Here is a 120531-nt window from a genome sequence, read left to right on the forward strand (position 1 = left end):
TCCTCTTCTGGAGGTCAGAACGGGTCCTTATTCACTTCAAGTGATCGAACAACCATTGGTGTACTCAATGGGTGCGCTTTGTCTATGTAAAAGCGTTTTAAGACCCTTTCTGTATAGGCAGATTGATGCATAAAGATCCCGTCTGCTAAATGTTCAATTTGCAGTCCAAGACAAAGTTTTGTCTTTCCAAGATCTTTCATCTCAAATTCTTTCTTAAGATATTCAATTGCCTTTTGGAGCTCTTCTGGAGTTCTAACAAGATTTATGTCATCAACATAAACAGCAACAACAACAACAACCTAGTATAATCCCACTAGTGGAGTCTGGGGAGGGTAGTGTGTGCAGACCTTACCCCTACTATGAGGTAGAGAGGCTGTTTCCAATAGACCCTCGGTATCCTTCCCTCCAAGAACTCCCCACCTTGCTCTTGGGGTGACTCGAACTCACAACCTCTTGGTTGGAAGTAGAGGTTGCTTACCATCAGAGCAACCCCTCTTGTCAATATAAACAGCAAGTATAATAAATTCTGATGCCATTTTCTTTATAAAAATATATGGACAAATAACATCATTTATGTAACCCTCTTTTAATAAATATTCACTAAGGCGATTATACCACATGCGCCCAGATTGATTTAAACTGTACAAAGATCTTTGTAATCTGATTGAATATATTTTCCGAGATTTTGAATTTGCTTCAAGCATTTTAAATCCTTCATGGATTTTCATGTAAATCTCATTATCAAATGACCCATACAGATAAGCTGTAACCACATCCATCATATGTATTTCAAGCCTTTCACGTAAGGCTAAACTGATGAGATATCGAAATATTATGGCATCCATAACGGGTAAATATGTTTCTTCATAATCGACTCCAGGTCGTTGTGAGAATCCTTGTGCGACAAGGCGAGCCTTGTATCTTTCAACTTCATTTTTGTCTTTCCTTTTTCGCACAAAAACCCATTTATGACCAATTAGTTTTATACCAACAGGTATTTGGACTACTGGTTCAAAGACCTCTCTTTTAGCAGGTGCGTTCAATTCTGATTGAATTGCCCCTTGCCATTTTGGCCAATCAGATCTTTGTTGACATTCTTCGACAGATCGGGGTTCATAATCCTCACTATCTTGCATAATGTTAAGTGTAACATTATAAGCAAAAATATTATCCACCACTATTTCAGATCGATTTAAATTAATCCCATCACCAGTAGAACTTATTAAAAGTTCCTCGCTCACTTGAGTCTCGGGTTCAGTGATTTCTTCAGGAATCTCAGAACTAATCAGATCTTGGGTCTCTTCAGGAGATCCCTTTATAGTATCGTTTTGATCATTTATCGATTTTCTTTTTCTAGGATTTCGATCCTTAGAAACAAAGGCCTACCACGCTTCAGGCGTGCTTTAGGTTCACTAGTTCTCATGCTAGTAGATGGTCCTGCTGGGACATCAATTCGTATAGGCACATTCTCTGCAGGGGTATGTGACTTAGTTATCCTTTTCAAATCAGTAAACGTGTCTGGTATTTGATTTGCTATATTTTGTAAATGGATGATCTTCTGGACCTCCTGATTACATATAGGGGTATATGGATCAAAATGAGATAATGATGAAATGTTCCACATAATTTCTCTTTTGATTTCTTTTTTCTCTCCCCCTAATTATGGGAAATTTGTTTCATCAAACCGACAATCTGCAAATCGAGCAGTAAATAAATCTCCCGTCAATGGTTCAAGATAGCGAATAACAGAGGGTGATTCAAACCCAACATATATTCCTAACCTTCTCTGTGGGCCCATCTTACTGCAATGTGGTGGTGCTAGTGGCACATATACAGCACATCTAAAAATTCGTAAATAGGCAATATTTGGTTCATGACCAAAAACTAATTATGACGGAGAATATTTATTATAATGTGTCGGTCTGAGACGGATAAGTAATGTTGCATGCAAGATAGCATGGCCCCAAACAATAGTGTGTAATTTTATTTTCATAAGTATTGGTCTTGCTATCAATTGCAGGCGTTTAATAAATGACTCTGCAAGGCCATTTTGAGTATGAACATAAGCTACATGATGCTCAACTTTTATCCCAACTGATAGACAGTAATCATCAAAAGCTTGAGATGAGAATTCTCCAGCATTATCAAGGCGACTAGCCTTTATAGGATAATCTGGGAATTGTGCCCTTAATCAAATTATTGCAAACGCCAGGTTGCGAGATGATAGTAGGCACACATGAGACCATCTTGAAGATGCATCTATTAGGACTATAAAATATCTAAACAACCCACTTGGTGGGTGAATAGGTCCACATATATCCCCATGTATACGTTCTAAAAAGGCAGGGGACTCAATGCCAACCTTCATTGGTGATGGTCTAGTGATCATTTTGCCTTGATAACAAGCATCACAAGAAAATTCATCATTTGTAAGAATCTTCAGGTTCTTTAATGGATACCCACTCGAATTTTCAGTAATTCGTCTCATCATTATTGATCCAGGATGGCCCAAACGGCCATGCCAAAGCACGAAAATATTTGAATCAGTAAACTTCTGGTTTACGATAGAGTGTGCTTCAACTGTACTAATCTTTGAATAGTATAAGCCAGAAGATAAGGTTGGTAACTTTTCTACAATGCACTTCTGGCCAGAAATATTTTTTGTAATACAAAGATATTCCATATTCATTTCATCTATCGTCTCAACATGATACCCATTTCGGTAAATATCTATAAAACTCAACAAGTTTCTTCGGGACTTGGAGGAGAATAATGCATTGTCTATTATAAGTTTCGTTCCCTTAGACAGAAATACAGTAGCTCTTCCGGAGCCTTCAATCAAACTTAAATTACCAGAAATTGTAGAAATATTTGCTTTTTCCTTATGCAAATAAGAAAAGTATTTTTGATCTTTGAATATAGCATGAGTTGTTCCACTATCAATTACACAAATATCTTCATGATTGGTCTTTGATCCAAACATAATTTGAGGATTATCCATATTCTTCAAAATGACATAAACAAAATAAATATGATAGTAAACATCATTATCAAAGCATAACTTTTATTTATGTACAACAATTACATAACCATACTATCTACTACAAACAACAAAAAAATAAAATATTTATATTTCTACAGATTTATCACCGATCACATGACTTGTTTCTCCTTTCGGGAGTGCAAAGTAATCAGCTACATCTAAATGCATGAAGTCTAAATTATCCTCAGAAATAAAATTTGCTTCAGCATTTTTCTCTGTCTTCTTCAGGGAGGCTTGATAAAGCTCAACCAGGTACTTTGGCGTACAATAGGTACGTGACCAGTGCCTTTTTTCCTCCATATCTATAGCATGCATTTTTTGGCTTTGCTGCTTGCACCGCTTCATGCTTTTGTTCCTTCCTTTTCCACTATTGGTGATGAGGAGGGTTCTTTGGTGCATTATTATTACCATGATTAGAGTTTCTTCCCTGACCACGTCCATGACCACGACTGGGGCCATGTCCTCTTCCACGCTTCGCTTGGTGAAAGTTTGTCTCATTCACTTCAGGGAATGGACAAGAACCAGTAGGTCGGCTTTCATTGTTTTTCATTAATAGCCTATTATGTTGCTCGGCTACAAGAAGATGTGAGATAAGTTCAGAATACTTTTTGAATCCCATCTCTCGATATTGCTGCTGTAGGAGCATATTCGAGGCATGAAAAGTGGTAAAAGTTTTCTCCAACATATCATGATCAGTAATATTATCGCCACATAATTTCAATTGGAAAATAATTCTGAACATAGCAGAATTATACTCATTGATAAATTTAAAATCTTGTAGCCTTAGATGAATCCAATCATAATGTGCCTGTGGAAGAACGACCATCTTCAGTTGGTCATATCTATCTTTCAAATTATTCCACAGTATGATTGGATCTTTAATAGTGAGATATTCCATTTTCAAGCCTTCATCAAGGTGATGGCGTATGAATATCATTGCTTTGGCACGGTCTTGGGTTATGCTTGATTTTTGTCCTTGATGGTGTCTGCCAGACTCATCGCATCAAGATGAATTTCAGCATCAAGCACCCAAGACATGTAGCTTTTGCCCTATATATCCAGGGCTATATTCAAGTTTAAAAAGATTTGACATTATTTAGAAAAAAAAAAGTTCGTACCTCTGATACTTTCAAAGTATTTGCTCGAGATGGCAGAGTCTCGTGCTGATAACATGTTATAAAATAAAGACTGTAAAGTAAAGACAAGTATATAGAAAAACTGATATATTATTCAACTATCAAACTTATGTTCATAATGAACTGAAAAACTCCTCTATTTATAGAAGAAAGGAAGCAGCTGTGAGGCTTTTCAGGAAGCATCTGTAAGGCTTTTCTTTAGCTGCTTGTAAACTGTCTGCATGAGCTTCTTGCAACCTGTCTGTTTAATAAGAAGCTGCTGCAAATCATTTCATTGAGTTTCTTGCAACCTGCCTGCATCAGCTGCTTGTAGATAAACTTCAACAGAGTACTAAATGGATAATCTTCTTCAGGAAGATTATCTATAGCGGAGTAATGAATGGACATCCAATCCATTATTTCAGTTGAACCTTCTTTCGTGTGGCAAAGTGACCTGCAAATATGAATTATCAAGGATCACAATCGACTTGTAAAATTAATGGTCATAAATTTTGCTAGTCTAAGAAAATGTGGAAACAGTGGTGTCACTATTAAAGAAGAGAGCAATGAAAAATTCATGAAAACAATTTCTTTTAGGAGAAGAAAAACTATTCAAATCATAGTAATATGTGATTTCGAGGTCAAAAAGGACCTTCTTGAATATATGCTCTTAATACTGCAATATTGTCATTTAATTGATATTTTCGAATTGTTAAAATTTTTACTTTGATCAAATTTTAAGGACGACTTTGAAATGCTGAATTTAATTTTGAAATCTTGAAAGAGGCTTTATAAAAATATCTCCAGTAAATTTAAGCTGAACTACAAATTAAACTATCAATTAAATAAACTCTGAGAAAATCATAAAATTTTGCCCACAAAGAAAAATAATGAATACCATTGTATACGGTCAAAACTGGTTTCGACCTTCGTATGATTAGTCAAGATTGGAACATAATGGATCGAAGGTCATCTTCATAATATCGGGTATGAGATCCGAAGCCAGGTTACTAAGCTCAAGTTTAGGGGACCAATTAAGTACCGAACTCGAAGTCAATACCGAGCTCGATTCCAAATCGAACTATGATGTGAGGCGGTGTTATCGAGCTTAAAAGCCAAAGAACGACCAATACCGAGTCCCGAGCCAATATCAAGCTCGAACCAATATCGAGCTCTAAACCTGGAAATCGACCAATACCAAGTCCGATCAAGATCGAGCCAAGAGACAAGAGTCGTTACAGCCGCACTAAGGAAGAGAATCTCGGCGGGAATTAGAGAAAAGCTAATCTATCATGGGATCCCCATTATGTATTTTTAATTATATCTAAATTAAGATCCCTCCACTATAAGAGGGATAGTTATTATTTCTGCAGGGGGGACATCAAGGCATTCATACACTCTCATATTATTGATATTCACACAGAAAAACACACTGATATTCATATAGAGATTATCCCTTTTTGGGCTTAGTATATTGATTCATCTTGCTTGTTCATAAAATATTTTCCACTCAGTTTGGTTTGTATTTCATTCTTTATACAGTCAATACTCAATATATTTCTATTTACTTTCCGATTTGTGCCAAGTTGTACCACGTATCCTTAGAACTACGTATAAATTTAACTTTATCAGTTTTTCGGGTAAACAGTTTGGCGCCCACCGTGGGGCTAAGGATAACAGTGATTGTTTGGTACGAATCTCTACAAAACACACCATTTTACACTTGATTTATGACCTATCAAATGAAAGGTATATGTGTGTAGTTGCTAATGTTTCAAACCGTTCATCATTTGGAGATTCCTACAAGAAGTTATGACCTTTTTACTCTTGGAAGTATCTTTGATTTCAGGTTGAAAACGACGAATTCTCAATTAATGGCCCTACATATCGACAACAGAGCTGGCCTTCAAGATGAGAACAACAACTTAACCCCCGGGGGTGGAAGGCCACTCGTCGATCCCGTTGGAGCTCGGGTCGAAGAGCCAATAGACATCAATTCACATGCGGCCATCGAGGCGAACCAACGTTCTGACCCTGAAAATAACATTCATAGTGGAACTCGGCCTGCAGCTCGAAATACCCATAACGCTGAGGAAAACGGAATCAGCTTGCGTATGATCTTCGAGATGTTGCAAGCTCAACAAGTAGCAATAGCCTAGTTGCAGATCCAAACCCAGGCACCGACCAGACTGGAGCCCAGTCTACCCCAAGAAGTCTCCCACAAAATGGGGCCACCTATAGTAAGGTCAAATGAGAAAGAATCAGGCACTAATCCCGAAATCGTTAAGATGCTCGAAGAACTGACAGAACGAATAGAGTCAGGAGAAAGGAGGATCGAGGCAAACGACAACAAAAGTGGAAACATATAACTCCAGGGTTGATCAGATCTCGGGGGCACCACTGATATTGAAGGGCTTAGATTCCAAAAAATTCATACAAAAGCCTTTCCCCCCGAGCGCGGCTCCTAAACCAATCCCAAAGAAGTTTTCCATGCCCGAGATTCCTAAATATAATGGAACGACCAACCCCAACGAACATGTCACCTCTTACACATGTGCCATCAAAGGGAACGATATAGAGGACGATGAGATAGAATCTGTATTATTGAAAACATTCGGTGAAGTCCTGTCAAAGGGAGCAATGATATGGTATCATAATTTACCGTCTAACTCTATTGATTCTTTTGCTATGCTTGCAGATTCTTTCGTAAAACACATGTTAGGGCCATAAAGGTCGAGACCAGGAAGTAGGACCTATTCAAGGTAAGACAAAAGGATAACGAGATGCTAAGAGAATTCATAACTCGTTTCCAAATAGAGCAAATGGATCTACCACCAGTCACTGACGATTGGGTTGTTCAATCTTTCACTAAAGGTCTAAAAGAACGAAGCTCGATGGCTTCACGGCGGCTGAAGCATAACCTGAACGAGTACCCAGCTATTACTTGGCTCGATGAGCACAATCGGTATCAATCCAAAATAAGAGTCGAAGACAACTAGTTAGGTTCTGGGTCTGATATTAAAAGGGATATAGACTGAGAATCAAGGTCAAACAAGGATCGATACCGGCCGTATAACGGAGATCGTAGGGGTAGCAAACCTTCACGTAACCCCGTACGAGGCGAAAAGAGAAATGATCGAGGCCAAGGGTCTCGGGGGCTGATGAACAGGAATGGGTTTGATAGGCATACCGGACCTAAGGAAGCACCTCGGTTATCGGAGTATAACTTCAGCATCGATGCATCCTCTATCGTATCGGCTATCGGACGCATCCAAGATACTAAATGGCCTCGGCCTATGCAGACTGATCCTGCCCAGAGGAATCCCAATCAAATGTGCGAATATCATGGCACTCATGGCCACAGAATGGAAGATTGCAGGCAACTAAGAGAGGAGGTAGCTCGGTTATTCAACAAAGGGCACCTTCGAGAATTTTTAAGTGACAGGGCCAAAAACCATTTCAAAAATAGGAATTTCAATAGACAAAACGAACAAGACGAGCCACGACACATCATCCACATGATCATTGTTGGGATCGATGCCCCCCAGGGGTCGGTGCTTAAACACACTAAGATGTCGATTGTAAGAGAAAAGTGATCCCGAAGTCAGGATTACACCCCTGAAGGAACCTTGTCCTTTAATAACGAAGACGCGGAAGGAATCATACAACCACATAACGATGCACTAGTAATATCTGTACTTATGAATAAAACTCAAGTTAAATGTGTGTTAATTGATCCAGGTAGTTCGAACAACATCCTTTGATCGAGGGTCGTAGAGCAACTCGGTCTACAGGACCAGGTCTTTCCCACGACCTTGGTACTAAACGGATTCAATATAGCATGTGAAACTACTAAGGGTGAAATAATCTTGCTAGTTAACGTGGCCGGAACCATCCAAGAAACAAAGTTCCACGTGATCGAAGGCGATATGAGATACAACGCCCTGTTTAGAAGGCCGTGGATCCATAATATGAGGGTCGTACCCTCGACCCTCCACCGGGTTTTGAAGTTCCCAACATCGGAGGGAATCAAAACGGTCTACGGGGAGCAACCGGCCGCAAAAGAAATATTTGTCGTCGATGAAGTGACTCCGATATCATCGTTATCATCAGCAAAAGGATCGGATTCGAAGGAGGAACGGAATACCAAATAGCAATTACAAATGTCAGATTCGACCCAATTAGAGAATCAGAAGACTGACGAAGATGATGAACATAAGATCCCTCGATCTTTCGTGGTTCCCGATGATTCCGACGCCACCCAATCAATATTCGAAGAACTGGAGCAAGTCATACTAATCAAATATCTGCCCGAACGAAAGGTATACCTGGGCACGGGGTTAGATCCCGAGCTCAGGAGAAAGCTTATTCAATTTCTTATAGCTAACATAGACTGTTTCGCTTGGTCCCATCTTGACATGACAGGGATCCCACCGGGAATCACCACTCATAATCTAAGCTTGGACCCAAAATTCTACCCGGTAAAACAAAAAAGGAGGCCCCAGTCCGAGGTCAAACACGCCTTCATCAAAGAAGAGGTAACCAAACTTCTTAAAATAGGGTCCATTCGGGAAGTAAAGTACCCCGAATGGCTAGCAAATGTGGTGGTAGTCCCTAAAAAGGGGAACAAACTTAGAATGTGTATAGATTATTAAGACCTGAATAAAGTATGCCCTAAGGACTGTTTTCCTTTGCCTAATATCGATCGTATGATTGATGCCACAGCCGGCCACAAGACTCTCAATTTTCTCGATGCCTATTCCGGGTACAACCAAATACAGATGAAATCGGAGGATCAGGAAAAGACCCCATTTATCACTAAGTATGGGACCTACTGTTATAATGTAATGCCATTTGGCCTAAACAATGCTGGTGCAACTTACCAACACCTAGTAAACAGAATGTTCGAAAAGCAAATAGGAAAATCAATGGAAGTTTATATTGATGACATGTTGGTTAAATCCCTGCGAGCAGAGAACCATTTAAAGCATTTGCAGGAAACTTTCGACATACTAAGGGAGTACAATATGAAGCTCAATCCCGAAAAATATGCTTTCGGGTTTGGCTCGGGCAAGTTTCTCAGTTTCATGGTGTCCAATCGAGGAATCGAGATTAACCCCGATAAAATCAAAGCAATCGAAGACATCACAGTGGTAGATAATGTAAAGGCCGTGCAAAGGCTAACGGGACGGATAGCCGCCCTGGGATGATTCATTTCGAGATCCTTGGATAGGAGCCGCCGATTTTTCTCTTTGCTTAAAAAGAAAAGCAATTTTCATGGACTCCGGAATGTCAGCAGGTTTTGGAAGAGCTAAAACGGTATCTCTCGAGCCCTCCGTTGCTTCCTACCCCGAAGGAAGACGAACATATTTACCTGTATCTAGCTGTCTCGGAGGTAGCGGTAAGTGGAGTCCTAATTCGAGAAGAGCGAGGTATGCAATTCCCTATTTATTATGTCAGTCGAACTCTAGGCGAGGCCGAAACTAGATATCCACACTTAGAAAAATTAGCGCTTGCTTTAATAAGTGCCTCTAGGAAGTTAAAACCATATTTCCAGTGCCATCCGATACATGTTGTAACAACTTATCCTCTACAAAATATTTTACACAAATTTGAGCTTTCAAGTCGATTGGCCAAATGGGACATAGAGATCGGCGGGTACGACATCGAGTATCGACCTAGAACCGCTATCAAATCCCAAATTTTAGCAGACTTCGTGGCTGACTTTACGCCGGCCTTCGTACCCGAGATCGAAAAGGAATTACTGATAAAATTGGGTACCTTTTCGGGAATCTGGACCCTCTTTACGGATGGTGCCTCGAACGCAAAGGGGTCCGGACTGGGCATCGTACTAAAATTGCCCACAGGTAATATAGTTAGACAGTCTATTAAAACTACAAAATTGACTAACAATGAGGCCGAGTATGAGGCCGTGATTGCAGGTCTCGAACTAGCTAGAAGCTTGGGAGCCGAGGTCGTGAAGGCTAAATGTGATTCCCTCCTCGTGGTAAATCAAGTCAATGGGACTTTTGAAGTCCGGGAAGATCGAATGCAGAGGTACTTGGATAAATTGCAAGTGACTCTACATCGATTTAAGGAATGGACTTTGCAACATGTACTTCGAGAGCAAAACAGTGAGGCCAACGCTCTTGCAAACTTAGGGTCGTCGGTCGAGGATGACGAACTCAACTCGGGGACTGTCGTGCAACTCATGAAATCGGTAATCGAGAAAGGTCATTGCCGAGATAAACTCCACAAGTCTAACATGGGATTGGAGAAACAAATATATAGAGTACTTCAAGAATGGGAAACTTCCATCGGATCCAAAGGAATCAAGAACTCTACGCACAAAAGCTACACGGTTCACCTTATCCAATGATGGAACGCTGTTTGGAAGGACGTTCGATGGTCTACTGGCAATATGTTTGGGACCAGGAGATACCGACTACATCCTACGTGAGATTCACGAGGGCACTTGTGGGAATCATTCCGGTGCCGATTCATTAGTCCACAAAATAATCAGAGCAGGATATTATTGGATTGATATGGATAAAGATGCAAAGGAGTTCGTTCGAAAATGCGACAAATGTCAAAGACATGCACCCATGATTCATCAACCTGGGGAATTTCTCCACTCGATCCTAGCTCCTTGGCCTTTCATGAAATGGGGAATGGACTTCGTCGGCCCCCTCCCATCGGCCCCAGGTAAGGCTCAGTTTATTTTGTTATGACTGATTATTTCTCTAAATTGGTTGAAGCACAGGCTTTCGAGAAAGTCAGAGAAAAGGAGGTGATAGACTTCATTTGGGACCACATCATATGTCGGTTCGGGATGCCATCCGAGATTGTATGTGACAATGGAAAGTAATTCATCGGAAGCAAAGTAACCAAATTTCTCGAAGATCACAAAATCAAAAGGATCCTATCAACACCTTATCATCCCGGGGGGAACGGACATGCTGACTCGACCAACAAAACCATCATCCAAAATCTTAAGAAAAGATTAACCAACGCTAAAGGAAAATGGAGAGAAATACTACCCGAAGTCCTATGGGCATACCGCACAACATCGAAATCGAGTACCGGAGCGACACCATTCTCGTTGGTTTATGGCGCCAAAACTCTTATCCCGGTTGAGGTCGGATACCTAGCATCAGGTTTTGTTATGCAACAAATGAGTCGAATAACAAGACGATGAACACGAGCCTTGAATTATTGGACAAAAAATGAGAAGCGGCCCTCGTCCGATTAGCCGCTCAAAAACAGCGGATCAAAAGGTATTATAATCGAAGAACCAATCTTCGATATTTTAAAATCAGGAACTTAGTGCTAAGGAAAGTTACCCTCAACACCCGAAATCCAATTGAAGGAAAACTGGGTCCTAACTGGGAAGGACCGTATCAGATTCTCGAAATCGCCGGTAAAGGATCCTACAAGCTCGGTGTGATAAATGACAAACAACTACCAAGCAATTGGAATGTGTCACACCTAAAATGATACTACTGCTAAGGTACGACCCTCCCATGTTCATTTATATTTTGAAACTAACCCTTGCAGGAGTTCGACCAGGAACATGGATGGATTAGTCAACCCGAAGCCTACAGGCCGGAAAGCACGCGTTGCACTCTTTTTTCCTTAGACCAGTTTTATCCCAAATGGGTTTTTCGGCAAGGTTTTTAATGAGGCAACCATTGATCGTGCTAACTTAGAACAATTCGACAGTATCCAAGGCCTCTTTACAATCAACCTCGAATACTGGGGGGCATTACCGTCGAATATATCAAGTTATATCAAGTTCGATAATCAAGTTCGATGCAAAGAAGTTACTTCACGTCAACAGGGTTTCGATAGGAAAAATTGTAAGAGCCAAATGGTCAAAACGAACCATGCTCGTGTAGTTAGCTCGATCCCTGGTACAAAAATATGAACACATGTATAATGACAAAGAGAAAATTCTCCTTTACCGGTATCTCATATCTCATAATCCATCCCCTATTTCGTGATCTATTATGAAAACAGGCTCAAGGACCGACTATTACCCCATAAATCGGGGACTGCCAAACCAAAAAATCAACAATATCAAGACCTACATAAAGCCTATGGGCTACATCACTTCGAGTTCGAGCAATCACCCACTCGACTACTAAGCCTAAGGGCTAATCTTATTTCGAGTGCGATCAATCACTCACTCGACCATAAAGCCTGCGGGCTACATCACTTCGAGTTCGAGCAATCACTCACTCGACTACTAAGCCTAAGGGCTAATCTTATTTCGAGTTCGAGCAATCACTCACTCGACCATAAAGCCTACGGGCTACATCACTTCGAGTTCGAGCAATCACTCACTCGACTACTAAGCCTAAGGGATAATCTTATTTCGAGTTCGAGCAATCACTCACTCGACCATAAAGCCTACATGCTACATCACTTCGAGTTCGAGCAATCACTCACTCGACCATAAAGCCTACGGGCTACATCACTTCGAGTTCGCACAATCACTCACTCGACTACTAAGCCTAAGGGCTAATCTTATTTCGAGTTCGAGCAGTCACACACTCGACCATAAAGCCTATGGGCTACATCACTTCGAGTTCGAGCAATCACTCACTTGACCATAAAGCCTACGGGCTACATCACTTCGAGTTCGAACAATTACTCACTCGATTACTAAGCCTAAGGGCTAATCTTATTTCGAGTTCGAGCAATCACTCACTCGACCATAAAAACTACGGGCTATATCACTTCGAGTTTGAGCAATCACTCACTCGACCATAATGCCACGGGCTACATCACTTCGAGTTCGAGCAACACTCACTCGACTATAAAGCCTAAGGGCTACCCCAACTCGAGTTCTAGCAACCATTCTCACTCGGGGACTATCTACGAAGCCTAATGGCTACCTTATTTCGAGTTCGAGTAAACACTCACTCGACTACTAAGCCTACGGGCTAGATTACTTCGAGTTCGAATAAGCAATCGCTTGACTATTAAGCCTAAGGGCTACTCTTACCTCGAGCTCGAGCTAACACTCACTCGATTATAAAGACTACAAGGTCCAACTTTGATCAAATTGCCTAAGGCCTCGAACTTATGAAAACTTTCATAAGGCATGAATGAAGCAAAATCTTCTCAATGTAGAGAATAAAACAGAGACAAATCGGGAAAGGAAAAGATCTTTATATATAGAGAAGAGTATTTACAACGTCCGATCGGGATCCTACACAAAAATCAAAATGGAAAAAACCCTAAGTTTCCTGGTTATCTTCGGGGGCAGTCTCTTCTCCATCGGCCCCCTCCCCGCTCTCAGACCCACTCTTGCTCCCATCATCATCATCATCATTATTGGAAGCCAAGGCTCCGGCATCGGCTTCAAGCTCTTTAGCCTTTTTCTATCTCCTTGGTAAGATCGAAACCTCGAGCATGGATCTCTTCGAGGGTTTCCCTCCGAAATTGACATTTGGCAAGTTCAGCAACCTAATATGCTCGAGTTTAAGCGGTCTTGGCTGCCTTTTTTGCTTGTACTTGACCGACTTCAGCATCGGCCCGATAGACAGCCACGAATGCATCAGCCTCGGCCTTTGCTTTTTCGGCTTCAGATTTGGCCTTGGCAAGTACGGAAGCCAACCGAGCCTCGAGCTCCTCTATTTTTCTTGCTTGAACCGAGCTCTTCTCCTTCATGACTTGAAGTTGACTTTCGAATGATGATAATTGGGCTCGAGCGGTCTCTTTTTCTGCAGCAAGGCGGTTCATGCCTTCTTTCCACCCTAAGGTCTCCGCCCTTATCATATTGACCTCCTCACGAAGCAGCCCGATCACCTAAAGCTTTTGCTGCAGCTGTGAGATAGAAATATTAGCCACCGTTCCCGAATCGAGCCCATGAGTTTTTAAGATTATCATTACCTTCTCGGTCAGGTCGGTCTGATCTTGGTATGCCTTGGCCAACTCAGCTCGGAGATCTTTGATCTCTTCCTCTTTCTGCCAATTAAGAAGTTTGAGGGCATTTCTCTCTTCTAAAATCCCTAGGAAGTCGGTCTCACGTCGGCTCAGTTCTGTTCGAGACTTGGAAAACTCCTCTTGATGAAGAGCTAAAGCCTATATAAAAAAGAGAAAAAGTTAGGCAGAAAATGGAAAAATATGACATCGACAAAGGGAATCGAGACTTACCCGATTCAGGGTTCGTTAAACCTCGAAGAAAAGACCCAATGCATCACTCGGGCCGGCAGCATCCTCAATACCGGTAAACAAATCACAAAAGGGATCCTCTCCCTCATGGGCCTCGTCTACCTCTAGGGTCCCCAAAGCTCGGGCTTCCCGAATCGCCCCTTCGGAAAAAACAGGGAGAGTAGGCGAGTCTCCGATTACTATTGCCCAAAACGAGTCGCTTGGGGCTTTCTCCTCAGTTCGAAGAGCTTCAGGGCCGGCCCCTTCAGATATACCCACCGTTTGTTGACTTCGGTGGGAGGCATCCTCGATCTTCAACGACTCGGGAACTTTGCTCGAGTCTTTCTCCAACATCCCCTCAGCTCGAGATTGGGCCTCATCAAATGCCATCGACCCCGCTGCCTTTGGGGCACCGATGGTTTTCTTTACTTAGGCCACCAGTATGGACCCGTCATTTTCTTCTTCCTCTTCGTCTTCATCCCTTAGACGCCGAACTGATTCTTCGGTCAAAGGAATAGTGTTCTACTTCGGCTTACGAGCCGTCTTTGTCTTAAGTGTTAGATCCTCGAAGGTAGAGGCCCTTTTTCTTTTGTTGTCCTTTGCTGGTTTTGGAACCGGGGCCAAAATCTTTTCCTTGCCAGACAGGGGCCTCATAACCGCATCTTTGCCCAGGCCTACACACAAAATAATTGGTTAAGTATAAGAAAAGCATTTTGTTCGAATCATCAAAAATATGGGAAAGAGGATTACCATGATTTTTGGCCTCCCATCGGCCCTTTGATAAATCGCGCCACGAGCGCTCGGCATATGTAGAGGTCGAAGCTAGGTCCCGTACCCAGCTTTTAAGGTTAGGAGCTACATCAGGTATCCAAGCAGCCACTGCATCGCAAAAAAGATATCGGTGAGAAAGAAATGAAGGAGCAAAATAATAGGAGCTAACAATAGAATTATACTTTCGCTTCAAGTTCCATTCCTCGGGAAATGGCATATTCTCAGCCGGGATTAGGTCCGAAATCTTCACTCGAACAAACCTGCCCATCCAGCCCCGGTCTTTGTCCTCGTCTATACTCGAGAACATCACTTTGGTAACCCGGCGCTGGAGTTTTATTAACCCATCTCGATAGAGGCGGGGGCTGTGCAATCTAATGAGATGGTCGAGGGTGAAAGGCATCCCCTCGACTTTGTTCACAAAGAAGCGGATCAAAATAACGATCTGCCAAAAAGAAGGGTGGATTTAGCCTAGAGTTACTTGGTATTGGCGGCAAAAATCGATGACAACAGGGTCGAGGGGGCCCAACGTGAAAGGGTAAGTGTACACACTTAAAAATCCTTTCACATGGGTAGTAATATCTTCTTCGGGAGCGGGGATTATCACTTCTTTGTTCTCCCAGTCATAATCTTTCCTTAACCGTTCAAGGTGTCCCTCAGTTATCGAGTACATATACCTCGATACTGGTTCACTTCGACCGGGAATCGATGAGGGTTTATCGATCTTAAAATCGAAAGTAAGAACACACACCCCGGGAACGCATTCCTTCGGTCGTGGCTCCATCGGTGTTTTGTCGCTGGCAGGACGCGAAGAAGAAACACTTTCTTTTGGGGGAATGATTTTTGACGTTTTTGCCATTTGGATTTAAAGATTGAAAATAGAAGGAGATGACAAAGGTTTGGTGTTTTAAAGAGAGATTTTGCAGTAAAAATCACAGATTTACAGATGAAGAACTCAGAAGACACAAGAAAGAACTTAGAAGATTTGGAAATTGAAGATGTAAAAGTAAACAATGATAAAAAGAGGAGCTATTTATAGGGTTGGCAATGACGGTTCAATATCAGCAATGGCCGACCATCGTCTGACATGCATTTAATACCTTGGTTATTGAACCGACGGGACATCTACCACGTATGTCATGGTCGGGCTCGATGCAAACATCAATGTATATCGAGTCATACCGCTTAAAAATCATGTCGTTTCTCGCCACATTCTTACCGAGAAACGAGGGGACTATCTGTATACGGTCAAAACCGACTTTGACCTTCGTATGATTAGTCAAGATTGGAATATAATGGATCGAAGGTCATCTTCATAATATCGGGTATGAGATCCGAAGTCAGGTTACCAAGCTCAAGTTTCGGGGACCAATTAAGTACCGAGCTCGAAGTCAATACCGAGCTCGATTCCAAATCGAACTATGATGTGAGGCGGTGTTATCGAGCTTAAAAGCCAGAGACCGACCAATACATAGCCAAAGTCAATACCGGGGTCCAAGCCAATATCAAGCTCGAACCAATATCAAGCTGTAAACTTGAAAATCGACCAATACCAAGTCCGATCAAGAATGAATCAAGAGACAAGAGTCGTTACAGCCGCACTAAGGAAGAGAATCTCGGCGGGAATTAGGGAAAAGCTAATCTATCATGGGATCCCCACTATGTATTTTTAATTATATCTAAAGTAGGATCCCTTCACTATAAGAGGGATAGTTATTATTTCTGCAGGCGGGGACATCAAGGCATTCATACACTCTCATATTATTGATATTCATAGAGAAAAACACACTGATATTCATATAGAGATTATCCCTTTTTGGGCTTAGTATATTGATTCATCTTGCTTGTTCATAAAATATTTTTCACTCATTTTGGTTTGTATTTCATTCTTTATACGGTGAATACTCAATATATTTCTATTTACTTTCCGATTTGTGCCAAGTTGTACCACGTATCCTTAGAACTACGTATAAATTCAACTCTATCCGTTTTTCGGATAAACAACCATTAAGAAATCCTAACCAAAAAGAAAAAGAAAAACGAAAAAAGTAGGAAGATAACTTAAATGGGAACAACAACGAGCTTAATCCCAAAGCAAATTGTAGAGAAATAAGTAATTGCTTTTCGACAGTTACTATGATTTTAAGTTTAGTAAAATAACTTTATTGTAGAAGCATTTAAATATTTGTTGTAACTAACTAATATTAGTACGCGAATCGAACCATTGATTATTGGGCAGTAAGGCGCTCAACCATTGAACCAGGGAGCACTTAGCTTGTTGCAAGTGGTGTCACTTTAAAGACTTTATATGCTGATACGTTTTCTTATGTATTTGTTTCTACATATATTTAGTAAAATTTCCCGACTAAGCGGTGTCACGTGACTGCACTGAAACATCTATGTACAAGACAAAATGTGAAAAGCAAGCTGCAATACAGATTTCATTTTCCTGCAACTGTTGATTAATAGAAAAAAATATTATATATTTATATGTGATGGAGTCAATTAGGATCTTTAGAGAACTACCACACTTACACATGTTGATAAAATTTCTATGTATGATTAGCTTGGTTATTTCTATTTTGTGCATGAACGCGTAAGAGTTGGCATGACAACAGAATATACAAAGTATCTCTGAGGAGGTTTTCTTCTATTTCTTTGAAAAGGACAATCATCAAATCACCTCATGCAAGCAAGATAATAATCTCGAACCAAAAATACTTGAAAAGAATCCGTGTAACCTTCAGATGATGCCACTAAATTAAGTTGTATTTAATTACCTTTGCTCCATGAAAGCCAAACCTGATTGCAAAAACGAGATGGTTAACCTGTAGAAATTTTCACATACAAAAAAAGAATAAGAGAACAGTACGTTGGAAGACGAAAAAGAAAATAATACTCCTAGTTATTAAATGACAAGTATAATATGTAATTCAAAGGAATAATGAGAAGAAGAAATTTATGAGTGACCTTCATTTCATTTTCACTGGAGTCGTTGGCTCCAACTTCTGTTTCTACTTTAATAATTCACCTAGTTCAGTTGCTAGCTCTATTTCTCCATCAGAGAAAGACAAATCTTTCTTCTTTCTCTTGCTGCCTTCACCCATATATGTTGTGGTTGGTGCAGGGAGAAAATGAATAATGTTTTCTTTTTCAACGCATGACACAATATACAACCTTCCAGATGTTCCTCCTAAATTGCGAGCAAATGATTTTTTCACTTGAATTTTGAACAGTTTCTGACTTAGCCTGCTTTGGACATCTTGCATTGGCAGGGACTCATTCTGGAAAGAAAAATATATTAAGATATTTTACAAGTTCAATCGTGAATTGATAATGTATAAACTGTTAAGCTGACTGTGTATACGGTTAAAACCGATTCTCGGTCATGAAGATCGATCGAGGATGGCATTTTAATCGAGGGGTATCTTCATGGAGACCCCGAACGAATTCCGAGATGGGGGCGTCGAGCTCGGGCGTTCGAATCGACCGAGGTAACATCGACCGATACAGGTCCCGAACATCGATGCCCAAAAGTGATCACCTAGCTCGAAACCAAGGCCGGGGTTCCGATCCGATACCGAGCTCGAGTCGGTATCGAGCTCACAGACAAAAAGCTGTTACAACCGCACCAAAGGAGAGAATCTCTGCGGGAATTAAGGAGGGGACACGCCATCATGGGTCCTCCACTAGTAATATTGATAAAGTAGTAATCCTTGGCTATAAAAGCAAGGAGAGTTTGTAATAGAAGACACTTTTCGCTGGGATTAAAAATTCATTGTGTTTATCTTTCTAAAGCTCACCAAATATCTTTGTTCATCATCTTCTATTTTTGCACCATAAATACGTGTATTGTTATTTTCATATCAAAGGAATCTACTTGCCCTTAGAACCATACATAAATTCAACGTTATCCGATTTTTCGGGTAAACAGTTTGGCGCCCACCGTGGGGCTAAGGATAACAAGTGATTATTTGATACAAATATACAGCATACTCCAGCTTACAACTTCATGTCAGCAATGGCTCTGCCAATCGACCTCGAAACCGGCCTTCAGGATGAAACCAACAACTTGGTGCTCGTGGCCGAAAGGCTACCCAACAACGTCAACGAGGCTCAAATCGAGGAACCCGAAATTCGAGCCGAAGTACCAGTAGATATCAATTCACGAATAGCTCTAGAAGCGAATCAACGTTCCGAGCAGGAAAGAAGCGTTCAGGGTGGAGCTCGACCCATAGCCCGAGACACCCACAGCACGGGAGAAATCGGGGTCAGCTTGCGCATGATTTTCGAAATGCTACAAGCCCAACAAGTAACGATAGCTCAGTTGCAGAGCCAAACTCATATGCGAAGTAATCCAAACTCCAATCCACTTCTTCGAGAAGTAACCCCCAGAACGGAACCCGACATAGTGAAACCGAACGAGCGAAAATCAGGAACCGCTCCTGAAATTGCTAAACTGCTCGAGGAACTCACAAAGAGAGTCGAAGCCAATGATAAAAAATTCGAAACATATGATGCTAGGATCGATCAGATCCCGGGGGCTCCGCCCATGATGAAAGGGCTAGATTCGAAGAAATTCATACAAAAGCCTTTTCCATCGAGCGCGGCCCCGAAACCGATCCCAAAAAAGTTTCGTATGCCCGTAATTCCCAAATATAACGGTACGACCGATCCTAATGAACATCTCACCTCCTATATATGTGCCATCAAAGGCAACGATTTGGAAGACGATGAGATCGAGTCCGTATTATTGAAAAAGTTCGGAGAGACCCTCGCAAAAGGAGCAATGATCTGGTATCACAACTTGCCACCGAATTCTATTGATTCTTTTGCCATGTTAGCAGATTCGTTCGTAAAAGCACATGCTGGTACCGTAAAGGTCGCAACAAGGAAATCGGATCTATTCAAAGTAAAACAAAGGGGTGACGAAATACTGAGGGAATTTGTATCCCGGTTTCAAATGGAACGCATGGATTTGCCACCAGTCACAGACGACTGGGCCGTACAAGCTTTCACCCAAGGGTTGAACGGACTGAGTTCGACAACATCACGTCGGCTGAAACAAAGCTTGATCGAATACCCTGCAATAACTTGGGCGGATATACACAATCGGTATCAATCGAAAATCAGGGTCGAAGATGATCAATTGGGATTTCCGTATGAACCCACGCGTCAGAACCGCGCAACCACTAAAATTCTGAAGGAAACCAACAGAGAACATAGGTCAAACATAGACCGATATCAACCGTACGTCACAGATCGGGTGAACCACGGTTCGGCGCATGAGACAGTTAGGAATAACCGCAGATATGATCGGGGGCAAAATTCTCGGGGACTTATGAGCAAGAGAGGTTTTGATAAACATGACAATCCTATAGAAGTTCCTCGATTATCGGAATATAACTTCAACATCGATGCATCTGTCATCGTATCGGCCATCGCACGCATCAAATATACCCGATGGCCTCGACCCATGCAGGCCGATCCGGCCCAAAGGAATCCCAATCAAATATGCCAGTATCATGGCACCCATGGTCACAAAACGGAAGAAAGCAGACAATTAAGAGAGGAAGTAGCCCGCTTGTTTAACAAAGGGCACCTCAGGGAATTTTTGAGTGATAGGGCGAAGAACCATTTTAAAAACAAGGACTTCGGCAAGCAAAACGAAGAAGAAGAGCCACAGCACATCATTCACATGATCATCGGCGGCGTCGATACCCCTCAGGGACCTATGCTCAAACGCGCTAAAACGTCGATTGTGAGGGAAAAGCGATCTCGAATTCAAGATTACACTCCCTCAGGGACTTTATCGTTCAATGATGAAGATGCAGAGGGAATCATCCAACCCCATAACTATGCACTGGTAATATCCGTACTCATGAATAAAATTAAAATTAAGCGTGTGTTAATTGATCCAGGTAGCTCGGCCAATATCATCAGATCGAAGGTCGTAAAACAGCTCGGCCTACAAAACCGGGTCGTATCCGCAACTTTGGTTTTAAACGGATTCAATATGGCATGCGAAACCACCAAAGGCGAGATAACCCTACCGATAAATGTCGCCGGAACAATTCAGGAAACAAAGTTTCACGTGATCGAAGGCGGTATGAGATATAACGCCCTTTTCGGAAGGCCGTGGATCCACAACATGAGAGCTGTACCTTCGACCCTACACCAGGTCCTCAAATTCCCAACACCGACAGGTGTCAAAATAGTGTACGGAGAACAACCAGCCGCAAAGGAAATGTTCTCCATCAAGGAAGCAAAACCAACATCTTCGTCTTCGCCAGTGAATGGATCGGGTTCAAAAGGAGGCACAGTCGAAGACCGGAATGCCAAATAGCAACCAAAGACATCGGTCCCGACCCAGCCAGATAAGCAGAGCATCGAAGAAGATAGTGATCAGTGGATCCCTCGATCCTTCGTGACCCCCGATGATTCGGATGCCACCGAATCAACTATTGAGGAATTGGAGCAAATCATTTTGATCGATCACTGGCACGAACGAAAGGTATACCTGGGAAGGGGTTTGAGACCCGAACTCAGGAAGAAAATCATTCAATTTCTTATCTATAACATCGATTGCTTTGCTTGGTCCCATTTAGATATAACAGAAATCCCGCCGGACATAACGACACATCGACTAAGTGTGTCCCCTAGATTCAAACTGGTGAAGCAAAAAAGAAGACCCCAATCGGAGGTGAAGCACGTATTCATAAAAGATGAGGTAACTAAACTGCTCAAAATAGGATCCATTAGAGAGGTAAAATACCCCGAATGGTTGTCCAATGTGGTCGTAGTGCCTAAAAAGGGAAACAAACTTAGAATGTGTATAGACTACAAGGACTTGAACAAAGCATGCCCCAAAGATTCTTATCCACTGCCCAACATCGATCACTTGATCGATGCCACGGCCGGCCACGAGATCCTTACTTTTCTCGATGCCTATTTCGGGTATAATCAAATCCAGATGAACCCGAAAGACCAGGAAAAGACTTCGTTTGTGACCAGATATGGAACATATTGTTATAACGTAATGCCCTTCGGGCTAAAAAATGCAGGAGCTACTTATCAACGCCTAGTAAATAGAATGTTCTAAGAACAAATAGGTAAATCAATGGAAGTCTATATTGATGACATGCTAGTCAAGTCCCTGCGCGCAGAGGACCATTTGACCCATTTGCAGGAAACGTTCGATATTCTGAGGAAATACAACATGAGGCTCAACCCCGAAAAATGTGCTTTCGGAGTCGGCTCGGGTAAGTTCCTCGGCTTCATGGTGTCAAATCGGGGAATCGAGATTAACCCAGACAAAATCAAGGCCATTGAAGACATCACCATCGTGAACAGCGTGAAAGCTGTACAAAGGTTAACAGGAAGAATAGCAGCCTTAGGCCGATTCATTTCGAGATCATCAGATCGAAGCCACAAATTTTTCTCTCTACTCAAAAAGAAGAACGACTTCGCTTGGACACCGGAATGCCAACTAGCGTTACAAGAACTGAAACGATATCTATCGAACCTGCCACTGTTGCACACTCCAAAAACCGACGAAAAACGTTACCTGTACTTGGCAGTATCAGAAGTCGCCATAAGCAGTGTCCTGGTTCGAGAAGAGGAAGGTACGCAATTTCCTGTTTACTATGTAAGTCGGACCTTAGGGGAAGCGGAAACTAGATACCCGCACTTGGAAAAATTGGCGCTTGCGCTGGTTAGCGCCTCTAGCAAATTACGACCGTACTTCCAATGCCACCCCATAAGTGTATTAACCACCTGCCCATTTCGTAATATTTTGCATAGGCCTGAACTATCGGGCCGATTGGCCAAATGGGCCATCGAACTCAGCGGGTACGATATCGAATATCGACCTCAAACAGCCATCAAGTCTCAAATTTTAGCAGACTTCGTGGCCGATTTCACGCCGACCCTCGTACCCGAAGTCAAAAAAGAACTACTGTTAAAATCAAATTTATCAACGAGGGCATGGATCCTCTTTACGGACGGAGCTTCGAACGTAAAAGGGTCCGGGCTAGGCATAGTTTTAAAATCTCCCGGGGGTAACATTATTAGGCAAGCTATTAAAACTATCAGGTTAACTAACAACAAGGCCGAGTATGAAGCCATAATTGTAGGTCTCGAGCTAGCTAGAAATCTGGGAGCGGAGGTCGTTGAGCCCAATTGCGACTCTTTGCTAGTGGTGAGTCAAGTAAACAAAACCTTCGAAGTCCGAAAAGACAGAATGCAAAGGTACTTGGACAAACTGCTTGTCACTTTGAACCATTTCAAACAATGGAGTCTACGACATGTTCCACGAGAACAGAATAACGAGGCCGATGCGCTTGCTAATTTGGGATCAACGGTCGAGGTGAATGATTTGAACTCGGAAACTGCCGTTCAACTTTCAAGATCTGTAATCGAAGAAGGGCACGCCGAAATAAATTCTACTAGCTTAACCTGGGATTGGAGAAACAAGTATATTGAATAATTAAAAAACGGAAAGCTCCCTTCAGACCATAAAGAGTCCAGGACCCTTAGAACTAAAGCTGCTCGATTCACTTTGACTGCGGACGGAACGTTATATCGAAGAACATTCGATGGACCGATGGCGGTATGCATAGGTCCGGGAGATACCAATTACATCCTCCGGGAAGTACACGAGGGCACTTGTGGCAATCACTCCGGTGCCGACATGTTAGTTCGAAAAGTGATCAGAGCAGGGTATTATTGGATCGATATGGGCAAAGACGCAAAAGAATTTGTTCGTAAATGCGATAAATGTCAAAGGTTTCCTCCAATGATCCATCAGCCCGGAGAACAACTTCACTCGGTCCTATCGCCATGGCCATTCATGAAATGGGGAATGGATATCGTCGGCCCTCTACCATCGACCCCAGGTAAAGCCAGATTTATTTTGTTTGTGACTGACTATTTTTTGTAAATGGGTTGAAGCGCAGGCATTCGAGAAAGTAAGAGAAAAAGAGGTTATCGACTTTTTGTGGGATCATATCCTATGCCGATTCGGGATACCATCCGAAATAGTATGTGATAATGGGAAGCAATTCATTGGAAACAAAATCACAAAATTCTTCGAAGACCACAAAATAAGAAGGATACTAGCAACCCCATACCACCCCAGTGGAAACGGACAAGTAGAATTAACAAATAAAACTATTCTTCAAAATCTGAAAAAGAGATTGAACGACGCTAAGGGAAAATGGAGAGAAATCCTGCCCGAAGTCCTTTGGGCATATCGAACAACATCGAAATCCAGTACAGGGGCGACCCCATTCTCCTTAGTATATGGCTCCGAAGCATTGATACCAGTCGGAGAGCCTAGACCCAGATTTCGATTCATGACGGAAGAATCAAATAACGAGGCTATGAACACCAGCCTTGAATTATCGGACGAAGGACGAGAAGCTGCCCTCATCTGGTTGGCCGCACAAAAGCAACGAATCGAAAGGTATTACAATCGAAGAACTAAACTTCGCCACTTCAAGCCAGGGGACTTGGTGTTAAGGAAAGTCACCATCAATACTCGGAATCCAAACGAAGGAAAACTAGGACCAAATTGGGAAGGACCGTACCAGGTGCTCGAGCACTTTGGGAAAGGATCGTACAGGCTCGGCATCATAAACGGCAAATAGCTATCAAGCAGTTGGAATGTATCACATCTAAAACGGTACTACTGCTAAGGTCTAACCTTATTCAATTGTCCCGTACAGAAGTTCGAACAAAGAACAGAAGTATTCTTTTACTAAAAAGCACGTGTTGCACTCTTTTTTCCTTAGACCGGCTTTTTCCCAAATGGGTTTTTTGCGGCAAGGTTTTTAATGAGGCAACCATCGATCGTGCTGCGCTGTCAAAATAGTATCCGAGGCTTTCGACCCTTAGCCCGAATGGCCTCGAATACCGGAGGGGCACTAGGGCCTCAAATACATCGAGTTCAGATGCAACAAAGTCTTCTCACAACAATAGAGGAAAAATTATAAGAGCCAAAATGGTCAAAATAAACCATGCTCATATTAGATTGCCCCAAAACATATGTACAATGGCTTGAGATTTATTATGCAACCAGAATTAACAATCACTCGAATATTAAGCCTATGGGCTTCCACATTATCTCGAGTTCGAAATAATCATTCGAATATTAAGCCTACGGGCGTCCACATTATCTCGAGTTCGAAATAATCATTTGAATATTAAGCCTACGGCTACCACATTATCTCGAGTTCGAAATAAACACTCGAACATTAAGCCTACGGGCTACTCCTATATCAAGTTCGAAATACTCAGTCGACCGTTGAGCCTACGGGCTGCCAAGTTCGAGTTCGAAATAATCACTCGAATATTAAGCCTACGGGCTTCCACATTATCTCGAGTTCGAAATAATCATTCGAATATTAAGCCTACGGGCTACCACATTATCTCGAGTTCGAAATAAACACTCGAACATCAAGCCTATGGGCTACTCCTATATCAAGTTCGAAATACTCAGTCGACCGTTGAGCCTACGGGCTGCCAAGTTCGAACAAGGACCCAATCGAATTTGAAACATTGAAAAAGCTACGTTTACTCAGAGTTTACGTTAACTACCACATCATCATCGACTCAACAAGCAAAATCGACCTTGTTATATATATACAAAATTGCCTACGAAATTAATTTACAGGTAATGAGAATTAGACTCTAAGCTTCTGGGTCGGTGTCTTCCCCACCTTCGGACCCGCTTTTGCTACCATCATCGTCATCATCATCAGAAGCCAAGGCTTCAGCTTCCGCTTCAAGCTCTTTTGCCTTTCTTACCTCTTCGGAAAGATCGAAACCTCGAGCATGAATCTCTTCGAGGTTCTCCCTCCGAGATCTACACTTAATAAGTTCGGCAACCTAATGAGCTCGAGCATCGGCAATCTTCGCCGCTTCCCGGGCCTCCACCTGAGCGGCCTCAGCATCAGCTCGATATACAGCAATAGACTTATCCGCCAAAACTTTTGACGACTCAACCTCCGCCTTAGCCTCAACAAGTCGTATCTCAAGCTCATCGATTTTCTTAGTCTAAACCGACACTTTTTGCTTGACGTTTCGAAGCTGAACATCGGCTAATAATAACTTTGTTAAGATGGTTTCTTTCTCCGCTGCCAGGCGGTCAATAGTCTCCTTCCACTGGTTGCATTCGGCCCGGATTTGATTGACCTCCTCTTGAAGTAGCCCGATCCTCTCGATCTTTTGCTACAACTGAGACAACGGATGGTTAACTTCAACAGTCGAGTCGAATCCATACTTTAACAGAACAAGGCTCACCTGCTGATCAAGCTCGACCCTTTCTTCACGAACCTTAGCCAAATCCGTTTGAAGATCCTTTATAGCCTCCTCTTTTTTGCTACAAAGAAGCTGAAGGTCATCTCTTTCACCTATGACCTTCCGGAGTTCGGCCTCACACTGGCTAAGATCAACTCGAAACCTACCGATGGCCTGCATAGTTAGAAATTGTCATCAACACCAATAAAGAAAAAAAAAGATCACCGATATCGGAACCGCCAAGTATGGAAAAGAACAAAGAAGCCAAGTACGGAAGAATCATTACCCGAGTAATAAAACGTTGAGCTTCCTCTAACAAAAGAGAAGCATCACCGATATCGGAACTGTCATCAATACCGGTAAAACAATCCTTAAAAGGATCCGTTGCACCTGAGCCAGCACCAATATCGGGAGTCTTCAGCTCTCGAGCCTCCTTCAACGCCTCCTCAGAAAAAGACGGAAGGGAAGGTGAATGACCCATTGCCATTGCCCCGAGCAAATCACTCGGAGTACTCCGATCGAGACTTAGGTCTTCGGAACCAACCCCGATGGGCACAGCCGCCATCGGCTCAGCAGCTCTAACAACCTTGACTGCCTCCGTAGGTCGGACTACCAAAGCCGAGGAGCTATCTTCCTCTTCTTCTTCCTCCCTCAGTCGATGGACCGAGTCGATCGAAAGGGCAATGATTTTTCTCCTCACCGTTCGAGTTTTGGGCTTAGGGTCCTCCGGCCGAGAGGAAGTCCTTCGTTTCTTTTCTTTTCCCTGTTCCAGGACCGGGGGCTTATTTCCTTCATCACCGCTCGAAGGCCGCAGAACGGCATCCCTAGTTACACCTATACACAAGGGAAAAATCGATAACGAAATGAACGCAGAATATACCTCGAGGGAAACAGGAACCAAACCTCACCATGATTCTTGGCCTCCCATCTACCTTTAGCCAAATCATGCCAAGCGCGCTCGGCATAGGATGAAGTCGAGGCTAACTTTCGAACCCAATTCTCGAGATCAGGCACAGCTTATGGCATCCAAGGTGCAGCTAAACATCAGAAAATAATATTAGCAAACACGGAAAAAGACACGAAAAGCAAACACGTATCACTTACGGTCGAAGTTCCATTTTTTAGGAAACGGCATCTTTTCCTCCGGGATAAGATCACGAGTCCTTACTCGAACATATCGACTCATCCAGCCTCGATCCTTATCTTCATCGATGCTCGACATCAAGGCCTTCGATGCCCGATGATATTGTCTAATAAGTCCACGATAAATCTGAGGCCGATACAGTCGTATAAGGTGGCTCAGAGAAAAATCCAACCCTCCGGCTTTGATAGAGAAGAAACGCAATAAGATGACTATACGCCATAAGGAAGGATGAATTTGGCTGAGGTGACCTGATATCTCCTGCAGAAATCAAAAATCACGGGATCGATAGCTCCCAACGTAAAGGGATAGGTGTAAACACTTAGAAATCCCTCCACATAGGTAGTGACGCTCTCATCGGAGGAGGGGATTTGTAACACAACCTCAGAACCCCAGCCGCAGTCTTTCCTGACGGCCTCGAGGTGAACCTCCGCTATAGAGCACATATACATCGATACGTGCTCACACCGACCCGGAATGGATGAAGGATTCTCCACCTTAAAATCAGCTTTTAAAATACACGGGCCGGAAATATAATCTTGAACAGACGGCTCGGTCGGCGCCTTATCGTCACACGGCCGTGAGGAAGAAGCTTTCTCCTTGTGAGGTACGATTTTTGAAGTTTTCGCCATTAATACGAGAAGAAAAAGTCGCAAAGAAAGGTGAAAGAGGGGACAACACCGAAACTCTGGTATAAGCGGCACTAAAGCAACGAAATAAGAGAGACTAATCAAAGAGAATTTGGGAAAAGAGGAAGCACAAAAGTGGAAAACATTATATGTGAAAACCATTTATAAGGCATGGCGATGCGTTTCTAGCGGTGGCCGACCACCGACTGACACACATTAAATGCCTCGATAAAACCAAATCGATGGGACAGCTATCACGCACGTCATAGTTAAAGCCGATAGAAACGTCATTATCGATTCGGTCGAACCTTAGGGAAATCACATCGTTTCTCGTCATCTCCTTTCCAAGAAATGAGGGGGCTATCTGTATACGGTTAAAACCGATCCTCGGTCATGAAGATCGATCGAGGATGGCATTTCAATCGAGGGGTATCTTCATGGAGACCCCGAACGAATTCCGAGATGGGGGCGTCGAGCTCGGGCGTTCGAATCGACCGAAGTAACATCGACCGATACAGGTCCCGAACATCGATGCCCAAAAGTGATCACCTAGCTCGAAACCAAGGCCGGGGTTCCGATCCGATACCGAGCTCGAGTCGGTATCGAGCTCATAGACAAAAAGCTGTTACAACCGCACCAAAGGAGAGAATCTCTGCGGGATTTAAGGAGGGGACACGCCATCATAGGTCCTCCACTAGTAATATTTATTCCATCATGTTGTTATAGATAAAGTAGTGATCCTTGGCTATAAAAGCAAGGAGAGTTTGTAATAGAAGACACTTTTCGCTGGGATTAAGAATTCATTGTGTTTATCTTTCTAAAGCTCACTAAATATCTTTGTTCATCATCTTCTATTTTTGCACCATAAATACGTGTATTGTTATTTTCATAACAAAGGAATCTACTTGCCCTTAGAACCATACATAAATTCAACGTTATCCGATTTTTTGGGTAAACAGACTGAACTTCTCATTTCTTGTCCACAGTTTGGACATATTAAAACACAGAAACACTTGAGCTCACTTGGAAGTGATATTTTTGCCTCAATGGAAAATGCGTGCCCCTATGTTAGAAAAGTGAGAGTAATTGTTATAAGGACAAATACTTAAATCAAATTATGAAATATGTAAATAAAAATTATACTGGCGTCCTGCTGTGATTGAACATTTGCAATTGGCACTATTTCTTCATCCACTGGAACAAAGATTAGAGATCTGGATGCAGATGTGCTCTTCAGAATGAAAGAAGCAAGCATTTCTTTATTTTCTATGATCCTGTCCAAAAATAAAAATCACAACACCTTAGAATATTAATAATAAGAAAGAAATAACAATATATAGAGGATTTATGTAATACCATTTACGTAGTTGCAGACATTGTAGATAAGGTGGATTAATCTGTATGGTTGTGTTAAACCTTGTTGTCAATGATGTACCTGCATAAATTACATTAAGAAATTATAAAATCACATTGCTTCTTTGTATAAGATGAAGTATTGTTAATTTTAGCTTACCATTGTATTTGGACACCCCAATACGCCTAGCAAAGATGATGGGATACTCTTGGAATTGTGTTAAGAGTTTCTTTCCTTCATCTTCAATAATAGCCTCTTCCCATATCGTGAATGTGAAAGTTTGTCTACTGTTAACATGAAAGTAACAAATTTTTAAGTATATTTTTATATACTTAGACATTAAGTATACAGAAATGTCTGAAAAGTCTATGACTTCGCTAATAGACTTACCGGGTATCAATGACAATGAGTTTCTGCAATCTTTTCCGCAGACTTGCAACATATCTTGTTGTGAAGCACTTGACAACAATTGCAAGCACATCTGTTGACAGAAGGATTTAAAGAATAAATAAATGTATAAAATGGTAAACTGACAAGTTTTATTATATTACATGTTCATTGATAAAACGGAAAAGGATTATATATGCCAGTGAACTATGCAAATGGGGATAGATATGCCCGTCGTTAATAGTTTGGCACAGATATGCTCAATCCGCCCAATACTTGCTCATTCATGCCCTTAGTTTAACGGAACCATTATTTTGTCTTTCTTAAATAATTAATAACCGGACCCAACTAAAATCTGCTGACCCGATCCGTTAGAACCCGACCCACCCTTATTTCAAAGATATTTTTTGATATATTATTTTTGTTTGATTGAGAAATTGTGTGATAATCATATTTATTTATTTGAGTAATTTGATAATCAATTTTTTTTTTTGTTATACATCATTTCGGGAAGTAATCCTACTAAAAGTAGTAATTGATATTTATTTATTATTTTAATAATATAATATTCGAATTAGTTTGTGCTTTCTTCAATCATTTTACCATCTATTTTTATTTTTCTCAGTGGTGCTTGTTATGAAATAATATTTGTTATAAAATAATCAATTAATAAAAATAGAAAAGAAGCACCACTGTTTTAACAATTTATTACTTATTTCATAACAAATTTGTAATGCAGAAAATAATCCAATAAACTAATAATCAATCATATAATGATCACTTATCTAAACAAAAAAAACGGATCCATCAAGTTAAGTTATAGTGAACATGGAGTTATTTGTATTTGTATTGGTGAAAAATACAAATAGATTGTGAGAAAAATAAAAATAGATGGTAAAATGATTGAAGAAAGTACAAACTAATTCGAATATTATATTATTAAAATAATAAATAAATAAATATCAATTACTACTTTTAGTAGGATTACTTCCCGAAATGATGTATAACAAAAAAAATCGATTATAAAATTACTCAAATAAATAAATATGATTATCACACAATTTCTCAATCAAACAAAAATAAAATATCAAAAAATATATGTGAAATAAAGGTGGGTCGGGTCCTAACGAATCGGGTTATTCAACATTCTTAGTCAGACTGTTGATAGCTCGAGAGGCTTGATTTTTAATATCTCGAAAGGATGTAACAGTAAGTCTGATGGGTGGAGGCAACTCATCTTCATGTGGGTTGTCTTTCTCAATTGGATCAATTATGGTCTTTTTGTCGATAACCCATTCAAACGTATGCAACGATTTTTCGTATCTCAGATTTGGTAGCTGTATGCGTGTATCCGTTATCAAATAGGTATGAAATAGTCTGAACATTTTTTGATAATTGGGTAATGATTGCTTTGATTTGGTCTTCCTGTAAACAATCAGCAAAGAAATTGTGGAAGATTGGTTCAGAAATATTTAAGACTGAGTATATGCTTGTCTTTTTCCTTTTTCTTTTTGGATTAGGAAAATGTCAACAGAAAATGTAACTAAGACAGAATATATCCTTCCTTAAAGAGGAGAAATTAGAAAAGTAAAAATGACTAAAGTGAAAAGAGCTGCATTAACAAATTACTGATTACTTTTAAATATTGATCGTCTCTCCATAACAATTTTAATTTTCAAGTGCATGGAAGGTATAATGTATTCTATAAAGATGGATCGACGCTATCCTACACTAAACTGGTTGAGCTACTAAATTTTAGAAGATAAATTGAAACTCCCGAACCATGCTTTTGTTAAGCACATATCAGGCGAAAGAATAAATTATAATGTCTGTTTGATCAATTTGTTTTAAATAGGACCTAACTATACTACTCCAGATAGTTGATTCCATGTGGATCACATATTAATTAGTTTGTTCCAAAGCACGAATAAGCTCAAAATTCATAGCCAATCAGGGGAGAGAGAAGATATAGTTAAAAAAGAGATAAAAAATAGTAACAAAGAAGAAGAGATCATATAAATTAAAAATATAAACAAACAACATAATCTGATTCAATTTTTACTACAATTGCTTGATAGATGCATAAATGCAGAGGAATATCTTAATTCTTATCTTCCTCAGTCTTATTTGGCACAACAAAGCAAATTGAAGTTCCTATATCAAAGTAATATTTATGCTCCTAAGTTCAACTTATGTTTGAATAGTATCATTTTCTGCTTATCAGTGTATCATCCTTGTCCTGAGTTATCTTAACTGGAAGAGAATTATTAATTAAGTCTTAATAGTGACCTTAAAGTATACGAAACATGATTTTATATTCTACGGTTGATCAACTTTTGTTGGATGTTCAAAGCTTCCTGCCTTCAGGGATTCTCTGACTAAATTAAAGTGGAGCTTTTGTTAACTTTTATACCCTAGTGATTTACCTTTAATTACCTTTCATCCATTTGCATTTCTACAGATGGTGCATTTGCCTTTGTATCATTAATGTTGGCTCTGGATTAAAGGAATTTAAAGAGAATTTAGGACCTTTTTTTTTTATCAACGCACCCTATTAAAGATTCAAGTATATATGAATAATTTGTCATGTTCTGTCTTCTTTTTCCTTTCCTTGCCTCGTATTCAAAATAGGGGCACTTAATTTTACAATCAAAGATTTTGTCACAGAAGCATCTTATTATTGAGGAGGAAAAAAGGAATTAAGTTTCATTATGCAAAAAAAAGGAATATAGTAGATAGATTTGTAGCTAACATTTAAAAACTATCCACGTACATATTTATTTTTCAAACATGCATAAGCAAATTAGACAAAATCCTTGTCGTGCATGTATAAGTAATGAAGAATCTATCCAAAAGAAAAAAGAAAGCTAACGATACCCATGAAAAGAATACCAAACTACAGACACACAGATAGGGATAACCAACGAAGAAAGTGCAAGAAACGAATAAGGTTTGCAGAAACAACTCACACCAGAGAGGGAAGTAGAATAAATTTGAAAAACTTGCATACATGTTCATCTTGGAAGATCATGTTCAGATATTTTATCTTTCTTTCTGTACTTTCTCCTGGTCGACGTATATCCACAACTTGTACCTTACACGTCCAGTCTAGAGTATCAGGTGTGATTGCACATATACCAAGTCTCTTTGTCATTGTTGGGTGTAATCTGGAAAATAATTAAAGATAAGTATACAATAAAATGATAAAATATAAAATACAAGTAATAATTTACATAATGATAACAGTTATCGGGCCTATGAAAAGATTTATGAGAATGCCTTTTTGATAATTTTACTATATATTATGTTGCAAGTAGAATGGTTGGTTGTCTACTGTTGCTGGTCGAATTAACATCTTTACACAGTATGAACTTGTTGCTTTTAATAAAGCATCATAAAGTTGGCCGTGGGAGAAAATAGGTTCACTTAAATAAACTCCTGCGAAACCTAGTATTTGACCCTAAGCTTTGTTTATAGTCATAGCAAAACATAATCTAATTGAAAATTGTGTCCTCAATAGATGAAAGATATGCAGTAATTTTTCGGAGAAAATATTTTTGTAAAGGCATTTTTTTTTTGAGAAGGTAATCTTTGTAAATGCATTTATCAAGTACATTTTGATGAAGCACCTAACAACAACAACAACAACAACAAACCAGTATAATCTCACTAGTGGGGTATGAGGAGGGTAGTGTGTACGCAGACAGGGTAGTGTGTACGTAGACATTACCCCTACCCTGGTGGTAGAGAGGCTATTTCCGATAGACCCTCGGCTCCTCCCTCCAAGAACTCTCCACCTTGCTCTTGGGGTGACTCGAACTCACAACCTCTTGGTTGGAAGTGGAAGGTGCTCACCACTAGAGTAACCCACTCTTGGTTGGGTTGATGAAGCACCTAAAACAGAAAATTAATTTTGCAGTAATAATATTTTATTACCTTTAAGACCATCACCGTCGTGCATGTCTAATTAATATTTAGTATGTAAGGATCGGTAAATTGGGTAGTGTAGAATTTAGCCAAACAATGTTATAATGATAATAACAAAGACAATGCAAGTTGATAATAACGGCAATTAAAGAATATAAAGAAGACACAAATTTAGCGTGGTTCGGTCAAAGTGACCTACGTCCACAAGCGGAGAGAAGCAATTTCACTATACTAACAAGAGTACAAAAGAGAGTACAAAATTAGAGTAAATACTCTAACTAATCCCAAATACCCTAAGAGAATAACCTCACAAGATCACCCCAAAGAAAGTGTTCACACAAGTATTTCCCAACACTCACTCTCTTACAAAATACTCTATAATGAAATAAAGGAGGAGAAAGAAAGACAAGAGTGAAAAGATCTTGAATTGGTGTGTTTACAAATGAGGAGAAGCTCCTCTATTTATAGCAAGAAATCCTTGGCCTAATAGTGGATATTATGTCATGGCAAATGCCATGATCCACAAATTTTGTTATAGTGGATATTATGTCATGGCAAATATCATAAAAAATTGGCCCCCACTTGAGAAGAAGCCAAATTAATGGCCATATCACAAATCTCCACCTTGGCCTAATTTTGGCTTATATATAGTAAATTTGCTCCATCTTCTCCGCAAAAAGCCCAATAGGCAAAATCATTTTTCATAAATGCCAATCAAGTTCAGGCAAAGCTTTAACTTGGACACTAGAAGAGGTTTTGTGAACATGTGAGCAGGATTGTCTCTAGTGTTGATCTTCTGAACAGAGACTTTTCCTTCAGCAATAGTTTCTCGGATGAAATAATACTTTATATCAATGTACTTCGTCATCTCATGAAACATCTGATCTTTAATCAAGTGAATGGCACTTTGACTATCATAGAAAATGATAAGACTACCTTGGTGTGAACTGAGTTCCGCAAATAGACCCTTTAACCATAAGGCTTCTTTGATTGCCTCGGTCACTGCCATATATTCTGCTTTTGTAGTAGATAAAGCTACTACATGTTGTAATGTAGCTTTTCAACTAATAGCGCAACCATCAATGCAAAATACATAGCCTGTCAGTGATTTTCTTTTGTCAAGATCACCTTCATAATCTTGGTCTACAAAACCAACCAAAGTGTTAGTATTTCTCCCAAACTCCAAACGTGTGTTTGAAGTACCTCGCAAGTATCTGAGAATCCATTTCACAGCCTGCCAATATGCTTTAACAGGGTAAGCCATATACCGGCTTACTACATTCACTACTTGTGAAATGTCTAGACGTGTACAAACCATTGCATACATAATACTGCCGACTGCACTGGAATAAGGAACTCGTGCCATATACCTCTCTTCTTCCTCTGACTGCGGGTATTGAGCAACTGATAACTTAAAATGAGCAGCAAGAGGGGTACTAACTGGCAGATTTAGCATCTTTCATGCAAAACCTCTCCAAGACTTTCTCCAAGTACTTCTTCTCGGTCAAAAGTAGCCTGTTGGCTTTTCGATCTCTTTTGATCTCCATGCCAAGAATTTTCTTAGCTGCTCCCAAATCTTTCAACTCAAATTCACTTTTCAGCTGACTTTTCAAATTGTGAATTTCTGTTAAATCCTTAGTAGCAATGAGCATGTCATCAACATATAATAATAGGTACACAAATAAACCATCATTTAACTTCCGAAAGTAAACACAACTATCATACATGCTCCTCGAATAACCATGACCCAACATAAAGGAATCAAACATTTTATATTGTTGTCTTGAAGACTGCTTTAATTTGTACAAGAATTTCTTCAACAAGCAAACATGATCTTCTTTTCCTTCAATTTCAAATCTTTCGGGTTGTTGCATATATTTTTGTTCCTCAAGTTCACCATGTAAGAAAGTTGTCTTAATATCAAGTTGTTCTAATTCCAAATCATACATGGCAACGAAGTCAACCAAGACACGAATAGAGCTATGTTTAATAATATGTGAGAAAATATCATTAAAATCAATTTCTTGTACCTAATTATAGCCCTTTGCAACTAATTGTGCCTTATACCTCGCTGAAGCTATTTCTGAATATTTTGATGGTTCTCCAATTTCTTCAGTTTCCTGTGCAACTGAAAAAGCAAATGCAACATAATCTCCAAACCTTAATGGTTGTTTACCTTCTCTTCTTGGTCTATGTTTGGCTATAGAATACTCTTCTTCTTTTGGTTCAACTTCAGGAGTCTCAACTTAAGGAATTTCAGCTTCTGGCTCAACTTCAGGAGTCAACTGTATTTTGCTCCAAAGTTGATGGGCTTGGCTCAGAAGGAATGTCAATCTCAATCTCCACTTGGTACTATGTACTCTTTCCTTTATCTGTATTACAAGAACTAGAAGACTCTTTTCTAGAATATAATATAGAAGATTCATCAAAGGTTACATCTCTACTAATTATAAATTTTGGTATCGTGGGATCAGGATACCATAGTCGGTATCCATTCACCCCAGATGCATACCCAAGGAAAATGCATTTTTTAGCCCTTGGCTCTAATTTTTCAGCATTTACATGCATGTATGCATGGCAACCAAATATCTTTAAATCAGAATAATTAGCAGGAGTATCTGACCACATTTCCTCTGGAGTCTTAAAGTTCAAAGGTGCAGAAGGAGCTCGGTTGACAATATAACAAGTTGTAGAGATAGCTTCTGCCCAAAAGGCGTTTGTCAATCTAGCATTTGAAATCATGCAACGAGCCCTTTCCAAAAGAGTTCTATTCATCCTTCCTACCACACCATTTTACTGAGGTGTCATTCTCACAGTACGATGTCGAGCAATTCATTCATTCTTACAAAATTTGTTGAATTCATCATTACAAAATTCCAAGTCATTATCTGTTCTAAGCCGCTTAACCTGTTTTCATGTTTGCTTCTCAATCAAAACTTTTCATTGTTTGAAATTTAAGAAAATATTACTTTTATTTTTTAGGAAATAAACCCAAACTTTTCTTGAATAATCATTAATAAAAGTTAACATATATCTGGCACCACATTTTGATGGGGTACGTGAAGGACCCCAAAGATCTGAATAAATGTAATCCAAAGTACCTTTTGTTCTATAAATCGCTAAAGATTTGAAGCTGGCTCTTTTTTGCTTTCTGAACACACAATATTCACAGAACTCCATATTTCTGGTACTTTGGCCACATAATAGACCTCTTTTGCTGAGGATGGAAAGACTTTTTTCACTCATATGCCACAATCGCATATGCCATAATTTGGTGATGTCAGAATCTGATTTATCTGATATTGAAACTGCAGCACCTGTAACAGTAGATCCCAAAAGAGTATACAACGTACCAAATCTACGTGCTTTCATGATCACAATAGCACCATGAGAAATTTTCAGAACTCCACCTTCATCTGTGTACTTGCACCCAAGAGATTCTAGAGTGCCCAAAGAGATGAGATTTTTCTTCAAGTCAGGAACATGTCTAACATCGGTGAGAGTTCTTACCACACCATCGTGCATTTTGATTCGGACTGTACCTTTTTCAATAAATTTGCAGGCAGCATTGTTTCCCATCAATACAACTCCACCTCCAATAGATTCATATGTGGTAAAAAAAATTCCGATTGGGACACATATGATAAGAACAACCCGAATCTAAAATTCACTCATTGTTAGATTTGAAACTATTATTAGTTGCTAAAAAAATAGTTCTCTCAGTCTCATCAGCAACTATACTTGCTTCGGCAGTGTTAGTATTTTTGTGCTCATTTTTCTTTTTTGTATGCTTTTCTTTGTTTTTTAATTTAAAGCATTCATAAATAATGTGACCTTTCTTATGACAATATTTTCACATGACATTTCTGTAACTGGATTTTGACCTTGATTTAGGTTTCTCGCTACTTGAATCTTTCTTATTGGATCTACCTCTTATGAATAAGCCTTCCCCTTGGTTCCCACTAGTATCCCCAGTAATATCTCTATCTATTTGTTCTTTTGATTTCAAAATAGATTTGATATCTTTATAAGAGATATTATCCTTTCTATAAAGCATAGTATCTCTTATGTGTTTAAACGACTAGGGTAAGGAAACAAGCAATAACACAGCTTGATCCTCATCTTTGATTTCAGCATCTATGTTCTTAAATCCATAAGAAAAGAATCAAAAGTATCAAGATGTATAAATATAGAGGTACCTTCAGCCATACAAAAAGTGTAGAGTTTTTGCTTTAGGTAAAGCCTGTTTTCTACTGTTCTTTTCATATATAGGGTTTTAAGCTTTTCCCATATACATTTGGCTGAGCTTTCTGCTGCAACTTCACGCAAAACCTCATTTGAAAGATTTAAAATAATACCTGTTTTTGCCTTTTTGTCTATGACGGTAAACTCTTCGTCCGTCATTTTATCTGGCATCTTCTCCTTTCCTTGCAGTGCCAAATCTAAGCCATCCTGAATTAGGATAGCTTCCATCTTTAATTGCCACATTCCGAAGTTTGCACTTCGGTCAAATTTCTCAACATAAGACTTTGTTAGAGTCATTTTGGCTATTTAAACTAACCCGGTTAGATCTGGCTCTGATACCAATTTGTTAGAATCGGTAAATCGGGTAGTGCGAAATTTAGCCAAACAATGTTATAATGACAATAACAAAGACAATGCAAGTTGATAATAACGGCAATTAAAGAATATAAAGAAGACACAAATTTAACGTGGTTCGGTCAAGGTGACCTACGTCCACAAGCGGAGAGAAGCAATTTTACTATACCAACAAGAGTACAAAAAAGAGTACAAAATTAGAGTAAATACTCTAATTAGTTCCAAATACCTCAAGAGAATAACCTCACAAGATCACTCCAAAGAAAGGGCTCACACAAGTGTTTCCCAACACTCACTCTCTTACAAAATACTCTATAATGAAATAAAGGAGGAGAAAGAAAGACAAGAGTGAAAAGCTCTTGAATTGGTGTGTTTTCAAATGAGGTTAAACTTCTCTATTTATAGCAAGAAATCCTTGGCCTAATAATGGATATTATGTCATGACAAATGTCATGATCCACAAATTTGTTATAATGGATATTATGTCATGGCAAATGTCATGAAAATAGTATTACTACTTAGTTGCTAATCCTACCAGGGGCGAAGCTACGTAGCTCCAAAGTGTTCAACTGAACACTTTTTATCGAAAAATTACACGGTATATTGGCAAAATATTAAATTTTAGTGGTATATAACATATATTTAACACTATTTATTAGAGATTTTTATACTTCTTTCATGTTTGAACATGCTAAATGAAATTCCTGATTTCGCCACTGATTCTATCTAATTAAAAGATCGTACAAAGAAAATGCTTAAGTCTTGACCCATATTTTTTTATGGATCAACCCACAGAAATTCATCTTAAAAAAATAAAAAAATAAAAATAATAAATAGTAAAGTGAAAAGTAAAGCACCCATTAGTCCACTTTGAATGGGTCTTGTATTAATATAATGGGTCCAGATTCTAGAAATATACAACAACAAAAATCTCATAAATGGATTCGGGAAGTTAGTGCATATGAAGTATTTATTATGAATAACTAAAACACCATTTGTCGTCCAAGGAACCTTTGCTTATTAAGATGTTAATATGATAAAATAACACTTTAAAATATGAGAATAGAGTCAAAGTTACTATTGAAATAATTTTTATATTTATTTGTATTGTATTAGAATAAGTATGGTAAAAATGGATATTAAATTAAATTTAAACAAGCTAATGAAAAGCCACATGACAATGCAATAATATTAAGTATTGAATAATATAATAGCAAAACTAAGGAATAAATAGAGAAAAAAATCAAAATTTTCATCATACAAAAGAAGAAGGTTAAAACTTATTTAAATTTGAGTTGAAAAATAATTTGTTTAAGTATGATAAGAACTGACATGCATGTGGATAAGACCACGTAACTAAAGTCTAATAGATAAAAGAAAAAATTAAAAATATTAGAGAAAATGAGAGGATATTTATACTTAGAATTGCCTCAGAAAATAAAATAAAGTAAGTATACAATACTTAAAAATATTATTGATAAATTTAAACAATTTAAAAATTTCAATCAATAGTTTAAAAATAAAATAAAACTTTATTTAATATTAAAAAAATACATATCTATCTATATTATATTAAAATAGTAGTGGATAAAAAATATTGCATAAAGTGAAAAGTTAATAAAAAATCACATGAAAACGTGATAATATTAAGTAAGAAAAATAATTAAAATTAAAAAACAAATATTAAAAAATAAAATAGAAGGACTATTTAACCTTGAGATTAGAAAATTCTTAAAATTATGATGAAAACGCTCAAAATACGGAAATGACTACAAAATTGAAGTTTCTATAGATAAAAAAAATAAAAGTTTGACACCAAATTAAAAATTTAAATATACTAAATAAATATCTCATGTAGGTAATTTTACTAAAAGATTGACAAATTTGTATCTTGAAAGTAAAAGAGAAAAAAAATTAAATGCAGTAATACAAAACATAATTATAAGAAAAATCAATAAATTTGAAACATTCTAAAAGAAATTATGTATTAATATTTAGACTAATTCAAAGTAATATATCAAAATAAAATGTGAATTATTTTGAGTATAGGTAACATATTTGTGTGAAAAGCTAATTAAAATTTCTTAGTAGGGAAGAGAATAAATAAAGTGAAAAATAGAGATAGTGTGAGGTTACTTATATTTTAAATTTATTTAAAAATAAATATTCAATTAATAATACTCAATAATATTATTGATATATTAAAATGATGAAAGAGTTCCAAGTAACAGGATAATAGTATAAAGTACATTAAATTTAAAGAATAAAAATAATTACATTTATTGATGATTATTAAAAAGATAATAAGCAAGACATTAAGTTAATTTATAAGGTAATAAAAGATCACATTATAGTATCATAATATTAAATAATAAATAATGCAAAAACTATAAGCAAGGAACAAAAAAGAGGGGGAAATCGTAAAAATTATACGGGCGCCCTATTTGGTCGCCCCTATTTAACCTATACCCACTTTTTAAAAAAGTCTTAACTTGTACCCACTTTTTAAACAACTTTTTCTTCTTCTTCTCCTCCTTCTTCTTCTTCTTCTTCTTCTTCTTCTTCTTCTTCTTCTTCTTCTTCTTCTTCTTCTTCTTCTTCTTCTTCTTCTTCTTCTTCTTCTTCTTAATGTAGTTTATGATGCTTTATTTTTTACTATTGCTTAGGGTTTCTTCTTCTTCTTTTTCTTAATTGCAAAATGGGTTCATTAGATTTATTATTGTTTTGACAAATTGATGACCGGGGTTTGTTCCTGATGATATTTTGAGGTTATGTTTCAAATTTGAGCTCATTTGGAGTAGATTTAAGTATTAAATCGTATATTGGATTGTTATAATTCGAAGAACAAATTTCTGTTTCTGAGCAATTTGCACTTCAGGCCTATTTGGCCTTAATTAAGTGCATAAAAATGATGGTTGCACTTCAGACCTTTTGGCCTTAAGTGCATCTGAAGTGTAATTTTTCACTTCAGACTTATTGGCCTTAAGTGTAGCAAAACGTTTGTTGCACTTCAGACCTTTTGGCCTTAAATGCATGTGAAGTACAATTTTTCACTTCAGACTTATTGGCCTTAAGTGTAGCAAAATGTTTGTTGCACTTCAGACCTTTTGGCCTTTAGTGCATCTGAAATGTAATTTTTCACTTCAGACTTATTGTCCTTAAGTGCATGAAACCATTGGTTACACTTCAAACCTATTTTGGCCTTAAATGCATCTGAAGTGCAAATTTTTACTTTAGACTTAATGGCCTTAAGTGAATGAAAATGTTTGTTGCACTTAAGACTTTTTGGCCTTAAGTGCATCTGAAGTGCAATTTTTCACTTCAAACTTATTGGCCTTAAGTGCATCTTAAGTGTAATTTTTCACTTCAGACTTATTAGCCTTAAGTGTATGAAACCATTGGTTGTCCTTCAGATTAATTTTTTTTAACTTCAGACCCGATAAGTCTGAAGTTGATCGTAAAGTGGGTACGCTTGCATACCTTTTTTGCAAAGTGGGTATAGGTTCAATTATGATCCCAAAATCGGGTATAGATGCAAAAGCCAAAAAAAAATCTGTCTAAAAATGTAGAAGAATAAGACTTATTTGAATTTGATATGAAAAATAAATAATATGATTTAATATGCTCAACCAATACATATCACAACATTACATATTTAGCAATTCTTTAATATTGACCGTAAAACAAAAACACGTGCCAAGAAGAATGTTTTCTATTTTAGTAATTATTTACTAACCACGTGAGATTTGAAAAATGGTTTCATGTCCTGCTTCTTAATTAATATCTAATAATTATTTATAATTTATATATAGAAGGTTTTATTTTAATGTTATTTGCACATAATTCAAATAATCCAAATCATAATTTGACATGGTTTATGTTTGTGCATCGCGCGGATACTAATTCTAATTTATGGATAAAAAGAAATCTCACAAGATTCTGTTAAATTTAACCGTTAGAGTTTGTTATAATATTTAGTAGAAGGATCAAAATTAAATTATAAGTTTGTCTCTGTTATGTGTCGACTTTCATCGTATAGTCATTAAGTCGTGAAACTATTATTAATTATTAAAAAAATAGTTCCCTCGGTCTCATCAATAACTACATTTGTTTCGGCAGTATCAGTATTTTTGTGCTCATTTTTTTTTTCTGTATACTTTTTTTTTCTTTTCTTTTTTAATTTAAAGCATTCAGAAATAATGTGACATTTCTTATGACAATATTTTCACATGACATTTCTGTATCTGGATTTTGACCTTGATTTAGGTTTTTTATCGCTACTTGAATCTTTCTTATTTGATCTACCTCTTATGAATAAGCCTTCCCCTTGGTTCCCACTAGTATCCCTAGTAATATCTCTATCTATTTGTTCTTTTGATTTCAAAATAGATTTGATATCTTTATAAGAGATATTATCCTTTCTATAAAGTATAGTATCTCTTATGTGTTTAAACGACTGGGGTAAGGAAACAAGCAATAACACAACTTGATCCTCATCTTTGATTTCAGCATCTATGTTACTTAAATCCATAAGAAGAGAATCAAAAGTATCTAGATGTGTAAGTATAGAGGTACCTTCAGCCATACGAAAAGTGTAGAGTTTTTGCTTTAGGTAAAGCCTGTTTTCTACTGTTCTTTTCATATATATGGTTTTAAACTTTTCCTATATGCATTTGGCTGAGCTTTCTACTGCAACTTCACGCAAAACCTTATTTGAAAGATTTAAAATAATAACTGGTTTTGCCTTTTTGTCTATGACGGCAAACTCCTCGTCCGTCATTTTATCCGGCATCTTCTCCTTTCCTTGTAATGCCAAATTTAAGCCATCCTGAATTAGGATAGCTTCCATCTTTAATTGCCACATTCCGAAGTTTGCACTTCGGTCAAATTTCTCAACATAAAACTTTGTTAGAGTCATTTTGGCTATTTAAACTAACCCGGTTAGATCTGGCTCTGATACCAATTTGTTAGGATCGGTAAATCGGGTAGTGCGGAATTTAGCCAAACAATGTTATAATGACAATTACAAAGACAATGCAAGTTGATAATAACGGCAATTAAAGAATATAAAGAAGACACAAATTTAACGTGGTTCGGTCAAGGTGACCTACGTCCACAAGCGGAGAGAAGCAATTTCACTATACCAACAAGAGTACAAAAGAGAGTACAAAATAAGAGTAAATACTCTAATTAGTTCCAAATACCCCAAGAGAATAATCTCACAAGATCACTCCAAAGAAAGGGTTCACACAAGTGTTTCCCAACACTCACTCTCTTACAAAATACTCTATAATGAAATAAAGGAGGAGAAAGAAAGATAAGAGTGAAAAGTTCTTGAATTGGTGTATTTACAAATGAGGAGAAGCTCCTCTATTTATAGCAAGAACTCCTTGGCCTAATTATGTCATGGCAAATATTATGATCTACAAATTTTATTATAGTGAATATTATATCATGATAAATGTCATGAAAATTTGATATTCTTAAATGGTCATATTACATAGTAATTCTTAAATCTCTAAAATATTTAGTTAGCGAAATCAGGCAAAGAGTCAATTTGAAGCACCAGTATTTTAAAGTAATAGTTGCGGAAAGTGAATTAGTGGAGAAATCTGAGGACAACTCAAGTCACCTAAGCACAACAAAAATTAGAAGCAATATTTCATAAAAAAATATCAATACTTAAAAGTCTAATGCATCAGAGAAGCAGTTTTTGCTGAAGATAGGTTTTTGTAAAGAAACATATTTCTCCATTCTTAGAATATGATCCAAGGAGGGAAGATTAATTATACTTGACTATCTTTTACTCTAGTTGCATGGGTTAATTATACAGAAAATCATCAAAAATATAGTTTAATTGTAAGAAACTTATCAAACTAACTTTTCTGATATATAAGTAATACTCCGGTTTACATTAATCATCCGTCACTGCCAAGATAGTATATTATACGAAAGAGAGAAAAAAAAAAGTATTACTACTTAGTTGCTAATCCTACCGGGCCGAAGCTACGTAGTCCCAAGGTGTTCAACTGATCACTTTTCATCGAAAAATTATACAGTATATTGACAAAATATTAAATTTTAGTGGTATATAACATATATTGAACACCCTTTATTAGAGATTTTTATACTTCTTTCAAGTTTGAACATGCTAAATAAAATTCCTGATTTCGCAATTGATTCTACCTAATTAAAAGATCGTACAAAGAAAATGCTTAACTCTTGACCCATATTTTTTTATGGATCAACCCACAGAAATTCATCTTAAAAAAATAAAATAGCGAAAAACTATTCAGTGTAGCATAAATCTCATCAGAAACGGTAAAGGTAATAGAATTTTCAGCAGAAAAAGAAATTCAGTTGCCATGCATGTGTGTACCTAATCAACAAAAATAGCTAAAAGCTCTAGATGTCCTAAATTTTATTCTAAAACATGAGACATAAATATAAAATTTGCAGGTGCTAATCACTATAAATTAACTTTCGTAAGAGTGGGTTAATCTAGTAGTGAGCACCCTCCACTTCCAACCAAGAGGTTGTGAGTTCGAGTCACCCCAAGAGTAAGGTGGGGAGTTCTTGGAGGGAGGGAATCGAGGGTCTATCGGAAACAGCCTCTCTACCCCAGGGTAGAAGTAAGGTATGCGTACACGCTACCCTCCCCAGACCTTACTAGTGGGATTATACTGTAATGTTGTTGTTCTTGTATTCATCTCAAGATATAGCTCACACATGCAAGACATAGGATAACTCAGTCAAAATCAGAAAAGACCAAATCCTAAAATTAGACACTAAAAAATGAAACGTAGAAAGCAGAAAGAAAAGAAAGAGGGAGACCAAGAGGAATCCAGCGGAAATAGAAACAAAGACATAAGAAAAAAGTTTAGGGGGGAAACGGCTCATTATTCCTGAAAAATTAAACCATAAAAGAAAGAGGAGGAAGAAGAAGACTCCAGCCAAAATTTTAAGCAAAGAAATAAAAGTATAAGAAGACATAAGATTGGGAGAGTAGTACGTACTCTCCAGTGAAGAAGATGAAGTAGTTGGACATTAGACAATAAAAAAATAAAAACAATAAATAGTAAAGTGAAAAGTAAAGCACCCATTGGTCCACTTTGAATGGGTCTTGTATTAATATAATGGGTCCAGATTCTAGAAATATACAAACAACAAAAATCTCATAAGTGGATTCAGGAAGTTAGTGCGTATGAAGTATTTATATATGAATAACTAAAACACCGTTTGTCGTCCAAGGAACCTTTGCTTATTAATATGTTAATATGATAAAATCACACTTCAAAATATGAGAATAGAGTCAAAGTTACTATTGAAATAATTTTTATATTTATTTGTATTGTATTAGAATAAGTATAGTAAAAATGAATATTAAATTTAAACAAGCTAATGAAAAGCCATATGACAATGTAATAATATTAAGTATTGAATAATATAATAGCAAAACTAAGGAATAAATAGAGAAAAAAATCAAAATTTTCATCATACAAAAGAAGAAGGATAAAACTTATTTAAATTTAAGATGAAAAAAAAATGTTTAAGTATGATAAGAACTGATATGCATGTGGATAAGACCACGTAACTAAAGTCTAATAGATAAAAGAAAAAATTAAAAATATTAGAGAAAATGTGAGGATATTTATACTTAGAATTGCTTCAGAAAATAAAATAAAGTAAGTATACAATACTTAAAAATATTATTGATAAATTTAAACAATTTAAGAATTTCAATCAATAGTTTAAAAATAAAATAAAAATTTATTTAATATTAAAAAATTATATATCTATCTATATTATATTAAAAATAGTAGTGGATAAAAAATATTGCATAAACTGAAAAGTTAATAAAAAATCACATGAAAACGTGATAATATTAAGTAAGAAGAATAATTAAAATTAAAAAACAAATATTAAAAAATAAAATAGAAGGACTATTTAACCTTGAGATTAGAAAATTCTTAAAATTATGATGAAAACGCTCAAAATACGGAAATGACTACAAAATTGAAGTTTCTATAGATAAAAAAAAATAAAAGTTTGACACCAAATTAAAAATTTAAATATACTAAATAAATATTTCATGTAGGTAATTTTACTAAAAGTTTGACAAATTTGTATCTTGAAAGTAAAAGAGAAAAGAAATTAATTGCAATAATACAAAACATAATTATAAGAAAAATCAATAAATTTGAAACATTCTAAAAGAAATTATTTATTAATATTTAGACTAATTCAAAGTAATATTTCAAAATAAAATATGATATTATTTTGAGTATAGGTAAAATATTTGTGTGAAAAACTAATTAAAATTTCTTAGCAGGGAAGAGAACAAATAAAGTGAAAAATAGAGATAGTATGAGAATACTTATATTTTAAATTTATTTAAAAATAAATATTTAATTAATAATACTCAATAACATTATTGATATATTAAAATGATGAAAGAGTTCCAAGTAAGAGGATAATAGTATAAAGTACATTAAATTTCAAGAATAAAAATAATTACATTTATTGATGATTATTAAAAATATAATAAGCAAGACATTAAGTTAATTTATAAGCTAATAAAAGATCACATTATAGTATCATAATATTAAATAATAAATAATACAAAAACTATAAGCAAGGAACAAAAAAGAGGGAAAAATCGTAAAAATTACACGAGGCGCCCAAATACCTATACCCACTTTTTAAAAAAGTTTTAACTTGTACCCACTTTTTAAACAATTTCATGCCTCTTTCTCCTCCTCCTCCTCCTCCTCCTTCTTCTTCTTCTTCTTCTTCTTCTTCTTCTTCTTCTTCTTCTTCTTCTTCTTCAGATGACAATGATTTTATATGGTGGTTGTGAACATATTTTAATGTAGTTTATGATATTTTACAATGTTGAGCTGTTATGATGTTTATTTTTTACAAATGCTTAGGGTTTCTTCTTCTTCTTTTTCTTAATTGCAAAATGGGTTCATTAGATTTATTGTTGTTTTGACAAATTGATGATTGGGGTTTGTTCCTGATGATATTTGGAGGTTATGTTTCAAATTTGAGCTCATTTGGAGTAGATTTAAGTATTAAATCGTATATTGGATTATTATAATTCGAAGAAAAAATTCTGTTTCTGAGTAATTTGCACTTCGGGCCTATTTGGCCTTAATTAAGTGCATAAAAATACTGGTTGCACTTCAGACCTTTTGGCCTTAAGTGCATCTGAAGTGCAATTTTTCACTTCAGACTTATTGGCCTTAAGTGCAGCAAAACGTTTGTTGCACTTCAGATTTTTTGGCCTTTAAGTGCATCTGAAGTGCAATTTTTCACTTCAGACTTATTGGCCTCAAGTGTAGCAAAACGTTTGTTGCACTTCAAACCTTTTGGCCTTAAGTTCATCTGAAGTGCAAATTTTCACTTCAGACTTATTGGCCTTAGGTGCATGAAATCATTAGTTACACTTCAGACCTATTTGGCCTTAAGTGCATCTGAAGTGCAAAATTTTCACTTCAGACTTATTGATCTTAAGTGAATGAAAATGTTTGTTGCACTTCAGATTTTTTGGTCTTAAGTGCATTCGAAGTGCAATTTTTCACTTCAAACTTATTGGCCTTAAGTGCATCTTAAGTGTAATTTTTCACTTCAGACTTATTAGCCTTAAGTGCATGAAACAATTGGTTGCACTTCAGATTAATTTTTTTTAACTTCAGACCTGATAAGTCTGAAGTTGATCGTAAAGTGGATACGCTTGCAAACCTTTTTGCAAAGTGGGTATAGGTTCAATTGTGATCCCAAAATCGGGTATAGATGCAAAAGTCAAAAAAAATCTGTCTAAAAATGTAGAAGAATAAGACTTATTTAAATTTGAGATGAAAATCAAAGTGGTAGTAAGAATTTTATTAAAATAATATAATTTAATTTGTTTAAATGAGACAAATCACCACGTTACATGTTTAGTATTCTTTAATATTGACCGTAAAACAAAAACAAGTGCCAAGAAGAATATTTTCTATTTTAGTAATTATTTATAACCACGTGAGATTTGAAAAATGGTTTCATGTTCTGCTTCTTAATTAATATCTAATAATTATTTATAATTTATATATAGAAGGTTTAATTTTAATGTTATTTGCACATAGTCCAAATAATTCAAATCATAATTTGACATAGTTTATGTTTGTGCATCACGCGGGTATTAATTCTAATTTATGGGTAAAAAGAAATCTCACAAGATTCTGTTAAATTTAACCGTTAGAGTTTGTTATAATATTTAGTAGAAGGATCAAAATTAAATTATGAGTTTGTCTCTGTTATGTGTCGAGTTTCATCGTATAGTCATTAAGTCGTGAAGATTATTCTTAAGAAGCAAAAGAGGCTAATAACCGATCCATTCTTAGGACAAGGCCACTATCCCAAAACGTAACACTAACTTGGTCATTCTTTTTGGCATTTGTTTCTGTAAAAATAGACATTACAACCATTCTTTTAGCTTTTAATTAAGAGCAAACATAGAAATACATTATCTCATACGCATCATTCACTTGTCCTTACTAAAGTAGGCTAAAAAGGATACTTAAGAAGGAAGAAAGAAAGAAAGTGCTATAACGCATGCAATCATGTTATTGTTACTTCTAGCTTTACAACAAACCAATTGGGCTCCAAAAAAAAAGGTAAAGTATCAATCATAAAGGTCAATAATTTCTTTGCAGAAAAATTCTAAAGATAGCACATTTGCAACCAAAAGCAATATGATAGCCTAACTATAGAGTTTCCCTAATTCAACATCTCTACTTGTTTAAGTTAATTACCTTTTCCAATGTCGTTTAGTCATTAAGCACCATTTGGCCGCATCTTTGATAAATTTATTTTAATAAATCTTCAACTAAGAAGTGGGACAGAAAGTGGGGTTGACAAGAGCATTATTAAAGTTCCTATAGGTAGTTGTTTTAAATGATTGTTATAGATAGTAAACACCAGAAACTATTTGTTATGTATCTATAGCATTTATCTCCACACATTATGTTACATAGCTTACATGAGTAATTTATTCGTAGGTAACATGTAAAACTTAGTTAGGCATTCAACATCAGTTCCTTTCACTAAACTCAAGTATTAACCGTCAACCACCAACAAAGGTTAAGGTTCTCTCCAATCCAAAAAACGAAAAAAAAAAAAAATGAAAAGAAAAAAAGGTATTTGGTTTCTAGCTATAAGATTTATTACCTCTTTAGCTTTTACAGGTTATGCTCCTTTTTTCTCCCTTCAAATTCATTTTCGCTTTGTTCTTTCAATAGTTTAGTCAATGCATTTTGAGTTTTATTTTCCTCCTTTTCTTTAAGGCTCTTTTAGTTCATGCCCAAAGTAATAGGAAAGAGTTAGATTAGTGCTGGCGAATCTTTGAAATTTGTAAAGGCAAATTGTCTTCTAACGATGTGTCTAAACTCTAAAGATTGATGTATTTGGAAATTTTCTTTTAATCGATTCGGTCCATAATAAGTGGTCTTTTGACCTTTTTATTTTGATCCAAAATAAGTGTCTTTTTATATCATAGAAAAGGAATTAATTTATTTTTTCAAACTTTGCCCTTATTTACATATCTCAATGAGTCAAAGTAACAATTAATTAAGGGTAATTTAGTGAATAACTTTTTTTTTAGGAGTTTTTATTTTCTTAAAGGGTGTGTTAAATACTAAAAAATCACTTATTATGAACCGGATGGAGTAATTAATTTTCTCACAATTAAATACACTTATAAGTCACGCTGGAGGGGAAGTGTGAAAACATTATAGATCCTCCTAATTTAGAGGGATTTAAAAAAAAAAAAAAAACTTGCAAGATGATGGATTTTAAATGAGAATCTCCATTTTAGCCAAAATAGTAAAGCCAAATATGTTATTGCAGATTTGACTGACACTCTCACACTACTTGGCTAGGATTTAATAAGTTGTTAATTTTACAATTTTAGGACAACAAATACAAGTCAGCCTAATTAGGATAAATTACTATCAATGTGAAATCGTATTTACCTTTTAGATCCCTATAAACATTCAACTACCGAGTACATTAAAGGATTCCTCAAAGATTTATTTTTCAAAATACTCAACTACAGTAACTACGCATTAAGTCTCAACCAAAGTTAAAATATATGAATCTCCACTTCTTTTTTTAAATTCTAACTCATACCATCATTTCAAAATACTCATGTAAAAAATTAAATAAAGATACTCATCTCATTCCATTTTATACAACATCATCACAGTTAAATTTCCTTATTGAAATAATAGATTTTAAATCGTACTTAAAGTTCATCATTATCTTTTGGTGCGGGAAAGGTAGTTGAACACCAAAATAAAAATAAACATGCTCCGACAAATAATGATTCTGAATTGATAATCTCAAAATTTTCTAGTTAATATAGTGGTTAATAAACACTCCCGTGAACTCTCATTATCCCTCCCGCCTGTCTTGGTACCCCTATATAAAATTCTTTTAAATAATTTGATTGTATAAAAAAAAAAATTGTTTGCGATTCATATAATTTAAACTCAATTATTTAATACAAGAACACATAATTGTAAGAATTCCAAATCAGGGCATACACGTCATTTTCCTATTACCAAGACGTTTTACTCGTCATGGTCTCTGCCTCATTTTTCTCAGCAATTATAAGAGCCCCTCAACTTTTAGATACTGTATTTGGACCCTTCCAATAATTTTTCCAAATGTGTTTTAAACCCACTTAAATTATTGGTGGTAGTTTCATTAGAACTATCAAGTTTGCTTATGTTGTGAAAATAATGCTCCATCACATAAACCAACTGACATCTTAATTTTCAAAATATAGTAGTACAATTTTGAACATTTATTTTAACTCAAAAAGTTGCACGCATGATGCTTCAATATTGAGGTTGAGCTCGAGGTCCAAATTTAAAGTTAAATTTATGACTTATAATGTCTTTACCTATATTATATTTTAGTTTATTATTTTTTAATTGTCAAATAAATACTCTTTGGATTAGAAAAAAGAAAAATCAAGAACTTACACGTCTTATTCATTTTAATTTTCTTAACACTGAGATAATTTTTTCTTTTTCAACTTTAAAATCCAAAATTGAAGCATTTTAAATATAATGACATTTTTCTTCAAATGTTTATCATTGTCCAATAAATTTTGACTTCATTTTAAAGGATCATCGTGGCAAATATACTTTCAAAAAGAAAAATTTAGCTGTATTGGTTAGATACTTGCACATCAACTGATTGACCTGTTTGGCCAAGTCGGTAAAATCAGTTTATTTTGAGAAATGCTTTTGAAAAAAAGTATTTTTGGAGAGAAGTACTTTGTGTTTGACTAATCCCTCTCGAAAACACTTTTGATTAATAATTTGTGTTTGGCCAAAGCTTTTCAAAAAATACTTTTAAGTATCAAATTACAAATAAGGACATGAATACATTTACTTAATAGTTAATATTATAAGTAAATAAATAATCTCAAAAATTTATTATTACAGACAATAATTAAATCTTTTAATTTTATTTAAGTAAAATATGAAAATAAAATTAAAAGGTACTTTAATTCTTTTAATATTATTCAAATATATTAAAAATCATTCAACAAATATAAAAGCACTCACCCATAAAGTCACTATATATTAAAAAATTATCCTAAAAATAAGAAGAAATACTTATACATTAATATCCTAAGTATTAGATTTAACGGTTATTTTGGTATATACTATATTTGTTAAGGATATTTTTGGTAAGAAAAAAAGTTAAAAATGCTTCTGTTTCTTCCCAAAAGTATTTTTTTTCTCAAAAAAAGCTTGGCCAAACACCTTAAGTTAAGAAAAAATATACTTTTGGAAAGAAAAAAAATACTTTTGGCCTTTGTAGAAGCTTGGGCAAGCAACTTAAATTAAGAAAAAAAAATACTTTTGGCCTTCGAAGAAACTTGGCCAAACATGCTATGAAATTAAGAACTTTTGTTTATTCTTCGGTGGAAAAAAAATCAGGATAGAATACTTTTTTCCAAAAACAACTGGGAGAATATAACATTTTAAAAAAGTAAGACACTCAAATAGAAGTATTTCAAAAATCTGAGGGGGTTAATAATAATAATCACCAATTGTTATTAAACAGGAAAAACTGACAATATTACTAGTTGCTAGGCTGGCAGAAAAGAAAAAAAAAAAAAAAAGAAGAAAGGGGAGAGATTCTCACACGCACTCTCTTGTCTCTGCCCACCTCCCTCTGTCTCCCCCATTACTCTCTTCTCCGCCGGAATATCAAGACTCCGACATAACCTCGCCAGAAAATCAAGAATCGGACCATAATCTCGCCGGAAAATCATCATTTTAAGCTTATATCATCTCAAATTCACTGGAAAAACCCCATTTTCCCTGAACAATCAAAATGTATACTCTTTCACTCTTCCCTTTTTGCTAGTTTAACACATTATAGAGACACACATAGTAAGTAATATATTATTGGAATACACATGCAGTGCAGTGATTTCGATTAGTGAAGATTTAAGATGTCACTGTACGATGCAGCGTTTGTGAACAGTGAATTATCGAAAACCACTTCGATATTTGGATTGAAACTGTGGGTGGTAATTGGGATCTTTGTTGGAGTTGTATTTGTTCTCATACTCTTTCTTCTCTCACTCTGCATCACCGCCTCTCGCCGCCGCAACACCCCCACTCACAAAGCCAAACTGCACCACCGCCATTCTGAGCTCACCCCAGTTGTCTCTAAGGAAATTCAAGAGATTGTCCACCATGACCCCGCCCCAGATCACCGACCCATTGTTCCTCAGGTGTTTTTTATGATCCCAATTTTTTACTTTGAATTTACTGTTTCAATGAGGTTATTAGCTGGTTTTTCCGTTGATGTATAGTTAAATTTTTGTTTTTATTGGAAAAATGTAATATTTTCATAGATTAAAGTTCTTTCGAATAGGGAGTTTTGCTTTAAATAGAAAACATTTAATCTTGGACTGATTTGAGATTTTTCGAATTGGTATTTTTTGCTTTATGCTGAAAATAATGTTATCTTTGATAGCTTAGAGATTCTTTGAATTAGGAATTTTGCTTTTTATTGAAAAATATGTAACCTTTGATGACGAAGATTATTTTCAACTGGCAATTTTGAGTTTAGCTGAAAATTGTTATCTTTTGGTAGTTAAGTGCTTTTCTGAATTGGGAGTTTTGCTTTATATAGAAAAGATTTAATCTTTGATAACTTCACAATTTCTAGAAATGGTTTTCTGCTTTATGCTGAAGTTAATGTTATTCTTGGTAGTTTAGAGTTTTATTGAACGGGGAATTCTGGTTTTTTATTGGAAAAAAGATGTAGACTTTGATAACTTAGATTGTTTTCAACTGGGGATGTTGAGTTTTGTTGGAAGTTGAAATTTGGTTGGCTTTATCTTTATGTATCAGGCGGTTCCAGAAATACAGATCGACATGGGGAAGGTGGAGCACAGAGTGGTTTTTTCAGACAAGATGCCCGGGGCATCAAGCGGTGAGAGTAGAGCGACGAGTGGGGCTGAAACGGGGTCGATAGGGAATAGTGGGCAGTTGCCAGAAGTGTCACATTTAGGGTGGGGAAGGTGGTATACGCTAAGAGAGCTTGAAGCTGCCACTAATTGCTTGTCTGATGAGAATGTGATTGGAGAAGGTGGGTATGGAATTGTGTATCATGGTATATTGGCTGATGGCACCAGAGTGGCTGTTAAAAATCTCTTGAATAACAGGTAAAAACCATTAATGCCCATTTTGATTACACAAAGATATTTGTGACTTTCTTTTTTTGCTTGTTCCCCATTAGGGCGTTGCTAAAAATCTAATTAGTGTTTTCAACTTGAATGCAATTAGTGGCGCTTAGATTCTACAGTTGATCCTGTTAACAATTATGATTTCTTCATGTGGACTCAAGCTCCCACCCCTTGTGAATCAAAGTACTTATTCTTTTCTTGGCTTTTCATAACTTGTACTTTAAATCTCCTCCTCTGGGTGAGATGAGGAGTGTTCTTTTAGATTTTCCAGTCGAAAACCAACTAGTTAGCTGAGTTAACATGTTAAATTCAGGAAGAAAAAGATAATGCTGGTTCACATTTGATGCTTCTACCACATTTGACAGGGGGAACCTCTCTTTACTCCTTTCTTTGTGTTTGGAGAAATATTGCATCTTCGAACTAAAAATGGAGATTCTAATCTTACTGCGTTATCACTTTTTCCAATCTTTAGCTCATGATAGGAGTACTTCTTTGAATAAATAATTTAGTAAATATTTTAATGGGATCAGCAATTTCAGGGGTCAAGCAGAGAAAGAGTTTAAAGTGGAGGTCGAAGCTATTGGGCGCGTAAGACACAAAAATCTTGTGAGGCTGCTTGGCTACTGTGTTGAAGGAGCTTATAGGTAACCATTGCAATCTATATTTTGAATTATGGATTGTAGTTTTCTTTGAAAGTCAAGAGACTGAGAGTATCTTTCTGCTCTTTAGGATGCTTGTCTATGAGTATGTAGACAACGGAACTTTGGAGCAATGGCTTCATGGTGATGTTGGGGACATCAGTCCTTTGACATGGGATATCAGGATGACTGTAATACTGGGAACAGCGAAGGCGTATGTAATCAGAACTTCTTTTACAGTTTGTGTTTGTACATAGCAAGGTTTTAAAACGTAGCTTGACTGCTAGTTTTTCTATATATGCTACAGTTTAGGCTATCTTCACGAGGGTCTGGAACCTAAAGTTGTTCATCGAGATGTAAAATCCAGCAACATACTCCTCGATCGCCAATGGCATCCAAAGCTATCAGACTTTGGGCTTGCTAAACTCCTGAATGCAGAGAGGTCTTATGTGACAACTCGCGTAATGGGAACATTTGGGTTAGTGAATTCTTCCTTTTTTTTTTGGTACCTCTTGACCTTTTTTGGTCTGTGAATTGGGCTTCCTATATTACATCTATCTGCTATTAGTTAACACATTATTTCTGGACCAGTTATGTTGCGCCAGAATATGCGTGTACCGGTATGCTTAATGAGAAGAGTGATATTTATAGCTTTGGGATACTTATTATGGAGATAATTAGTGGGAGGACTCCTGTTGATTATAGTAGACCACAAGGCGAGGTTAGTTTTTCCCATCCTTATCAGTTTATGAATATCACTGAGTAATTGCTATTTTATACGACTAAAAAATGGAAATAAATGGCAGACTAATTTGGTGGAGTGGTTAAAAATGATGGTTGGGAATCGAAAATCTGAGGAAGTGGTTGATCCTAAGTTGCCTGAAATGCCTTGTTCGAAAGCACTCAAACGTGTTCTTTTGGTTGCTCTTCGGTGTGTTGATCCTGATGCTCAAAAGAGGCCTAAAATGGGGCACATTATCCACATGCTAGAGGCGGATGACCTGCTGGTTCGCGATGTATGTACCAGATTCATTTTTCTCAAATAAGTAATCAAGATTTTGTTGCGTGGCATTCCTTAATTATTTTGATTGTGCGTCTGTTAATCTGTCAGTTTCTACAATCTGTAGGAACGTCGTATTGGGAGGGAAAGAGAATCGTCTAATTCCCACCGTGACTACAAGCAAGACAATCAAACTGGTCCCAAGTTGGCCAGAAAACAATATGGTGATGGAGCATCAGATACTAGTGAAGGAGATAGTAGTAGAAACCATAATTTGCCAACTAGTTGGAGATAAATTTTAAACTGGATATATATGATCAGTACTTAAATATTTAAATGCTTGTGCAATTCTTTTCTGTACTTTATGTAATTCTTTTTCACCAACCTGCTTAATGGCTTCCATACTATTCTTTTCTTTCCTTGCAATTTTCACATAACCAAGTGCATTTGTAATTTTCATCAGGTTATTTAAATTTTTTCAATTGAAGTCACATATTTCAATTTCCTCTTGAGTATTTCTTTCTGTTCAAGAAAATCTGGCATGATTGCCAAACAGGTGTTTATCAGAGTACCACTGGCCAGCCACTATATCAGTGATTTTAGAAGCAAGGATAAGGATTCCTTCACTGTACTTTTATAACTGGTGGTCCCTATTTTCCCCTTTGCCAGCTAATTTTGCTTAATCAAAAGTTCATTTGTGAGCCCCTTATTGGCTTCTAGTTATTCTTTTAAATGCTTTGATGTGTGTCTTGGCACTTTCGATATAGGAAATGGGGTCATTTGTTTGTTCTTGCTTTCAGTGCATGAACATGTCAATTCCCACAGCTTTAGAAAATGACATTTTGAAGTGATTTGGAGTGTAGAGAACTAGAAAGCATTTGGCTAACATGCTCACTATATTAGTTGATAATATTAGCTTTTGCTATTTACCAGGTCTATGTGTTTTCTTGACATGTCCAAGCGTTATCCATCTTGCTTTATTCTGACCTTTTCTGTTATAATGACCGAGAAATCTCCGAGGATGCATGGTTCGAAACTCGGTAAATAATGAGTTCGAAACTCTGTAAATAAGGAGTTTGTCTTTTTACCCTTCAAGGAGTCTGAATTCAATGGCTTTGGTTGCTACTAATCTAGTTCCATCTTTCCTCTTTTTTACTGATTCCTTTAAAGGGAAAAAAGATTTAACTAGCGTTCAGACAAAGATTTGGTTGGAACTTAAAATTTAAATTTTTGAAGAATGAGATGGAAAATGGTTTTTTAAAGTTGAAATTGTGTTTGGACATGTATTTTATTTGAAAAGAATTTGAAGTTTCGTGAGTAGAAAACTTCAAAAACGTCAAAAACTAATCTAGAGTTATTTTTGGGATTTGAAGATTTTGTTTTCAAAATCTGCCAAAAAGTGGTTAAAATCTATAACAAACAGATATTTGAAAATAAAATTTGAAAAAAAAAACTCCCAAATTCTATGGCCAAACGGGAGCGAATCATATCGATTCTGATTATCACATTTAAACGCATTTATATATTCTTGTGATATGTTATTGTATTCTGGTTATATAAAGATACAAAATTAGCCATTTGATGTGAGAGAATTAACTATAGTGGGACGCAGGGACATTTTTGAATGGAATCTAAATGTCAGATTTGTGCTACTATTACTTTGTTATTCCAAATCAAGATTGTCTTTAATTCTTTCTGGTGTTAATTTATTACTCTTATTTTTTGTCATATGGGGTTGATTGCCTGGTAAAGTAAGAATAGCGTAATGAGTGGAACAGGTCTGCGCTGGGGACGTGACATTTATGAATTTGCAGCAAGATTGCTTATTGTTGTTGGAAGTTAGTGTGCATTCATGTGATTCTTTTATTACCAAGTGGGCATTTGGACATAAGAATTATAAACTTTCAAAAAAAAATTCAAAGTGAAAATGGTATTTGAAAATTAGAGTTGTGTTTGAATATGAATATAATTTTAGTTGTTTTTGAAGTTTTGTGAGTGATCTGAGTAAAAATTTGTAAAACAACTTTTTGGAGTTTTTAAAATTTTCGAAAAATTCCAAAATGCATCTTCAAGTGAAAATTAAAAAATTTATGACCAAACACTTATTTCGAAAAAAAGTGAAAATTTTTCGAAAAAAATAAAAAATTTCTTATGTCCAAACGGGCTCTAAGATGTTCTCATAAATAATTTTGAGGGGCCTTTTGGTCCTCACTCCCTCCCAATTTATAACTTTTGTTTTCTAGTTAATTTATTATTATTATTTTTTACTTTGATTATCTTTACTATTTTTTATGCTAATACATTTCCTTTCTCTAGTATTTTCATTTTAGCTCTTTTACTCTTGTATTTTCACACCTGTTTTGAAAACGCTTTTATTGAGCCGATGGTCTATTGAAAATAATCTCTCTACCTCACACAAAGTAGGAGTAAGATTTCTATATATCCCACCCTTCTCAGACCAAGTAGGATCACACTGAGTATGTTGTTGTAACATCTCGGTAACAAAATAGAGCAACCTGGCCCAATATGTAGTTAAAAGAAGAATTAACTCAAATAGCCACTCATTCAACCAGTTAAACTAAAAATAGCAATGGGAGTATAATATATGCATAATTTATGTATTATATGTGTATAATTATGTATAATCAATGTATATTATATATATATATATATATATGGCTCAAAAAGTAAACAGTGAATATGACCGGCTATTTGTGTAAAGATCACTAAAGCAAAATGGGATAAAATGGGAGGAAATGGGCCTTTTGATGAAGAAACCTAGCCCAATATGTAGCCCCAGAAAGAGGCCCAACTACATTTTGGGCCGAATAATACTCGACAACCGAGTATATACATTACTAATTACTTGCCAGTTGCCATGTCTAATTTAGCCCACTGGAAAATGCTGGAACTGCAAAGTGTCAAAGGATTGGATATGTTCAAGCACGTAATCGGAATTGGCCCGCCGATTACGACATACTTATGTTTAAGTGAAAAATAAGATAGAATGTATATTAAGTAATTATAGTTAAATAATAAAATTTATGTGCAAACATATGTTATTTATTTACTCGTTAGGTGTAAAATTGTAATATCCGAACTTTGGTAGATGATGGATACTGTAATGGAACGTTGTAATGGGATTATATTTATATTTTAAATGGATATTAGATTAATTTTCAAAATCACTTTCGCTTAATCTGGAAGATTTCATCCTCCCTTTGAATTATAAAGAAAATGAATTAATATGGTTACGCGTACTAATTTGACCATTTGGTCAAAACCTCATTCATTGCTTGCTACTTTAAAATAAAGTGCAAAAGTGTAACACTAATTAATTAGGGCCTTTACGATAGAATTTGTTTTCAAAACTTTGCCAAAAAATCAAACCAAATTTTTTTTTAGATAAGTATTTTGTAGAGAAACTCGTGCGGAAAAGTAAAAGCAATACTACAAATGGGAGAGTATGGGATCTGATGGATCCCAACAAACAGACATGGCTGAAGTCACCAAAATACTAACCGTGAGATTTTTGCCGTGTTCAATCTTCTACACACTTCCTCGCCATATTGCAATAAAATAATTCTCATAAATAATAAAAACATATCTTATAATAAAAAAAGAAGAGCTAGAAATAAAATATCTGTGTGGGCAAAGAGATTGTTCAAAGGTTAATTAGCTACCGCTTAAAAAAAAGTTCCAAGTACAATGGTCTCATTCGGGCTCCATGTACATTAAATAAAGAAACTTTAAATCCAAAAACAATGCTAGTTGCAAATTAAAAAATTATTCAATTATAATCAAGGATAAATTTTTTATTCAAAATAATGTGCAGATATATCTATATCTATATCTATCTATACTATACTAAAAGCACGAAAACCCTATCGAAATGTCGTTTGCCTTTTTTATCCTTCGTAAGTGCATTTTATGTTGGATATATTTGTAATTATAATCATTAATTTCTTTTTTTTTCTTCCCAAAATCAAAAAATGCCGTGTACTTCCTTTTAGGTTTAGAATTCTTTAGAATTTACACTACTTGGGGATTCTTGCCTTACGATTTCTTTTCCTTTGGTTTTGTTTCCTTTACTTTTAGGATTCTTTCTTTTTAATTATGGTGTGTCTTTTTCCATTGTTTCTTTTGTATCGGCAATTTTTATTGTTTTTTTTTTTGTGTAGGTTAGGATTCAATTTAATATTAGTTTACCGATCGTAGTTTATGGTAATGTTGTATCTTCACTTTATTTATATTTAGGATTCAATTTAGGTTTCTAGAATTTTAGAACCAAAATAGTTAAAATAAAGAGGAGCTAACCATTTTATAAAAAAAGTCGTTAACCTGCATTCTTTATTATAAATCGTTTATAGTATCAACGTTCGTATAGGTAAACTTGCTTGCGAATTGAGGTAAATTTTCTACCTTGTTCTATATGCTTGAACTTACGTAATAATGATCTTTAATGCATTACTCATAAACAATTGCATATAAAAAGTTTGTCAATTGTGCTTTTATTTACAATGTCTCATATATGATCATTGGTTTAAAATTAACTCATATACGAATGTTGTACAGGTTCTTTAGATCATTGCATTCATCACATAAAATCGGTTAGACATTCTAACTCATATAAATTGTATACTTTATTAATTTAAGATTATTTTCACTTTGTGTTTAATAGTTTTAATTACTAATTGTTATGCCAGCTCAAGTTGCTCATATTTTGTAAGAAAAAAATAAGTTTAGTTACTTCTTTTAATTGACTATATTATACATATCACAATATTATAATTGTGTTCTTAAATAATAGCTCTTGGCAATTGGTGTCCTTGCATATACCCAAAATTTTGATAGTTTTTACTGGTTCATGTAGCTTTATTTGATATTTATGCTACTATTAGAAATTAAGTTTACTGTGCAATAAGGTGTGTTCTTGTATATGTGAACAAAAGCATATCAATCCTCAATTTGATACGATATTTCTCAATGTATGGTCTCCAAATAAATTTATAAATATACGAAGTCAAAAATTAAAGCCCTATCTCACCAAGAAATAATTTATGTTTGTTAATATTAGTGATGATGGATTGTAATTCTCCATAAAAAAAATTGCAACATTAGAGGATCCTAACTAGGTTAGGAGGGGTGACAAGGTAAGAAGTATAAAAATTAATAGTTTAGTAGTACGTGCATTCTGGTTAGATTAACATACGTGAGTGCATTAGCAAATAATTGTTTTTGTTATGTTAAATCCTTATTAGTGGTTTAAGTATTTCTTTTAAATCTTCTTTTAAATATTTTTAATATTATCTATAAAGAGATATTATATAAGATATAACAATATAACTGTTATTAAATCATAAAATATATTATTTATAATTACAAATGTTATATCGCTACCTTAACCAATCAAAGTGTTGACATTTGCAGGTTCAGAAGATATCCAACATATTTGAATTCACCTATGATATTAATGTAATTACACTCAATTTTTATTTCAATTGCATGTTGAATTTATTTGGACATTAATTACTATTATACATTGTTCGTTCTTGTTATATACAATTTTCTTACTAACATGCGCGTCTTACACGTGTAACGCGCGTACCCTAAAACTAGTTATATTAAAAGCACGAAGGCCCTTATCAAATGTCGTCCGTCTTATTTACTCTTAAAAAATAGAGTTCACGCTAGACAAAATAGTAATTCAATTAATTATCTAATACTTAGGAATATTTATTTATTATTTTTATAATACTTAAAAATAATTATTTAATTATTTTTCTAATATTTAGAAATAGTCATTAAATTAATTTCCTAATATTTTGAATTATACAAAGTTTTGCAACTTTGTAATCCTTTTATGTTTAGGCTGTATTAATTAGTTGATATTCTTTTCTATGCTAAATATAAACATTGTTATTCTATTGGGTATTTAAAAATCAAGTATATTAATTTATAAAGTAAATGTGGTTGATAGTCTAAGAAGAGCAACCTTCTGCCAACTATTAATATATTGTACTAATTATAAAGACATTTTTGTATTGTTAATGTTTGTTCTAAATCCTTCTAAAATATACGGACACATACATGTGCAACATATACTAGAGTTCTAAATCTTTGATTATGGACACTGCTCATTAGATAAAATAGTTATTTTTTTAATATTTAAGAATAATAATTTAATTATTTTTCTAAAAATTAAAATTCTATTTTTTTTTATTTGAAAAACGTACGAATACCTAATTTTAAAAATTTAAAATCAAGTATGATTTTTCTTTATAAATCTTAATAAACATTGAAAAATTTCTCGAGGTCAGCGGCTTATTATATCTTCTCGGGGTTTTCCATCAACATTGTTTGGTGTAGACCAGTATTGAAAAATTATTAGTTTCTTTTTTTCTTTTCGTGCTTTTTAAAAAAAAAAATGTGAAATCTGGCTCCAAATACTATCAATTTAAAGCAAGGTATTGGGCATAAAAAATATTTTTTTGACTATTCTTCTCTCTTTTTATTCTCATATGGCCAAATACTAGCAATTTTAATTCTTTTTCAGTTATTCAAAATTACTTTATCAGCAACTATAGACGTTAAGCAGAAATACAAAATATCAAATAACATAATTGCTTAATAAAAAAATAATATAATTATAACATCAACATGCGTAATATGTCTTAGAATTTAACATCATTACAAAAAGCTAAGAAAACGTATTTATCACAAGATGATGAGAATTTTGGCTTTTGAAAAAGTTAATTAGTGTGGGTTGAAAGCATTATCCTTGGAAATCATATTTTTGCTAATTTTTATTTGTCACAAATATCTTTTAAATATACTATTTATATTATTTTAAATTTTTTATTTTTATTAACATGGGTACACGCGCAATGCGCATATGTTAAGACTAATATTGTTTAAGTGCAAGAGTATCACTTATTCTTAAGTTTTTCTTACCAAATACTGAAATTTTTTGTACTATTTTATATATGATAAAATATGGAAATAAAGATACGTACACTAGTAATATAAAAATTAGATTATTTTGAAAAACAAAATGGATATTACAGTGCATAAGCGCAATTTTTTTAAATTATATTATTATTAGTGACTATATGCACAATCCATTCGCATTAATAATAAAATAAAATAAAAGAAAGAAAAATCAGTGGTAACCACTCATTTATCCACAATTGTGATAATGAAAATCCAACGGCCAAATTTTGCACAAGGACATTATTGTCCCCATAAAACCAAACCCTTATCACCTCCCAAAACAACGCGGACCTTGCGAACTTTCCACGGCGCTTCTGTTTACCGTTTCGTCTCTGTACTCTATATCAGGTACGGCCATTTCCTCTCACTACTTTCATAATAATTTTTCTTTATTCTCTATGTATGTGTGTGTGTATAGAACTTTAGGGTTTGACTCGAAATTTTCTGATACAGCTTTGTGAAAATCGGTGCAGCTTTTAAGGCGTTGACCGTTTTGGATCACCTCCGGATTTGAATAATCCGTCTATTAGGTCAGTGTTTCCGATGTAATTATCGCTTAATTTGGTGGTTAATTTGCTTTGATTTGTTTTTCTCTTGTTTAGATACTGGAGTTTGTTTTAGATCTGTGCCTAAATGAATGAATTTTGAGCTGTTTGAGATCTATGGATGTACCTGAGTTAAAAGCATGAAATTTTGACTTAGATCTACGGATATGTTAGTGCTAAAATCTTGAATTTTCAATATTTTCTTAGATCCATGTATACTTTTGTGCTTAAACGCATGGATTGTGAGTTGGTTTTGGATCTGTGGATATATCTGTGCCACAAGCTTTGATTTTTTTTTTTTCGTTTCGTGAGATTCTAATGTCAGTTTGTGCTCTTTCCCCTCAATCAGTGATTAGCAAAATCTTATCTTAATGGTAATAAACAAAAAATATATATTTTCTTTTGAAAAGGTTTATGGATTTGAGTTTCTGTACCTAGATTCTATGAGGTAACCTTTTTTGTGAATAAAAGGAAGAGTTGATCCATTCAAGCAGTTACTCTGTTTGTTTTTGTTTCCTTTTGAACCCTAGTTAAAAGTTCTAAGGTACTTTGGTTAATAGTTTTGGTTTCCTCAACTCTTTAAAAAAGAATTATTGAGAATAGAGAATAACATGGTCTTCTTGCCATGGTTGAGTGGATTTGCTGGGTGAGGCTGCGGCCATATGTTCATAGAAAGGAGAGATGGTTGGCATCTCCCCAACAGGTAGAGAAACAGCCATTGGGGCTTTCCCTGTTACCAGACACATCCTCTAGATATGCTAGGTTTATCTGTGCGGTATGCGGCTTCTCTTTCGTTTAGCAAGAGTTCTTTTTGTAGTTGTGGCATGTACCTCTTGTTGATTCGTTCAAGCTTATCTGTCAAGTAGTATGTACTATTTGCTGCAAAATCATAATTATGTAGTTTGTTTACTGTTTTAATGAGAAGTATGCTAGAATATTTGCTCCATATACAAGGGGAATCTTCTTTAAGTTATGGGGTGTGATTTCCTGGGTAAAAGCTAAAACTTGGTTTACTGAATTTATAATTTTATTGACAGTGTCTTTTTCTCTGCTTTCTGTGCAGTTTATCTATATCCAAATGAGTCTCCCACAGGAACCACACCGCCCTTCTCTCCGATTTGGAAATCCTTTCAAAATGATATTACCCAAGGGCTCGTACTTGTCTCCTAGGCTTCTTGCTCTGTTGAATGCTTTTGAGGGGACATTAGCAGGGAGGCTTAAGAGTCTTAAGCCTGGAGGCAAGGAAGATATCCTTAGCCTATCATGGATGAAACAAGCAATAAGCACACTTTGTGCAATTCATACAGATGTGAAAACTCTTATTACTGATCTTGAGCTTCCTGTATCTGACTGGGATGAGAAGTGGATTGATGTCTACTTGGACAATAGTTTGAAGATGCTGGATATGTGCATTGCCTACAGCTCTGAGATATCCAGGCTTAGCCAAGGCCACCTTTATCTTCAATGCGGCTTGCACAACTTGGATGGCTCCTCAACACAGTTCATGAAGGCTCGTTCTTCGTTGGACGGATGGAAGCATCATATTAATTCAAAGAACCACAGACTGGAGAATTGCTTTGCCATCTTGGACAGCCTCACTGAATCACTGAACCTACCCAAGATCAAGAATTCTGCGAAAGGGAAGGTTCTGATGCACGCAATGTATGGAGTGAGGGTTGTAACTGTTTTCATATGTAGCATCTTTGCTGTTGCATTCTCAGGTTCCGCGAAGAAATTGAAGGATCTTCAGGTTCACGTGACTTGCTTGTGGACTGAAGCTTTTGTTGATCTTCATGATTTTATTAGTGGGGAGATCAGGAGCATATATTCCGGAGGGAAGTTCACAGCATTGAAGGAGCTTGAAGCAGTGGATGTAAGCGTGAAGAAGTTATACCCAGTCATACAGGATGGAATAGACCCTATTGATGCAGAACAGTTGGAAGTTCTAACTTCAGATCTGACTAAAAAGACAGAAAAACTTTCGGAAGGACTAGATCTCCTAACAAAGGAGACAGATAAGTTCTTTCAGATCCTTCTAACCGGACGTGATGCTTTGCTTTGTAATCTTAGAGTTGGTAGTGCAGTCATTAAACCAGTGCTACCAAACAACAATGTACAAAAACAAATGGTGAAGTGAATGTTAGGAAAAAGGGAGTCTTTTGCGTATACACATGGTTGTGGGTGCGTGTGTCGATGTGGAGTTTTGTGCTTTCTGGTTAAATATGATGTACTGCTAAGTAGTGCAATATATAGTTATTGTTGTGATAAAGGTTGTTTGTCGTTGCTATATACTTGTTATGTGGTGTTGGATATATATATCTGTACTTTTATACTATGTCTATGATGTATAAAGTTGTCATCCCTGCTAACAGATCAATTTATAACTTTTCTGCTCTATCTTTTGTTTTCTGGAAGCTAAATCTGATTTCTTTTTGTGTGTTTAAGCTTGAAATAATGTTGGGTAAGGTTTAATGCTGTAAGTGGATCCATGTTTTTAGTTTGAAGGGACATTGCGGTATGGAGAAAATTTTCCGACTTTTGATTAAGCAAGTGGGTTGTTGGACAGACGTGTTTCCGACGTTAAAGACAGCTAATTCCAACGTGGTGACCAGAAAACAAAGGAAAAGAAAAGAGGTAAAGTACAATTTCGTGAAGAAAAATTATAGTCAGAGATGGCGCAAAGAGCGGGGGAATTGACTAGCTTCCAACTCCATTTACATCACTATTCTTAGACCAAATACGTAGACGGTTCTTCGACTTCAATTTTTATTTTGGCACTTTAAAATTTATTGAAATAAAGTTTATATATTAAAAATTTACATAATATACACTCCTTACAAAAATATTTAGAAAGAGTGCGAAAAATTCGTAACCCGAAGAGAAATCTGTTTGACTTTTCAAGTGCTAACAACAGTGTATACTAACGAAGGTAGAGATGATAATACTTGAGAGTTGAGATAACTCCTCTCTTTTCTTATAGGAATGTTTTTTGGTAGGTGGCTTGGGTAATTTTACTTATCCCTTTGAATTATGAGATGAGTACCATATTTACTTGACCTGTCGTAATAAAACTCTCACCAACCGCTGGCAATACCAAATGTCATACACTGGCTAGTAGGTCATAGATGTTGTTTCTGATAGACCCTAGACTAAAGAGTAGATGAAATGCGCTTTATAGCAATATCACATATACATAAAGAAGCATAGGCCACAAGTAGTAACAACAACAGTATATTAAAAAATCAAAGCGAAAGATGCCAATCAAACAGCAAGTAAAGATAGCAGTCTATGAGTAAAAGGGATACCATACTAATACTAATGTTATAGGTTTGGGAAAGAAAGAGCAGCGCGCTCGACTACCCACTAGCCTTCTACCCTAATACTCGACCTCCACAACCTCCTATCAAGGGACATGTCCGCGGTAAGCTCCAACTGCGTCATATCCTGCCTAATCACCGCTCTCCGATACTTTTTCGGCATGCCGCTACCCCTCCTCATACCTACTGTTGCTAACCTCTCACACCTCATAACTGGGGCATCAATGTTTCTCCTTTGTCCGAACCATCTCAGCCTCGCCTCCCGCATATTATCCTCCACGGAGGCCACTTTCGCCTTTTCTCAAATAACTCCATTCCTAATCTTATCAAATCGGGTATGCCCGCACAGCCATTTCAACATTCTTATTTCAGCTACTTTTATCTTTTGGACATGAGAGTTCTTGACTGGCCAACACTCTACTCCATACAACATAGTCGGTCTAACCATCACTCTATAGAACTTACCTTTAAGTTTTAGTGGAATATTCTTATCACACAAGACATCGGAAGCGAACTCCATTTCATCCACCCTGACGCGATACGATGTGTGGCATCCTCATCAACCTCCCTATTTTTTTGTATTATTGACCCAAGATACCTAAAACTTACTCTATTGGGGATGACTTGTGTATCAAGCCTCACCTCCATGTCCGCTTCCTGGGTTACGTCGTTGAACTTGCACTCCAAGTATTCCGTTTTGGTCCTGTTCAACTTGAAACCTTTAGACTCTAGGGTCTCCCTCCAAACCTCCGGCCATGGAGATAGATCCCTCTAGTTTATTACTGTATTAATTGGTAGTTTGGTACTACTATATTGGATGGATTAATAAGCGAATATATGCAAGTTTGAGCCATCCCTCTCCGACTTAATTGTACACATACTCAGAGATAAGGTCCTAGAAGTTGTAATTTCTTAATTCATTCACCTTTAATTTACCTACAGTTAGACAAGACAGGAGTATTTTTTTTTCCGGATATAGAATTAGACTTTTAACGTTTTTTGTTAATAGTGTTTTCTCGCCTTTCGAATAATGAAATACTAAAACGAAATTCATCTTAGGAGTGATGTCATTTTTAATGTTAGGTTGCCATCCTCTTACTGCTGATTTTTTTCTTTTAAAAAGAAGGTTCTTAATTCTTATTAATGGGAATATGGTTAGAGCGGAAATGGAATATTAGTTTGGCTCAATAGTTAGGAGTAGCATGAATGGGGTTAAATGGATTGTTCTACTTTCAATTCTATGGGTAGACCAAAAAGCAAAACAAAGGTTTCTTGCACTAGTCGAACAAAATGAGGTTACCAATGGCCAACTTGACTGGATAAAAAACAATTTTTTTTTCCAACTGCTCATAGCTTCCAAGAATAAAATATCAGAGTCTTCAAAGAAAATCTGTAGAACAACCAACCATATGTACGTAATTACTCAAAATATTCCAATTCCAAGCTGCCACGATATAAATATATATACTTGGAGAGGAGTGATCAATTTGATACATTGAAAAGTCAATGTGATAATAGGTTATAAAGGTAGACCATAATTTTCCTACGCTAGCAATTTTCCTTGATAATCTTTTCTAGAACATTCTTACTTTAATTCTTGGAAATTTTTTGAGAGTATATTGAAGTTACAAAGAGCATTATAAACTTTACATCTAACTCGAGTAATACATTACTAGCTGATTTCAATATAAAAATAATTAACTACTTCATTCGTTCAATTTTAGTTGTGTACTATACTAAAAATATATTTCACTTTTATTGGCAAATTAAGAAAAAGACAACATTTTTTCTCCTACTTTATCCTTATCATTAACTACTCATTCCACGAATCATTTCCCAAGACTTTTTGAAATGATATCATTATTATAAGTTAAATTGTAATATAGATACTTTATATTTTTTAAAGGGAGTGCAAAATCAAAAGTTAACAACTAAGGACCCGTTTGGATTTTGTCAAAATAAACTTGGGTTTTATTTGGCAAACACATGTTTGGCCATAGATTTTGCCCACATTTTGGCCAAATCCCAAATCCCAAAACCAGCTCAATAGCTGGTTTTGGGCCAAAATATCACTATTATATTTTTTAAAAATTGATCCAAACTTTTGTATTTTATAAAAGAGTCCACCATTTATTATTTTGTAACGATGTTGTTTCGTCTTCTCGGTCATCTGATAGTGTATCATGTAGTTTATTATAAAAATGATAATTTTGTATCAAATTTATTTATGTTCAGGACTATGGTTTGCGATAATATAATGAATGTTATTAATAATGGTAATGTTGGGTATTTGTGATAGTTTATAGAACTTGTGAGTATAAGTTATATTTTATATTTTTTCAAACCAAACTTCACCCAAAATAGATGTCCAAACACATTTTTATCTTCAAACCAAACTTCACCTAAATCAGATTTTTTAGAATAAATTTGAAAATTTATGAACAAACACTAGCTAAAAATGAACGGAGGTAATAGCAAATAAGGTAACCACGTTAGCCATACTTTCACAATAGAGCTGGCATAAGACCATAAGTGCATCTAGTATTGAAATAGTGAAGGCCAATGTTCAAAAGTTCACACACGTCCTTCCCCAAAGTTTTCTCCGGAAAATTTGATAAATTTAGGAAAGATAAAGGAAAGTAAAAGAAAAGGAAAAAAACAAAAGAAAGGGAAAAGAAAAACAAGAAAGAAGGTCACCACTCAAAGAAATGTCAAAAGAGCTCTTCACATCTTCTTCTTGAAAGGCTACCGACACTAACAGGCCCATTAAAAACTGTCTTTGAACTGGGTTTTGCCCAAGATTTCAATTTTTCGAAGAAAAAAAAAAGAATTTTCTAAATTTTTTGTTGGGTTGATTTCCTATGGAAGCAATTTCAGGTGATCAAGGTGTACAAAGTAATTTCAAAGGAGTTCCAACACATGGGGGTCGTTATGCGCAGTATAATGTGTATGGTAATCTCTTTGAAGTTTCCAAAAAGTATGTTCCCCTTAGGCCGGTTGGTCGTGGAGCTTATGGCATCGTTTGGTATGAATAATACTACTATTATCCCCTTTTGAACTTCAAGCTCTTTTCTTTGAATTAATTCTTCTTTTATTTTTGTAATAGTTTATGGGTTAAGTGTATTACCGCCTGGTTTAGGTTATAGTCTATGAGGAGGAACTAAGCTTGCCCTTGAGTGGATATTGACCTATACAAGTTATCTGTCAAAGGTCTTGTTAATTGATATGCGTGCATGTTGGCCCCGGTGACCATTGTGATTAAAAGAAAGATTGTGTGTTTCTGGGTATCTTTTGGTTTCAAATTTCTTTGATTTGGTCTAATGTGGAAGTTTGTGAACTATCAAGAAAAGTGCCTTTGATGAGTTTCCTAGGTTGTGTTTGCTAAGTGCTTAGTTATGTGTTTTCTCTTGAGGTCCATCCTAACTTAATAGCTGTGGCACTGTTGAATCTTATAGGTCTCATATTGACTAGTACTAAGCTAGAATTTTTGGAAGAATACAAAATTTTTAAAGGTGTTAATGCAAGAATTGGCTTGAACCTGAAGTAAAATGAAAAACTGTAATTTGGTCTTGGGACGATGGGCACTTGGCTTGGAAAGTTACTATGTTTGTGTTAAGAAGAGTGGCGGAGCGGAGATATTCTGAACCCTGATGAACTTTTCTTATGTTGGTCATTTCCTGATACAAAGAAGCCACTAGGTGTCTTATAATGAGTCGGGGGGCTTAAAACTTAGAGCTTTTTGCTGCTGAAGATTGGCAAGTATGGTTTCCCCTATGCTGTTTCTTCCTTACCGTCATATACGGAAATGGCTTTCATGTATCTATTTATTACTTTCACTCTCAGTTTCATTATGTCACAACTATATCCAATTGACCCTCTTTAGATCATTCTATAATATTCCCGAGAAAAAGTTATCACACAATCGCTTGATTTTTTTGGGGTCCAACTAGTAGTAGCTTCTCTCCATGAACACTTTACTCTTAAATATCTATCTTGTGTTAGTAAGTGGAGTCTCGGCAAGAGAAAATAGAAGTTTTTGCCTTTTGCTTTTCTTAGGATCTTATATGTTGTCCTTGCCCTCTATTTAACTTCTTTCCTCTGTTTATTTAGTATGTGAAGGAAAAATGTGATTTTTTATTTTCCTTCAGTGCCGCTATGAACTCTGAAACACGTGAGGAAGTAGCTATTAAGAAGATTGGCAATGCATTTGATAATAGAATTGATGCGAAAAGGACACTACGAGAGATAAAGCTTCTTCGTCACATGGATCATGACAATGTGAGTATTGACATTACTTCACAAATTCCACGATTGACCCCACTCCTCAGATTGTTCCATTACTTTGTCGTGTTAGCTTGCGCATTTACTTGCATGAAAACTGACTTATCTGTTATTGTGCTGGTCTTTTTTTGTTCGCTATTCAGTATAGCAACATATAACTTAGTAGTCACTTGTCGTTGCAGTTTATAGGAGACAGCATTGCTTTTCCCCTAGCCATCTATAAGGAGCAACCCTTGTAAATATCTTTTTGTTTTCTTTGCTCCTTGGTTGTTACTAGACATAATGAGCTGTTGTTTCCCCTTCCTTTCTATTACTTCGGGGAGGGTGGGTAGATGGAATGGTTGTGAACTGCATCACAAGTAACTAGAGTAGGCAGAAGACAGGGTTATGAACCAGAGATGGTTGATCTGAGAGAGATTTGAGGCGTCCAGAGCTACTATCTTTACTTTGCTGAAATAATTATGTATACCACTTATTACCAAAAGGTGATGACACCAGTAAGAATTGGTGATGATAGTAGTTGTATTCACCTTTTGGATACCCCTTTTTGTTTGAACTTTTAGATACCTTGCCTGTATAATTTCGAGAAAAGAAAGTGATAGAAGAAGGAACACCATGGAAATCAGATTTTTAAATGGTAGAGTTTTTCTTGATGGTAGAAATTGATTTTTTAGAGGGAAACTTTTCCATGATTTCTGGCAATGTAGGCGATAAAATTGAAGCCTGCTTTCACTGAAAACAAAGTGAAGCATGCTGGATCCTATCTCTACCTCCTCCTGCCTTCAGTTGAAGCCGAGAGGTAAAGGAAGGGAAGATGTCTCAAGGGCCATTAATTTTTATAGATAGTTAGCTGTAAAAAGAATAGGAGAAATGCCTAAGAGTACAGTTTTAGGTAAATAGTTCTTTCAGAATTCCATAGTAATGGTTAACCCTTTGGCAAGAGTTCCTGGTGTAAACTGTCTTTTGATTTTGATGTAAACACTATTACTGATTTCATGCACTCCCTGCAAGCTTAAAGAGAGGGAGGATGAAATTTTGGCTGTACATATTTGCTCCTTGGTACAGTTTAAATGAAATTTCTCACCTTATATGAAAAAAAACCATGACTAAGAGTAAGGTGAGCTGTTGACTCCTATGCATAGACTCTGCTGTTAAGAAATTGGAAGCATGTGCATTTATGGTAACTTTATTTTTTTGATAAGGTAAGGTATGTGCATTTATGGTTAACTAATACCTTACTCTTAAGGTGCTCAAATAGCCTATGCCCTCCTTACATATCTTCTTTCAAGAATAGTTTATTTCATAAACTCTTTTCTTCGTTCACTTCGTGAATTTGTCATATCTTTTATGTTAGATATTTTTCTATCTCCTTCAAGAAAACTTTATTTATGGAGTTATTCGTGTATTGTTGGTCTTCATATTCTTTTCTTGTCTTGGGAATAATGATTCGACGTATCAGTTTTTTCAGAATGATAACATTTTACCTTTTATAATTACCACAGGTGATTGCCACTAAAGATATTATAAGGCCTCCACAAACTGAGAATTTCAATGATGTCTACATTGTTTATGAATTGATGGACACTGATCTTCATCAGATAATTCGTTCCAACCAACAGTTGACTGATGATCACTGTCGGGTAAGCTAGACTTTCTTATGGTTTACTGATGACTCCATTTTATCTCATTTAATTAAAGTTTAAAGCAAAGGGACACCTGGTCAAGTATGATGTTCAAGTAAAGATGAGAAACCATTACTCAACCAATCAACAAGGAATAGGTGACCCGTCTATAATTTCCTTTAACATAATGAATTCCCATGTAGCTGGTATAATTGGTTTCTGGATTGTTTTGTATCAAAGACTTGAACATAAAGTGATCTTTGGGTTACAAAGATGGTACTATTTGGCCTTGCTTCCCCCCCCCCCGGGTTTCTCACTCAAGTGAAACTCCCCCCCCCCAAATTCCGGATTTAAGAGTCCAGCTTAAAAATGTTGTTGGATGATTTTTTGAGATTCTTGAGATTCTGCACTTTGTACTTTTACGTCTGGTAATCCCTCCATATCACTCTCTCTGTCCCAAAATTTTTGCACAATTTTGATCTGCAAAGGTCAAATTAGGCTTTGGTCACAGCTACTTTAGGACAGAAATTCAAACATTTTCGGAAGAAATGACAAAAATAATAAACTGCTTGGAAAAGTCTATCATGTAGAAGTTTTAAAGTCAACATGAATATAATTTTAGGGAGAGTAGTAAACAATCAATTTTTTTTTTTAAACAGTAGTATTTAGAGATTTTGATTACAAGTAAGAATCAACTCACAGAAAGGGTCTACTGGTGGAGTAAAGTTTCATATCCACATTTTAGCATTTTTAATACAATGTTTGGTTACTACTTTTGCTTTCCTCATAAATAATACTTGCATAAGTTAAGGATAGAATGTGAAATAAGAATGCGGGTAATAGTACAACAACAACAACATACCCAGTCTTATCCCACACCGTGGGGTCCGGAGAGGGTAGTGTGTACGCAGACCTTACCCCTACCTTGTGAGGATAGAGAGGCTGTTTCCAATAGACCCTCGGCTCAGGAAAGCATAAGAATGCGGGTAATAGTAAATAAACATTTATTTTTATTTAAAATGTAAACACATTTTAAATTATAACATTGTATACTAACTTGTAACATATCAAGCCAAACATCCAACAACAAGCTATACCTGCATTACTAATCTCTGGATAGCTTGTCTCTAGCTTGATATATACGCTATTATATTAGATCCCCAAGTAATAAGGATAGTCCAACTTAATTGCCAGCTCAAGAAAAGGAAAAGTTAACAAGGATTGTCCAAATATCTATTTCGTGTCAGGGGTTTCAATCTTAAGAAAATCTATGGTATCGTTCTGTTCCAGTATAGGATGTAAAAGAAGAGAGTTGTTTGCTTGATAATCTGAAGGAGGTGGAAGACAACTTTTTGGAAGTATATGAATAATGTATAACCCTTTCTCTCCATGTTATATTGTTTTTACTTGGCAAGCCTACAAGCAGTAAACTAATAGTATATAGACTCCACTTAGGTAGTGATATTCACTGCATCCACTTGACACTCAATGTGAAACTTGTCCATGCCAAAAACTACACTTGTTCACACATCAGGCTTATAGAACACTGCTTTGTATGATATTACAAAAAAAATCCACTGTAAGGCCAAGTTGTGAAGAAAAGGTTAAACAATTTTATGATTATCCAGAATTGAATGTGCAGAAGTCAGAAGGTTTTTTGCTGTTATTAACCGATAAAAAAAAAGGTTAGAAACTTTTGTTCCCTAAACATGACAGGATGAACAGTCATGAGTCATCTTAGTTATCCGGATAACTGTGGTTGTCCAGATCTGTAATCTGGTCTCAATTTACTACAACAATTGTGCATGCCTATATTGCCTTAAAGAGGTCTATTTGTTTAGGATATATCTACGTTTTCCATATTGCGTACTTCCTGTACATGAGTGGCCTTCTCCTTGTTGCTTTTTGTAGTATTTCCTATACCAAATATTACGAGGACTTAAGTACATTCACTCTGCCAACGTCCTGCATCGTGATCTAAAACCTAGCAATTTGTTTCTCAATGCGAATTGTGACCTTAAAGTTGGAGATTTTGGGCTTGCAAGGACAACATCCGAGACAGATTTCATGACGGAGTATGTCGTAACGCGGTGGTATCGGGCACCGGAGTTGCTCCTAAATTGTTCAGAATATACAGCAGCAATTGATATCTGGTCAGTAGGTTGCATACTGGGTGAGATGATGACAAGACAACCTCTCTTTCCCGGCAAGGACTATGTTCACCAGTTGAAACTTATCACAGAGGTAAATATGCATTATGAGTGCTTGTCTACCTTCAATCTCTATCCTGACAGATTCCATAAGTGTAAACAGCAATGATGAATAATAACTGCTCTCTATAATGCTTTAACATGATCAGTGGCCTATCCAAGTGTATTTTGCTTAGAAATTTCTTCAAATACCTGTTTATTTAGTTGTTAATTTGCACAAAAAGAGGTTCACTTTTGGTAATTTAGTCAGTTCAATCCTGATATGGTCCCTTTACTTGTTTAAAATAGCTCATAGGATCACCTGATGATGCCAGTCTTGGATTTCTCCGGAGTGATAATGCTCGGAGATATGTTAGACAGCTCCCCCAGTATCCAAGACAACAATTTGCTGCTAGATTCCCCAATTCATCTCCTGGAGCTGTTGATTTGCTTGAAAAAATGCTTGTCTTTGATCCAAGCAGGCGTGTTACAGGTAAAGATAATTCATTAGAACTTTCTTTGAGACAATTCTAACTCATAATTCTATATTTAGAAACAAAGTTTTATGCTGAAACTGATTTTGCCATTGCTAATCCTCTTTATGATCTTTTGCAGTTGATCAAGCGCTCTGCCACCCCTACTTGGCGCCTCTTCATGATATCAATGAGGAGCCCATTTGTCCTAAACCTTTCAGTTTTGACTTTGAGCAGCCATCTTTTACTGAAGAAAATATCAAGGAGCTCATCTGGAGGGAATCCGTGAAATTTAATCCAGATCCAACTCACTGAGAGAGACGCTGTTTTACAATTTATGCAGTTAAGAGTTCGGTGACGTAACTTTGTAGAATACTGTATCAAACTTTGTAATGTTCCCCAGTAAAAATATAACAAATGCAGTGGAGGTGAGTTCACAGCTCTGATATTAGCTTATGTTAGATTTGTTCTATTAATCTTTCAAAGTGATCAATGCTGTACAAAGGAGCTAAAACCAAACTTGAATGGCAGTCCGTGATCAGAACATTTCCAAGTACCAATTCCATCTTGACACCAGATTCTTCTCTGAGTGGTAGGACTAGGAAATCCTGAGTGATTACAGCTTGTTATCCTGAAAATTTGACCCTATTGCTTTCAAGTAATTTGACGGTAGATGTATGTATTTTTTAGTTTGGATGCCCTGTGTGATTGTAGATCTGTATGCCTATAAACAAGCACCTAGTTTTCTTGATTGGCTCATTGTTCTTTCTCAGCTAAAGTGAGAATTTGCTATCTTGCATGTGTCGATAACAATTCCTGCCTGGTGCCATGTGCTTATGGTTTGTCTCTCTTAGATGTGTTAATCATGTTGAAGGGTGGAACCATAGTTTTGCTTCTCATAGCGTAACATGAAATCCTTGTATTTGTAGCATAAAATTGAGTGGGAATTCTATAAGTAGCCATGAAAAGTACTGATAGTTCACTAAAATTATAAAACTGGTACATGTAAGGAAAGCTTATCAGTAATTCAATCTATAAGAACATCTTTGCATCTCTATGTTATCTATGGGTAAACTTTCTGTAGGAAAATCACACATCCTCCTACTCTTCTTTGGGCCCTGATCAGCTAGCAACTGACAAGGTGGAGGTTGCACACTGCTGCTAATTCCTTCAATATTAGTGCAAGTCCATGGATATTTCTTGGCCTTCTTTGCTAAACCAATTGTCACATTGGACATGCAGATTCCAGTGAAAGGATCCCCGGACAACCCCTCTAGCTGGGCGGCCATTGACACGTTCTCAGCCACCACATCCCGGTAATTGATCCCTTTTATCTCTGGTAAGGCTTTAGGATCCCAGTGAGTGTCAGCGTGTGAACCATAGTTACCTGTCATCCAAAATACCCATTTTATGGTGTGCAGTTTCATCCCCTTGACATATACATCTTTGACGAACCCGCCTCGTCCCACGGCTGTCTTTATCCTTACCCCTGATTCTGTGTTGATGGCTATAATGTCTTGAACTCTCACATCTTGAATTCCGCCTGACATTTCACTTCCTAATGCTATTGCTGCACTGTAAGGTGAAATGCAAGTGAGACGTCTGATGATCAGATGACTTGTTGGCATTCCATATTTTATACCATATTCATCCCAGCCACTTTTCACTGCTACACAGTCATCTCCAGATACAATGTAGTTGTCCTCTAGTCTTATATTTGTGCAAGAATCTGAAATTTTTGAGAAATAAGAAGAATTGATTAGATGAGTTTCCTTGACTTGTTTTATTAAAATGCTTTTAGAAAAAGAAAAAAAAAAGGACCTGGGTCGATTCCATCAGTGTTTGGGGATGTTACAGGTGCTAAAATAGTGAGGCCTTGGATAATGATATTGCTGAAATTTCAGAAGCATGAGATAATGATAAAGTTTAACAAACTAAATAATCAACATGTAAAATAATGTAGATTTGGCTGATAAATTAAACCTGCTATAAACGGGATGGATATTCCAAGAAGGAGAGTTGACAAGGGTTAGATTTGATATCTGAATTTTATTAGAATGCATGAGTTCAATCAAGTAAGATCTTGTGTATTTTAGCTTTTTCCTGTGAAATTGTTGCCACCAGACAGCACCCTGCCCATCTATTGTCCCATTCTCACCTAATCATGCAGAAAAGACAAGTCTCTTTTTAAAATGTTGAAAGATAGAACATAAATTTATTCATTTTTAATGTGGATATAGTAAGACTTTAGTTACCTGTGATGATGACATCTGTGAGGTTAGTACCAAAAATGAGACTGATATACCTGCCTCCTGGTGCATCCCTCCCATGACCATAGGATGGTAAGGGGTCTATCAGGGGCCACTGGTTTATTTCCTGAACCAATTAAATGACACTCTTATTAATAGCAATGAACATGAACTTTGAGTTGTCAACTCTTATCGACGGCCGCTTCAAAGCAGTTGTGGTTAGGGATGACAATGAGGTGGTGCGGGTTAGAGACCATGCGGGGTGATGTGGGTTATATGTTGGTTGCGGTTGTGGAGATCCTGTCGATTTGTCACTTGGATGGTGGAATGGTTCTTTCCAAAATGTGTGTACCTTGACACTTATCAGAAGTTTTTTTTTTTTCCTGGGGCAAAATTTTTAAAACAATAAATATCCAAAAGCTTATTTCTAAAAGGTTATTTCGAAATATTATTCAAACAACCCCTGTAGGTGAAAATCGTTAGTCCTGTGACTAGCAGCCCAAGAAATTATAAGATTTTGTGGTAACACAACTTAGGAAAAGTTGACCAACGTGGAATATTCCAGTATATAATTATTAGAGTGCAACTTAATTTCAATGCTAATTACTACAATTACAGTATATATCGCAATGATTGCAAATCATAGTCCATCAAGTTTTCTACAGTTGTCGAAAACCATTTTGAAAAGTAAGATCTCTTGTCATGGGATAAAAAAAAATCTAAATGCAAAAAGACAAAAAAAGTTGAAGAAAGTTTAAGCGGGTGAAAACAAAAAAAAAATTGTTTTGCGGGGGCGGGGCGGGTTGAATTTTTGTGGGTTAAGACTGAACCCGCCCCGCCACCGCAGCCCCATTGCCATCCCTAGTTGTGGTTTGGCAACCTATCTTCATTATGTGCCTTTAGTTTATTGGTTAGAGTAGGGATGGCGAGAGAGAGTGGTGTAGACACTTTAATATTTACTTTTTCTTTTTCACAACAAATTTTCTTGTCTAGTTTAGAACTTTGAAATTCCAATACAAGAAATAAATCAAAATTGAAATACATATATATATTCTACTAACTATTTTATGAAACTCTGGTAAAGATTATTGAAAATATGAATAGTACCTAGTACCTGAGAAGCAAGAAGAAGAGCATCCTTGTGAAGAAAAAGAGTGAAATGGCTAGTAAGATTGAAACTAGCAGTGAGCCAGTGACCAGCAGGGATAACTAGCTGAGCTCCACCATCTGATGCATATTGGCTCAGTTGATTCACTGCTTTCTGAAATGCCTTTGTGTTGAGTGTTTTTCCATCTCCTATTCCTCCAAAATCTTTTATGGATGCACTGTGCTTTCTGCACTTTATTGCTGAGTATGTTAACTCACTTGTCTTTCTTCCCTCTCCTCTCTCTATACTTGAAAACACCACTCCCATAAGGACTAATAGCAACCAATCCGTCTTCGCCATCTGCAAGAATATAATAAAGCAAGATATGATTTCGAACCCTAGCCGTTAGATGGTGAGAGTTAGCATGTATCCGGATTATTAATAAATAAATATAGCAAGATATGATTTCGAACATTTTTTAGGAAAGTAAACACAATTAAGGAAAAAGCAATTATAATGGCATATTTCTAGAGTCTGGACTCAGAATTGGTCTTTGCATGAACATTTTCTAGGACAATCACACATGAGAACATTTTGAAGGTGAAGAATTGCTTTTTTAGAGCCAGGATTTGGTGTAAAAGATAAAATGAATTACAATCTGCACTTTACCATGGAAGAAAGGAGTGAAGTAAATTAATGTTTTGGTAGTTCACTTGAGCTCTACACAACCACTCTATTATTTAGCTGGAATATGGTGAATGGAGTTGCTTTGTTGTTTTGGTACAAATACAAAAAAGTGGTATATATAGGCAAAGTTCGAAACTAGAATAGGTGCTGGTAAAGTTTTACCATACAAACACTTACGTAGGATATAGACTCTATTAGAAACATATCAACTATGAATTATGACATGACACAAGAAACTATAAAAGCAAGATATATGATTTTCCACCATATTAGGTATATGTGAATTACATTATTCCTGTTGTTGAAAAGTGAAATGGATGTAAAAGTGGCAAAATTGGGGGAAGAAAGTCAAAAGTGGTTTGTTCTTGGTCGTTTCAGTTAGGCAGTAGTTACTACGTGTCCCAATATATTCAACTTTTGTTGAAAGATAACCCCTTACTTCAATCTCGTGGGCTCATCTATAACAATAGTTGGACGTTGGTATTATCACTTTTAGCCCGCCCCAGAAACTATTTACATGGTAGCCGAAAACGTATATAAAACTTGTATAATTTTTGTATATAACATACAGAATGTATATATATACAAAAAATATATAACTTTTATACATTTTTTCGGCTATTATTTTTACAGCGGCAGTGTCATTTTTCCATAAAATTATTACTATAATTAAAGGAAACATACTTTCTAATAACTGATCGAGTACTAACCTTATAGTGTAGTAGTAAACATAGTTCCAAATCAATTATCTGAGAGGAAACAAGTAAATTTTTACCCCATCAATTGCTCTGCAATGTACTTTTATTAATATCAATAAAAAGTTACAGAAGTGGAAAAAGAAGCAGACTAAACATGATTAATTGCTTGGAGTACCAAAGACTAATGATTTTAAGGCACAGATTTATTCCTATTAGTTTTCAGATACTCAATAAAGCTAGCAATGTAAGAATCATGCAACTTCCTATCTCCAAAAATAGAAGTAGCTTTTGTTGTTCTTGCCCTGAGCTCTTCACTTTCTTTAGAAACCATGGCGTATGTCAACGCGTTAGATATATCATTTCTAGTAAATGAACCATCTTCTTCATTTCTCTCCACTTCAACTCCCAGTCCTTTTTCTACTAACATTCTTGCATTTAGGCCTTGATCATACATTAATGGCAGAAGAACAAGAACATGACCATGTTGCAGACTTTCTGCAACAGAACCCCACCCTCCATGATTTAGAGTAAACCCAATACAAGGATGTGCTAAAATTTCCTTTTGTGGGGCCCATCCAATGTGCACCACCCCTAATTTTTCCCCTCTTCTCAATCCAAAACTTGTAGGCAAAGGATCTGAATTAATCATCCAACTACTCTTCTGTAGTATCCATATGAATGATAGCCCAGAGAGCTCAAGCCCATATGCTATTTCATCCACCTGGTCTTTACTCGGTTCCATTTCGCTTCCAAACCCAACGAATAAAACTGACATGGGTTTCTGTTGATCGAGCCATTTGAACATTTCCTGCCATAATATTGACTGATCATCATCTTCGTAATTGAAGCTGCAGTTTCTTGACGTTTCAGCGGGTGGTAATAATCCAACTGGAATGGCAGGCTTGTTGATTACTTTATGTACCGCATCCAAATACTCACCATCAAATTCTTGGCAACCTCGTATAGCCATGGCTTGACATGCAAAAATTATATCGGCTCCACGATTGGGCATATGACACCCCTGAGGCGTCTTCTTCAAAACATGAGGACATAATCTCTGATGCTTCATACCTCCGGTAACACAAAGTCGACGACGGAACTTGCAGCATCTCAGACGCTGGTGAGGTGAAACTTTCAACTACTGACTTGTCTGTAGCTGATGCAGCAATTGAAAAACCTACTGCAGCAGCAGGAAAAATACTAAAGTAAATTAAAGGTATATCGCGAGTTTCAGCAAACTCAACTATCCAATATTGGGCGAAATCGACAATAATCCAATCAGGTTTTTTATCTGCAATGAACTGTTCGATTGGTTCTTGGAGAAGATCATAAGCTGCTTTCAGGTACTGGAGTTGTTCTAAATAATTAGGAAGATCAGAAGTAGCTTCAACATCTTCAGGCAAAAGACTCTTGTCGTCAAGAGTTGGCATTGGAAATTCCACTAGTTTTACAAGGTGTGCTAAGTTTGGGGGAACTTTAGGGAGTCTTTTGATATTTCTGGAAGTGGATATGAATGAGACATGAATTCCTCCTACTTTGGCTAAGGATATGGAGAGATTGAAAAATGGAATAAGGTGACCAAATGCAGACCATGGTAGCATTACTACATGAACATCACTCTTACTCATTTTTGTTGCTAGTTATTAACTCTCTTAATTCCACTATTTGTGTGAATGAGAAAGATAAAGATCAAGCCTTATATATATATATATATATATATATATATATATATATATATATATATATATATATATATATATATATATATATATATATGTTAGTAGCGTATTTTCCTTAGAAGTTTAATTTTCTGTTGGATCATATTGCGTTCAAGAGTGTGGGAATACCAAGAAATTAACCTAGTAATTCCCATGCATGAATAAAAAAGGTTGCGTCGCGTGCAGATTCAATCACTAATTGTTTGGGATATTCAAACCTAGTACTAGTAACAAAATATACAGGTGAAGGAACCGAGACTTGCCAAAGTGAACGGGGAACAAAAGCGATCTCTATCCCACTTTTTTTTTTCTTTCTTCTCCCGACTTTGACATATGTCATTGCCATATAATGGCATATTGTTACTTGACTCGTTTAAATCGATAGTTTTTCATACATATAGAGGTTTAATTCAATATCAAATCTAAAGATACATTCAACATGACACTTAATAATAGCACATCATGTTATGCATAGTTAAATAATATTTATGTGATGTTTTATACATTTCATCCTAATTGATATATATAGCGTACACTTAAATGCTACAACTAACTTGTTTCCTCATCACATGAATCTAAAGTCTTGTTTTCAAGGGCATTATGTCAGGAGTTCAACCAAGTGCATCTAACACTAGGACATATGTCAAATGCAGGAGATTAAAAAAGAGGGATAGAGACGGGTTCTGTTCCCGTTATTTGCTGGCAAGTGGCAAGCCGGTTCATTCACCTATATGTATCTGATTGCGGTTTTGTATTTATAAAAATATCTGATTGCGGTTTGAATCTCCCAAACAAAACTTTGATTAATTTAAAATCAATGATTGAATGTTTACCCGAAAAATCGGATAACGTTGAATTTATGTATGATTCTAAGGGTAAGTAGATTCCTTTGATCTGAAGATAACAATACACGTATTTATGATGTAAAATAGGAAATGATGAACAAAGATACTTAGTGAGCTTTAGAAAGACAAACATAATGAATTCTTAATCCCAGGGACCATGTTTTCTATTACAATCTATCTTGCCTTTTATAGCCAAGGATCACTACTTTATCTATAGCAACATAATGGAATAATATTACTAGTGGAGGACCCATGATGGTGTGTCTCCTCCTTAATTCCCGCCAAGATTCTCTCCTTTGGTGCGGTTGTAACAGCTTTTTGTCTGTGAGCTCGATACCAACTCGAGCTCGGTGTCGGATCGGAACCTCGGCCTTGGTTTCGAGCTTGGTGTTCATTTTCGGGCATCGATGTTCGGGACCTGTATCGGTCGATGTTACCTCGGTCGATTTGGACACCCCAAGCTCGACGCCCCCGTCTCGAAATTCGTTCGGGTTCTCTATGAAGATACCCCTTGACTGAGATGCCATCCTCGATCGATCTTCATGATCGAGGATCGGTTTTAACCGTATACAGATAGCCCCCTCGTTTCTTGGAAAGGAGATGACGAGAAACGATGTGATTTCTCTAAGGTTCGACTGAATCAACGATGACGTTTCTATCTACTTTGACTATGACGTGCGTGATAGCTGTCCTATCGATTTGGTTTTATCGAGGCATTTAATGTGTGTAAGTCGGTGGTCGGCCACCGCTAGAAACGAATCGCCATGCCTTATAAATAGTTTTCCCATATAATGTTTTTCACTTTTGTGCTTCCTCTTTTCCCAAATTCCCTTTGATTATTTTCTCTACTTCGTTGCTTTAGTGCCGCTTATACCAGAGTTTTGGTGCTGTCCCCTCTTTCACCTTCCTTTGCGACTTTTCTTCTCATATTGATGGCGAAAACTTCAAAAATCGTACCTCACAAGGAGAAAGCTTCCTCCTCACGGCCGTGTGACGATAAGGCGCCGATGGAGCCGTCCGTTCAAGATTATATTCCCGGCCCGTGTATTTTAAAAACTGATTTTAAGGTGGAGAACCCTTCATCCGTTTTGGGTCGGTATGAGCACGTATCAATGTATACGTGCTCTATAGCGGAGGTTCACCTCGAGGCCATCAGAAAAGACTGCGGCTGGGGTTCTGAGGTTGTGTTATAAATCCCATGCTCCGATGAGAGCGTCACTACCTACGTGGAGGTATTTTTAAGTGTTTACACCTATCCCTTTACGTTGGGAGATGTCAATCCCGTGATTTTTGATTTCTGCAGGAGATATCAGGTCACCTTCGGCCAAATTCATCCTTCCTTATGGCGTATAGTCATCTTATTGCGTTTCTTCTCTACCAAAGCCGGAAGGTTGGATTTTTCTCTGAACCACCTTATACGACTGTATCGGCCTCAGATTTATCGTGGACTAATTAGGCTACATCGTCGAGCATCGAAGGCTTTGATGTCGAGCATCGATGAAGATAAGGATCGAGGTTGGATGGGTCGATATATTCGAGTGAGGACTCGTGATCTTATCCCGGAGGAAAAAATGTCGTTTCCTGAAAAATGGAATTTCGACCGTAAGTGATTCTTGTTTGCTTTTTGTGTCTTTTTTCATTTTTTTTAATATTATTTTCTGATGTCCAACTGCACCTTGGATGCCACAAGCTGTGCCTGATCTCGAGGATTGGGTTCGAAAGTTAGCCTCGACTTCATCCTATGCCGAGCGCGCTTGGCGTGATTTGGCTAAAGGTAGATGGGAGGCCAAGAATCATTGTAAGGTTTGGTTCCTGTTTCCCTTGAGGTATATTCTGCGTTCATTTAGTTATCGATTTTTCCTTTGTATATAGGTGTAACTAGGGATGCCATTTTGAGGCCTTAGAGCGGTGATGAACGAAACAAGTCCCCGGTCCTGGAACAGGGAAATGAAAAAAAAAACGAAGGGCTTCCTCTCAGCCGGAGGACCCTAAGCCCAAAACTCGAAAGGTGAGGAGAAAAATCATTGCCCTTTCGATCGACTCGGTCCAACGACTGAGGGAGGAAGAAGAAAAAGAAAATAGCTCCTTGGCTTTGGTAGTTCGACCTACGGAGGCAGTCGAGGTTGCTAGAGCTGTTGAGCCGATGGCGGCCGTGCCCATCGGGGTTGGTTCCGAAGACCTAAGTCTCGATCGGAGTACTCCGAGTGATTTGCTCGGGGCAATGGCAATGGGTCATTCACCTTCTCTTCCGTCTTTTTCTGAGGAGGCGTTGAAGGAGGCTCGAGAGCTGAAGACTCCCGATATTGGTGCTGGCTCAGGTGCAGCGGATCCTTTTAAGGATTGTTTTACTGGTGTTGATGACAGTTCCGATATCGGTGATGCTTCTCTTTTGTTAGAGGAAGCTCAGCGTTTTATTACTCGGGTAATGATTCTTCCATACTTGGCTTCTTTGTTCTTTTCCATACTTGATGGTTCCGATATCGGTGATCCTTCTTTGTTTTATTGGTGTTGATGACAGTTTCTAACTATGCAGGCCATCGGTAGGTTTCGAGTTGATCTTAGCCAGTGTGAGGCCGAACTCCGGAAGGTCCTAGGTGAAAGAGATGACCTTCGGCTTCTTTGTAGCAAAAAGGAGGAGGTTATAAAGGATCTTCAAGCGGATTTAGCTAAGGTTCGTGAAGAAATGGTCGAGCTCGATCAGCAGGTGAGCCTCGTTCTGTTAAAGTATGGATTCGACTCGACTGTGGAAGTTAACCCTTCGTTGTCTCAGTTGCAGCAAAAGATCGAGAAGATCGGGCTACTTCGAGAGGAGGTCGATCAAATCCGGGCCGAATGCAACCAGTGGAAGGAGACTATTGACCGCCTGGCAGCGGAGAAAGAAACCATCTTAACAAAGTTATTATCAGCCGACGTTCAGCTTCGAAACGTCAAGCAAAAGGTGTCGGTTCAGGCTAAGAAAATCGATGAGCTTGAGATACGACTTGCTGAGGCTAAGGCGGAGGTTGAGTCGTCGAAAGTTTTGGCGGATAAGTCTATTGCTGTATATCGAGCTGATGCTGAGGCCGCTCAGGTGGAGGCCCGGGAAGCGGCGAAGATTGCCGATGCTCGAGCTCATTGGGTTGCCAAACTTGTTAAGTGTAGATCTCGGAGGGAGACCCTCGAGGAGATACATGCTCGAGGTTTTGACCTTACTGAAGAGGTAAGAAAGGCAAAAGAGCTTGAAGCGGAAGCTGAAGCCTTGGCTTCTGATGATGATGATGATGATAACGATGATGGTAGCAAAAGCGGGTCCGAGGGTGGGGAAGACCCCGACCCAGAAGCTTAGAGTCTAACTCTCCATATCTGTAAATTAATTACGTAGGCAATTTTGTATATATATATATATATAACAAGGTCGATTTTGATCGATCAAATTTGGAGTGACGTTTTGCTTGTTGAGTTGATGATAATGTGGTGGTTAACGTAAACTCTGAGTAAACGTAGCTTTTTCAATGTTTTAAACTCGATTGGGCCCTCGTTCGAACTCGGCAGCCCGTAGGCTTTAACATTTGAGTGTTTATTTCGAACTCGATATAGAAGTAGCCCGTGGGCTTAATATTCTAGTATTTATTTCGAACTCGAGATAATGTGGTAGCCCGTAGGCTTAATATTCGAGTGATTATTTCGAACTCGAGATAATGTGGAAGCCCGTAGGCTTAATATTCGAGTGATTATTTCGAACTCGATGTTGAAGTAGCCCGTAGGCTCAACGGTCGACTGAGTATTTCGAACTCGATATAGAAGTAGCCCGTAGGCTTAATATTCGAGTGTTTATTTCGAACTCGAGATAACTCGATATGCCCGCAGGCTGGTTGCATAATAAATCTCAAGTCATTGTATATATGTTTTGGGGCAATCTATATTAGCATGGTTCATTTTGACCATTTTGGCTCTTACAATTTTTCCTCTATTGTTGTGAGAAGACTTTGTTGCATCTGAACTCGATGTATTTGAGGGCCTGGTGCCCCCCGATATTCGAGGTTGTTCGGGCTAAGGGTCGAAAGACTCGGATACTGTTTTAAAAGCGCAGCACGATCGATGGTTGCCTCATTAAAAACCTTGCCGCAAAAACCCATTTGGGAAAAAACTGGTCTAAGAAAAAAAGAGTGCAACACGTGCTTTTGAGTAAAAGAATACTTCTGTTCTTTGTTCGAACTTCTGTGCGGGACAGTTGAATAAATATGGGAAAGGTCGGACTTTAGCAGTAGTACCGTTTTAGATGTGATACATTCCAACTGCTTGATAGCTGTTTGCCGTTTATGATGCCGAGCCTGTACGATCCTTTCCCAAAGTTCTCGAGCACCTGGTACGGTCCTTCCCAATTTGGTCCTAGTTTTCCTTCGTTTGGATTCCGAGTATTGATGGTGACTTTCCTTAACACCAAGTCCCCTGGCTTGAAGTGGCAAAATTTAGTTCTTCGATTGTAATACCTTTCGATTCGTTGCTTTTGTGCGGCCAACCGGATGAGGGCAGCTTCTCGTCATTCGTCCGATAATTCAAGGCTGGTGTTCATAGCCTTGTTATTTGATTCTTCCGTCGTGCATCAAAATCTGGGACTAGGCTCTCCGACTTCGACTGGTATCAATGCCTCAGAGCCATATACTAAGGAGAATGGGGTCGCCCCTGTACTGGATTTCGATGTTGTTCGGTATGCCCAAAGGACTTTGGGCAGAATTTCTCTCCATTTTCCCTTAGCGTCATTCAATCTCTTCTTCAGGTTTTGAAGAATAGTTTTGTTTGTTGATTCGGCTTGCCATTTTCGCTGGGGTGGTACGGGGTGGCTAGTATCCTTCTTATTTTGTGGTCTTCGAAGAATTTTGTGATTTTGTTGCCAATGAATTGCTTCCCATTATCACATACTATTTCGGATGGTATCTCGAATCGGGATATGATATGATCCCACAAAAAGTCGATAACCTCTTTTTCTCTTACTTTCTCGAACGCCTGCGCTTCAACCCATTTAGAAAAATAGTCAGTCATAAACAAAATAAATCTGGCTTTACCTGGGGTCGATGGTAGGGGCCGGGGCCGACGATGTCCATTCCCCATTTCATGAATGGCCATGGGGATAGGACCGAGTGAAGTTGTTCTCCGGGCTGATGGATCATTGGAGCAAACCTTTGACATTTATCGCATTTATGAACAAATTCTTTTGCGTCTTTGCCTATATCGATCCAATAATACCCTGCTCTGATCACTTTTCGAACTAACATGTCGGCACCGGAGTGATTGCCACAAGTGCCCTCGTGTACTTCCCGGAGGATGTAATTGGTATCTCCCAGACCTATGCATACCGCCATCGGTCCATCGAATGTTCTTCGATATAACGTTCCGTCCGCAGTCAAAGTAAATCTAGCAGCTTTAGTTAGAAGGGTCCTGGACTCTTTGTGGTCTAAAGGGAGCTTTCTGTTTTTTAAGTATTCAATATACTTGTTTCTCCAATCCCAGGTTAAGCTAGTAGAATTTATTTCGGCGTGCCCTTCTTCGATTACAGATCTTGAAAGTTGAACGACAGTTTTCGAGTTCAAATCATTCACCTCGACCGATGATCCCAAATTAGCAATCGCATCGGCCTCGTTATTCTGTTCTCGTGGAACATGTCGTAGACTCCATTGTTTGAAATGGTTCAAAGTGATAAGCTGTTTGTCCAAATACCTTTGCATTCTGCCTTCTCGGACTTCGAAGGTTTTGTTTACTTGACTCACCACCAGCAAAGAGTCGCAATTAGCCTCAACGACCTCCGCTCCCAAATTTCTAGCTAGCTCGAGACCTGCAATTATGGCTTCATACTCGGCCTCGTTGTTAGTTAACCTAATAGTTTTAATAGCTTGCCTAATAATGTTACCCGTGGGAGATTTTAATACTATGCCTAGCCCGGACCTCTTTACGTTCGAAGCTCCGTCCGTATAGAGGATCCATGCCCTCGTCGATAAATTTGATTTTAACAGTAGTTCTTTTTCGACTTCGGGTACGAGGGTCGGCGTGAAATCGGCCACGAAGTCTGCTAAAATTTGAGACTTGATGGCCGTTCGAGGTCGATATTCAATATCATACCCGCTGAGTTCGATGGCCCATTTGGCCAATCGGCCCGATAGTTCAGGCCTATGTAAAATATTACGAAGTGGGCAGGTGGTTAATACGCTTATGGGGTGGCATTGGAAGTACGGTCGTAACTTCCTAGAGGCGCTAATCAGCGTAAGCGCCAATTTTTCCAGGTGTGGATATCTAGTTTTCGCTTCCCCTAAGGTCCGACTTACGTAGTAAACAGGAAATTGCGTACCTTCCTCTTCTCGAACCAGGACACTGCTTATGGCGACTTCTGATACTGCCAAGTACAGGTAAAGTTTTTCGTCGGTTTTTAGAGTGTGCAGCAGTGGTGGGTTCGATAGATATCGTTTCAGTTCTTGTAACACTAGTTGGCATTCCGGTGTCCAAGCGAAGTTGTTCTTCTTTTTGAATAGAGAGAAAATTTTGTGGCTTCGATCTGATGATCTCGAAATGAATCGGCCTAAGGCTGCTATTCTTCCTGTTAACCTTTGTACAGCTTTCACGCTGTTCATGATGGTGATGTCTTCAATGGCCTTGATTTTGTCTGGGTTAATCTCGATTCCCCGATTTGAGACCATGAAGCCGAGGAACTTACCCGAGCCGACTCCGAAAGCACATTTTTCGGGGTTGAGCCTCATGTTGTATTTCCTCAGAATATCGAATGTTTCCTGCAAATGGGTCAAATGGTCCTCTACGCGCAGGGACTTGACTAGCATGTCATCAATATAGACTTCTATTGATTTACCTATTTGTTCTTCGAACATTCTATTTATTAGGCGTTGATAAGTAGCTCCTGCATTTTTTAGCCCGAAGGGCATTACGTTATAACAATATGTTCCATATCTGGTCACAAATGAAGTCTTTTCCTGGTCTTCCGGGTTCATCTGGATTTGATTATACCCGGAATAGGCATCGAGAAAAGTGAGGATCTCGTGGCCGGCCGTGGCATCGATCAAGTGATCGATGTTGGGCAGTGGATAAGAATCTTTGGGGTATGCTTTGTTCAAGTCCTTGTAGTCTATACACATTCTAAGTTTGTTTCCCTTTTTAGGCACTACGACCACATTGGACAACCATTCGGGGTATTTTACCTCTCTAATGGATCCTATTTTGAGCAGTTTAGTTACCTCATCTTTTATGAATGTGTGCTTCACCTCCTATTGGGGTCTTCATTTTTGCTTCACCGGTCTGAATCTAGGGGACATACTTAGTCGATGTGTCGTTATGTCCGGCGGGATTCCTGTTATATCTAAATGGGACCAAGCAAAGCAATAAATGTTATCGATAAGAAATTGAATGATTTTCTTCCTGAGCTCGGGGCTCAAACCCCTTCCCAGGTATACCTTTCGTTCGGGCCAATGTTCGATCAAAATGATTTGCTCCATTTCCTCAATAGTTGATTTGGTGTCATCGGAGTCATCGGGGGTCACGAAGGATCGAGGGATCCACTGATCATTATCTTCTTCGATGCGCTGCTTATCTGGCTGGGTCGAGGCTGATGTCTTTGGTTGCTATTTGGCGTTCCGGTCTTCGACTGTGCCTCCTTTCGAACCCGATCCATTCACCGGTGAAGACGAAGATGTTGGTTTTGCCTCCTCAACGGAGAACATTTTCTTTGCGGCTGGTTGTTCTCCGTACACTATTTTGACACCTGTCGGTGTTGGGAATTTGAGGACCTGGTGTAGGGTCGAAGGTACAGCTCTCATGTTGTGGATCCACGGCCTTTCGAAAAGGGCGTTATATCTCATATCGCCTTCGATCACGTGAAACTTTGTTTCCTGAATTGTTCCAGCGACGTTTATCGGTAGGGTTATCTCGCCTTTGGTGGTTTCGCATGCCATATTGAATCCGTTTAAAACCAAAGTTGCGGACACGACCCGGTTTTGTAGGCCGAGCTATTTTACGACCTTCGATCTGATGATATTGGCCGAGCTACCTGGATCAATTAACACACGCTTAATTTTAATTTTATTCATGAGTACGGATATTACCAGTGCATCGTTATGGGGTTGGATGATTCCCTCTGCATCTTCATCATTGAACGATAAAGTCCCTGAGGGAGTGTAATCTTGAATTCGAGATCGCTTTTCCCTCACAATCGACGTTTTAGTGCGTTTGAGCATAGGTCCCTGAGGGGTATCGACGCCGCCGATGATCATGTGAATGATGTGCTGTGTTCTTCTTCTTCGTTTTGCTTGCCAAAGTCCTTGTTTTTAAAATGGTTCTTCGCCCTATCACTCAAAAATTCCCTAAGGTGCCCTTTGTTGAACAAGCGGGCTACTTTCTCTCTTAATTGTCTGCATTCTTCCGTTTTGTGACCGTGGGTGCCATGATACTCGCATATTTGATTGGGATTCCTTTGGGCCGGATCGGTCTGCATGGGTCGAGGCCATCTGGTATCTTTGATGCGTCCGATAGCCGATACGATGGCGGATGCATCGATGTTGAATTTATATTCCGATAATCGAGGAACTTCTATAGGATCGGCATATTTATCAAAGCCTCTCTTGCTCATAAGTCCCCAAGAACTTTGCCCTCGATCATACCTAGGGTTATTCCTAACTGTCTCATGTGCCGAACCGTAGTTCACCCGATCTGTGACGTACGGCTGGTATCGGTCTCTATTTGACCTTTGTTCTCTGTTGGTTTCCTTCAAAATTTTAGTGGTTGCGCGGTTCTGACGCGTGGGTTCATACAGAAATCCCAATTGATCATCTTCGACCCTGATTTTCGATTGATACCGATTATGTATATCTGTCCAAGTTATTGTAGGGTATTCGATCAAGCTTTGTTTCAGCCGACGTGACGCTGTCGAACTCAGTCCGTTCAACCCTTGGGTGAAAGCTTGTACGGCCCAATCGTCTGTGACTGGTGGCAAATCCATGCGTTCCATTTGAAATCGGGATACGAATTCCCTCAGTATTTCGTTACCCCTTTGTTTTACTTTGAATAGATCTGATTTCCTCGTTGCGACCTTTATGGCACCATCATGTGCTTTTACGAACGAATCTGCTACCATGGCAAAAGAATCGATAGAATTTGGTGGCAAGTTGTGATACCAGATCATTGCTCCTTTTGCAAGGGTCTCTCCGAACTTTTTCAATAATACGGACTCGATCTCATCGTCTTCCAAATCGTTGCCTTTGATGGCACATGTGTATGAGGTGAGATATTCGTTAGGATCGGTCGTACCGTTATATTTGGGAATTACGGGCATACGGAACTTTTTTGGGATCGGTTTCGGGGCCGCGCTCGATGGAAAAGGCTTTTGTATGAACTTCTTCGAATCCAGCCCTTTCATAATGGGCGGAGCCCCCGGGATCTGATCGATCCTAGCATCATATGTTTCGAATTTTTTGTCGTTGGCTTCGACTCATTTTGTGAGTTCTTCGAGTAGTTTAGCAATTTTAGGAGCGGTTCCTGATTCTCGCTCGTTCGATTTCACTGTGTCGGGCTCCGTTCTGGGGGTTACTTCTCGAAGAAGTGGATTGGAGTTTGGATTACTTTGCATATGAGTTTGGCTATGCAACTGAGCTATCGCTACTTGTTGGGATTGTAGTATTTCGAAAATCATACGCAAGCTGACCCCGATTTCCCCCGTGCTGTGGGTGTCTCGGGCTATGGGTCGAGCGCCACCCTGAACGCTTCTTTCCTGCTCGGAACGCTGATTTGCTTCTAGAGCCATTCATGAATTGATATCTACTGGTACTTCGGCTTGAATTTCGGGTTCCTCGATTCGAGCCTTGTTGCCGTTGTTAGGTAGCCTTTCGGCCACGGGCACCAAGTTGTTGGTTTCATCCTGAAGGCCGGCTTCGAGGTCGATTGGCAGAGCCATTGCTGGTATGAAGTTGCAAGCTGGAGTGTACTGTATATTTGTATCAAATTATCACTTGTTATCCTTAGCCCCACGGTGGGCGCCAAACTATTTACCCGAAAAATCGGATAACGTTGAATTTATGTATGGTTCTAAGGGTAAGTAGATTCCTTTGATCTGAAGATAACAATACACGTATTTATAATGCAAAATAGGAAATGATGAACAAAGATACTTAGTGAGCTTTAGAAAGATAAACACAATGAATTCTTAATCCCAGGGAAGATGTCTTCTATTACAATCTATCTTGCCTTTTATAGCCAAGGATCACTACTTTATCTATAGCAATATAATGGAATAATATTACTAGTGGAGGACCCATGATGGTGTGTCTCCTCCTTAATTCCCGCCAAGATTCTCTCATTTGGTGCGGTTGTAACAACTTTTTGTCTGTGAGCTCGATACCGACTCGAGCTCGGTGTCGGATCGGAACCTCGGCCTTGGTTTCGAGCTTGGTGATCACTTTCAGACATCGATGTTCGGGACCTGTATCGGTCGATGTTACCTTGGTCGATTTGGACGCCCCAAGCTCGACGCCCCCATCTCGAAATTCGTTCGGGTTCTCCATGAAGATACCCCTTGACTGAGATGCCATCCTCGATCGATCTTCATGATCGAGGATCGGTTTTAACCTTATACAGATAGCCCCCTCGTTTCTTGGAAAGGAGATGACGAGAAACGATGTTTCTCGGTATTCCCTCATCTCTTTAATACATGATCCAACTCCAAGCTTCTAAGGAAGATCGGACAGCTAATATAACAGTTATCAGCTTCTTGGCTTTCTCCTTCATACAAATATAATAGTGTAATTGAGAGAGTATATGTACGAATTCAGCTAAATGCGTACAAAAATGACATATGTAGTAGTGCTACCATGTTTTGGATTTGGTTGCCTTTTTCCATCAACAAACTCGGTCAATTACGATCAATCTTTGAAGAATATCTTCAAATGGCTCGATCAAGAGAAGCCCGGGTCAGTCTTATTTGTTGGGTTTGGAACCGAATCTAGATGAAATACCATTCATATGGATACTACAGAAGCCCAGTTGGAGTTCAGGTGAAGTGAATCCACTACCTGCTGGATTTGGGCGGAGGAAAACAGACAAGTATTATTAACTCAAATAGCCGCTCACCCTACTACATAAACTAAAAATAATAATATATGTATAATTTAATGCAAGATTAAATTACATTGGGTGGGCACCACAGAAGGAAATTCTAGCACTTCCTTGTATATATATATTTACTGTAAATTTTGCAACTTTATCTTTGTAGCCATTTAAATTTTAAAAAAAAAAACGAATTAAAAAGAATAAGTAAAACTGAGATTGAAATAGAGACATTATTGTCTAAGACCTCAATAAAGTAAATTTCGTATGAAATGTTTTTTTTTTTTGGGTGGGGTGGGGGGGTGGGGGGGACATTCGTTTTCTTTTCAAGAAAAACTTTGATTTAAAACTCAGTGGCTGAATTAGCAAGCAAAGGCAATCCATCTTGTTACCCATACTGCCAAACAAGATCCTAGGTCAACGTTGTACTTCTTATCCTTCCCATGCACATTCATGAAAATGCATGATCCAACCTCGTACAACAAACTTTCAAGGAAGCTTTAATTTGCCAATATAAAAGCTATTATCTTCTTTGCTTTCTCGTTCATACAAACAGTGTAATTGAGAGAGCATACATATGAATTCAGCTAAAATGATCAGAAAGAATGATGTTCATGTAGTAATGCTACCCTGGTCTGCATTTGGTCACCTTATTCCATTTTTCAATTTCTCCATAGCCTTAGCCAGGGTAGGAGGAGTTCATGTATCATTCATATCTACTCCCAAGAATATCAAAAGACTCCCTAAAGTTCCTCCTAACCTGACACACCTTGTGAAATTAGTGGAATTTCCATTGCCAACTCTTGATGACAAGAGTCTTTTGCCTGAAGATGCAGAAGCTTCTGTTGATCTACCATTAGAAAAAATTCAGTACTTGAAAGCAGCTTATGATCTACTCCAAGAACCCATCAAACAATTCATTGCAGATAAAAAGCCTGATTGGATTATTGTTGACTTCTTCCAATATTGGATAGTTGAGATTGCTGAAGCTTATGATATCCCTATGATTCACCTCAGTATTTTCTCAGCTGCTTCAAGAGCTTTCTTGATTGCAGCAAGAGCTTCAGGACCTATTCCGGAAAGTCTCACCTCACCTGCTTCTGAGATGCTGGAATTTTCATCAACTTTGGCTTACCGGAGTTATGAAGCATTAGAGCTTTTCTCCTCATCTTTCGTAGAAGACGCCTCTGGGTTATCTTACGCTCAACGTTCAGCCAAAATATTGCGTACATGTCGAGCTATGGCTTTACGAAGTTGCAAGGAATTCGAAGGTGATTACTTGGAAGCGGTGCACAAACTCATCTCTAAGCCTACTATTCCAGTTGGATTACTACCACCTGAAACATCATCACTAGGAGGAGAAAACTTCAATGGCGATCAATCGTGGCAGAGAATCTTCAAATGGCTCAATCAACAGAAGGCTGGATCGGTTTTATTTGTGGGATTTGGAAGCGAGTGTAAACCTAGTAAAGAGCAAGTCGATGAAATAGCTTATGGGCTTGAGCTTTCTAGGCTACCATTTATATGGATACTACAGAAGCCCAGTTGGAGTTCAGATGAAGTGGATCCTTTGCCAGCAAGATTTGGGTTGACCACTGCAGAGAAAGGAGTGGTGCACATTGGATGGGCCCCACAGAAGGAAATTCTGGCACATCCTTGTATTGGGGGTACTCTAACTCAAGCAGGCCTAAGTTCTACCGTAGAAACTCTACAACATGGGCATGTTCTTGTTGCTCTGCCATTTGTGTATGATCAGGGGTTGAATGCAAGATTGTTAGTGGAAAAAGGAATGGCAATTGAAGTAGAGAGAAAGGAAGATAATGGGTCATTTACCAGAAAGGAGATAGCCAAGGCATTAACATACGCCATGGTTTCTGAAGATGGTGAAGAGCTTAGAGCTAGAGCAAGAGAAGCTGCTGCCATATTTGGAGATAGACAGCTTCATGATTCTTACATTGCTACCTTTGTTGAGTATCTGAAAAATAAGGAGTAGGAAATAAAACTCTGTTCTGTCTGCATTTTCTTCTACTTCCTATGAACCAGAAAATTTAATGAATGAATAAACAACAATTTGCAGTGGAATTTGACATTACTTGCTTCCTCTCAATGGATTTTTTTATAATGTATCTACAACACCAAGGATTAGCCCAATGTTGCTTGATTATACGGGCTGTTGCAGAAAAATATCCAGTTCTGCTAAATCTTAGTCTAAATACATAAAGAGGGCAATCATAAACTGAATGAAGAGAAATTCATAAATCATAGGCTGAATGAACAGAAATATCATAAGCATATGTTCAGATAGATTAGATATAATCTGAGCGCTTTGTCACATACATTTGCCTAATCTTACATATAAACTCTTACTTTTCCTACGCTTTCAACTCATTCTTTATATTTCCTTTTATTTTAACTTCACTTGTAACTAAAAGGTTTCTTGAGAGTGGGATTGGAGGTTGTTGTGCTCATATTGCTTAGTTTTGGCAAATATCAACATAACTGAATAAACTTGTACAAAACAACAGAAGCCTGGGTAAAATTTATTAATAGGATCTCAAAGCAGGTGATTAGTTTCGAATGTATTGGGCTACTTAGCAATACTGAAGGTCAGGTGCACTCCACCTTTAATTATAAATTATATCTCAACCTGATCCTTATACATTCAGAAAAGATAATGACAAAATCAGCATGACGCTTATGAACTTTAATCGTAAACAGGAAAAGAGAAAGAATATTTATCGATAGTTATGGTCGTCAGTTCCCAGCAATACAACATGTACTAGACTTTGTGGAAGAGCTTTCATGATCTTCACGAAGGTCAGCATCATTACGAGACCACCAATACATGAAATGGTGGAAATTTATTCAGACAAAGGGAATTTGAAAAGGCTAGTTCAGGTTAAATCCTCCAAAACAACAAAAAGCCAGAGAGGGTAAATTGAAGAACCAAACAGATGTTCTTGACAGCTAGTTACAACTAATTTTTAATATGACAAACAGGAACGCCCATAAACTGTAAACAGAACTAACAATGTGATAGTGCACATCTTTCAATAAATTATATTTTCTAGCCTATGCATATTTTGAGTTGAGCATAGCATTTCAAGTTCATGAAAGGTAATTTGGAACCTAAAAAAGCGCTCAATAAGGATAATCACCACAATATAATGAGATAGGTAGTAGAGAGTTAAATAAAAGAGAATATTACACCTGACAGGAAAACAAGGGAATGAATTTGGGATATTAACATGGCAATTTTCAGCGTGAGACCCATTTTTACACCTCCACTCTCCGCTGATCCAGCAAATCTTTAAAAATATACAAGTGGATCAGTGGCGGGTCGAGTTGTAGAAATGGAGCTCACAAGTCACAACTACATCCCTCAGTGTAAGTGATATCTCCGGAGGAAGCTCTTAGAATTTTCGTCTGGGTTTGAAGGGTTTTATTTTGTAGAGAGATAAGATAAGGATTTTGGAGGGCAATTTGGGCTGATGAATTTGGCGCCAACGCTCAAAAATGGTGAAGCAATGGAAAGTGTTGGACTGTGCAGAGTTGAATTTTCCAAAAAACGGGATGGGGATTTTCGGGAAAGTGGTGAGGGAGAAAGAAGGAAAAAAATAAATACTTATAAAATTTAAAACCTGCTGGCTTAATCAATTTGGATAAAAACTTATCTGTTTACATCAACCTTTACTAATTATTTATTTACATCAAATTATATTAAATTATAAATTAAGATAAATATATATATTAATTATTTAATTAATTAAATATAATTTAGTAACAAGAGTATATTTAAAGACGTGTATGCATTTATTGTGTTAAGAAACACCAAGTACAAGTGAATTTGTTCTCCATTTTCTTTCTTCTATTTCTCCAATTTTTTTTACACCACATGACGATATACTTTTATGTAAGACACTTTAAGTAAACAATTTCTAATAATTACTCAACCGGCATTTGCATCTATATCCAGTTTTGGGGTCAGCACTGAACTTATACCCGCTTTGCATAAAATCTTACAAGTCTACTCGCTTTTCGGATAACTTCAGATATACGGGTCTGAAGTAGCAAAAATTTATGTCTAAAGTTTGAACTTCAAAATTTTTTTGTCTAAAGTGTGGCTTTATCAAAGCAAAACTTCAGATATTTTCGCCTGAAATTTGGCCTGACTTGCAAAGGTAATTAGGCAAAGTTCAAACAACAGAACAACCATCAGTGCCTTAGTGCACAAACTCTATTGTAAAGCTTCAATTGTGTATGTCTAAAGTTTGAACTTCATAATTTTTTTGCCTGAAGTGTAGCCTTATTAAAGCAAAATTTCAAATATTTTCGCCTGAAGTTTGGCATGACTTGCAAAGGTAATCGAAAAAATTTCAGTTCATAGTGCAAACTTCAGACAAATTAGTCTGAAGTTCTTCAGTTTGTAGTGCAAACTTCAAACAAAATTAGCTTGTTATATTTGAATTTCATATAATTTTTTCTGAAGTCTCGCCTGATAGTTGCAACTTCAGACATAGTTTAACCTGGTAATGTCTGAAGTTTGGCCCTGCAGTTCCAAACTTTAGACTCGTATCTTTGAAGACATTCAATAATTGAGTCCCATATGCTTCTTCGAGTTTCACGCTTCCGGACAATGTCCAATCACATTTCCAACAAGTAATGTAGGTCCAAGAGTTCCAGTCAAATAATTTTGAATTAACAAACCTTAAATTGAAGTAGCAAAATCTTCAAAAATTTGAACTCGAGCCTCAAACAGATTTAATGGAGTTTCTTGCTTTGTACTTCTAGTTCAAATCTTCAAATCAATGTTGGTGTACGTTCATTCAACTCCATATTTAAAATATCTAGATGATTTCAAGATTATATCTTCAACATCTTAATTAATGGTTTGAGTTTTCAAGTTTTTTCAATGGTGATTTTAATTCAAAACTCATACCTTAGTACTAAAACACTGTGTACTTCATATTCAATTAATAATACTTACAAAGAGTCTCATGTGTTTGAGAGAGAAAAGAAGAATAGGAGGAAGAAAGGAGCGCATAGGTAGCGGAAGGAAGAAGAAGAGGCAACGATTGATCTCAAGTTGTCAAAATTAGGGTATAGGTTAAGTAATTTTAAAAATATGGATATAGGTTAAATGGGGGCGACCGTTGAAATTTTTACTTACTCTACATCGTACTACTTTTTAAATATAGAAAGAATTACAAGAAAATACACGTGACTTCACACATTAACAAAAAATAGCCCATATTTTTAAGTTTTACCCAACCTAGCCCATATTGTACATATTTTAAAAGCACTAGCAAAAGCATCAGCTGCCAACTCCTATTTCAAAATATGTTTTCTGACAACCACTGCTTCTAAAAGCTATGGAGTTAAATGTAGTTGATCAAATTACCCATTTCATTTTATATTACGACAAGAAAAACTTCCTGCAAAAACTAAGAAATTTTTTGTTCTAGAGCCTTGTGGCTTTTGAGACTATTCACAATTTAGTTTTTTAATTTTTGAGTTAAATATTAGATTTGGAATTTTAGATTTTGTTAGTTATTTTGATTGGGTGTTACTCCAATTGATTAAAAATATCAAGAGGAGTTCAAAACTTAAATGTGAAGTGATTTGCAGTGGATTTGAGCTAGATTTGAGTTACATTTCAGAAGAGGCTCAAGGAAGAAAACTAAATCATTTTTTGTATAATATTGTATATGGATGTATAAACACCTCTTATACAATATTACACACTTTTATACACGCTCATACAAGCATTTGTAGACGAACTTCTTTCAAGATTTTCGGTTGCAATTCTTATTCAAAACCAGTCAAAATCTCCATTAAATGACTTCAAATTTTATATACAACCTCCTTATACTATTTCTAGCAAGTCTAACTAATACCCAACTCTAAATTTCTCACAAGACCAGATTCGAAATTTAAACTCATTTATTTAAGCTTGTTCAACAATGGTGGACCAGTCCAAATCTTCATTAAATGACTTCAAATTTTGTATACAACCTCCTTATACTATTTCTAATAAGTCTAAACAACATCCACTCCAAATTTCTCATAAAGCCAGATTTGAAACTTACACGCACTTATTTAAGCTTGTTCAACAATGGTAGATTATCTTTAAAATCTAATTTTTACCACCCAAATGGATTTGGTTTGTAGAACTAATGTTTAAGTCACAATTACTAATTCGAAGATTAGATTGAAAGCTTGAGTATTTTTTAAAAAAATTAAATAGGAATTCGAGAACTTATTTGGAGTTGATATTGAATCTTAACCTATTATTTTTGGAATACAACTTTGCAAAGTGGAGAACCTATTTGGAATTGAATGTTGAATCTTAGCATATTATTTTTGGGCTACAACTTTGCAAAGTTAAATATGGGCCACTTAGTTGCAATGTATATGTGTGAGTTGTATTAATGTGTAATTGAAGTTTTTGCACCTATATCCGGTTTTGAGATCATAATTGAACCTAGACCCACTTTGTAAAAAAATTTGCAAGCGTACCCACTTTACGATCAACTTCAAACCACCAATTCAAGAGCTTTTCACTCTTGTCTTTCTTTCTCCTCCTTTATTTCATTATAGAGTATTTTGTAAGAGAGTGAGTGTTGGAAAACACTTGTGTGAGCCCTTTCTTTGGAGTGATCTTGTGAGGTTATTCTCTTGGGGTATTTGGAACTAATTAGAGTATTTACTCTAATTTTGTACTCTTTTTTGTACTCTTGTTGGTATAGTGAAATTGCTTCTTTCCGCTTGTGGACGTAGGTCACCTTGACCGAACCACGTTAAATTTGTGTCTTCTTTATATTTTTTAATTGCCGTTATTATCAACTTGCATTGTCTTTGTTATTGTCATTATAACATTGTTTGGCTAAATTTCGCATTACCCGATTTACCGATTCTAACAAATTGGTATCAGAGCCAGATCTAACCGGGTTAGTTTAAATAGCCAAAACGACTCTAACAAAGTCTTATGTTGAGAAATTTGACCGAAGTGCAAACTTCGGAATGTGGCAATTAAAGATGAAAGCTATCCTAATTCAGGATGGCTTAGATTTAGCACTGCAAGGAAAGGAGAAGATGCCAAATAAAATAACGGACGAAGAGTTTACCGTCATAGACAAAAAGGCAAAAACAGGTATTATTTTAAATCTTTCAAATGAGGTTTTGCGTGAAGTTACAGCAGAAAGCTCAGCCAAATGCATATGGAAAAAGCTTAAAACCCTATATATGAAAAGAACAGTAGAAAACAGGCTTTACCTAAAGCAAAAACTCTACACTTTTTGTATGGCTGAAGGTACCTCTATATTTATACATCTTGATACTTTTGATTCTTTTCTTATGGATTTAAGAACATAGATGCTGAAATCAAAGATGAGGATCAAGCTGTGTTATTGCTTGTTTCCTTACCCCAGTCGTTTAAACACATAAGAGATACTATGCTTTATAGAAAGGATAATATCTCTTATAAAGATATCAAATCTATTTTGAAATCAAAAGAACAAATAGATAGAGATATTACTGGGGATACTAGTGGGAACCAAGGGGAAGGCTTATTCATAAGAGGTAGATCCAATAAGAAAGATTCAAGTAGCGAGAAACCTAAACCAAGGTCAAAATCCAGTTACAGAAATGTCATGTGAAAATATTGTCATAAGAAAGATCACATTATTTATGAATGCTTTAAATTAAAAAACAAAGAAAAGCATACAAAAAAGAAAAATGAGCACAAAAATACTAACACTGCCGAAGCAAGTGTAGTTGCTGATGAGACTGAGAGAACTATTTTTTTAGCAACTAATAATAGTTTCAAATCTAACAATGAGTGAATTTTAGATTCGGGTTGTTCTTATCATATGTGTCCCAATCGGATTTTTTTTTACCACATATGAATCTATTGGAGGTGGAGTTGTATTGATGGGAAACAATGCTGCCTGCAAATTTATTGAAAAAGGTACAGTCCGAATCAAAATGCACGATGGTGTGGTAAGAACTCTCACCGATGTTAGACATGTTCCTGACTTGAAGAAAAATCTCATCTCTTTGGGCACTCTAGAATCTCTTGGGTGCAAGTACACAGATGAAGGTGGAGTTCTGAAAATTTCTCATGGTGCTATTGTGATCATGAAAGCACGTAGATTTGGTACGTTGTATACTCTTTTGGGATCTACTGTTACAGGTGCTGCAGTTTCAATATCAGATAAATCAGATTCTGACATCACCAAATTATGGCATATGCGATTGTGGCATATGAGTGAAAAAGGTCTTTCCATCCTCAGCAAAAGAGGTCTATTATGTGGCCAAAGTACCAGAAATATGGAGTTCTGTGAACATTGTGTGTTCAGAAAGCAAAAAAGAGCCAGCTTCAAATCTTTAGCGATTCATAGAACAAAAGGTACTTTGGATTACATTTATTCAGATCTTTGGGGTCCTTCACGTACCCCATCAAAATGTGGTGCCAGATATATGTTAACTTTTATTAATGATTATTCAAGAAAAGTTTGGGTTTATTTCCTAAAAAATAAAAGTAATATTTTCTTAAATTTCAAACAATGAAAAGTTTTGATTGAGAAGCAAACATGAAAACAGGTTAAGCGGCTTAGAACAGATAATGACTTGAAATTTTGTAATGATGAATTCAACTAATTTTGTAAGAATGAATGAATTTCTCGACATCGTACTGTGAGAATGACACCTCAGTAAAATGGTGTGGTAGGAAGGATGAATAGAACTCTTTTGGAAAGGGCTCGTTGCATGATTTCAAATGCTAGATTGACAAACGCCTTTTGGGCAGAAGCTATCTCTACAACTTGTTATATTGTCAACCGAGCTCCTTCTGCACCTTTGAACTTTAAGACTCCAGAGGAAATGTGGTCAGATACTCCTGCTAATTATTCTGATTTAAAGATATTTGGTTGCCATGCATACATGCATGTAAATGCTGAAAAATTAGAGCCAAGGGCTAAAAAATGCATTTTCCTTGGGTATGCATCTGGGGTGAATGGATACCGACTATGGTATCCTGATCCCACGATACCAAAATTTATAATTAGTAGAGATGTAACCTTTGATGAATCTTCTATATTACATTCTAGAAAAGAGTCTTCTAGTTCTTGTAATACAGATAAAGGAAAGAGTACATAGTACCAAGTGGAGATTGAGATTGACATTCCTTCTGAGCCAAGCCCATCAACTTTGGAGCAAAATACAGTTGACTCCTGAAGTTGAGCCAGAAGCTGAAATTCCTTAAGTTGAGACTCCTGAAGTTGAACCAAAAGAAGAAGAGTATTCTATAGCCAAACATAGACCAAGAAGAGAAGGTAAACAACCATTAAGATTTGGAGATTATGTTGCATTTGCTTTTTTAGTTACACAGGAAACTGAAGAAATTGGAGAACCATCAAAATATTCAGAAACAGCTTCAGCGAGGTATAAGGCACAATTAGTTGCAAAGGGCTATAATTAGGTACAAGAAATTGATTTTAATGATATTTTCTCACATATTGTTAAACATAGCTCTATTCGTGTCTTGGTTGACTTCGTTGCCATGTATGATTTGGAATTAGAACAACTTGATATTAAGACAACTTTCTTACATGGCGAACTTGAGGAACAAAAATATATGCAACAACCCGAAAGATTTAAAATTGAAGGAAAAGAAGATCATGTTTGCTTGTTGAAGAAATCCTTGTATAAATTAAAGCAGTCTTCAAGACAACAATATAAAATGTTTGATTCCTTTATGTTGGGTCATGGTTATTCGAGGAGCATGTATGATAGTTGTGTTTACTTTCGGAAGTTAAATGATGGTTTATTTGTGTACCTATTATTATATGTTGATGACATGCTCATTGCTACTAAGGATTTAACAGAAATTCACAATTTGAAAAGTCAGCTGAAAAGTGAATTTGAGTTGAAAGATTTGGGAGCAGCTAAGAAAATTCTTGGCATGGAGATCAAAAGAGATCGAAAAGCCAACAGGCTACTTTTGACCGAGAAGAAGTACTTGGAGAAAGTCTTGGAGAGGTTTTGCATGAAAGATGCTAAATCTGCCAGTTAGTACCCCTCTTGCTGCTCATTTTAAGTTATCAGTTGCTCAATACCCGCAGTCAGAGGAAGAAGAGAGGTATATGGCACGAGTTCCTTATTCCAGTGCAGTCGGCAGTATTATGTATGCAATGGTTTGTACACGTCTAGACATTTCATAAGTAGTGAGTGTGGTAAGCCGGTATATGGCTTACCCTGTTAAAGCATATTGGCAGGCTGTGAAATGGATTCTCAGATACTTGCGAGGTACTTCAAACACACGTTTGGAGTTTGGGAGAAATACTAACACTTTGGTTGGTTTTGTAGACCAAGATTATGAAGGTGATCTTGACAAAAGAAAATCACTGACAGGCTATGTATTTTGCATTGATGGTTGCGCTATTAGTTGAAAAGCTACATTACAACATGTAGTAGCTTTATCTACTACAAAAGCAGAATATATGGCAGTGACCGAGGCAATCAAAGAAGCCTTATGGTTAAAGGGTCTATTTGCGGAACTCAGTTCACACCAAGGTAGTCTTATCATTTTCTATGATAGTCAAAGTGCCATTCACTTGATTAAAGATCAGATGTTTCATGAGATGACGAAGTACATTGATATAAAGTATTATTTCATCCGAGAAACTATTGCTGAAGGAAAAGTCTCTGTTCAGAAGATCAACACTAGAGACAATCCTGCTCACATGTTCACAAAACCTCTTCTAGTGTCCAAGTTAAAGCTTTGCCTGAACTTGATTGGCATTTATGAAAAATGATTTTGCCTATTGGGCTTTTTGCGGAGAAGATGGAGCAAATTTACTATATATAAGCCGAAATTAGGCCAAGGTGGAGATTTGTGATATGGCCATTAATTTGGCTTCTTCTCAAGTGGGGGCCAAGTTTTCATGATATTTGCCATGACATAATATCCACTATAACAAAATTTGTGGATCATGGCATTTGCCATGACATAATATCCACTATTAGGCCAAGGATTTCTTGCTATAAATAGAGGAGCTTCTCCTCATTTGTAAACACACCAATTCAAGATCTTTTCACTCTTGTCTTTCTTTCTCCTCCTTTATTTCATTATAGAGTATTTTGTAAGAGAGTGAGTGTTGGGAAATACTTGTGTGAACACTTTCTTTGGGGTGATCTTGTGAGGTTATTCTCTTAGGGTATTTGGGATTAGTTAGAGTATTTACTCTAATTTTGTACTCTCTTTTGTACTCTTGTTAGTATAGTGAAATTGCTTCTCTCCGCTTGTGGACGTAGGTCACTTTGACCGAACCACGCTAAATTTGTGTCGTCTTTATATTCTTTAATTGCCGTTATTATCAACTTGCATTGTCTTTGTTATTATCATTATAACATTGTTTGGCTAAATTCTACACTACCCAATTTACCGATCCTTACATACTAAATATTAATTAGACATGCACGACGGTGATGGTCTTAAAGGTAATAAAATATTATTACTGCAAAATTAATTTTCTGTTTTAGGTGCTTCATCAACCCAACCAAGAGTGGGTTACTCTAGTGGTGAGCACCCTCCACTTCCAACCAAGAGGTTGTGAGTTCGAGTCACCCCAAGAGCAAGGTGGAGAGTTCTTGGAGGGAGGAGCCGAGGGTCTATCGGAAATAGCCTCTCTACCACCAGGGTAGGGGTAATGTCTGCGTACACACTACCCTCCTCATACCCCACTAGTGAGATTATACTGGTTTGTTGTTGTTGTTGTTGTTGTTAGGTGCTTCATCAAAATGTACTTGATAAATGCATTTACAAAGATTACCTTCTCAAAAAAAAAATGCCTTTACAAAAATATTTTCTCCGAAAAATTACTGCATATCTTTCATCTATTGAGGACACAATTTTCAATTAGATTATGTTTTGCTATGACTATAAACAAAGCTTAGGGTCAAATACTAGGTTTCGCAGGAGTTTATTTAAGTGAACCTATTTTCTCCCACGGCCAACTTTATGATGCTTTATTAAAAGCAACAAGTTCATACTGTGTAAAGATGTTAATTCGACCAGCAACAGTAGACAACCAACCATTCTACTTGCAACATAATATATAGTAAAATTATCAAAAAGGCATTCTCATAAATCTTTTCATAGGCCCGATAACTGTTATCATTATGTAAATTATTACTTGTATTTTATATTTTATCATTTTATTGTATACTTATCTTTAATTATTTTCCAGATTACACCCAACAATGACAAAGAGACTTGGTATATGTGCAATCACACCTGATACTCTAGACTGGACGTGTAAGGTACAAGTTGTGGATATACGTCGACCAGGAGAAAGTACAGAAAGAAAGATAAAATATCTGAACATGATCTTCCAAGATGAACATGTATGCAAGTTTTTCAAATTTATTCTACTTCCCTCTCTGGTGTGAGTTGTTTCTGCAAACCTTATTCGTTTCTTGCACTTTCTTCGTTGGTTATCCCTATCTGTGTGTCTGTAGTTTGGTATTCTTTTCATGGGTATCGTTAGCTTTCTTTTTTCTTTTGGATAGATTCTTCATTACTTATACATGCACGACAAGGATTTTGTCTAATTTGCTTATGCATGTTTGAAAAATAAATATGTACGTGGATAGTTTTTAAATGTTAGCTACAAATCTATCTACTATATTCCTTTTTTTTGCATAATGAAACTTAATTCCTTTTTTCCTCCTCAATAATAAGATGCTTCTGTGACAAAATCTTTGATTGTAAAATTAAGTGCCCCTATTTTGAATACGAGGCAAGGAAAGGAAAAAGAAGACAGAACATGACAAATTATTCATATATACTTGAATCTTTAATAGGGTGCGTTGATAAAAAAAAAAGGTCCTAAATTCTCTTTAAATTCCTTTAATCCAGAGCCAACATTAATGATACAAAGGCAAATGCACCATCTGTAGAAATGCAAATGGATGAAAGGTAATTAAAGGTAAATCACTAGGGTATAAAAGTTAACAAAAGCTCCACTTTAATTTAGTCAGAGAATCCCTGAAGGCAGGAAGCTTTGAACATCCAACAAAAGTTGATCAACCGTAGAATATAAAATCATGTTTCGTATACTTTAAGGTCACTATTAAGACTTAATTAATAATTCTCTTCCAGTTAAGATAACTCAGGACAAGGATGATACACTGATAAGCAGAAAATGATACTATTCAAACATAAGTTGAACTTAGGAGCATAAATATTACTTTGATATAGGAACTTCAATTTGCTTTGTTGTGCCAAATAAGACTGAGGAAGATAAGAATTAAGATATTCCTCTGCATTTATGCATCTATCAAGCAATTGTAGTAAAAATTGAATCAGATTATGTTGTTTGTTTATATTTTTAATTTATATGATCTCTTCTTCTTTGTTACTATTTTTTATCTCTTTTTTAACTATATCTTCTCTCTCCCCTGATTGGCTATGAATTTTGAGCTTATTCGTGCTTTGGAACAAACTAATTAATATGTGATCCACATGGAATCAACTATCTGGAGTAGTATAGTTAGGTCCTATTTAAAACAAATTGATCAAACAGACATTATAATTTATTCTTTCGCCTGATATGTGCTTAACAAAAGCATGGTTCGGGAGTTTCAATTTATCTTCTAAAATTTAGTAGCTCAACCAGTTTAGTGTAGGATAGCGTCGATCCATCTTTATAGAATACATTATACCTTCCATGCACTTGAAAATTAAAATTGTTATGGAGAGACGATCAATATTTAAAAGTAATCAGTAATTTGTTAATGCAGCTCTTTTCACTTTAGTCATTTTTACTTTTCTAATTTCTCCTCTTTAAGGAAGGATATATTCTGTCTTAGTTACATTTTCTGTTGACATTTTCCTAATCCAAAAAGAAAAAGGAAAAAGACAAGCATATACTCAGTCTTAAATATTTCTGAACCAATCTTCCACAATTTCTTTGCTGATTGTTTACAGGAAGACCAAATCAAAGCAATCATTACCCAATTATCAAAAAATGTTCAGACTATTTCATACCTATTTGATAACGGATACACGCATACAGCTACCAAATCTGAGATACGAAAAATCGTTGCATACGTTTGAATGGGTTATCGACAAAAAGACCATAATTGATCCAATTGAGAAAGACAACCCACATGAAGATGAGTTGCCTCCACCCATCAGACTTACTGTTACATCCTTTCGAGATATTAAAAATCAAGCCTCTCGAGCTATCAACAGTCTGACTAAGAATGTTGAATAACCCGATTCGTTAGGACCCGACCCACCTTTATTTCACATATATTTTTTGATATTTTATTTTTGTTTGATTGAGAAATTGTGTGATAATCATATTTATTTATTTGAGTAATTTTATAATCGATTTTTTTTGTTATACATCATTTCGGGAAGTAATCCTACTAAAAGTAGTAATTGATATTTATTTATTTATTATTTTAATAATATAATATTCGAATTAGTTTGTACTTTCTTCAATCATTTTACCATCTATTTTTATTTTTCTCACAATCTATTTGTATTTTTCACCAATACAAATACAAATAACTCCATGTTCACTATAACTTAACTTGATGGATCCGTTTTTTTTGTTTAGATAAGTGATCATTATATGATTGATTATTAGTTTATTGGATTATTTTCTGCATTACAAATTTGTTATGAAATAAGTAATAAATTGTTAAAACAGTGGTGCTTCTTTTCTATTTTTATTAATTGATTATTTTATAACAAATATTATTTCATAACAAGCACCACTGAGAAAAATAAAAATAGATGGTAAAATGATTGAAGAAAGCACAAAATAATTCGAATATTATATTATTAAAATAATAAATAAATATCAATTACTACTTTTAGTAGGATTACTTCCCGAAATGATGTATAACAAAAAAAAAAATTGATTATCAAATTACTCAAATAAATAAATATGATTATCACACAATTTCTCAATCAAACAAAAATAATATATCAAAAAATATCTTTGAAATAAGGGTGGGTCGGGTTCTAACGGATCGGGTCAGCAGATTTTAGTTGGGTCCGGTTATTAATTATTTAAGAAAGACAAAATAATGGTTCCGTTAAACTAAGGGCATGAATGAGCAAGTATTGGGCGGATTGAGCATATCTGTGCCAAACTATTAACGACGGGCATATCTATCCCCATTTGCATAGTTCACTGGCATATATAATCCTTTTCCGTTTTATCAATGAACATGTAATATAATAAAACTTGTCAGTTTACCATTTTATACATTTATTTATTCTTTAAATCCTTCTGTCAACAGATGTGCTTGCAATTGTTGTCAAGTGCTTCACAACAAGATATGTTGCAAGTCTGCGGAAAAGATTGCAGAAACTCATTGTCATTGATACCCGGTAAGTCTATTAGCGAAGTCATAGACTTTTCAGACATTTCTGTATACTTAATGTCTAAGTATATAAAAATATACTTAAAAATTTGTTACTTTCATGTTAACAGTAGACAAACTTTCACATTCACGATATGGGAAGAGGCTATTATTGAAGATGAAGGAAAGAAACTCTTAACACAATTCCAAGAGTATCCCATCATCTTTGCTAGGCGTATTGGGGTGTCCAAATACAATGGTAAGCTAAAATTAACAATACTTCATCTTATACAAAGAAGCAATGTGATTTTATAATTTCTTAATGTAATTTATGCAGGTACATCATTGACAACAAGGTTTAACACAACCATACAGATTAATCCACCTTATCTACAATGTCTGCAACTACGTAAATGGTATTACATAAATCCTCTATATATTGTTATTTCTTTCTTATTATTAATATTCTAAGGTGTTGTGATTTTTATTTTTGGACAGGATCATAGAAAATAAAGAAATGCTTGCTTCTTTCATTCTGAAGAGCACATCTGCATCCAGATCTCTAATCTTTGTTCCAGTGGATGAAGAAATAGTGCCAATTGCAAATGTTCAATCACAGCAGGACGCCAGTATAATTTTTATTTACATATTTCATAATTTGATTTAAGTATTTGTCCTTATAACAATTACTCTCACTTTTCTAACATAGGGGCACGCATTTTCCATTGAGGCAAAAATATCACTTCCAAGTGAGCTCAAGTGTTTCTGTGTTTTAATATGTCCAAACTGTGGACAAGAAATGAGAAGTTCAGTCTGTTTACCCAAAAAATCGGATAACGTTGAATTTATGTATGGTTCTAAGGGCAAGTAGATTCCTTTGTTATGAAAATAACAATACACGTATTTATGGTGCAAAAATAGAAGATGATGAACAAAGATATTTAGTGAGCTTTAGAAAGATAAACACAATGAATTCTTAATCCCAGCGAAAAGTGTCTTCTATTACAAACTCTCCTTGCTTTTATAGCCAAGGATCACTACTTTATCTATAACAACATGATGGAATAAATATTACTAGTGGAGGACCTATGATGGCGTGTCCCCTCCTTAAATCCCGCAGAGATTCTCTCCTTTGGTGCGGTTGTAACAGCTTTTTGTCTATGAGCTCGATACCGACTCGAGCTCGGTATCGGATCGGAACCCCGGCCTTGGTTTCGAGCTAGGTGATCACTTTTGGGCATCGATGTTCGGGACCTGTATCGGTCGATGTTACTTCGGTCGATTCGAACGCCCGAGCTCGACGCCCCCATCTCGGAATTCGTTCGGGGTCTCCATGAAGATACCCCTCGATTGAAATGCCATCCTCGATCGATCTTCATGACCGAGGATCGGTTTTAACCGTATACAGATAGCCCCCTCATTTCTTGGAAAGGAGATGACGAGAAACGATGTGATTTCCCTAAGGTTCGACCGAATCGATAATGACGTTTCTATCGGCTTTAACTATGACGTGCGTGATAGCTGTCCCATCGATTTGGTTTTATCGAGGCATTTAATGTGTGTCAGTCGGTGGTCGGCCACCGCTAGAAACGCATCGCCATGCCTTATAAATGGTTTTCACATATAATGTTTTCCACTTTTGTGCTTCCTCTTTTCCCAAATTCTCTTTGATTAGTCTCTCTTATTTCGTTGCTTTAGTGCCGCTTATACCAGAGTTTCGGTGTTGTCCCCTCTTTCACCTTTCTTTGCGACTTTTTCTTCTCGTATTAATGGCGAAAACTTCAAAAATCGTACCTCACAAGGAGAAAGCTTCTTCCTCACGGCCGTGTGACGATAAGGCGCCGACCGAGCCGTCTGTTCAAGATTATATTTCCGGCCCGTGTATTTTAAAAGCTGATTTTAAGGTGGAGAATCCTTCATCCATTCCGGGTCGGTGTGAGCACGTATCGATGTATATGTGCTCTATAGCGGAGGTTCACCTCGAGGCCGTCAGGAAAGACTGCGGCTGGGGTTCTGAGGTTGTGTTACAAATCCCCTCCTCCGATGAGAGCGTCACTACCTATGTGGAGGGATTTCTAAGTGTTTACACCTATCCCTTTACGTTGGGAGCTATCGATCCCGTGATTTTTGATTTCTGCAGGAGATATCAGGTCACCTCAGCCAAATTCATCCTTCCTTATGGCGTATAGTCATCTTATTACGTTTCTTCTCTATCAAAGCCGGAGGGTTGGATTTTTCTCTGAGCCACCTTATACGACTGTATCGGCCTCAGATTTATCGTGGACTTATTAGACAATATCATCGGGCATCGAAGGCCTTGATGTCGAGCATCGATGAAGATAAGGATCGAGGCTGGATGAGTCGATATGTTCGAGTAAGGACTCGTGATCTTATCCCGGAGGAAAAGATGCCGTTTCCTAAAAAATGGAACTTCGACCGTAAGTGATACGTGTTTGCTTTTCGTGTCTTTTTCCGTGTTTGCTAATATTATTTTCTGATGTTTAGCTGCACCTTGGATGCCATAAGCTGTGCCTGATCTCGAGAATTGGGTTCGAAAGTTAGCCTCGACTTCATCCTATGCCGAGCGCGCTTGGCATGATTTGGCTAAAGGTAGATGGGAGGCCAAGAATCATGGTGAGGTTTGGTTCCTGTTTCCCTCGAGGTATATTCTGCGTTCATTTCGTTATCGATTTTTCCCTTGTGTATAGGTGTAACTAGGGATGCCGTTCTGCGGCCTTCGAGCGGTGATGAAGGAAATAAGCCCCCGGTCCTGGAACAGGGAAAAGAAAAGAAACGAAGGACTTCCTCTCGGCCGGAGGACCCTAAGCCCAAAACTCGAACGGTGAGGAGAAAAATCATTGCCCTTTCGATCGACTCGGTCCATCGACTGAGGGAGGAAGAAGAAGAGGAAGATAGCTCCTCGGCTTTGGTAGTCCGACCTACGGAGGCAGTCAAGGTTGTTAGAGCTGCTGAGCTGATGGCGGCTGTGCCCATCGGGGTTGGTTCTGAAGACCTAAGTCTCGATCGGAGTACTCCGAGTGATTTGCTCGGGGCAATGGCAATGGGTCATTCACCTTCCCTTCCGTCTTTTTCTGAGGAGGCGTTGAAGGAGGCTCGAGAGCTGAAGACTCCCGATATTGGTGCTGGCTCAGGTGCAACGGATCCTTTTAAGGATTGTTTTACCGGTATTGATGATAGTTCCGATATCGGTGATGCTTCTCTTTTGTTAGAGGAAGCTCAACGTTTTATTACTCGGGTAATGATTCTTCCGTACTTGGCTTCTTTGTTCTTTTCCATACTTGGCGGTTCCGATATCGGTGATCTTTGTTTTTCTTATTGGTGTTGATGACAGTTTCTAACTATGCAGGCCATCGGTAGGTTTCGAGTTGATCTTAGCCAGTGTGAGGCCGAACTCCGGAAGGTCATAGGTGAAAGAGATGACCTTCGGCTTCTTTGTAGCAAAAAAGAGGAGGCTATAAAGGATCTTCAAACGGATTTGGCTAAGGTTCGTGAAGAAAGGGTCGAGCTTGATCAGCAGGTGAGCCTTGTTCTGTTAAAGTATGGATTCGACTCGACTGTTGAAGTTAACCATCCGTTGTCTCAGTTGTAGCAAAAGATCGAGAGGATCGGGCTACTTCAAGAGGAGGTCAATCAAATCCGGGCCGAATGCAACCAGTGGAAGGAGACTATTGACCGCCTGGCAGCGGAGAAAGAAACCATCTTAACAAATTTATTATTAGCCGATGTTCAGCTTCGAAACGTCAAGCAAAAGGTGTCGGTTTAGACTAAGAAAATCGATGAGCTTGAGATACGACTTGCTGAGGCTAAGGCGGAGGTTGAGTCGTCGAAAGTTTTGGCCGATAAGTCTATTGCTGTATATCGAGCTGATGCTGAGGCCGCTCAGGTGGAGGCCCGGGAAGCGGCGAAGATTGCCGATGCTCGAGCTCATTAGGTTGCCGAACTTATTAAGTGTAGATCTCGGAGGGAGAACCTCGAAGAGATTCATGCTCGAGGTTTCGATCTTTCCGAAGAGGTAAGAAAGGCAAAAGAGCTTGAAGCGGAAGCTGAAGCCTTGGCTTCTGATGATGATGACGATGATGGTAGCAAAAGCGGGTCCGAAGGTGGGGAAGACACCGACCCAGAAGCTTAGAGTCTAATTCTCATTACCTGTAAATTAATTTTGTAGGCAATTTTGTATATATATAACAAGGTCGATTTTGCTTGTTGAGTCGATGATGATGTGGTAGTTAACGTAAACTCTGAGTAAATGTAGCTTTTTCAATGTTTCAAATTCGATTGGGTCCTTGTTCGAACTTGGCAGCCCGTAGGCTCAACGGTCGACTGAGTATTTCGAACTTGATAAAGGAGTAGCCCGTAGGCTTGATGTTCGAGTGTTTATTTCGAACTCGAGATAATGTGGTAGCCCGTAGGCTTAATATTCGAATGATTATTTCAAACTCGAGATAATGTGGAAGCCCGTAGGCTTAATATTCAAGTGATTATTTCGAACTCGATGTTGAAGTAACCCGTAGGCTCAACGGTCGACTGAGTATTTCGAACTTGATATAGGAGTAGCCCGTAGGCTTAATCAATTTGGATAAAAACTTATCTGTTTACATCAACCTATACTAATTATTTATTTACATCAAATTATATTAAATTATAAATTAAGATAAATATATATATTAATTATTTAATTAATTAAATATAATTTAGTAACAAGAGTATATTTAAAGACGTGTATGCATTTATTGTGTTAAGAAACACCAAGTACAAGTGAATTTGTTCTCCATTTTCTTTCTTCTATTTCTCCAATTTTTTTTACACCACATGACGATATACTTTTATGTAAGACACTTTAAGTAAATAATTTCTACTAATTACTCAACCGGCATTTGCATCTATATCTAGTTTTGGGGTCAACACTGAACTTATACCCGCTTTGCATAAAATCTTACAAGTCTACTCGCTTTTTGGATAACTTCAGATATACGGGTCTGAAGTAGCAAAAATTTATGTCTAAAGTTTGAACTTCAAAATTTTTTTGTCTAAAGTGTGGCTTTATCAAAGCAAAACTTCAGATATTTTTGCCTGAAATTTGGCCTGACTTGCAAAGGTAATTAGGCAAAGTTCAAACAACAGAACAACCATCAGTGCCTTAGTGCACAGACTCTGTTGTAAAGCTTCAATTGTGTATGTCTAAAGTTTGAACTTCATAATTTTTTTCCCTGAAGTGTAGCCTTATTAAAGCAAAATTTCAAATATTTTCGCCTGAAGTTTGGCATGACTTGCAAAGGTAATCGGAAAAATTTCAGTTCATAGTGCAAACTTCAGACAAATTAGTCTGAAGTTCTTCAGTTTGTAGTGCAAACTTCAAACAAAATTAGCTTGTTATATTTGAATTTCATATAATTTTTTCTGAAGTCTCGCCTGATAGTTGCAACTTCAGACATAGTTTAACCTGGTAATGTCTGAAGTTTGGCCCTGCAATTCCAAACTTCAGACTCGTATCTTTGAAGACATTCAATAATTGAGTCCCATATGCTTCTTCGAGTTTCACGCTTCCGGACAATGTCCAATCACATTTCCAACAAGTAATGTAGGTCCAAGAGTTCCAGTCAAATAATTTTGAATTAACAAACCTTAAATTGAAGTAGCAAAATCTTCAAAAATTTGAACTCGAGCCTCAAACAGATTTAATGGAGTTTCTTGCTTTGTACTTCTAGTTCAAATCTTCAAATCAATGTTGGTGTACGTTCATTCAACTCCATATTTAAAATATCTAGATGATTTCAAGATTATATCTTCAACATCTCAATTAATGGTTTGAGTTTTCAAGTTTTTTCAATGGTGATTTTAATTCAAAACTCATACCTTAGTACTAAAACACTGTGTACTTCATATTCAATTAATAATACTTACAAAGAGTCTCATGTGTTTGAGAGAGAAAAGAAGAATAGGAGGAAGAAAGGAGCGCATAGGTAGCGGAAGGAAGAAGAAGAGGCAACGATTGATCTCAAGTTGTCAAAATTAGGGTATAGGTTAAGTAATTTTAAAAATATGGATATAGGTTAAATGGGGGCGACCGTTGAAATTTTTACTTACTCTACATCGTACTACTTTTTAAATATAGAAAGAATTACAAGAAAATACACGTGACTTCACACATTAACAAAAAATAGCCCATATTTTTAAGTTTTACACAACCTAGCCCATATTGTACATATTTTAAAAGCACTAGCAAAAGCATCAGCTGCCAACTCCTATTTCAAAATATGTTTTCTGACAACCACTGCTTCTAAAAGCTATGGAGTTAAATGTAGTTGATCAAATTACCCATTTCATTTTATATTACGACAAGAAAAACTTCCTGCAAAAACTAAGAAATTTTTTGTTCTAGAGCCTTGTGGCTTTTGAGACTATTCACAATTTAGTTTTTTAATTTTTGAGTTAAATATTAGATTTGGAATTTTAGATTTTGTTAGTTATTTTGATTGGGTGTTACTCCAATTGATTAAAAATATCAAGAGGAGTTCAAAACTTAAATGTGAAGTGATTTGCAGTGGATTTGAGCTAGATTTGAGTTACATTTCAGAAGAGGCTCAAGGAAGAAAACTAAATCATTTTTTGTATAATATTGTATATGGATGTATAAACACCTTTTATACAATATTACACACTTTTATACACGCTCATACAAGCATTTGTAGACGAACTTCTTTCAAGATTTTCGGTTGCAATTCTTATTCAAAACCAGTCAAAATCTCCATTAAGTGACTTCAAATTTTATATACAACCTCCTTATACTATTTCTAGCAAGTCTAACTAATACCCAACTCTAAATTTCTCACAAGACCAGATTCGAAATTTAAACTCATTTATTTAAGCTTGTTCAACAATGGTGGACCAGTCCAAATCTTCATTAAATGACTTCAAATTTTGTATACAACCTCCTTATACTATTTCTAATAAGTCTAAACAACATCCACTCCAAATTTCTCATAAAGCCAGATTTGAAACTTACACGCACTTATTTAAGCTTGTTCAACAATGGTAGATTATCTTTAAAATCTAATTTTTACCACCCAAATGGATTTGGTTTGTAGAACTAATGTTTAAGTCACAATTACTAATTCGAAGATTAGATTGAAAGCTTGAGTATTTTTTAAAAAAATTAAATAGGAATTCGAGAACTTATTTGGAGTTGATATTGAATCTTAACCTATTATTTTTGGAATACAACTTTGCAAAGTGGAGAACCTATTTGGAGTTGAATGTTGAATCTTAGCATATTATTTTTGGGCTACAACTTTGCAAAGTTAAATATGGGCCACTTAGTTGTAATGTATATGTGTGAGTTGTATTAATGTGTAATTGAAGTTTTTGCACCTATATCCGGTTTTGAGGTCATAATTGAACCTATACCCACTTTGTAAAAAAATTTGCAAGCGTACCCACTTTACGATCAACTTCAAACTTATCGTGTCTGAAGTTAAAAAAATTAGTCTGAAGTGAAAAAGTTACACTTCAAATGTACTTAAGGCCGGCCAGATAGGTCTGAAGTGTAACCAATGGTTTCATGCACTTAATGCTAATAAGTCTGAAGTGCAAAATTGCACTTCAGATGCACTTAAGGACAATAAGTTTAAAGTGAAAAATTGCATTTCAGATGCACTTAAGGCCAAAAAGTTTGAAGTGCAACAAACGTTTTTATTCACTTAATGCCAATAAGTCTGAAGTAAAAATTTGTACTTCAGATGCACTTAGGCCAAATAGGTCTGAAGTGTAACCAATGGCTTCATGCACTTAAGACCAAAAGGTCTGAAGTGCAACAAACGTTTTGCTACACTTAAGGCCAATAAGTCTGAAGTGAAAAATTACACTTCAGATACACTTAAGGCCAAAAAGTCTGAAGTGCAACAAACGTTTTGCTACACTTAAGGCCAATAAGTGTGAAGTGAAAAATTGCACTTCAAATGTACTTAAGGCCAAAAGGTCTGAAGTGCAACCAACGTTTTTAAGCACTTAAGGCCAAATAGGCCTGAAGTGCAAATTGCCCAGAAACAGAAATTTGTTCTTCGAATTATAACATTCCAATATACAATCTAATACCTAAATCTACTCCAAATGAGCTCAAATTTCAAATATAACCTCCAAATATCATCAGGAACAAACTCCAATCATCAATTTGTCAAAACAATAATAAATCTAATGAACTCATTTTGCAATTAAGAAAAAGAAGAAGAAGAAACCATAAGCAATATTAAAAAATAAAGCGTCATAACAACTCACCATTGTAAAACATCATAAACTACTTTAAAATATATTCACAACTACCATATAAAATTATTGTCACCCGAAAAAGAAGAAGAAGAAGAAGAAGAAGGAGAAGGAGAAGAAGAAAACGAAGGAGGAGGAGAAAGAGGCCTGGAATTGTTTAAAAAGTGGGTACAAGTTAAAACTTTTTTAAAAAGTGGGTACAAGTTAAATGGGGGCGACCAAATAAAACGCCCCATGCAATTTTTACTGTGTAATTCCCCCTAAAATACAACCACTTACGTGAATAGATATTCCTTAATTTTAGACTCTAAATTTAATCTCTCTTGTAATTAAAAAACAAAGATACTAATCTAACCCACTTCCTGTCCATTTCCCTTCCACTACCAAATTCATAAAACTCCTTGAATAACACCCTAAAAACCTAGAAACAAACGGCAACAACATAGGTCAAATTATAACAATACTATTATCTCATAATGAATGCGAGATTATAATTTTGAGAATTGAGATTGTAATTCTAGAATTATATATAGGGATAGTCACAAAATAATTCTGTTCTGATCCAAACGGCCTCTAACATCTATATATAATATATACTATATTCAAAGCACGACCAAACTTAGCGAAACGGCGTTCACCTTTTTTACCCTTTTAAAATAGAGTTCACACTAGACAAAATAGTCATTTAATTATTCTTCTAGCTAATATTTAGGAGTTTGAATTTTAATAAGATTTATTACTTATTATACCTTTCCTTATTTGAATTAAGTAAGAGGTCCTTATATTTAGGACTTTAAAATTATTAAAGTTTTATCTTATATGAATTTAAAATTAAAGTATAATAAAATAACACCAAATATTTATATGTTTCACCTTATATATGAATTTTATAGAATTGAACGTTTTATATATATATATATATATATATATATATATATATATATATATATATATATATATATATAATCATGCTAAATTTTAGGTAAACAATTATGATGTAAACAAAACAAAATAAAGAAAAAAAAATTAAAGAAAGATAAAGTAGTTGGCTTTGTCCTTTATTCAAATTAGTATTTAACCTATAAATGCTATGAGTATTCCATGTGAGATTGGTCCATTGGCTATTAATTTTATTTTTCGATCAATAATTTGCTTAGATATAAATATTAATATTGATTTTAAAACATAATTAGAAAAAATAATTATGAAAATATTTTATAATAGCAAGAGAGCGAGAGAGAAAAGTGATTGACAAAATTTATTTACTAACTGTGAGCACCTAATTTTTGACTATATTTGAATTTTTATCACCTTCTACTATGTAAATATTTTTAAAATTTAATATATATTTTTTAGCTTTGTTACACTTTTATATATATATATATATATATATATATATATATATATATATATATATATATATAAAGAGAGAGAGAGAGAGAGAGAGAGAGAGAGAGAGAGAGAAATAATTTAAAAGGTCAATTATTACTATTAGTATTATTTTTATTATTATTTTTATCATTATTTTAAATAAAATAAATTAAAAAAACCGAAAATAAATAAAAATTTATTATTATTATTATTTTATTTTATTTTAAATTGCGGATGGGAATTAAAAAATAGTAAAAGTAGAAATATAACATTAAAAAGTAAAAATAAAAGTAGGTAGAAATTGTTTAATAAAAAAATAAAAGTAAAAGAATGTGGAAATTTAAAAAATGAAAAGTAAAATAAAGTTGGAATTAAAAAATAAAAGTAAGGGTATCTGAATTTTTTTTAAAAAAAAGTAAAAGTAAGTGGGAAATAAAAAAAGAAAAGTAAAAAAGTGAGAAATTAAAAAAATAAAAGTAAAGGAAAGTGGAGAATTATTTTTTTTTTTTTAAATAAGAAAAATGGGAAGTGGAAATTTTTTTTAATTAAAAATAATAATAAAAAAAATCTGAAAATTCCGAAATTATTTTTCTATAAATAGAAGAAAAATGTGATGAAAAAAGAGGAGAGAAAGGAAAAAGGAGGGAGGAAGAAATTGAGAAAAAAATATTTTCTTCTTCTGGGATAAGGAAATTTCTACTCGTGTCATTCTTTCTTCGGCTTTCTTTCGAAAAATCCAGCAGCTTCACCACCCCAAAACCACTAGCCCTTGACCACTTTTGAGCCATCATTAACCCCCCTCTCCACTCCCTTGTCGCCTTTTCAACATAGGGTCTCCACTCCCCTGTTGATTTTATTTTAGACATAGGGTCTCCACTCCCTAGTCGTTTTCCAACATAGGGTCTCCACTCCCTAGTTGATTTTATTTTAGACATAGGGTCTCCACTCCCTAGTATTTTTTCCAACATAGGGTCTCCACTCCCTAGTTGATATTTTTAGACATAGGGTCTCCACTTCCTAGTTGATGATTTTCCAACATAGGATCTCCACTGCCTAGTTTATGTTTTTAGATATAGGGTCTCTACTCCCTAGTCTCTTTTCCAACATAGGGTCTCCATTCCCTAGTTGATGATTTTCCAACATAGGGTCTCCACTCCCTAGTTGATAATTTTTAGACTTAGGGTCTCCACTCCCTAGTCTCTTTTCCAACATAGGGTCTCCACTCCCTAGTTGATAATTTTTAGACTTAGGGTCTTCATTCCTTAGTCTCTTTTCCAACATAGGGTCTCCACTCCCTAGTTGATGTTTTTAGACATAGGGTCTCCATTCCCTAGTCGCTTTTCCAACATAGGGTCTCAACTCCCTAGTTGAAGTTATTTTGGACATAGGGTCTCCACTCCCTAGTCGCTTTTCCAACATAGGGTATCCACTCCCTAGTTGATGATTTTTAGACATAGGGTCTCCACTCTCTAGTCGCTTTTCCAACATAGGGTCCCCACTCCCTAGTTGGTTTTATTTTTAGACATAGGGTCTCCACTCCCTAGTTGCCTTTTCCAACATAGGGTCTCCACTCCCTAGTTGATTTTATTTCAGACATAGGGTCTCCACTCTCTAGTCGCTTTTCCAGCATAGGGTATCCACTCCCTTATTGATTGATATTTTAGACATAGGGTCTCCACTCCCTAGTCTCTTTTCCAACATAGGGTCTCCACTCCCTAGTTGATGCTTTTCCAACATAGGGTCTCCACTCCCTAGTTGATGCTTTTCCAACATAGGGTCTCCACTCCCTAGTTGATGATTTTTAGATATAGGGTCTCCACTCCCTAGTCTCTTTTCCAACATAGGGTCTCCACTCCCTAGTTGATTTTATTTTTAGACATAGGGTCT

At 36.6% G+C, this 120531-nt stretch overlaps 5 protein-coding genes and 2 pseudogenes across 7 annotated transcripts; 5 read left to right on the top strand and 2 right to left on the bottom strand.

The window, feature by feature from the left end:
* The first annotated feature begins 52581 nt into the window (after nucleotides 1-52581).
* On the top strand, nucleotides 52582-56335 carry LOC107794130 (putative serine/threonine-protein kinase At1g01540). Of its 2 annotated transcripts, XM_016616594.2 has the most exons (9): nucleotides 52692-52830; nucleotides 52920-53234; nucleotides 53860-54173; nucleotides 54725-54838; nucleotides 54924-55046; nucleotides 55140-55310; nucleotides 55424-55553; nucleotides 55639-55848; nucleotides 55960-56335. In XM_016616594.2, the coding sequence occupies exons 2-9, from the start codon at nucleotides 52950-52952 to the stop codon at nucleotides 56125-56127; spliced, it is 1515 nt and encodes a 504-aa protein (XP_016472080.2). In that variant the 5' UTR covers nucleotides 52692-52830; nucleotides 52920-52949; the 3' UTR covers nucleotides 56128-56335. The 2 variants fall into 2 exon arrangements, with proteins under 2 accessions (XP_016472081.2, XP_016472080.2); XM_016616595.2 differs by having other exon boundaries at nucleotides 52582-53234; nucleotides 54734-54838.
* Nucleotides 56336-63033: 6698 nt separating this feature from the next.
* On the top strand, nucleotides 63034-65705 carry LOC107794129 (protein BPS1, chloroplastic-like). 2 transcript variants are annotated; one of them, XM_016616591.2, is made up of 3 exons: nucleotides 63034-63173; nucleotides 63279-63355; nucleotides 64434-65705. In XM_016616591.2, the coding sequence occupies exon 3, from the start codon at nucleotides 64449-64451 to the stop codon at nucleotides 65505-65507; it is 1059 nt and encodes a 352-aa protein (XP_016472077.2). In that variant the 5' UTR covers nucleotides 63034-63173; nucleotides 63279-63355; nucleotides 64434-64448; the 3' UTR covers nucleotides 65508-65705. The 2 variants fall into 2 exon arrangements, with proteins under 2 accessions (XP_016472077.2, XP_016472079.2); XM_016616593.2 differs by having other exon boundaries at nucleotides 63036-63173; nucleotides 63299-63355.
* On the top strand, nucleotides 64033-64183 carry LOC142174020 (U6atac minor spliceosomal RNA; annotated as a pseudogene).
* Nucleotides 65706-69409: 3704 nt separating the features above from the next.
* LOC107794128 (mitogen-activated protein kinase homolog MMK2) lies at nucleotides 69410-76042 on the top strand. The gene is given in 6 exon segments (NM_001325573.1): nucleotides 69410-69712; nucleotides 70836-70965; nucleotides 72471-72608; nucleotides 74502-74834; nucleotides 75089-75272; nucleotides 75395-76042. Coding segments are annotated over 6 exon segments (1122 nt in total). The 5' UTR covers nucleotides 69410-69548; the 3' UTR covers nucleotides 75568-76042.
* A 166-nt stretch (nucleotides 76043-76208) lies between these two features.
* On the bottom strand, nucleotides 76209-79383 carry LOC107794127 (putative polygalacturonase). The gene is made up of 6 exons (XM_016616589.2): nucleotides 79258-79383; nucleotides 78616-78948; nucleotides 77508-77628; nucleotides 77236-77410; nucleotides 77074-77144; nucleotides 76209-76981 (listed from the first exon to the last, which is right to left on the bottom strand). Exons 1-6 carry the CDS (start codon nucleotides 79258-79260, stop codon nucleotides 76272-76274), a joined length of 1413 nt encoding a protein of 470 aa, XP_016472075.1. The 5' UTR covers nucleotides 79261-79383; the 3' UTR covers nucleotides 76209-76271.
* Nucleotides 79384-79552: 169 nt separating this feature from the next.
* On the bottom strand, nucleotides 79553-81663 carry LOC107794126 (putative UDP-rhamnose:rhamnosyltransferase 1; annotated as a pseudogene).
* Nucleotides 81664-93274: 11611 nt separating this feature from the next.
* LOC107769318 (putative UDP-rhamnose:rhamnosyltransferase 1) lies at nucleotides 93275-95723 on the top strand. The gene is made up of 2 exons (XM_016588527.2): nucleotides 93275-93470; nucleotides 94207-95723. The coding sequence occupies exons 1-2, from the start codon at nucleotides 93337-93339 to the stop codon at nucleotides 95597-95599; spliced, it is 1527 nt and encodes a 508-aa protein (XP_016444013.2). The 5' UTR covers nucleotides 93275-93336; the 3' UTR covers nucleotides 95600-95723.
* The last annotated feature ends 24808 nt before the right edge of the window (nucleotides 95724-120531 follow it).

This window comes from Nicotiana tabacum, chromosome 19 (assembly GCF_000715075.1).
Source record: "Nicotiana tabacum cultivar K326 chromosome 19, ASM71507v2, whole genome shotgun sequence".
NCBI lineage: Eukaryota > Viridiplantae > Streptophyta > Magnoliopsida > Solanales > Solanaceae > Nicotiana > Nicotiana tabacum.

Coding starts and splice junctions, on each gene's coding strand:
- LOC107794127 (XM_016616589.2), bottom strand. Junction 77,411..77,507: donor CACAGATGTCATCATCACAG/GTAACTAAAGTC, acceptor CTGCATGATTAG/GTGAGAATGGGACAATAGAT. Junction 77,145..77,235: donor ATCCATCCCGTTTATAGCAG/GTTTAATTTATC, acceptor CTGAAATTTCAG/CAATATCATTATCCAAGGCC.
- LOC107794129 (XM_016616591.2), top strand. CDS start 64,449: ATGAGTCTCCCACAGGAACCACACCGCCCTTCTCTCCGATTTGGAAAT.
- LOC107794130 (XM_016616594.2), top strand. CDS start 52,950: ATGTCACTGTACGATGCAGCGTTTGTGAACAGTGAATTATCGAAAACC. Junction 54,839..54,923: donor TGTGTTGAAGGAGCTTATAG/GTAACCATTGCA, acceptor TCTGCTCTTTAG/GATGCTTGTCTATGAGTATG. Junction 55,047..55,139: donor ATACTGGGAACAGCGAAGGC/GTATGTAATCAG, acceptor TATATGCTACAG/TTTAGGCTATCTTCACGAGG.
- LOC107769318 (XM_016588527.2), top strand. CDS start 93,337: ATGCGTACAAAAATGACATATGTAGTAGTGCTACCATGTTTTGGATTT. Junction 93,471..94,206: donor CTCGATCAAGAGAAGCCCGG/GTCAGTCTTATT, acceptor TAAAATGATCAG/AAAGAATGATGTTCATGTAG.